We start from the raw sequence: 144,179 nt of genomic DNA on the forward strand, positions 1-144,179 counted from the left end.
ACAATAGCTGGCACGAATATCTCTCTACAGAGATGCCTGCCTTTCTCTGTAGAGGGTGATCCTCTAGCCAGTTCACAAAGACAGGAAAAATTCGAGTTTTATAGAGGCAGGAAAAACACTTTACTGATAAAAGGAGGTTGTACCAAGCTTGTTCAGATGACTGGAGTTAGTTTAGGGACGAAACATGTTTGTTCCAAAACCAACTCACTGGCTTCATTAGCCAACATTGGGAAACTGGAAGTGGTCTTTTTGGAAAAAGATGACAAATATAGGAGTTGCAGACATTTTTTCCCCTTCATAAATGTAAGATGGCTCCCTGTGAAACCTTCATTGATCCACAGCTGCATTGTCATAGCTCAAAGTACTCAGAGACTGGAAAGGCAGTGGATGTGGAGGAATGGTGCAGCACAGCATTAGCACTGAAATGGCACAAAATGAGTTCACCAAGCAGCGGTCAGGGACCTCATACAGCTGTTTCTCAGAGCTCAGCGGGCCAGCTGTGATGGAGAAAGATTAGCTCAAATGAAATGGAAGATGAAAAGTCTGGTGAAATTGCCACAAATAAGGTAAAGAGTGGTTCCTGGAGAGAGAAGCAGCTCCATCTGCAGCAGAGCTAATGAAGCTTGGGGTTTTTTTATGGATTTGAGTCTTGTGGTTGGATTCTCTGGTGTGAGTACTAATTAAAACTTTTCCTGTGGTTGGGGCAGCCATAATAGCTGTCTTCTGTGTGAATTCTCCAGTGGGTGGAGAGCATGCTGCAACCTCGTGATCAGAAAAGGTCTGACTCGATTAGACCACTAATGACATCTCTCTCTCCTGCTCAGCCACCTATTCCTACAAAACTGGATATTTAATTCCTGCTAACTTCTGTTATACTGGGTTGAAACTAGTTAAGTGATTCAGAAGTTATTGGGATGTAGATGGAAATGATGGGCAGACCTATGTGCATAGATTCCTGCATATGCACAAATGCAGTGTAATCTCACAGACCTCACTCTGCAGGGAGCATCACATGCTGCGGATGTATGTATATGGACCTATGATATTATCTCCTGGGTAACACTGGCTTGTGAGTTAAATAATAAAAGCTGAAACATGCCTTCTGCCAAGGTGATGATGTTTAATAAGATGACAGTGAGTACACAAGTGTTCTTGAAGATACATGCCTTTTGGTTTAACAAGAGTCAGTACAGGCTAGTGGGCAGATCACTCTGTGGGACAAAGGCAACGTGAAATCTAAATTTATGGGGTAATTTTGGGAGAGCAACTTCAGCTACAACTTTTCCTGTTTGTAAGAGGAAAATAGTGATTCCTTCCATCTACATTGTTATCCTCCTCATTAATTTTACATCACATTTTCATGGACTGATACCCCTTGAGCTGGGGAATGCTTACCTTTTACAATGATGATGGTGATGACTGTTGATTGTTGGGTATCCCACTTGTGTGACCAAGGAGCAGCTATTTCAAGTGACAGCACTTTCATTTTTGGGAAGCAGAAGTCACCTTCAAGAGAAAGTCCACAGCTCTAAAGTAAAGATCTGCAAAATTTGAATGAATTTTCTTGACACTCAGTTCTTCTTAGTACTGGAACAATTGGACCAATTCTCTGAGCTTCTTTCTTAACTCCTATTTTTAGTAAGCTTTAAGAGTGACAATAAAATAGGAAAGATGGTCCTATATTTGGCACTACCCTGGCTTCATTTCCTGGCTTGGTTGCAGCTTTTCTGTGTGACTTGAAATCTTATACTGTTTTTCATGCTGTAAAACTCTTCACTGTCTAACAGGGTCATTGTAAACTACTACTCTTTTCTCTTTTTAGATACAAAGGCACTAAAGCATAAAAGTCTATATACATCCATATAAACTTTAAGTTAAGATTAATACAGTTCTAGAGCTACTTAGTAACTCACAGAGATAGGATAAACAACTGAATTCAGAAAAAAGGCTAACGTTTTATAGACTACAGAAAACGATTTGCAGCATTCTTATTTTGTTCCGTAATTTTAACAAAAGCAAAAAACCTCCGAACTTTTTTTTTTTTTTTCCAAAATCTTCCCCCAGCTAGAAATTTAAACACTAAACAGAACATTTTTGTTAGGATAATTATTCCACACTTTGTCCAATGATTATATTAATTATAAAGCATTGCTCCAGAACTCCTTGGCCCAGACTTGTTGCTGTGGATTTTGATGTAATAGGACTCTCAGATTGAGACCATTTCTGTGATCCAGTCAAAATGGTGATCCCATCTGCTTGCTGTCAGAGCTGGAACATAGACTAAAACCAACTCTTCCCAGATGTCAGCAGAGAATTGCCATATATTTTTGGATCTTATTCTTGAGAAATGTTATGCCAAGAACACCCCCACCTGGTCAAGGAAAGAAATGGAGTCAGAGAAAGATTGCCACATCTGAAATATATTGCACAAAAACCCTACTATTCTGTGCTTATTTTTGGAGAACTGCTGTCTGTAAATGTCAGCATGAATGAAATTTTACAGGTCATGGAGGGAGAAAAAAGTTATAAATGACAGTTTTTAACGTTTTGGTATTGTTCATTGAAAATTTGTCACACAATCCATGTATTTCAGATTGTAGTGTAAATACTCAAGCTAGCTTGCCTGGCATCAGCGGTCAGACCTCTACAACATCAGCCTAAGCACAAACTAATTTCATTTTCTGTTACTGAAATGCATCAGTTTTCTTAAATAATAATCCCAGTGCTAGATACAGAATTCCTGTGCTTACAGGAACTATACCATATTGTACACATCTATTATTGAATTCTGTACATATGGCTGTTTATGTTGCCATTTTTTAATTCACAATGAAATCTTATTTTCCAGAATCGAACAAACCCCACAATATACATAAACTGTTTCAATCCTTATTGAAATTCCCTGCGAGTTTTTCAGTGTTACTTTGGTGATGCTTGGACTGCGGCTTGATCAGATCCCACTGGGAAGTTAAAGCCAACAGCCTGTTATAGAATTCAAAGCATTGAAAAAGTAATGGGAATGAAGCGTAAGACCAGACTTACTTACAGTCGCATGCAGGATTCATATAATCATTTTTCTATCACTCCTTTCAAAAGAACTTTGAAGTTACAGCTGGGTAAAGCAATGGTGTTTCTACCCTGTCTCCTGAGATATGAGCCCAGGCACATTCACTAAAAGAATTTTCTGAATTTTAGCACAAGGGTATTTTTTTATTTGTTTCTTTTTTTTTTTTTAGCAAGAAGATTTGTACAGTATTGAGCACTCACAAAGAGCAGACACCTACATACAGCAGTGCACAAAACACAACAGCAACACAAACATTTTTCCTGCAGTCACTCTCAACTTTCCAAGAAGAGCAGAAAAGAAAATGAAGAAGGTCTATTTTATTTACTGTAGACAATCAACTGATAATCATCCCTAATTAGGCTTCCAACAAGATGTTTGGTTCCAGTCCAGAAGTTCTTAATTAGTCTATATAGCCATCGATTTCAAGGGGAGTTTTATCTGAGTCAGGATTTTGAATGAGGTCATGAGGAGTGAGCCTTGAGGAAGCAAACGGAGCCTCACCCTTGCACAGGTGTGTGGGTGAAGTTGCAAGGAGCTTCTCCGGTCTCTGTAATCTTTTTGGTCCCCTGTAGGGAAAAGGCTGTATTTTTAGTGTGGTACTACAGGAATTTAGAAGCATCCAGACAGGGTTAAACGTGCTTCAGAAAAGGAAAAGATCCCAGTAAAAACAAGAAAAAAATGTAGGGAAAAGGAATTCACAGTGAAGTTTAGAACAGCAAAGCTTTAGAAATATGAAATGAGGGGTTGAACTTGACACTGGGTTTTTGTGGGAGGAAAAAAAAAAAAAAAAGAAGCATGTAGCAGGAGACTGGGAGGAAAATGTGAGCAGGATGTGAAGAGTAGTGCCTGTGAGGACCTGAGGCTGGATGGAGAATCAGAGGTCAAACCAGCCACCCAGGAGGAGGCTTTGGGAGGTCTCTGGCCAAACCTCCTGCTCAGGCACAAAAAAGAAACTTGTCCTGAGAACTGGTGGGTCTGTAAAAGTGCAGACAAAGAAATCAGAAAAAGGAATGACTTTACAGAGAGAATGGGGTGACATGTTGTGCTGCTGTGGGAAGATGAGGGCTGAGATGCTGTAAAAGGCACAGTCTCTTCCTGCCAAATTTAATGCCCCATGGCATGTGGGTAATTGGATTACTTAAAGTAAATAATCTCTGTAACATGAACAAAATCATATACTTTTCTCAAAAGTGATGTACTAGTTTTCTGAAAGAGCTGAAGAATTTTGGACAAAATTTTCTATGCATATGCACAGCATTCCACACAGGGCAGATGCTTGGCTTAAAAAATAACACCCCAGGAAATAAAGAAAATTCTAAACAATTGAAAATGGATTCCTGTACACAGCAATGCCTTTAACCTTAATAAGATACAAAATATGAATTGAAAGATTTAGTAGACTGTGTGCATGAAACAGTAGGTAGATGATGAAGGCCAGTAAATGTAATTGTAGCAATCAATAGGTATGTATTGGCTTTGTAATTACTTTCCTATTAAAGATAAATTAGCTAAGGTATATTTCAGCCATTTGTTGTAATTTAAAGGATTGCTGATAATTCTTATCTTATTGAAAAAAAGATTACTCCTTATTGGAAAGGCCATAAAGCAAACCTGAAAATCTTTATCCATGGAGTTTTTCTCACAGCCCATGGTGTTATCAATAAAACATCTCATGGACTGCTCACTGCTGTTGTGCAGAACTGAGGACTATGAAAAGTAGCAGGTATTGATCATTTTCTGTCCTGACACACTCTCACACATGTTTTAATGTTGGCATTGCTCTTGGATCATGTCTCGCTCCTTCAGGACATGTCAGTTCAGCACCCAGCTGACCTATCCAGCATTCCTGGCATACCTTCAGTCAAGCATCATGAGCTGATATCCATAAAAAGCCACTTTAGCTGACAGAAAGGGTACAATACCCTGGTTTTAAATGCCTACTTCTAAAAATCTGCTTCATAAAACTTATTTTTGCCTGGGCCACCGAGCTCTGTTGGTCTTTTATGCTGCAAGAAGCAGCTTGCATCTTCCCCCCCGCCACTACTAAAGAGTCTGAGGGGCGAGAAGGCAGTAGTTAAATCTCTCACAAACCAAATGTTAACTCCCACAGATTACCTGCGGGGGGAAGAGTCTGCCTTTGCACATGTCCCTCATGTATTCTGTGCATGCTACCGTTCCTCTCCTATGCGGCCCAGGCCGTTTTCTCAGGATTATGTGATTTACATTCTGCATTGGTCTATGTGGATCCATACCTCTCAGCTGGAGTGATTTTTACAGATTTACTGTACCAGCCAGAGGCCAGGGTAGGATTTGCATTTTTGTCTTACTTATATGTGATTGTCAACAGAGTCTCAAAAGCAGAACATCCCCGAGCTGCTACAGGCTTAAACTCCTGGGAAAATCACACCTGTCCAAGGTGGAAGGTCCTTCCCAAGGCATAATACCTGCCTAAGACTTTTAAAAGGAGCTAAAGAAAACTGAGGGCTCTGACACATGATCAAGTTATTGAATATTAATGAGTTACCATGCATCAGCTGAACCACAGCAGCTCACTGCACACTTAATCGTAGCCTATTGCTACTGCCAAGGATAACATAAAAGTGTTACCTTTTTCACTGAGGTCTGATGTGACTCATTTTACCTACATTTGCTACAAACTAAAAGCACCACACAGAGCCAGCAACTGCCACTCACCTGACATGTGGTAACTTGTGAAACCATGGTCACAGGAGATATAGGAAAGCAGTAGTCAGGTTCATCAGAGTTGCTCATGCCCTTCTGAAATGCCATGTCAAATGTCAGTATGGTAGAAAAAGCACTAGCAAATATCTCCTGAGTTAAAAAAGATATCCTTCAACTGTCAGAACAGCCGCAGTGATATGCTGAGCACTAGCCTTGACTTTGTCTAGGCAGTGGCTCTGTTCCTAAACTCTCCCTCCACCCTAGGAGCTTGTACTTCACTCCAGAAGAGCTTGTTTCTCACCAGAACTCCTCTGCATGGCCACCATGCTCTTGACAAGAGGATGAAGAGATTGTTTGCAGACCAGTGCAGCCCGATCTCAGTAAGATGTCTCAATCTGGTTCTCTCCTACTCAGTATGCAGCACAGCTTAGATTTTAAATAATATTTTTTTATGTTTATGCACACAAACAAGCTTCGTACATTGTTGAGGAAAGTGGCCTTTCTGGGTTTTGGAGGTGGTTTTGTTTTGTTGGGTTTTTGGGGGTTTTTTTGCTACTGCAGAAAATGGCACATGGGGTCTATCCACAAGAAATGTTTTGCTTTTAGATAATACCAGCTAGTTGGGTGCCGGGCATAAGAACACTAGTAGGCAATTTGTATTTTGGGTGATCTCAGGTGGCAGAAGCCACTGAACACTCTCAAAATGGTATTGCTAAGGAAATCAGGTAAATATGCTATGCTACAGTGATCATCGAAAGCTTATGAACACAAATGCTAGGACAGGGGAAGTTTCTACGGGCCACCAGGTGTTGCAGCGTAAGACACGCTGGATCATTGCTTTCAAGATTCCTTCCCTGAAATATACGCTTCAAGTGTGGCACTTCAATGTGACTTAGAGTTGTTTAGATTTGTTCCTGTTTTGATATTGTGCAGCTTATTTTTAATGCAATTCAGCCTCAGTATTCTAAGGGAATTAAGCATTCTTATGGGCCTGCACCCAAGAGAGATAAAATCTCATCTTGAGCTTAATTCAAGCTAGCAGCATGCAAATACAACAGTACTGTGCATGTGTCTCTGTGATGTCGGTGTACCTAGACCTCCTGTGCACTGATCCCCAAAATTTCCTTTGGTAGGGTTAGTTTGCGCTGAGATAACTCGCAGTGTAGAAATCTCTTTGCAAGTCCATTCTTCCCTACTTCCTGTAAAAACTGATTAAAAAGAAAATCATATTCCCTTATTATGTATGTATTACTAGCATTCTGTCAACCTTATTGATGGTTTCCCATTAAAATCTGAAAGTTCCAATAGATTCTAAATGGACGTTCTAAGGTGGGATTTCAAAAAGCACGTCATTAAGTGAATTTTGCACAAACCAAAGTCACTGGAAAAACTCCAGAAGGAGTAGAGTTATGGCAAAGCTAGCATATTTTGAGAACAACAACAACAAAAAATCAATCCAAAGAATCACTAACCAAGAACTCCTTTGCCATTGTTACTGCAAAATGGCTTCACTAAGTGAGACAGGACCACTCTGTTTTGACTGGTGAAGAAATAATATTGAGAGGCTAATGTCAGTGTGAAAAATACATTTGCTTGTTTTCATACCATTTAAATTCCAGTTCTGTTACCATACCATACTGATAATATGCAGCAGTAATGTCTATTGAAAACATGATTTTATTTTATTTCCAGAACTCTTAGCCCTCTGAGAGCTTTATGCCTTTCCATTCAAGACAGTTCAAGACCTTATATGGAGGCATGATTTTCTCAAATAGCCTTCACTTTTCATACAGTGTTATATCAAAGGACTTTTTGAAGCCTCACTTTCTGTCCCCTGCACATGTGCATTTCCTGGAGCCATGGATCCCAGGAGCCCAAAGGAGCCCTGCAATGGTCACACAATGGTCATGCCTGACAGGCAGTTTTGAGGACCTGTCTCTAGTGGCTGCTCCTAGGCAGGAACACTGACCGTGCCCACAACACATGGTGTCACACCCACTGCCCTTACATCTCATCATCAAGGATGTCTAGCTCCCCCGTTTTTTTTCTCTTTTGCAGTACCAGGTGTCTATACTTAGAAATTAAACCATGCCAAAGCCCATTCCTGGGACTCCTAGGTCAACCAGCATGAGCTAACCAAGTCCACAGAAGCTCTTTTAGAATCATAGAATCATAGAACAGTTTGTGTTGGAAGGGACCTTTAAAGGTCATCTAATCCAACTCTCCCTGCAATGAGCAGGGACATCTTCAACTAGATCAGGTTGCTCAGAGACCCATCCAACCTGACCTTGAATGTTTCCAGGGATGGGGCATCTACCACATCTCTGTGCAATCTGGTCCAGTGTTTTACCACCCTCATCGTAAAAAATTTCTTCCTTATATCTAGCCTGAATCTACCCTCTTTCAGTTTAAAACCATTACCCCTTGTCCTATCGCAACAGGCCCTGCTAAAAAGTTTGTCCCCATCTTTCTTATAAGCCCCCCTTAAGTACTGAAGGGCCACAATAAGTTCCCCCCAGAGCCTGCTCTTCTCCAGGGTGAACAACCCCAACTCTCTCAGCCTGTCCACATAGAAGAGGTGTTCCAACCCTCTGATCATCTTCATGGCCTTCCTCTAGACCTGCTCCAACAGGTCCATGTCCTCCTTATGTTGGGGGCCCCAGAGCTGGATGCAGGACTCCAGGTGGGGTCTCATGAGAGTGGAGTAGAGGGGCAGAATCACCTCCCTTGACCTGCTGGCCATGCTTCTTTTGATGCAGCCCAGGATATGGTTGTCTTTTTGGGCTGCGAGCACACATTGCTGGCTCATGTCCAGCTTTTCATCCACCAGTACCCCCACGCACTTCTCTGCAGGGCTGCTCTCAATCACTTCATCCCCCAGCCTGTATTGGTACTGGGGGTTGCCCTGGCCGAGGTGCAGGACCTTGCACTTGTCCTTGTTTAACCTCATGAGGTTCATGTGGGCCCACTCCTCAAGCTTGTCCAGGTCCCTCTAGATGGCATCCCGTCCCTCGGGTGTGTCAGCCATGCCACTCAGCTTGGTATCATCTGCAAACCTGCACTCGATCCCACTGTCTGTCATTGATGAAGATATTAAACAGTACTGGTCCCAGTACGGACCCCTGAGGGACACCACTTGTCACCACTGTTGGTGCTTCCAAAACAGGTTGCCTGTGTTCAAACTGCAACTGGGACAAGATGTTCCTGCAGAACTGAAGATGCCTCTGACAGACTCAGGTCTAACCAAACTTCAGTGTTCAGATACAGCTCCTGACACTTTACTAGTATATGCCTAATAGATGATTTTCAAGTTTATTATCTGCTTGACAGATAACAAAAAACTAGCACATTGGTATTTATCTGTAATGTAGCTATGGTAAATGTCTCCATCTGCAAAGAAGAGACAAGAAAAAGCCCTAAACTGGTTACCAAGACAGAGGTTAGCATTTATGCAACTACAGCTTCTCCATAACACTGAGCTTTGATTCTCCAAAGTTGAGAGATTATTTCTATTTTTTAATTAAGATTCCCAAGATAAAGTTAAAGTTGTGAAGCTTTTAGTTTTAAACATCAGGTAAGGAGGGAAATTGTATGCCCTAGGAAAAAAAGATTCTGTGAGGCAGAGTGGGGTTTTCTTATTTTAAATAAGCATGATAAAAGTGTTTAGTAAGAATTACAAATGTAAAGAGGAAAATAAGAAATGTAAAGAGGAAAATAAGAAAGGTAAAGAGGCAAACTACATGGGTCATGCAGTGAGGACATGACATTCATTTCTCATCTATGCCTGCTCAGAAAGGGACCATTTGCTGTGAGTTTAGAGACTTAAAAGTTGCCCCCTCCTAACCTTGCAGGAAGTTATGTGTAGCTTTTCACAGTCCATAATTTCAATGATCCCACAGGGGGGTGGAGGGCTGCGGGCGCATGTGAGCGAGTCCCTGGAGCCCCGTCGCTGATGGGAAAAAGATTAGCGCGGCTTGCAAAGACACGGAGCAACACGATAGGGACGATAACTCAGTGGAGCGTCTACCCCAAAATGATTTTTTTACTGAATTGCCAGCACGTTGGCCTGACGGCCCCCTGGTTCACTGGGATTAACATCAAGGCTCTGGAGCAGGAAGGCTTCCAGAGCAACCAGCGGGAGAGACAATGGACAAAGCTGGGCTCTTTCATCTCGGGGTTGCTGGAGCAGAGCCCTGACAGGTGATGGATGAGCAGAAACCAACGTGACTTCCCCATGTCCTCCCCAACACTGCGTGGTTTATGGCCCGACACACTGCACCCATTATCTCGCCCCGGGCCCCTGGCTCTCCCCGGCCCTTCGCTCCTCCGGGGCCACTGCCGTGGGGCCAGGAGGCCGGGGGGTGCCCGGCGGGGGCTGTGTGCTGAGGGGTGCTATGGAGGGGACAGACAGACAGACACCTACTGAGTGCTACAGCCTGAGCTGTGACACGGCCGAGCGGGCAGGCAGTGGGTGTATGTGTGTGGGTAGCACCGCTGCATGGGTGTTGCACCGCTGCGTGTGTACTGCAGTGCTGCTTATTGCATTGCTGTGCGTGCGTGGCATTGCTCTGTGCGTGTGACATTGCTGTCTGGGTATCACGTTGCTTCGTGTGTGTGTGTCGAGGGCACCCAAGGCTGCGGACCTTTCAGCGATCTGTGTTCTAGGGTCTTGGCTGCCATCACCCCATCACGCTTTTAGCCACCTAAGGCACTGAACGCCCTATTCGGTCCTCTATCGCTTTAGGTACTCTGTGCTTTGTGGCCATAATTGCCATCAGATGTGACCATTGCACAACTGTTAAGGAGTCAGTTTCTTTGCTATGAGGGTGGTGAGGCCCTGGAACAGGTTGCCCAGAGAAGCTGTGGATGCCCCATCCCTGGAAGTGTTCAAGGCCAGGTTGGACAGGGCTTTGAGCAACCTGGTCTAGTGGAAGGTGTCCCTGCCCATGGCAGGGGGGCTGGAATTAGATGATCTTTAAGGTCCCTTCCAACCCAAACTGTTTCATGATTCTACGATTCTATGATATATTCCTCAAGGTTCCCAGAGGGAGACATTCAGAGAGGAACAGGAGCACAAGAGGTGGATTCCTCCTGCTCCATCCTTCACTGGACAGCTGAATTCAGCCCTTCACAAGTTTCAGCCCAGGAGGATTTTAGCCTGTGCACATGGTGGTTGTTCAAAAAGGTAAAACCTATCATCTAACCTGCTTGGCAGGTCAAGACTTTTCCATCTAGTTGCTTCTATATGAGGAAACATCCATTAAGCACCTTTACAGCAGCTTGTTTAGCTCTCCAGTGATATAAGCATTTAACTTTGTGATTCAATCACTTCCCTCAGAATTGTCTAAAGTCTAAGATGCTCTAAAGTATCTAAAGTCCTCTTGGAGATGTGCTTCAAACTCATACTTACTAACTAAGAAAAAAATTAAGCTTTAAACTTCTGGTAGCACAGCAGTAGTGCCACTTTGTAAGCTAAAAAAAGATCTCTGATGAGAAAGCAGGAAATTCCCTGCAGTTTAACCTGGATTTTTTCACTCACTTTCTATTATATTTCAGATAATGAGACAAGAAGGATCATGAAGGATTAAGTACAAATATTATAGAAGAGATAATAGTGTAATTAATCAGGCTTGGGAGGGGGTAAGAACTGAATAAAGAATGAATGATCTTTAAAAATAACTGAATTTAATGGAGTGTTATATGTACAAAATTAAAAAAAATTATATCTGTTGTCATTAAGACAGGTATAGAAATATCACAGCCATGGCCTTTTTTATGCATCTGCATAAGGTGTGTGCTTTCCCTGCAAGTGCAGTTATTGAGCATAGGTAATTTTGGTTTTTTTTTTGTGTGTTTCAGGGATAAATCACAGAGAGGACTAAATGTTTTATCTTGGATGTGCGCATACAGTGGAGTCGTTGCACCTGTAGATCGTGATCCAGAGACATAAAAAGAAGTTTGAGGAAGCAAGGAGAAACCTTCCGAGTTTGCTCCTGATAGACCTTGATTGATGTGTCCAGTGTTGACTATGTTACTAGTCAACACACAAAAACTAGTACTTCAGCGAAACACAGCAAAATTGATTAATATAGAGGCCTTTGAGTCCACAGTGTTATACAGCTGACAGTTTTATAAATTCAGACTTCAGGTGAGCAATGAAGAATGCATGCCATTAAGCTGAATAATAATACTATGAGGCTGAACAAGAAAGCATTAATATAAAGGATAGCTAGATGGACTGGAAAAGCAACAAGATAGAAAGTTGACGTGAACTGCTGTGGCTTGTAAAGGTAAAAAGGTAAACCTGATTATCAGCTTTTGGATTGTTTTGCTTCTTAAGACTGGCAATTTCCTGACCTCACAAAACACACAGACCTGTTCTTACTAATTTCATGAAGCACTTCATACTGCTAATGAACAGAGTTTATTTAGATTTTGTCAGCACGTAAACAGGTCATTTAAGAAGCACTACAGTAAAGCCATTTTAGGCAGCGGTGATACTATTTTAAATTACAAAAATTTGGACTTGATACAATGTTAGAGAGACCTTCAGAAAATTCAAGCTCTGGTTGGTGTCGCATACCAAATGTTACCCTTCTCATTGAATAATCCAGCTGCAAGCCGTATGGATTTATCTAATAAACAAAACAACCCCAATTCCTTTATTTCTATAACTTGCAATAGATGACTTCAGATTGCCAGTAAGGTTTGTGCCCATTCTCAAACCATTGCTGGCGTTTCCACCGTGCTGTTAGATTAATTCAGTTGATGCAAACACTCTCGTCTGCTCAGTTTAAGGCATGAACTGGTGGTATTTATGAAAATTTTTCTGTGATACTTTGCAGAAAGTAGGAGTAGTTCTAATCTAATTAATAAATGTTTTCAACATTTTGTATTTTACTGTGATTAGCGAACAGAGATTGTTCTGAGACCCAGACAAAGTTCTCCGTTACCTTAGAGGCTCCCTCCCGCACCCCTCTTTAACTTGCTCACTTTCTGGTGCTGTGATTTCTGCATTCTTGAGACCAGCTTTAATAAGGCTGCAGGGGTGGTGGAGCACAATTGTTTGCAAGCACATATGTTTTGCTTTGAAATCACAGGTGATCTTGACATTTCTAGCAGGTGGAACTTCCACTTGTGTAAAGCTGCTGGATTCAGTCCAGAGAATTTGGCTTGGATGAGTGAATAAAACTGAACAGAAATCCGGGGAATACCTCTCCTCAACTGTGACTCAGAGAGGCACTGCTGGGCATAGCCAAAATCTTAAATTAAAATTAAAAACCTGCTTGCTTTGTCATACATGTGTTTCTGATGATTTTAATGAAACTATTCACATAGGGGAATTGTGCAACATTTATCCCATTTTCTGAGGAACACTACCATGTTACACAACATCGTGCCATTAATGTTCGGCTATCTGCACTGATAAAAGTTAGCTGTGTCACAATACTTATTTTAAATTGCCCTGATAACAGGATTCCATAAATTACAGTACCTGATCTTTCTATATACAGTCTCTGTCCATGTGTTGAAACTTTAACTCACTTAAGTTCCCTACTGTTCTTACTAACAAAAAGCATTGCTATGAGCAATTTTCTATACACATATATTAATTTTGGGTTACTGAGATTGCCTAATGAGATTATAATTCTCTGTTAAATATTTCTGACAGAGAAGATCCAGAACCAAATTTGGAAAACATCTTTATTTCATGATGAAACCAACTTCCAGCAGGTTTTGTCAGAAATATTCCCAAGAAATCCTTCACAGTTCTGCAAGAAATTATCCTGCATAATGCTAATAAAGCAAAATTAGTTCAGGTTGCTGTTGACAGCAAAAAACTTCTCACTTGTTTCATCCTATCAGAGTTCCACACCTGGAAATTATTACAAGCCACTGCTAGGAACAAGAAAATGAGCGTGGGAAAAAGCAGAGAGATAATTTTCTTTCCTCCAGTTACTCTTTGCACCTTGGGATGATCATCCTAAACTAGATCCCAGCTCACTTACATGGGTGAAATTGCCTGCAATGGAAGCACCTCTCAACACACAGGTAAAAATTCAGTTCGGTTTTCTATGAATTCTAACTTTTATGGGACTTCTGGATTATGTTTTATTATGCAACATTGGAACAGTAAGGTTTTAAAAGGGAAGATTATTTTTCTCATGTTATTTTTGAAGTAAGATGCTGGACACCAGTGTGCTTTACTAACTGATGTTTGCAGGCAGGAGTTCAGTTGTTTGGAGAGAAGGTGGGCTTTGCTAATTTTCAGTTTAGTTTTCTGGGAGGCTTTTCTTTTGCTGTTTCTTGTTTGAGATGCTGCAGCTCTGGTCAGCTTGATACAAATGTTTTCTTAAGGTGAAAAGTGATGCAAGTTACATCTTCCCATGATTGCTGGGAAATCAGGTAACATGCTGAGCCTTTTATCACCATGTCCTGCTGATTGTGGTAAACAGCACTGCAATAAAGAAGTGTATACTAAAGCTCTGACTAGCATTAAATAACAATGAATCTGGCCCTCTCCCAGTCATAATGTCTGTACTAAACAGATCTAAAGCATGAAGTCAAAAAATGTTAGCTGATCATCCTCGGGTTATGTAAAATTTGAGAAGGTGTGTGGCCCAAGAGGAATGGATCTGTAGAGCAAAAATCTTGGTGCTGAGGACTTAATGTCCCCTGTATATATAGTTTGGATGTTTTACCTAAGTCCAGATCTATTCTGGTGTTGTGGACTGAATGTTCATTAGCACCTAGAGACGTGAAGTGAACTTCTGGAGCACATCTCTCCTGGTTTAGTATCAGGTGAAAGGAGTTGCTTCATGTGCTCCAAGACAGCTCCACCACATGGGCGAGAGAGTTGCTTCAAAAACTCCATTCCCCTGATCTAAATTAAAAAATTATGGCAGACACACCCAAATATATTGCTTAATTATTACCATGGGGTCTGCTGTATATGGATGCAAACTCTGCCACGTCACTTGCCCTCATCTTAGATCCAGCCGCAGGCTATCGTGTTTGCAAAAAAAGCCACAACTGTCCTGCCCCACCACACACACGTCTCATTTGCAAGAGAAGAGGTGGTGAATGCAACTCACATTTCCTCGACTTAATCTGCAGACTGGATATTAAGGAAGTGGGAAATACATGTCTGATGACCTTAGGCTATGTCTATGCTTGAAAATAAAACATGCCAGCCAAAGATCATAGATTGGCTCACACCCATACACGTAAGCTCTCTTCCCTCCAAAACCAGGGTCTCCTCAGGTAAAAGCCTTGCTTTCTTGTAGTGAAGTTGCACATATCTCTCATCTACTTCCTTCTTTTTTTTTTGTTTACTCTAATATTTTTAATTTGAGAATTGAATAAAAAATCCCATCAGAGCCAGGTAAATCCTCTCTCTTCAAAAGAGTGGCACTATCATGCTACTACAGCTCTTTTTCACGGGAATGACAAAACTTCCTGAATTTGTTGTACACCCTGGAAAAGACTGGTAGAATAGGACACGATGATGAAATGATTTTCCTGTTCGGGAACTCGGTGTGATGTACCTATCCCTTATTTTACCATTCTTACTCTGAGGACCAGACCACAGAGCGTGCAAGCACACCTTAAGTCTGCAGCAACTAACACTTGACCTCAGAGACCAATACATCTAAAATCCTCTACGCTTTGCACAAAACTAGTACAACTGAAACCCGTCCTGCAGATTCCGTATAATTTGCAAATTGCTTTGCTTTCCTGGCACTGATGAAGATGCTGCTGGTGCCCAGGGGTCCCAGTCATCATTGTTTCTAGTGTTGGCAGTTCTGTAGGTGCTGTGGCCTCTCTATTAGGTAAAAATTGCCTTTTATCCTCAGCTCACACTGAAATCTTCCCCGTCTTCTACTATTTTTGCCTTGGTTTTAGTTTTGTAACTAAACACCAAAAATAGCAGCCCATACTTCTACACAGACAATGAAGTTAAACAGGGTTCAAGGGTAAATTGCCAGTATTTTGCCTCAGAATGCAGTGCTTGGTAAGGCCACATCCTCTACTTGGATAAATTAGAGCTGCTCATTAAATAGAGCTATTCTGATTTGTGTCAATTCAGGAGATGGTTTGACACAATGTGAAGAAAAAGTTTCTAAAAATTAGACACAGCATCCTTGAAGACTGATGAAGCAATATATTCCTCATATTTGGTACTGAGAATTTCTTGATTTAAAAATCTCTGCATCTATAAAACTCCTGTCCATGGACACTCTAAAACTGCACATCCTATGCTTGTCCATATCAGAAGCATCAATTCCAGATAGGAGTGAAGGCTTAAGAATTACCCCTTTAATCTAACATCTGGATGTTCAAGGGGAAATATTTACTTAAAATACATTCATCTAGTAGAGACCTTACAGACTACCAACTTAGCAAGAACATGGCTGTATAGACAAACCCATCTACAAAAATGGAAAAAAAATATCCAGGTTAAACCAAAATAATTCACTTAACCTCATACAGGAAAAACATATGTAGAGTCATAAGTAGTTCCTTGCCAGAAGGAACGTGTGTATCAAAAGGAGATTTGCAAAGGCCTGTCCTAATACCCACTGTTCTTCAATATATTTATAAAAGTCATGGACAATGGGCTAGATGATAATACTTTCATTACATTTGTAGCTAATACCAATGTGGGAAAGACTGAGAGTGCAACAAAAAGTCTCAGGTACAGCTTGCTACTGAAAAATGGTCCTGGTTTCCTCAGGCCACTCTTTTCCTTAGACACAGTCATTCATGTAGCGGTTGGAACTAATCTGACCAAAAACCCCCGAATTAGTTTTCACCTGCATGTTGTAAACTGCGAAGCGCCATGACACCTGGCTCAGAACAAGGAATAGGGTGGGAATGCACGAACAGAGCTGGGGGCAGGTGGGGGAGATGCCCTTTGCAGCCACAGGCATTGTAAAGGCACCCTGCAATTGCACCCTGATAATACACTGAAGGCCAGAAATAGAGTTCAAAATAACCTTGACAAATGGGGAATTCACTGAAAATAGGATTAAATAGGATAGGAGAAAAGTACTGTACTTAGATAATATAAATGGCCATTGTAGGTGGATTACAGGATTGCGGTTCCCCCTTTGAAGTTTATTTTATTTCCATGCTGACTTCTGAGTGGACCATTTTGATCCTGTGCCCTACCTATGCGAATTTTGGGTTGCCTTTCCAGTTTGGTTGTAATTAAGTATTAGGGCAAACCAGAGAGAAGGCTGTTCTACAAGTCGGTGAGCAGATACTCAACCTGCTGCCAATGCTTACTGCAGATAACATCTGTAGTAATCCTTGTGTCCTACAATTGTTTCACCTACAGCGTCCAGTTTCTGCCTTTTCAAACAAGGCAGGAGACAAAACAAACAAAAAATCTGCTCTCACAAGCGAAAATCACAACCTAAATAATATGCTTAGAAGGCTTCATGTCTCTCATGTTGTATATCCACAGTTAAACCCAACACTGAGGTCTTTCCTCAGTCTTCGAGTAGTCCTTACTCAGGTGGAAACCTTGTGGAAGGGTTCGGCTCACCAGAGATCTCAGCTGCCTTCTCTAGATATCATTCTCTCTTATATTTAGGCTTTATATTAATCTGCTTTTATAGACAGGCACCCCAAAGATATACCTGTGCCCTTCTATACTTCAACAGGCTACAAGGCCTATATAGTTTCCTATATTACCCCGTTACCTTCCCTATGAATGAATGGAGCAGTATTATGTATATCTAACATGTGAGATTTCTTCTCTTAGGCTTTTACCAGAGGGATAATAATTTCTTTTCCTAGCATTTAGATTAAAGGAAAGCCTTTTTTTTTTTTTTTTTTTTTGAAGAATTACCTTCTGATGTCATTTAAACTAATAGAATTACACTAGAATATAAACAGTAGGCAAAAGAAGAGACTTGGGCTCCTGAGCCATGTTTACATAGGCGTCTGAGTGAGGAAATCCTTTTTCTGAGCTGCACACACATCATTCTCCATGGAGCATGGTTTGTATAAAGCTGTATTGTTCTCTCTTCCAACTCATTCAGAGGGCTTTTTGTGTTTTTGCTGCCTTTTTTTCCTTCCAATCCTACACACAGCCCATTTTTCTCTTTTTGTTCTTACTGCTGCTGGGTCCTGCTTCCTTCTTTGGCCTCCTTGCAGGACGTAGCAGAGCTCAGACTCCCACCTCTCAGCACACAAACAGTATCTCTCAAACCAGCCTGCAGTCTGCAGGAACACACCATTACATCAGCCCCGGCCGGGACTGGGAGCTTCTCTAAACAGATCCTGAGACCCTCGGCTTCTGGCAGCAAAGTGAACCACGGGGTGGGGAAGTCCGCGGCTCAGCATTTAGCCTATGTCAGCAGTAACTCACGCACCCTGGTTTTACTCTACAGGCATATAAAAAAAACCCAAAGAAAACACAAAACATGTAATACTGGATCTAAGTTTGCTTCCAAAACACTGTGCTCAACAGCTTATGCTGAAAAGAGAGATGGGTCTTTTCTTCCCCAGGTAAGATCAAAGAGTGACAGAACTGAGATAAAGAATGGTTCGAAAAATTCAGCTGTTGTTTGGCACCCATGGTTATTAAATCCGTCATTATAACTATGAGATTTTCTTTTGTTCGTTTCTTACTTATTTTGATTATCTGCTGATAATAATTACATAGCAGGAATAAGAGAGCGAGAGTAACATTTTACCCATATTCAATTATGCTACACTTCAAATTTCTCAGATTATACTAATTATAATTCATGGCTTTAGCAAACCACTTTTATAGTTAAAGGGCACTCAAATAAGGAAGAAAAACAAATGTAATCTCTGACTCCAGTGTACTCATGCAAGCCCTATTAACCCACTGATTAAATGATCTAGCCTTGCATAATTATCCCTGTTACATGAACTGGTAAACAAAGGCAAAAAGGTGGCTTTCCTAGTGAGAGCCAGAGCAAGGATATCTTACCCATTAATTTCCATTGAAGCTTTAAAAATATTATTGTTAGAATGTTGGTATTTTGCCTTAATGTTCACAAACTTCAAGCAGGATAAATTCTTACATTCAAAATCAATTACGGTGTTTCAGCAGGGGATGAGAGATGACATGTAAGTCCCTCATATTTTAGACTGAATGGCAGAGTTTGTATTTCATCAGCTGGCTACAGTTTTATATAATACCACCTAATAAAATTGAACACTTTCCTTAATACAAACATATTTTGGTGTTTGTTTAAAGGAATAACTACACAAAAGGTATAATGTAATACAAAACAAATGTTTGATGAACCATTTTTTTTTCCCCATCCAACATCTGTCTTCTTGACCCACAGTTATCTGGAGTAAGATTCAAAGCGCCTACATAAAAAGGTTACATTGCTACTAATAAATTGAACAGGTCTAGTCCCTGGCCGGTGGGCTGACTGGCATGATCTGGCTACAACCATACCCTTACTCTTTCTCTGCCTCCAAAACAGCGTTGTCACAACTGAGAGAGCAAAGGTTCAAGCTGTAGGTGGGCCTTCTTGGGTACTGGGGTGTGGGGTGGGACTGAAGCATGCCAGGCACTGAGAGACTCTCGGTGCTCACACCCGTGCCCTGGCCCCATACGGTTGTACAGCTGGAGTGTCTGCATTCAAGAAAGGGCTTTCATTCACCCTGTAACAGGTTTATCTAGACCATGTTTCTTTAGCTACCTACAGGCAATCAGTGTGGGGTAACATCAAAAGCCTCATGGAGGCAAACGACTTGATACTGCTGCTCCTCCTCTGCTACTTCTTCTTCTCTATTAAGGAAACTATACTGCTTTGACATGGTCTGACATGGCCCATTATCCAACTGGGCTCTTATTTTCACAGCCCTTCCTGATTTTTAGAGGGCAGGCACTTGCCTCACCTCCCCTACAGAAGTAACCACATATAATTACAGTCTGTGCTAAGCCAGTTCATCAGGCCCAACCTACTCCAAAATATTGAATTTAGCTAAGGCTGGGGCACTGAAGCATGAACTCAATATTTAAGGATATTGCTTGCAGTGTATCTACTACTTGCTATGGGATAATGGTGAAAAAACACTAGCTGATGGACTGATCAGCAAGTAAAACTGCAAAGCTTTTCCATTACTAGGGCTGTGTTTTCTCCTATCAGTATTGTCAGTGCTATGTGCCATTGGAAACATCATTCCTTTCTTTTCTCAGTCCATTTTAATGCTTCCACATCTTTAATATTTTATGTTGAGAAAGATTCTTTCTCTAAAAATATCTCCACTAATATCAATCTAGAGTAGATTAACTTCACTAAGTCAGTGGAGCAGGACCTATAAGAGACAATTTCTGGTTTTAAGTATTCTGAAGAGCTGAATTGCTTTGCAATACCTCTTGATTTCACTGCCTAGTTCTAGAGGCTTTTTGTGGATCCTAAACATTTCCAGGTCCCCCTGTCCCTAGTTGTTTGTATTCGCCTCTCACATTCTGATTTAACTGCTTAAAGGGCAAGGAAAGTTTACTGAATGGAAAGACCTTGGAGTCTATAATATCAAACAGCGGAGTGACCTCAAAGGAAAACATATTTCATTAAAAAGAAAAAAGAGCTTCCTTGCAAATCCAGCTTGTTTTACCCACCCAGATCTGTCTTTTTGCTGCCTCTGTGGTAACACATGTTTTATATGAATCTATATTAAGATGAATTTTAACCTACAAATAACTAGATACAGCTATGCAGTAGGAGGGAATTCCTACAAGATGATGTAAAGTTTTTTAAGCAGTAAAATTAAAAATAGCACATAAAACCTGACCAGTAGATTTGGATCTGAACCAAGGCAACACATTTGGGAAACATTATCAAGTTTATCAGGGGTAACATATCACAGAAAATCTGCTTCTGTTTATATGCCATTTATTATTCATTTTTGACATTTCCCTTTTTTCTTCAACCTTTTTTACCCCTAAGCAAATATATGTTAGTCTTAACTGAAATGTGAGATAACAGACTGGCCTTTTTATTTTCTTTCCCTATAAGACAAAAGCACATCTGACTAGAAGCAAAAAAAATTCTATGAAATATAAGTACAGGAAAAAAAAGTTGCCAGAGTAGCACTGGTAATAAAGGAGAAATCTACCTCGCAATGAAAACCGAGAAAAATTAAAATGCCTAACAAGATTAAAATAAGGGCCACATTCTGTCCTTCCCTATGCTGTCTTCCATTTGCTGATGTATAAATAGCACGTTCTGCCTCATGCAACATACCATATCTGTGATACAAAGCTATTTTTCATGTCTAGGATGCCTACATTAACAGGGTTACGCCAGCAGAGATTTTTTTGCCCATGGTTTTCAGAATGTTTGCAGGTCAGAACAATTTATAGTTTCCAAGTCTAACTCAGGGAAAAATATAAACAGTGAAAGCACATTCAATCTCGGTAAATGACCCAGCCCCTCAACTTTACTCAGACAAATTCTCACTCGTATCATCACAATAAACTTTAAATGAGAAAGACCTATAACTTTACTTGCTTTTGATCTGTCTTTGAAATAAAGGTAATCATTAAAAGTCAGTTTAAACCTGAACCCAAGTCAGCCAAGATTCATGCAGTCTTTCTGCTCAACTTAAATTTGAATTCTTTTACATTCGTTGTTTGCCCTCAGCAGTTTGTAATTTTCTCCAACAGATTCAAATGCAAAATATCAACATGTCTCTGAAAGCTGTTATTGAACAGTGGTTTGTTCTGATGCTGAGATCTCCAGCTGAGGTGAATATTTATTATTCTTTGTTTGGATGAGCAAAACTCTTGGAGTGGTTTCAGGAGCAGATCTTTCCTCTGTGTGCTCTAGAATAAGCACGCCCTATCGGCAATCATATCTCATATCTCAAAGAAAGCAAAAATATTAATGGGCATAAAATGGTGGAGACATTTATTTTAAAACGCAAGCAAACCCCCAGAATATGATAATATAAATATAAATTATTTAGGTTTTATTTATTCTTCGGTTTTATTTTAGTAAATGCTGCAGATTTGAAAGTAGAGACTTTTTTGAGAATGTGATTTTATTAGTTGTTGCGTACTGCTGCTGATGCGAATGCTTTCTTTGAGTATGTATTGAATATTTCCAACTGAACAGTTATTTATGGTAATAAAAGATAACTGAAGATTCTTGTAATTACAATGTACAATGAGTTTGCAGATTCATACCCAGACATGACTAAGGAAATTTTGGGTAACACCATTACTGTGGCAGAGCATGAAACTCATGTTTTGGCAAATGTAAGGTCACATGTCTTAAAACATGGTATTTAGAGGACATTTATTCAAAGTGGATACAGATGGAAGAGCCCAGAGAGCAAGTCAAAAGCAGTTCCTAGTAACCCAGTAAGGTTGAACTGCTGAACCCTGTTGTGGAAATTAGCATCGCTGGTGATGCTGTCAGGTACTGGAGTGCTACTAGACAGAAAAGATGATTTATGAGCGCACATGAAGAAAAAGTTACAACTTGTAAGAATGAAGGTTTAGTTTGTGGGTTTTCTTTGTTTTCAGCTTGGCAATTTTAAGGCTAATGACTTGAACAGGCTTTGAATCAGATCCTCAAAGATCTGATTAATCTGATTAATCAAATGAGAATGAAACCCAAGTCATCTATTTTATATTGCTGCTTCTGTTGCCTCTCTTTTGCTGTTGCAGAAATCCCTGCACAGGATAGCAGTAGACACTGCTCAAAGCAAAAACTTTCAGATATTGGGAACACTTCGATGTGCAGTTGCCCTTCCTGAGGATCAGTGCAAGAGTTGGCATTTCATCCAAGGTAATAATCCAGGATTTCCACAGTCCACAATGGAGAGACAGAGGCATTTCTGGGGGTGATTCAGTCCACCCCCAAGTTGAAGAAAGAATAGGAGTTGAAGAAAGAATGAGAGTCCTTAGTGGTCTGTCTTTCCAGAGTCTTTGAAGAACTGCACGTAGGAGGACATAATTTGCTACCCCAGGGAAAACCCATCGGTGTTGCAAGTGGTGTCCCTTGAAATGCTAAATGAAAATTGAGGTTACAACACCTGCCACCTGTATTTTCAAGATGTCTGCGGCAGGCAGAACTCAGAAGTCTATGCTTCAAATAGCATATCCAGTCAAGATGAACAAAGCTGTGGAAGAGTTCATCTGCTTCAAATGGAGGCAAAAATATATTTTCTAATTTTGAAAAAAGATGAAAAAAAAAATGCCATTAAAAAGAAGGTGAGAGGATGTCCTTTTAGCAGCTCTGATGCCAGTACTCTGACCATGAATTATTTTCATTCTGCTTTCAAGATCCGGGAGGTAAATGACCTGTCACTGCAAAGTCTGGAACGCTGTCTTTCATTTTTATGCTTCTTGACCCATGAAGTCAATAGAAGATGTCTCAGAGAATTCTTCCAGCAGAAGTTTCTAATACAATTGTGATACAATTGAATGAACACCCCAGGAGAAATGAACTTTCCAAATGCACACAAAATCCCAGACTGACTTTCCACATGAGGCCAAAACCCTGCTATTTCATGGGCCTTTTGTTTTACTCAGAAATGGCCCCACTACTACCTGGAATGAAAATAATCTGGATTAAATTGAAGCCTGTACCTCTCAGAGGTAAAAACCACAAATGTTTGCTTGTTAGTCTTTATTTGGCTGATTTTTATTAAGTATGGCATTTCCAATTGTTCTTGGGGTTAGAGAGGACAGACTTTTTTTTTAATTTCAGAAGTATGAAAGAATTTGAGAATCTCAAACTTCCCAACATGAACAGTAATCAGTGGCTTGGGCACCTGTGTCAAACTCTACCAAAACTATTCTGTCCTTTCTCAGCTCATTTACACTGTGCCTCTTGGTTCAAACTACTTGCATACTCAGGTAATATCTGTAACAGTAAACTCCCAGCTTCTATTTAGAAAAGACATATAATAAGGAAGACTACTGATAGTTGTTTGAAAAACAATCTTGTCTCAGAAGTAATATTTTTCAACAAAATAATTTAAACTGATTTTCAGATAGCACACATATGAGTACTTTTGCTGACTTCATTTAACCTACACTGGACTGTATTATTGAAAAATCTGGCCAATTATACCATGAATGACAAAAATAAAGAAAAAGAATTGGTCTTATTTGCATATCTCAATTAAAGTAATTACAGTTGTACAGCATATAATCAGAATAGTGGGTCTCAATGTGAATGTGAAACCACTGAACAAAAGGAATCTTCATTAGCTTTTTAAGCTTCCAAATTTAATAAAGCAAATGTTACTTTGACAGGCTGTGTAAAACAAATGTGGCATTCACCCTGTAGTTTTAAAGCACAGCTGCAAAGAATTGGCTAAGTCGTCAGTGGTTACAAATAATCTTTCGTTGTATAAATATCATAGATATTATTATGAGTGTATACCTGAGTATGCGTAATCCAAAATTAATCACAAGAACAAATATGTACACTTCATCTGATACATATAACAAAAACCTCCACAAAATCTTTTAATTAGGTTGGCGAGACAGCACAACTTTTCTTTCTCCGAATTAAAAATTTTCATAGAGATGTAATACCTGGTTCAGTCTTATATTGATATATACAGTATCTCAGTAACTAGGACCATGTATACTGGTTTGGTGGAGTTCATCTAAGAATCCTAATTCAAGTCCACTGTAAGGAATTCTGTTTGGGAAGGTTTCTCTTAAAAAGTCTTTGAGTTCAGACGCTGCATGCTACTTAAGTCTGAGTTTAATAGTTAAAGTGCCTATAATTAATCACAGCCTTGTGTGCAATACAAAAAAAAAAAGAGACAACGACATGAAATGGATTTTAACTTTTTTTCCCAGCCACCCTAGACTAAATGAAACACAAAAAATCATGGAACTGCTGTATTTCACTGCCAGACATTCCTTTATTATGAGTTTATAAAGACACAAATAGGAACTGCATAGAAAATTCTAGCGGAAAAAAATTAAAATCATATAAACCCATAGCATTCAATTTAGAGATATATCTGAAATTGTCAAATAGTAATACTGTTTAAAAAACAGTATAAGATCACTTTTTTCAACAACCTTCTTAGAAACATTACCCACCTGTCTGAATTCACTGGGAAGACTCCATTTATAAGAGCAGAAGGCAGATGGAGGCTGCATACAGCTACACTAAGGTGAGCCACCTTGCATTCCCTCACATGCAGCTTTATATTACAGGATAAAGCCAAGCATCAAAGAGCAGAGGTTACAGCATGAGGTGGGCGCTCAGGCAGCCACTGGAGTGGAAACTGAGGCTCTGCATAGTGCTGTGCTGCTGCCACAGAAAGGGAGGCAAGGTTAGTAAGAGCCCTTAAGCTTCCTCCTACCATGGCATCCTAAAATCGTGTCTGTAAAGAGACAAGTTTCTTCATTTTGGGTAGAATCCTTTCCTGGTCAAAGCCCTGCAGAAGTTCCCTGTCCATCTAACATGATCTGACCTTCAGACATTGCCATGTCACACAACCCATAGGACAGGGTAATTTCTGAACCGCACAGTGACTGCATCCATGTCAAGTCTCATGCTTTGTCCTCTTTTCATTGTGGAAGATCTAAACCAGTTGAGGTCAATCATCTTCCATTGTCCTCTTCCAACTTCTTTTGTGTGTCTAGAGAAGACAGACACACTCTTCCACAATTTTCAAGGCGGTTAGAGAGTAGCTGTTTGACACATCACTAAAACCTCATCAAAAATGTCTTTAAACCCTAGGATTTCACTGAAGTGAATGCAGAATCAGAATGAGAACAATCACGAGCTGTAATAGCAATTTTGATCCAAGCCACATACAAATATTCTAACCTTTAAGTTCTGTTAGCAATTTTAAAATGTCAAGAGGTATGTCAAGTTCTTAATACCCAAGTCTACATATTTAATTGTCACAGCCCAAATATCCAAGAGAAGAGAGTTATATTAATTCCAGCTGGACCCCAAATTAATATCTGTTGAAAAATCATGACATACCTTCCTCTTAAACTAGGGATTAGCACTTGGTTTGTCTACTTTTTAACTATATACTTATTGATTTTCTAGAACACATACTGCACTGTTCATTTTAGTTTTCATTTCAAAGCAGTCAAGCACAAGAGATCTCTGCAAGATTATCATCTTACGTCATTGATCTGCACTAGCAGAAGACTCAATTTGCTCAGTAATAAGCAACTAGGTCAAAGGCCACAAGTGAGAAAAGACAAAGGGTATAATTTACACCCGTGTCAATCAGAAACAGCTCTATTTAAATCAATTGAGTTATATTTGTGTCAAATTGGTGTGAAAGAGAATTCTGCGTTTGCAGAATTTGGATTACGTGGCAGTCAGGAATTCACCTTTATTAGTATGTAGCAGGAAGCATTACAGACTACTAAGTTAAAATACTAGATCTGTTATAACAGCTTTTTAATGAAAATGGGTTTTATTCTTTTATTGGCAAATCAAATTCATGTCACTGTTTCAGCTCACTGGCTTCCATCGCATTATCTAATCTGCTTCACTGTGTGAATTCACAGATTCTGTAATTTTGAATTAGAGAATTCATCTCAGGCAAGAGAATAGTAATCTGTGTCCTACTTTTTACAGAAAAAAAACCCCAAAACCCAACACAAAACAAAACCCCACCTCTTCCAACTATTTGCAACTGTTGACAAATTGTTGCATATGCAAGATTTTATATTTCTTGACTTTTGATGTTCATAGAATCATGCACTTCTAATAGCCCTAGAACACACGCAATTTTAAAAGCATATTCCTGACTATACAGCCACAAGATGATTTAAAGGAAAGTTTTAATTTGGGAATTTTAATCTGGCTTGTTCAGGTATCTGATTGAAAGAATTGCATGGGATACAGTCCTGGAGAGAAGAGGAGCCCAGGAGAGCTGGTTTATTTTCAAGGATCACCTTCTCCAAGCTCAAGAACGGTCCTTCCTGATAAGCACGAAACCAAGCAGAGATGGCAGGAGTCCTGCATAGATGAACACAGAGCTCCTGACTAAACTCAAACATAAAGAGGCAACATGCAGGATGTGGGAGCAGGGACAAGAGGCCCAGGACGAATAGAAAGACACTGTCTGAGCATGCATGGTTGGGGTTAGGAAAGCCAAGCCATTCTGAAGTTAAATCTGGTGAAGGATGTGAAGGCTAATAAAAAGGGACTGTACAGGTATATCAGCAGCAACAGGAAAGCTATGGAAAATGTGTGCCTGCTGCTAAATGGGGTATGGGACCTGGTGACAAAGAACGCAGAAAAGGTCAAGGAACTCAGTGCCTTCTTTGCCTCTGTCTGTAATGGTAAGATTTGCCTTTCGGAATCCCAGGCCCCTGAGACCAGAGAAAGTCTGGAGCAAGGAAGACTTACTCTTGGCAGAGAAGGACCAGGTTAGGGAACATTTAAACAAACTGGACATACACAAGTCTATGGGACCTGATAGGATGCACCACAAGTGCTGAGAGCTGGCTGATGTCACTGAAGGCTTGTTTCTCTTGACTTCAGCAAGGCTTTTGAGACTGCCTCCCATAACATCCTCATAGACAAAGTGATGAAATACGGATGAGATAAACAGACAGTGAGGTATATTGAGAACTGGCTGAACTGCCAGGCTCAAAGGGGTTGTGATTAGAGGCACAAAATCCATCTAGAGGCCAGTCTAGTGGCATACCCCAGTGACTGATACTGGGACCAATAGCGTTTAACTTCTTCATTAATGACCTGGAGGGTGGGACAGAATACACCCACAGGAATTCTGCAGATGATACGAAACTGGGAGGAGCTGTTGATATACCAGATGGTTGTCCTGCCATTCAGAGGGACCCTGACAGACTGAGAATTAGACAGACAAGAATCTATACTGCTTTTGGCCAAAATCAGATGTGGCATGAAAAAGTGATGCGGTATTCCCCAGATGTGCATCCACCTAACTGGCACTGTATTTTTGTAGAAATATATTGATTCCATTAAACTTCTCAACAAGTAAATGGGGGAGGGGGAAGTGAGGTCATTTGATATGAAGAATTTATGAAATTTATGAAAACTTTGTTTAATTCAGAGCAAATGTAAGAACACAAGTCATCTTATATACTACTTATGTCTTACTTCGAGTTTAAATTTACCTGAAATACAATACAGAAAGCAACATAGAGAAGACTTCTTGCTTTGTAAACTTTAGTAGACGTGGAAAACATTAGATAATTTATCTGAGTGATGTTGTCTATCACATACCAGTAAATACAATGTTAGTAACTATCCTTTGTGACAGCCACTTAGTAGCAGCAGGAAGCTTAGAAGTCTCAAATTCTGTTTCAAACCCATTCGTTTGCAGCAGCAAATTCTAGTCTTTCAAATTCATACCACCCTAAAATAATATTTTCTTCCACTACAAAACAAGCAAATTTTTTTCTGACCCAAACTAGTCACACTCACTTATGCACATTCTGAAATGCTGTCATTATGAGGCTTAAATATTTATCATACTACAAACATGTATTCTTACATAATGATGAGCCAAAATAAGAAGGAACACTGACAAAATGGAGATCAATAACTTTGACCATTAGTCTATATAGCTCTTCTTGCTAAAGCAATTCATTTGCACTTAAGATTAAATGAATCATCCTCTGGTGACCTTATTGATTGTAAATGCAACCTGAGATGGTCACCACAGCCTAGGATGCCTAATGTGAAGATATAAAAGTCATAGAAGGGATTCATGCCCTTTACTCTGTAAAGCAGTATCAACAATTTCCGCTGGTCAAGATGACAGACAAGTGCCAAGAATCGTCAGAAAAACCCAGGAATTGTTTAAGTGACGTGAGGTTATATTGTTACAGCATGCAAATGAAGCATTTTAAATGCTTTTTAAATAAACTACAAACTGGATACATAAAGGTGAGCCTACTGTATCTCAGATCCAAAACTTTAATCCAATACTTCTCAATCTGTTTATGTTGTCTCTAAATACAGACAGTCCCAATGCTTACTGTACCAAACTCTTTATTATTTCAAATGAACTTCTGTACAAAAACATAATAGCAGGCAAAGAAATTCAGTGACTTCGGCAAACAGCACATGACAACTCGCAGAATGCTTTAAGGGTCACATTTTTATTATGCAAGTGACAAATAGCTTTCCTTTGGGCTACTTAAAGATAAGACTTCATTGTTTGACAAGTAATTGCAGGTAAAGCATGTATTAACTTCAGTTACCAAAGCTCAACAGAATGACCTTTCATCCACCTAGATTTACCTAACTGGAAGTGACTATGAACAAAGCAGGATTTCCCCTAATATACATTTGTAAATGTCCCCCCATTAAAAATGGAGTTTGTAAACAGTGGATTTACTACTGTGAAAAAGCAGTGTGATCACTGCTTCCAGAAAAAGAAAAAAACTAGCGTGATTTCCAATTCTGGTCCTGACAACATAGTGATCTGCTGCTACCACTGCAGATGTCTGACATGAATACTGGAGCTGCGGTGCTGTCCAGTATCACGACAAATTGGTGATTGGTGTTGGTGCCTATGGGTTCTGATCAGACTTGAGAAACCTCATAGTGGTCGTTCTGCTCAGAAATAAACTCTAAGGCAATTCCTGCTCCAAAGAACTCAGGATATTAATACTGTTTAAGGACTGAGTTCAACGACTGAATTTGTCACAGTGCAGCAGAGTTTCAGCAGACCAAATGCATCTTCAAAGTCTTAAGGTAATGTTTTTAGAAGTGATATGCATGAAAATTCCAGTGGCAGCACACAAACCCTGATTTACGTACACAGGAATAAGCAAATAAAAATCTGAATCTGTGCACAAGCACTGGAGTTTTCACACACACATGCAAGCAAAGTACACAAAATTGAACACGTTTTCAGAACGCGACCTCTGCAAGAATATGTACAGCAACTGCAGACCACCCAGAAGACACACTTAAGAGAGCATGAGCACTTTGCTGCTTTTGGCAAAGTATTTCTATTCCATTTACTGGAAAAATTACTAGAAAGTAAGAACAAACAACTCAGCAAGGAACTCAACTCCTTGAAGCATTAATCACATCTCAAAAACCAACGAAGAGCAGTCAGCTGATATATATTTCTGTGTTGACTCTGGATCATCTAATGAATAATACTATCAAGGAACTTGATGGAGTACCTAAGAACAACTCAGCTCTTAAAACTTATTTATATCATTCCAAGTCTGATGAGGCCAATTTGACACTAGGGAAGTTTGCTGCTACAGAAGCGTGTTCTGCTTTATACGGGTTTATATCAGTAAAAAAGTTACTTACTGGGTAGAGCTGTCTGAAAGATAGCGTTCATCATGATATATTTACACTGACAAACCCTTTCTAGTAAAGTCAAGGCATTAGTATTTTCTCTTTCCTTTCTAGATCTAATAAAATTATACAGAATTTTCAAAATCTAGCAATGGTCTTAAAACACATTTTCTGTTTATTTGTATTGAATCTGAAAAAGGATATTAATTTTCTCAATGGTTGAAAGGTACAGGTTATACTTAATACAAGAGGTAAAATGACCTCTTTGCAATACGTTTTTGGATGTCAGCCAGCACACAATCCTGAAAATTAGGTGGAACTCCACTTATTACAGGAAAGACAACGTATTTTATGAGAGTGATGAACATTCAGGTATTCTCCTATTCATACAGGTTTGATGAGATCCTAAAACTGACTGACTAAAAAACTGTGCACGTTCCTAAAATATATCCAATGAATTTTACTTTCTCTTATATTAACTTTCTCCTTCTCTAAAGTTCCTTTTCTGTGGTATCTTTGACATTTCAGTTTATTTGATTTCCATTTTGTCTTCACTACTACGTACTTCTCTGATAGAGAAGGTGTTTAAGCATTAAAATGCACAGATAAACTGTTGTAGCTGAAGTATCTAAGTAAAAAAGTATTTTAGGAGTTAAAAGATAAAGGCTAGCATAAAAACTTAGGCTGCACTATATAAAGTCAGTCAGGTTATGAACAGATTCATATATTTTAGCAATGTGAAGAAAATGGTTATGTAAATACACACAAGTATTGACATCAAACTGTATTAAATTATGTAAACATACACATCTTCTGTGATCAATACAAACATCTACTTGTCTCAGGATACTACTGCAGCATAGCTCGAATTTGTTTTGAAGTAGATTCATCATTCAGGTGTTTTGTAGTGAACCTAGAAATTACAAGTTAAAAGAATATTTTATAAAATGAACAAGGATTAGAAAAGTCTGAAAACTTCACTGCCTGTTTTTGAAATCAGTGCAGTTCAGCTACACAAAGGAGGAACTTACATGTTCCTCTAGTCACCGATCACTGGAATTTAACTGCTAATAGTCTGGTGCTCTTTATTCTCTAAATACCCCTGCAATAAATTATTCCCTGTTAATAGGTGGAGAATTGTGGATAAATCCTGGCTAAATACTGTTTTCCATCCGTCTATGACATTGTCAAAATTTTGGGTCGAAATTATCTTTTTTTTCCAGTTAAAAGCCTCAAAAGAAGTAAAAAAACATGGAAAGACAGAAGAAATAGGGTAAATACTAACAGAATTTAGGAATGTAGATTGCATTTTGGCATAATCTATAAGCCTAATTTTAAGCAGCTTTCTTAAATGTCCTATACCTTTACATCTTACAATGTACCATCACATACAGGGTTTTCTATTTTTTTTTTAATTTTGTAACCAGCAGAGTTTGTTTGGTGCTGAGTTACACTTTTAGGAATATCTTGGGTGGACTGAAGAGCTTTAATGTGTTTTTTTCCATTTAAGCCCAAACATTCTCCACAGCTTATGTTCGCAGGTAGACCAATCATCCCACAAACTCAAAACACACCTGATACCTGTAGGATTTAACTCCACACCAATTTTAATTCAAAAGACATGATAAACAAACATGGAGGTGGTTACAGCTGCAGTTCTAACTCTATCCAAACATTCAACAGCTACAGAATACAATACAGCTCTGAAAAACTTGGTACTAAGACTCCCTTCTCAGATTCAGAGAAGCGTCAGACCATTGTGTCTTGCTTCCCAAGGGAGCACCTTAAACACTTAGCTACAGGGTTGAGATTTAGATTGCTGTTTTTTGAAGTTGTATCATTTAGTAAAATTAAACAAAAAAAAGCGCCTTATTAAATCACAGGGAAAGAGAAAAGGGAAGTAAGCAAGGGTTTGAGAAACAGAAATTCTACTCTTTGCTTCTAAAATGTTCTAGTTGCTGGGGTATTTTATATAACAAATCTTAGCTTAGATATATTGTTTACCTTTGATGTATTGTTTACCTTTTAGACGGCTAAGTTTTAGGCAATACAATGAACCCTAAGTAACTCTGAAGGAGGACATTATGACTTCCAATATTTATAGTCATTGCTTATCAAAGTGAAATGGAATTGAAAGAAATTAATATTACTTAAGAAAACCCCAGCTGATGAAGACAAACCTGAAAGGACAATTTTCTTAATAAATCAAGCTTCTAAGGTGAAAGGTCTTAAATACAAAGAGACTGGGAGAAAAATAAGAGGAATTTGTTAAGGTTGAATCGAACAGTTATTCCACACGTACCTGAGAGCATTCAGAAGTCCTTCCACAGTGTCAGGTGGTTGTTCCTTTAAAACTTTTATGCATCCCTTCATCTGGGAACAGAAGCATGCCACTATTGAACAATAATATATGAATTGTACTAGCTGAAAACAAGGAAAAATTTCACCGAAGACAGGCAGGTTTTTTTTCCTACTGAGTGTTAATGCTGCTTTATATGACACAATAAAAGCATTATAACTTATTATAAATTAAGTTAAAAACCTAACTTTTGAGAAAACAACATCTGCTTTAATAAGTGTTTGTAGATAGTAAATTGATACATCACATTTTAACTTGCACATGATTTCTCCAATTCCAACTTAAAAAAATATCAAGAACAGCTGATATAAGCTAGAAAAAAGAGATTTTGGAAGAGATTTCCATCTCATCATGATTAACAACTTTCAGAAGAGATGCTTCAACTTTGACTTTTATTTTTATGCTTGCACACAAGGAAGTAATTTTCAGTATTCAGTTTTTAGTTATAAACCTAACTGGTGATAACTTATGATTTGGTTTTTAACTAGTGGTTACAAATTTAATCTGAGACAAAAAGTCCATGACGTTGATTTTAAACACCACGTTAAATAACACCTTAATGGATACTGTAAAAAACAAGCTGAAACTCTGCCCAAATTTACAAAAGGGGAAATGAAGCAGAGAAAGCAGAGGTAGAACTCATTTGATGGGCTATACAGACCCCCTATCTGGTCAACAGAGAGAAATAGGAAATTCCGCTAACCTATTCAGAATATACTTTCATATGTAGTCAATTGTGCTCTCGAAGTACCTACTTCTTCCCATTGCTATGAAGACATCTAAAAGCTATCCAGAAATTAGTCTAGATGAATTCCATCTTATTTAAAATGACAGATAAAGACATGGCAGAGTCAAGATTTGAACGTTCTAATTTTCCAAGTCACAATAAAGTGCTAAATCTATATGCCAGTATTTTCTTTGCAGCTAAAGTACAACTCTGGCTTATTCTGGAAGTGGATGATGAAATACTTAAGTGAAGTCACGGTCCATGTGTTTGCCAATAAAAATGATTCGGAAAATGTAACTCAGCCTCCTGCACAATGACCAGGCTAACAATCACTGATCACTGCTCAGTTGGCTCATTTCTACCTGAAGATAAAACTAGCTCTGCAAATAGCAGATCAGATTAAATTCTCAGGGTAGCAGCACATGTTTTGAAGTAACACAGTTACTTTTCCTGAACTAGAGAAAGTCAAGATTATATTCACATCACTCAGTACAGGTTTACATGCCCCATCAGATAAGATCAGACAAACTCAAAGGGGATAAAAATTCAAACCATTCTTTTCCATTTTTGTTAGAATCAGAATCCCCAAAACAGTTAAAAAAAGAGAAGCTGTTAGGACATTTAAGCTAGGAGCCTGTAATTAACAGCTTGAAATACAGTCTCCAGTCTTGAAAGAGTAAGGAAAGGGTAATTTGTTCCGCTGCCCCTGAAGTTCTCTTGACACCGCTCCCAAGAAGCAACTAGTTTGGAGAAAAGAATTGTTTTTCACAGTAAAATAAACTCATAATCTGAAATATTATAAGATTTTTTTCATTAGAGAAGAATCACTAAACTAAGGTGAATTAAGATTTGGGACCATGTACTCATTTTTAAAAACTGAGTCATACATCTCCTGCCTCCCATTTACATCTAGCTAACTATCTTGTAAGATTACAGGGCTTTAGGATAAACGTGAGAAACAAAATACACACACTGTGTATTTGGTCCTATCAAAATTTTATTTGTGTTGTCTCTGTAGGCAAGAGACTGAATTAGAAGTCAGGAAGTCTGCATTCAGTTCCCGGGCTCTATCTGCTGCATGACCTTCAGCAAATCAATTCACCTCTTTGTGACATATCTTTCCCTCCGTAAAACAGAGTCAAAGAGGAGATGTGGTAAAATACTGATATCTGCAGATGAAAAATGCTAACGAAGACTCACTGTCATGGAGTGCAATAATATATATATATATATATATACACGTATTCTTTTCTTTTGAAGTAGGCTCTCTTGTAAAGGGAAAGACTTAGCATCTTTCTTCGTGAATTACAGCTTATTTTTGCTGAAAAACACGGTGAATGAGATTTAGGTCTGTAAAAACACGTAGCAAAAATAAGAGCACTTTTTTGTTTGTGCTTGCAATATCTCAGATGAAAAAATAAGGTTGATTTCCCTGTGACTGGTCATGCCAAAGCTAAAACCGAAGGCTCATTATCAACATTACAGCAATAACATTTCCGTTCTGCTACTTCAGATCTCAGACAAAGCAGAGACAATGTCGAATATCTGCTTATTTACAACAGAACTACTGCCAAAGATGAGCATTTCAGCATAAATAAATTACATGATTAATAAAAAAATATGACCACAGAACTTATTCCATGGTAGGTGTAATACAAAATTATTTTAGTGTAACCATACAGTTGGCAGGAAAGCAAAGCTAACAAAGACAAATAAGTATCTCTGTCTGGAAGAAAATACAAAGAAAAAAAGACTGATCCTTATTTTAATTTCAAACAAGCTGGTATATTCACGTATGCATGTGAAGATAAAGTCTAAATTTTGCCATTCAAAAGTAATTAAAATGATTTATACAAAGTCATAAGCTTGGGCTGACAAAAAGCTGCAGACTAGTATTCTCAAGCCTACAGAGTATTAAAGAAAAGTCACTCTTACATCAATCTTTGATGTCTTTGAGAAAGCTCCCACAGGATGAACGTGATCATACAGAATAATAACTCCCACCATTACTCGCATGCAGAACATAAGGGTCTCTTCACTAGTGAATCTACTCCTGTACTCTCTGGAAAACAGAACAAAAGAAACATACAATCTTGACTTTTTACTGGACAACTTTGCAAACTAGACTATGAGTGCATTAAATCTGAACATTGTATTTTAAGGTTGAAGATGAATCTTAACCCCTTCTAACACCCCTTCACAGTTCAGATCCTCACTTCAGCAAAACGTCTATGATGGCTTCACAGAAGACACAGTTCATGAAAAATTATGGAGACTGATCATAGTTCTGTTTAATCTCAGAAACACAACATATCAGGAACTCAAAGGAAAGCTACTCTTTTTTGCTTAAATTCCTACTTTGAAACAGTTAACACTTAAGGGGGATCTAATTTCAGCAGCTAGTAAGTTTAGGGCTTCACCTAGGTGGATCATAGTCATTGATCTCTCTCTCTCTCTCTTCTAAGTCCATAGGCAACTTCAACAACCCAAGTTCACTGAGCATCTAAAATGTGGAAGCCCACTAGATAGGACTGGACTGAACTCATTCCAAAGAGTTTTTCTTTGACTTTTCAATTCCAAAATAAGAATATGGATGGCACAGTTAAGACAGCCCCTATTAGCTCTAATCCCTGAAACCATAATCAGGAAATGAAAAATGAACTACAGCGGAGAAAAACAGAAATCCTGAAAAACAAAAATTATCACAATTTTTCTAATAAGTATTATTTTGAGTAAATAATACATAGATTTGTCTACTGTCATTCATTGCTTTTCAATATAAAACTTGATTTTTTCACTTAAACATATCATTAAAAATACTAAAATCTGTATTATACTACCTCTCAGCTTGCAATAACTTCAACTTTTATTCTTCTGTTTAATTAATACAGCATCATAACATGAACAGATTTAAAGGCTACAGACATTTTGATGTGAAAATGCTTGATTATCCCCCAATTAGAATGAAATACCAGATAATCTTCTGGTAGGTGACTCACAACTTTCTGTTTCTCTACTTGTGCCAAAAAATGAGCTGACACATAAGGTTACTTTTCAATGACTACTTCTATGATGTCCCAGGATTGTGAGATGAGTCCCACCACCTACATAAACTTATCCAGAATTTTCATAAACAAACACGATAACCTCAGGAATTCTACTCTTTCCATGGCACCATGAACAAACAATTCAAAGACAGGAAGACTACCTTGACTCTATCTTGTATCTGTTTTCCACTCAAAGAGCCATCTAACCTAAAGAATACTTGACTAAACTCAGAGCTAAACAATAGTAACCCCACTGGCTACACCTATGCTAGCAGCTAAGAAAACAACTGTACAATTTCCATACAGTTGAAGTTTCCCATATCCAGAGTAAGACGGCTACATCCAAAAAAGATCTACTCAAATGATCCTCAAAATAGTCCCTATCATTTGTGAAAGTGCTACTTGGAAAAGCCAAAATCTTGCCCCCAAGTGTGCTAATAACTGAGCAGCATGGGCAGTCAAGAGGCAGTAGTTGGCCTATGGCCCTGGTTAGACAAGACAAAGACACTGAATCCTATGAGTGCGTAAGATTACACTTGTATTTAACCTTTTGTTGACATACAGGCTGACCACGTAAGCTCCCCCTAACAAAACTCAATGCTGATTCATGAAGAATATCATAAGGTGGTTAAAACAGGAGGGCAAGGCTTTCTGCTACCAGGTCATGCTCTGCATACAAATGTGACAACAACTTAAGGCAAACATACAGGAACTAATTTGGGAAAAAATGTGTTTATCCCAGGTGGCTACTTAAAATACAATACAAATTCTCTCATACAAGAAAAATAAGATTTAAGGTAAAACTTACGGTGTTTCCAACATGACTTTACATACACTAGCCATAGTACTTAGACAGTCCGTTGTGTTTTCAATTGGTAACGTTTTGTTCTAGAAGGGTTAAAAACAGCCATTGTTCAGTAAACCATCTTGTAAAATTAAAATCAAGAATTTCTGTATTAGACCTTTTCTCCCCCATTACCTACTTCTGACACAAAATGCGTAGTTGCATTACTGAGTGTTTTCAGCATTGGTGTGGCTTCTGCATAGAACAGGGACATCCTATTGGCCATTTCATTGTTTACTTCATTCTCAATGTCTAGCTGATAAAAACATGAGAAAAAATAGTCAGTAAAACTCTTGAAAATCTTGCTAGCAGCAAGAAAAAGATACAGTACATGCTCATGTCAGCAATCAGATTGTTGCATGAATAGTTCTACTCTAATCACTTCATCCGGACTGCTGATTAACTCTCAGTGGGAAGGAGAGAACGTGACAGCTAGCAAATCAAAAGAAAAAACATTACCACAAATGGTATAAATGCACACTGATAAATACCTCAGTGTGAACAACAGATCAGATTTTATTTACTTACATGCATGTTGTTTATTCTGTTGCGACTTATTGTCCGCCTATAATAACTGAAGTCATTCTGAATTGCTGGGTTTCTCATCTTAGAGGAAGACAAATAGGAAATAATGTTTCAGTTCAAAATACATAGAAAAAAAATCAGCATGTATTAAAAAGATTTTATTAACCTTAAGTTCATCAAAACGAAGAGTAAAATGTAAGATTTCTGCAAACTCTTTCGCTAGAGCTTGTTCCCGTTCCAGGTGCTGAGTCGGAGTATAAGGTGGGCACGTCAAGGACTCCAATAAGCTCTGCAGGGCTTTCTCTGAATAAAAATCAGAAGCACAAATTCTATTCAGTCCACATTATGACAAAGCTTTAAGTAAGTATCTAAATATACTTTGCTTGAAGAAACAGAAATGCTTTTTCTTACTATTCTAAAGTGAGAAACATTACTCAAAGACAACTGCCTCTTCAGGCGCTCTGCCATTTTCTCTCCATTCTGTATCACTGAGCTCTCTTCCCTTTTTATCACCCTTTATCTCGGTTCCCCATCAAAAATTCTAGAGAAAGCATTTTTCTTGCATTCAGATATTCAACTCTCTCATCTTCCTCAATTAGCCATCAGCTCAGTATAGATTATTCTGGTATCTCTGTTACTAAAAGTGTACTCTTAGGCACTGATAGCAATGTAATTCAGCTCCCGCGGCTATAATTACTAGCATAATTCAAAAAGTGAAAGACTTAGTAAGTAGGACGGGGTAGAAGAATTCCTTTGCATGGGGAGCTCTTCCACTTTATACATAAATTTTTGCACACCGGTTCTCTTCTGGAGTCCTAATTCAAGGAGTAATTACATCAATTTTTTGGGTTTGTGGGGATGACAAAGCCAGTGTATAACATGCCAAACTTTGGATTTTCACCCTGTGAGAGTTTATTGATAACCCCTCTTCCCCTGTCATCCCTGTTTTTAAAAAGTCTCAAAACATTATTGGTTTACATTCCTTTTAAAACTCCGAAGGATCCAAATTACAAAAAATAAATTGTGTTAGTACAATATCATAGAATGTTCTAAGTTGGAAGGGACCCACAAGGATCATCAAGTCCAATTCCTGTCCCTGCAGAGGACAACCCCAAAATTCACACCATATGTTTGAGGGTGTTGTCCAAGTGCTTCTTGAATATTGTCACGCTTGGCACCATGACTACCTCCCGGTGAAGCCTGTTCCAGTGCTCCACCACCCTCTGGGTGAAGAAGCTTTTCCTAATGTCCAACCTAAACCTCCCCTAGCACATCTTCCTGCCGTTCCCTCGGGTCCTATCATTGGTCACCAGGGAGAATTGATCAGCACCTGCCCCTCCTCTTTCCCTTGTGAGGAAGCTGTAGACCATGATGAGGTCTCCCCTCAGTCTTCTCTTCTCCAGGCTGAACAGACCAAGTGACTTCAGCAGCTCTTCCTATGGCTTCCCCTTCAAACCCTTCACCATCTTTGTGGCTCTCCTCTGGACCAGTGAAGTGCAGAAGAGTGGCAGGCACCAGAGAAAAACTTTATACAGTTTTATCACATTCTTTGCTTGTATTCTGTTTAGATAATGCAGATTTATTTTAAGTGAAAAACTAATAAACTATGATAATTTTGAAATTAAATGAAGATTAAAAATACGCCTCGATAAATGTAATTGCAGTTAAATGTCTGTAGATATCAAACAGAAAGAATAATAACCCTTTAAAAGTTCATGGAAGAAACTTCCCATTTCTTTATGTAAAAAGTAGCCTAATAAACAGACATACTAAAACAGGGCTCACCTAATCTGAGTGAAAACTCATAAAAGCGCTTCAGCCTTACAACCAGAGGACATACTGAATTCCATGCTTTTTCTTGCAACTGGATATCATTGGGATTTTGTATTGCCTGGAATGAAAATATTACTGTAAAGAACTGTGATCCATAAATAACAAGCAAAAGATGGTTTGGAAGTTTTCTAGTTCACTATTTTAGAAAGTATGGTAAAACATAGAACAATTATGAGAAATTACATTGCACAGGAATAGGAAACTAATGAGCCCCAAAAATACCATTTTTTTCCACCTTCCCTCTCCCGCTGTAACATAGTCATTTAAAATTATTCATTCAAATGCACCACTGACATACAGGAATATGTTTTATCACATTATTTGGGGAAAAATATGGCAGAAACACCAGGGAAAAGCTTTTGTACGATTACTGGTTATAGAAATAGTTTTGGGTTTTTTTTAAGATTCTGATGCTCTTGAAATCTTCAACATATTCAGGTTCTTAAGTAACCAACAGCTCACACTAACAGTAACTGCAAAGCTGATGCAGGGAAAGGTTTGGTCAGTTGAGCCAAATTCTAAGTTAGTACAGTTCAGAACTGTACTTCGGGACCAGTTTCATAGAATAAGATGCCTGCAAAGTAGATGTAAGGTTATAATTTACTGTGTTTTATTGTTTCACTTACACAGAAGAACAACTATTTTCAACTTTTTTTGTAGTGTATTTCTGACATCTGAGTATTATTTCTTCTATGTCCTCAACTTTGACTTCTATATATGAAATGAGGTATACGAAATGGTGTTTCTCAAAGTGAAAAAAAAATTACTAATTAGTAATAGTAAACCTAAAAGAAGTTCCAACAGCCATCATTTAATGATTTGACATTAGGGCTTTATATTCAACGTTATACCTAATCTGTAACATATTTCCTAAATACAATTGTAATGAAGATTTTCATATCATTTCATAGAGTGTGCTTGGATACAGAACAGAAGCAAGGAACACATTGAGTTTTGCTTGATTTTGCTTCCAAAGAACTGTCAGTAACAAACATACATCTCTAATTTCTTGACCAGCTCCTTTGTAAGCCTGAAGGTCTGCAAGCATACTTTCCGAGTCCTGTAAAACTGCACTGATCTGATTCCATACCTCCCTTTCTCCATCTGTGGGCTGTGCATCTAAGAAACAGAAAAGCAAAATGCACAAAGTCAAAAGGTAGCTGCAATACAAATGGCAAAATTACTCAGTTCTACTTAGCAACATTATATCCAGCTTGGCTATGTGTTACTCCATTCTTATGTGGGTTTTTTTTTTTAAATACACATTTATACTGCACTGCCATTCTGCTAACATCCAAGTTCTTGCTTTGTATAGCAAGGAAGGAAAAAACAGTACAGTTTTTGTATGCTTTGGCTCATAATGCCTCTTCTCAAAATGCAGCATTTCAAAGTGAAGCAGTATCATAAAGCAATGTTATTAGAAAACAGGATAATGTATCAGTCCTTCAGTAAAAATGTCCCTCTCATTCATGAGCTCCACAGCTCAACTACAAAGGATTGTCCACTTTTCTTGCAGCTTGGGGATAAAATCAGGTTTTTGAGTGGATGGAGCAGTGGGATATTATGCCACTTTGACTTTCCTCCAGGCTTCCTTAACCAGGGTAATTTATTTCTCCTTTTGTAAAATACAGATACAGTACTGTTAAAAATAAACATTTTTCTTATGTATGTCAGAGATCATTCCTGCTACTAGAATAAATCCAGTTCTGTCAACGATCAGTTTGTTTTCAGTGTGGGAGTGACCTGTAGACCTTTATTGTTCAGAGAAATGGCATTTGGAAGTAGATCAATTTTCCCATTCAAATCCCATCCAATGGGATTTTCACAACAGTGTGATACCAGGGAGTGATGTTATCCCTAGAACACTGACACATTAGACAAGGTAGAGATCTTCTGCCTTCTTTTGCCTTAAAACATAAAGACGACTGGCACTGACTAAAGACTGGATGACCTGTATATAGAATTGTAGTCAGTATTTGTAGAAACAATCACATTGTCCCAGAAGATTTCTACAGAGACACAATTTTTTTTTTTTTTTTCGTAAATTTGTATTAGCTTGTAAAGACAGAATTTTAATTTTTATGGGAAAAAAAATACTTTGCAGGCGAATCTTAGGACTTAAGGACTACTTGCTTGAATTAAAAGCAATGAGATACCTTCAGTTCAAAACTCACCAATTAGGAAGAGCTACTGTACACATCTCTACATTAACAGACAAGAAATATTAAAAATACTTTTTCTATTTAGTCCTCTCATTCTCCTTAAGAAATGAGACACAGTTCTCCACCCATATATCAGTACGGGATTAATTTACCCGCCCCCATTAGAAACAAATGATCCGGTTCATCTTGGAGTATGGAAAGAGCAGGCGCTCTCAAAGCCCTTCTCCATGATGTTTCAGGTTCGGATAATTTGTTAAAACGTGTCAGGTTATCTATGGACCTTGCACCAACCAGACACAAATGGCTGAGACTTATGTGTCCATAGCTCTGAAGCAATTAATACTTAAAATCTTTTCTGTATTCATATGTCACCATGAGTCCTATGAGACTGGGCACATGAAACAATACTGATTTGACTTTCCTTTTATTCTGGAAATTTTCCCTTATCTTGTTTAAAAGAGAGAATGAGTAAAAATAAGCTGGGCTTACTCAGCTGAGTTTTATATCCAAAATACTTCACATAACTAAAAAATTCCACTGTGCTCCAAAAAGTAGCACCAAAGGCAAAAACTATCCCAAACAGGAAAATCCCAGCTGGGACACGGCTGTTGAACCAACCTATTAGTCACATTACGTTTACAGTGTTACTGACTGGTTCTTTCCCCAAGCTGCAAGAAATTTCAGGTATACACCCTAAGGGGTCTGTCACCTTGTGATAAAGAAACAAAACAGTATATGCTTCTGAGTTTAACGAAGAAAGCGGTAATCTTGCTGAACAGTTATACACCATAGAACAACAGAGTAGGGGGAAGGTAGGAGTCACCTATAAATCAATATATTTTAATAGTTAAATAAAAGTAAATTAAAATAAGTTTCAGTAAATATTAAGACACAAAAGAGAATAAAGTAATTTATTAGTACATTTCATGAGTGTAAAATTTGCATGTTCAGGTCACCTGAAGCATGGGTTGGTTAATAAGGTAGTTCTATGTAACTTTTTACAATTTATTTGCTTTAAAAAATATTAGCCCCTAATAGAAATGTAAACACTATAGACTGCTCAGCACTTTGGGACTTAAAAATGGCCTTTAGTAACACCCTTTACTGTTAGTCTTTTCCAAATTTTCCCAGTTCGTCTTTTGGAAGTTGGGGGAATGTTGAATATTTGAAACCCATTGAGCTTTCTGTAGTATCCTAGCACATGGGGAAGTAGGAGTAGGAGGAAGGTAGGTGGGTGGAAGAGGGAAAGAAGGAGAAGGGAGAGGAAGAGGGCTGCAAAGGCTACAGAGCAACAGGCTTAGCTTGCGTTTGCAGAAGCGGTTTATATTTATGCTGAAAGTGTTTCGCTTAAAAATAAAGGTAGGGAGGATGATTCAGGCTTTTTTAAAAAAACATGCATCTTACTTATGAAATATGTTATGCAAACAGATGTTCTGATAAGACTATGGCCATGTTTCAGAAGAGATTTTACATGAAGATCCTGCCAAAAATGGTCAATTAAAATACCTGTAATTGATCACTTTGAAAAAGATTTCACCTTGCTGTCAACAACAATATTAATAGCAACAACAACTAAAAGGAGTACAGACTTCTTTCATGACAGATTTTGGCTTTTTAAATTGGTTTTCTATTCTAACAATACCAAAGCTTGTTTCTCTGTTCTGAGTAAAAAAAATGCCATTCCTGAATCACAGTGTGGAATCACTGCTTGGCAGTGCTCACCTCTTATCCCCGGACTGGCAGAGAACCGGCATACGCTTAAGCAATTTGAGCCCATTTATAAATAAAATCATAGCCACTGACTAATCTAGATTGAATGCAAGCTCTCTCAAGAGTAAGTTACCATAATCACCAGACTTACTGCATTTCAAGTCTGAGGTTTTAGAGTACTCATGATTAGCACTCAGAGTACATGGTCTTTAATAAGACAAAATTGGAAGCCCTTCTACCTCCCTTTGCCTGAGTGTTTCCAATGTGAACCCTAAACCTAACAAGTAAATGAATCCCCTATCAAATTATTTCAAGAGTCAAACCAGGTTTGACTCTTCCATATACAGATTCTACCAGCAAATTTTAATTTAGAAAGCAAAAATTTTAGCTCTGGAGAGAAATGCAATTCCATTGACGCCATCAGAAATAACTAGAATATGATAATTCATCCATTCCATGAGCAAATGCTCTCTTTCACCTTTATACACGCTCTATTCCATGTTTTGGATGGGGCTTCAGATTTCATAATAAAAAGGAGAAAGCTGGACCAACTACATTCCATTTGTGGCTGCATTAAATATTTCAGATGCATGGTGGGGTGGGAGGGTGGAATAATAATTTTTTTTTTCTTAGAAAAATACCTGTCGTTTGTTTCAAAAGAACCCTAACAGCACAATGTATCTACCGTATTCTTCACCAAGTGTGCCTTAGAAAAAGCATAGAAACTGCTATGTAGGTAAGACATTAGTAGTTATAGGACAAGATTAAATATAAAAAGAGTGGATATGAAGCCTTTACCAATACAAAATCAAGCACAACAATATCTCAGTAGTTAATTTTTATGAAGTATGACAATATCTCAGTAATTAATTTTAATGAAGAGATAACAAGACAATACTAAAAGAAGTGCTTCCAACCCATACACCCTTTCTGTATCTGAAATGCAGACCAAAAGCACAGAACTTTATTCCACCCTCAGTCAAACTGATGGCAAGTTAAGAGGATTCCCACTGAAGCTGGTTAGTGCCTGCATTTCATTGAATGTGGAATCATATTTGTCAAAAACACCATAATCACCTGGCCTCACCAGTCTAGCAAAATAATAGTGAGTAAAACAAGATGTTTTATAGGCTCTGCTTTCAGCTTTTCTTGTCCTGTTCACTGCTGAACGCGGCCAATAATTCCACCAGCCACTGACAGCAAGTAAGAGAGCAGTGTATGTGTGTGTGTATATATATATATATTACAGTATCTTGCTAAAGTCCTATTTCAGGTTTGTCACCATAGCAATGATTTTTCCCAATCCAATCTGGGACACAATTAGACGAAAAGCTAGTTTATGCCCTTGGAAAAGATAAAAGGCATTACAGCTACAGGTAATAAAACATTTCAGAGGGTATCAGAGCCTACTACACTCCATACATTAAAATGAATGGTATTACATAGAAACAGTACACTATCCATGATATAAGCCAAAATTCCAGTCTACACTGGATTTTTGTATTTTGTCCTTCCTAAACCAGCCAGAACTAAGTGAAGCTCCCTAAATTGTTCATACTTGCTACGGGCACAGTGCTGTGCCAGGGATATTGGTGCCAGGCTTCAGCTCCATGGCGGACGCGGAGGGGACAGCCTCTCTCCAACTGTGCCGTAGTTTCTTGCTTAGAGCACGCTCTGCAGCACAGGAGTTTAATCTCCCACAGGCTGGACACAGATTACATCTCCAGCCTTGCTGCCTGTGGAGCGAGGGTATTAATTAATATCCTATTACACAAAAAGTGGGCAGCTGCTCTGCTGCCGCCAGATATGTTCTAATAATAGACACTTTTAATCATACATGAACACTCATAACTGAAAATTTCATTAATATTTCTGGGGATGGGCGGGGGTAATCCTAGAAAATAAGTGTCCTTGATTCTTGGGGGAATGGGATTAAACTAGGATCAGGTAATGAGCCCACCAAGCTAACACTTAGGAAAAAGGGGAACCTGCTCAGGTTACGGTTAGAGTTTGGTCTTATAAAATGTATTTGTATCTGAGAAGAAGATGGGACTGAAGGTGTCACTTAAGGACATCTCCTCCCAATAATCTATAAACTTTAGTCTTTTAGATTCAAAACAAATTGTTGTTACCTCAACCTTCAAATTATTTCCAAGAATTCATGTGGAAATATTTGTTTACTTTGCCTGAAAAAGGCCCTCTATGGGCAGCAATAATTTGACAATAGATTTTCTGTAAAAAAGAGCACTCGTAAGCTGCTATGGAAAGAGCCTCAAATACCAAGAGTTCATTTACCTGTGACTAATTTAAACAAGGGGAACATCTAAAGAACAAAACAATTCTTGAACTGACAAAATCCATTTCAAGAGAATTCACCCTATGGGCTTGTAAAATCCTGAAATCCACAGACTCTAAAGATTTGCCATGCACTCACTCCTCCTAACATTATTTTTGGGTTGAGAGCTAAGAAGGAATTAAGGCCAAGTAAGTGGTATATAATCAAATCCAATATGTAGCAGTTCGAATGAGAATACCCACACCGGGATACAAGTGTGAAACAGCAATACGGTTCACTTTTCGGGAATGAAGAGATTCTTTTTCTTTATGTAAACCTTTCAGTAGACCGCAAAAAAGAGCAATTTGGCTGAATGCATATAGTTTGTATTTCACTGCAAAGAAAAGGCTTTTTGACTTGCATAGGAGAACACTATTCTTCCTAACACTCACTTAAGTTACCACAGTTCCCATTTGTCCCTGTTTGCTTTCAAGGCTGGACTGAATGGATCTTGAAATTGCTTCTCCTTGCACAGATCCAGAGTAACTGCCTAACTCTAAGATGATTACCAGAGAGCATACAGAACTGCTTTTGCTATACAACATTAACTGAAATTAATGCTGGATTGAAGCTTTTTCAAGTATGACCATGGAGTTACGAAACTTCGTTCCCAGCTTGGAATGAAGAATAATGCCAGTAAAAAGTGTCATAAGAATTGCAACTGATGATGTAGACAGCTGCAGGAAAGGGGGGGGAAGAGATGATTTTAAACAATTTTTTTTGTAGCCTAAACTTTTCTACGGAAAAATGAAAATAGCTATAAAAAAAAAAAAAAAAAACAAACAAAAAACTGGAAGGTGAAATTTTGAAACTTACTTCTTTTTCTTTCATGATTCTTTCCCATTTTCAAATATAGCACAAGGCAGAATTTGAAAAAAACCTACAACTTTGAATTAGGTGAGAAAACTTAATTTTTCTAAGTGTTCCTGTTTCTACCTGCCCATTTTTCAAGACCTCAAGAATTGCATAGAAGAGATGTATTGAAGGGACTAAGGCTATATACAAAAAAATCAGGTTGGTGAAAAATATGTAAGAGAAAAATGAACATGCAACTGATGAAAAGCGACTTGTCTATTTTAAAAACAAACAAAAATCCATAATGGAATTTTTCAAAAGCTGCAATACAAGATTGTCTTCCTCAAATTTTTCATCAAAACAGAATTCTGCCCTGGAGAACAATAATTCACAAGAAAATAAATTCATTTTTGCTGCACAGAACAACTCATCCTTAAACACATCGCCTATAAAATGTGTAGTAATTAAGGATAATAAGGGAAAACAATAAAATAAAAACCTACTATGTTGATCTTACTGTGTAGCTTCATGACTGACCTAAGATACCTAAATCTGTACAACTGCTTGCCATCCTCTCCTGCATTTCTCTTCCTATTTACGTGCCACTGCTGGGGCGATTCCAGCCACGCCATCATCCACATCACCCTGACCTGACTGGAAGAGTACTTAGTAGGTGGGGCAGAGAGCTGAGGTGGTAGTTTGGTGGGTTTTTTTTGAACAGCTAGTTCTTAGCAAGTTCCTTTTCCCACACAGCTATCATTCACAATGGGTGCAATATGAGACTATGTGGGAAAGCATCACCCATGGGATGACCGCTTTGGAGCAGCACAGATTAAATCAACTGTGAAATGAAGATAACACCTTAATGTTCTTTTCCCAGTTTCTTTATATAAACACTTGCGTTACTTTTGACCAACACCAGCCCAAAAAGCCTCTGATTTTTGAGGCATGGAGACAGATTGTATCTGTTCTACTCCTGCGTATGAGGAAAAAGGCTGTTTCTGTTTTTTTTAAGCGATATTTGTGTGGCACATGGTATGCATAGCAGGAAGAAGTATGTCATGCACCCTCCTTTCAGGTAAAATACATACCAAATGAAGAGCAGCAAAAAAAATACCAGGGCAGGAATATCCAAAAACTCTGTGAACATTTCAGAAGTAGTGCTGACAGATTTGAGATTTCAACTTACAGCTAATGAAAAAGTGCACAAAAACTAGAAAGCAATATGCTGATGCAAATAATGAAATACAGTAAACACTTCAACTCAACATACCCCTCATCCTCTGAATGGCCAACTGTAGCGACCATTTTCATCCATGAACTCGAACTGAAAACTCAGGCAGCAGTAAGTCACACGTCCAGCGAGCACACAAGCAGGCTCTTACCTATGTCCACTAAGAGTGCCCTTTTACACCGTACGATGGCTAATTTAAGGAGACCAAAGCACGCAACTACAGGCATCTTCAGTCACATCCCTTTGACACGATACAGATTTTGTGCCACAGAAACCTCCAGGACTTTATTTCACAAGTAAAACATTTTAACCTTTTGCTCAGGAGTGTCAAACTCACTGAAATTTGGAGATGATAGTTTTTTTCCTCTCTAGGTAGATGTGCCTGACTAGCACGGCCATGTGCTTGCACTAACCACTGGTCACCTCCCATGGGAGACGGTGCTTCACCCCATTCAGTTCTTGGCAATGCACTTCTGGAAAAAAAAACAACCTTCGCTGCCAAGGCAATAAAACAGATATTTTCCCCTCTCACCACCACCTCTGCTCCATCAAGGCTTCCCACTGCCAGACCACCTCTTTCCTGCCAAGTCTGCAGCCTGGGTCAGGAGTACTTTCTTACCATCCAGGACACAATGGGGCTGATTAAACCTGGAAGCTCAGAGCAGCTGAAAACCTTCATAATAGCTTGGCAAAGCTCTAGAATGCTACCAGAGCCTTCAAAAGTTTGATAGAAAAAAATTACGTGATGGTTTGGATAAAGGTTTGTTATCCCAGGTTTACAATAAAATTCTCAAATTATATAGAGAGAAGAGAAAAAGGGATACATGGCTCACAGTACCTTCTCCTAAACTCAAACTACAGCTCACAGTAGCTTCTCCTAAACCCAAACTAACCAATTAACTTTCTTCCATGATTTAAAACTGATTCTTCATAATGAGGTAAATAAGATCTAGATAAGAAGATTAAGATATGTGCAAAGTTATAGTCATACACTCTAGCTCTCATCCAAGAAAGCATGTTTGAACAATTTAATGAGATTTAAGTATGTATTTAAATGACTTGAACCAGTGCTTCAGAGCGCGTACACACATACAGTCTCAGATCATGTCAGTAACTTTTGTTCAGAAAAATAATTCAGGAATAAATGATTCAAGAAAACTATTTCAACGTGATAAAATGTGTGTCTAATCACCTGAAATTCTCTCTTAAACCATGCTTCAAAACAAAGTTATTTTAAAACACTGGCTTCTCTCAAAATTTTTGTTGTTTTTTTGTTTTTGTTTTTTGGTTTTTTTTTTTAGAGTAAAAGTATTAAGACACAAAAACATCACACGCTGTTAGCATTTTAAATAAAAAGCGTTTCACATAAGTAGTGAAGTAAGATTAAACCCATATTTAAGGATTTGATGACCAGCTTTCAAGACAATGTCTAGAAGTACATGCAGGGAAACTGTAACCAGCAAAAGTGAAATAGCTTTGAATCAGATCTAGATGTGACAAGGAAATTATAATGCGAAACACTGTTTTGCAAACTGATAACCATGCAAATAAGAGAGATGCAATCAAGCACATACACTTTGACCACTTCACTACTTTTTAGAAACTATAATAATCCCAGTTAAATCATCACTGAACCAGGCAAAAATAGTGCCACCTCCACTGTTTATATTTTTTCAGCTTTTTATTTTTATTTCCAATATATATTTCCATTCAAGGAAGCAACATAAAGAATTTTTTTTTTAACCCGATTTGTTAAAGAAGCTGAGGTTAAAGTTCATCCATACGTAAATTTAACAATGGCTCATAAATGTTTTGAAACTAATTCAAGGTAAGGTTTTACTTGCATACCTATCATTTTGCCCCCTTTTATGCTCAGAATGAATTTAAGTAATTTTGTATGGTTTTATAAATATTAAAAAGCAATATTCCACTGAAGTGTAATTTGATTTGTTTGCAAATCCCTTTTGAATTGTTTTATGACGCGTAAGCACATGCAGTTTATTAGGAAATAATAAGCAAAGAAGGCAAGCCAGGCAAGAAGCTTTGCTCACTTTCAAAGTCAAGGAAAAAATTTGGCCCCTGATCAAGCTCTGTGCAAGTGAGAACTTTTAAAAGATTTCCCATTTGGTTCCTGAAAAATAGAAAAGGAAGAGAAAAGGAGTCCTGAGTGAACAAAGTATTTTAGAGACAAGGACTTGGACAGATTGGCTGGGCTGGAAAATACACACTGCAAGCAATCAGATTTTAAAAGTTTTTCCTCAGTTTGCTGTTAAGTCAGGGAAAAGATTCTCTCATTGTCTTGTAATTGTTTGAACTTACTTTCGAAATCCAGGAAAAAATGTGGATAGTTTTCAATTTCCCTGGTAAGGACCTTAAGAAGATTACCCATCCCAGCAAACCTAGTAAATGCAACAAAATCGTAAACAGTTATATACATAAACTTAGAATACTACAACTAAGGGCTTGACACAGTCTGCATCATATATTAAACATTATGACAAGTTCTGGACCACAAGAAACATTTTGGTGGTCAATTCTGTGATATTTATGCATGGGGACATAGAGAGTAAGACCTTGGATAAATACAGAAATAATTCTATTCAACAAATTGGAATTTAAACATCAGTATAACATCACAAAGTATAGACAGATATTTATGAGTTTATTTACTTAGCAAGAGAAAAAAAACCTCAGAACTATAGCTGTATTTGTAAATCCTCTAAACTGCTGGACTCAAGATTACTGAAAAACATTCCAGAGTAAAAAACGACGTCTTAATCCTTGACTTCTTTAGCATAAATCCATGTTACTTCATGAAAATAACTCAATTTAACGAAAAAAAAAAAATCTAATTGTTTCTAGTCAGTACAGTTTTATAAAATATTACTATAAAAATCTAGCAGAAAGAAAAGTTAAAAGCTTGCTCCTTTTAACTTTTAAAAATGTATGTATGCATTTTTGAAAAAAAGAAGAGGGGAAAAAGAAAAAAAAAGAAAGGGTTCAAACTCTTATCTTTTTATCTCTTATTCCCATCTTTTATTATCTTGGAAACCTTTGCATTTTGAGGTATGAAAAAATCCCAAAAGGAAAAGTGACCAATTCTCAAAAAAGCAGGTCTCTATGGAAGACAAGAAGGAAGGAGATTTGAAGTTTTTTTTACCAGTATTGTCCTTAGGAAGATAAATTATTCTAAAACTATGTAAAAGTATAGCTTTCTTGGGCAAACTTAAACTTTTTCTCAGAAGACAGAAAAATTAAACCATGAAAAGCACATATAAGGATAAAGAGGTCTGCCTGGAGGGATGTAGAAAAATGTAATTTTAGATTTAAAACTCAGATTGAAAACTAGTTTTTGCCTCAAAGATAAATATTCTCAGTACTCTAAACCACGGCTCTTGGGGCTCACATCTGATGCTGATCTATTTTTCAGTTTAACTCTTTTCCCACTTAAGAAATCAGACCACAAAAAAATTATTCTAAGCATGTACGTGGCTGACACTCCATATGAGGAGACAAAATTTTCAATTTTTCCCCCAAGCATTACAGAAGAAAAAAGTATCATCAACCCTAATTTCTATATGCATGTAGGGAATATACTTCTATAGCAGGAAAACCTAGGAAGGTAATGTAAGGCTTGGAGATTTCAAAGCAGTCATAGTCATTCCATAAAACGATATAAATTTAATCCACAACCCGTTCAGGGCATGCAGCTTCATGTAAACCAGGTTTTTGTTAGACAAATGGCTTTGTTTTGAATTAAATACTTCTTCAAAATTTTCTCTCCAGAACAAATCCAGTGAGCAGACTGTCAAGCCCTTTACAATTAGCAACATCTTGCATATACAATATTGAAACATGAAGAAACACTCTCCATTATTCATGAAGTTACATCCATTTATATGCAGGAAAAAAAATTTACAATTTTACTTTCAGAACAAGATCTGCACTCTATGAACTGAGCCTGCCTTTCTTATTAGCCTACAAAGGGGAAAAACATGCAAACAAAGCAAAATACATTTTATACAGCATTAAATCTTGTATCTTCAATAATTCAGCATTTTCATCACACTGGTATAATACACTTTATCAGCATCATGTAAGAGGGACAAGATAATGTGCATAACTTATTTTCCTTTTCATAACCTTGAAAGAAACAATTTATATTATTATGAAATACTATCACCAGATAAATTACTGACTCAGCTTGGATTCTTCACTTTCAGCTTGTTTTAAGCCATATCTTACCTCATTGCCTTCAATCTTCAGAGAATATCCAACCATTTCTTCTACTGCCAAAGTTAGCAATGCAGCCAGAGAGGGGTTTAGTTGATATCAGGCTTCGAACAGTGAGAAAGCTGCTCCCTTTGCCAAAAACCTGAGGATATGCTCCCTCATTTGCATTGAGTAGCTTGAGTCATGTGCCCAAGCTCTGGTTTCTGATCCTTCTTACAGAAGTACAGCACATCACAGCTCTGGAGATTTCTAAGTATGAGTATTTCTCCTGAACTTTTACTGTATTTCTTAGCTTGTTTCTCATTTTATTCCCCTCTCCTTCAATCCCTGTGTAGAAACTGATTCAGCTATTTAGGTCACAAGGAGGCAACAAGAACCTTGTCACAAACTTTATAGCCATTTTCATGGTCAGTCTGCATTTTCCAATGACTTCGAAGGCACTGGTTTGACACCATCTATTTCCAATGTACCTCAACCCAAACACAGTGATATTTGCCATCAACATCTAGACAATATGGTTCAGGCAGCTGCTAAACATGCTTCACTTCTTTATGATTTGAAATAATGTCTTTACGGTTTTCTAAAAAATAAAACTGAAAGCAAGATCTAGTTCCAAGAAACTTTTACTTTAAACTATAACTCATCATTCAACACTAAGTTTTTAACTCTGTATTAAAAGGCCAACCTTCGCCTTAATGGAAGTGCTAATAAATATATTTCCTTGTCCCAGATGGAATTCTTTTTTTCTTTATAGCTTGCTGCTTCCTAGCACTTGGATCTTCCAAACTGTCTTTCCCTGGAAACTCTGATAATGTATTCCAAAACAATGACATAAACTCTGAGCAGGTCAGTATATATACTGCAGTTGCAACAGATATGCAAATAAACAGCTGATGCACAGGAGCAAATCAGAAAGGTTTAACTTAAGAGCATAAAATTCCATCCCATTAAATTGGAAAGCATTTTATTTTACTTACTGTTAAATCAGTTTAAATGTTGAAATGAGACCAAATGCATATATAAAAATAGTGCTGTTGCAGTACTAATAAATAATAGCAGGTTCTCTTGACTGTCCAAATCCCTTAAAATTTCAGCTTTTCCCAGTATGCTTTAAAAACGATGACACGTTGACATGACGATGTTCACAATTTCATGATTTCTACTCTTTTCCAAGCCATTAAAGTTTACTCTAAGCTATTACATAAGCTTATAGAAAATACTTTCTAAGCTGCTGCTGACAGTTTAAAGCTATTAGTCGATTTTTGATGTTGAACATTTAATTAGTGGCACACAGACATAAATAAACTGTAAGAACAGTAATGAACATAAAGGTACATTTAGCATTATGCATTTTATATACCATTATCCAGTTGCATATTTAGAAATGTTGAGCTTTGAACAAAATAACCCAGGCTGGTTTTCTAACACATCACTTTGTTCCTAAAATTTCATTAATTTAATTTTGACATTCTAGGGGCATTATCTACAATGCGAAAATAAATTCCTTCTCCTCCACTAAAACCATCAGTTTATTTTTGGATTGTGATAAATAAAATACTACCCCTCCAAAACAAATCAAAATGCAACCCTTCAAACCTGACATGGATTTTATATACATATATTGAAAATACACTGAAATACATATTTATTATATACTGAAATACAGTTTTGAAAATTTAGTAAATGTTTGCAAACTGCATATTGTCAACTAAACATTGCACGCCGAAACTAAATATTCTGTTATTTAACTCTTCTTTAAAATCTTTTGCTTGCACACTGTTTTAAGCAATTACATAATTTTGAAGTCTGGAATTTTGTATTATTTTTAAATGATAGCTATCGTACTATATAAATTGCTACAGAAGTACTAATTTATTTCTTCTTCCTTTACAGGACTAATTCAACCAGCACCAACTCAAAACCACTAGCATCACTGTAGCTACACTGAAGGTATAACAGACAGACAAAGCATTTAAACCTTACGTCAGTGAAAAAGGAGACATTCACCAGCTCAGCCCTTTGCTGCTCACCAGTGCTCCTTTGCCAGATACTATTTCCTAAATTTGCCTGCTTACATAAACATTGTCTAAAAGGCTTTTGTCAAAATGAGCTGGATCAGCAAATACTTCCTGCTTAAACTCATTTAGATCATCCTAACGAAGTGGGGCAGGGGGTGTCCTCATGAGCAGCTCCCTTGGGAGTTTCAGGAGAAACACAGACTCCCAAGTTCAGGAGTGGCAATGAATGATTAGGAAAGATAACTTGTAATGGCACATCTACATGGATAGAGACAGGCATCCAGTACACAGTCTGAGGGAATTGTACTGTGCTAAGCATATTAGCATCATTAAAGCAGTGGAACTGACCCTTACTGCATTAACAATTAACTGTGGTTTCAAAAAAATGCCAGCATCTGAACTCAAGATCGCTCAGACCAAATACACAATTCCAAATCATTGTCATTTTCACCTATGAAGTTTGTTGAGGTGCTTGTAAGGAAACAGCAGAAGTGCAGGATATTTTATCATACCTGACCAGTTTCACTGCCCTTCTCTGCAATCTCCCCAAGGGCTCCAAATTCCAGGGGATCACTCAACTCTAGGTACAGTGCTCCAAATGCATCCAAGTATGGTGCCAAATATAAGGAAGGAATTATGTCTTGCAGAAAACTGTGCTTTACTCATCCCTCAGATATTATTTGCATAGTTTTATTTTACCCATTGCTTTCCTTTCTGCATTTTGGCAATTCATTAGTCCCACTTCTATAGAATCATAGAACCACAGAATTGCTAAGGTCGGAAAAGACCCTTAAGATCATCGAGTCCAACCGTTAACCTATCACTGCCAAGTCCACCACTAAACCATGTCCCTAAGAACCACATCTAACCTTCTTTTAAATACCTCCAGGGATGGAGACTCAACCACTTCCCTGGGCAGCCTGTTCCAATGCCTGACTGCCCTTTCAGTGAAGAAGTTTTTCCTAATATCCAACCTAAACCTCCCCTGGCGCAGCTTGAGGCCGTTTCCTCTCGTCCTAACACTTGTTACTTGGGAGAAGAGGCCGACCCCCACCTCACTACAACCTCCTTTCAGGTAGTTGGAGAGAGCAATAAGGTCTCCCCTCAGCCTCCTCTTCTATACAGTACCTTATATTTATCCCCATCAAACTCCACAGTAGGTTTTTTTTTTTTTAATCATCGCTCCAATTTTCTTATAGTTAAGAATATTTTCATGGATATGGTAGCACCATTATCTTCAGTTGTTTTACTGATAAATGTTTAAATTTTATAAGCTGTAGTTGCATTGATGAAGAGAAGTATAACAACTGATGTTGAATAGTCTCAGTTGTGCAAACAGATATTAATTTTGAAGAGTGTATTGTTATCTTAAGAAAAAAAAATGTAAAAATAGTCATACATTTGTGTTTGAGATGCTAACTGCAAAAAACCACCAAAGATATTTCACAGTGAAATAACTACAGTATTCTCTACAAGGCAGAGATAAGGGAAGAACACACCCAAGTTCTTTTCAGAGGGCAAGCCATATTAATTTTCCAGAAAAAAATCAAATTATCCCCAATGTTGGCCTCTAAACACTGTATTTATAAGATTTTTATAAGTAACATATTCACATAACAAGATGGATCAAGAAGCAACCTACACAAACAAGGGAAGAAAAACCAGTGCCACAAATTTCTTATGCAGGTGAAGAACAAACAGATAAAAACCACCCCAACAAAACTCAAACCCAAAAAACAGATGTAAAGAAGTGAAAAGTGGAATAAGAGAAGAAAGTTGCTCAAGGTGAAAGTAATCCCAGATAAAAGAATCACTTCTGCTTTGAACAATTATTTTATTATAACTCCTAGATAAGCAACACTTCAAGCCAAGGGCTTTTGCTGTTAACGGATATGCAAATTGTAGGACACAATTAAAACCTACAAAAAAGGTGAGGCAAGTCAAAGGGAGTTAATAAATGGTTTGTAATGACAAATATATTTTTCATTAATCATAAATGTTAAAAGAGCTGGCCAACAATATTAGTACCCGTAGCCCCAAGGATTAAAGAGCTTGGCTCGTGGTTTCACTAAAATCAAAAGGTAAAAAAAAAAGGATTACCTCAGATGAACTTATAACTTACTCAAGGGGGGGGATTTTCCTATATGCCAACCCTCACACCTGAACATAATTTGAACAGAACTCCTATATATTTTCAAAGTGCATAATGTCAGAAAAGCCATCATGAAAGGATGAAAACCAGGCAACCAAAATATCTGGATTCTGATTCATAGGTCATAATAAAAAAAAAAAAAAAAAAAGCAGAATGGAAGCCAATTAAGTAATTAGAATAAAATTATATTTGAAATTAATAAAACAGTGGTGCACTTTGATCCTTCCACCTGAGTGTATAGTAACTACAGAAACCTAGTTTGAGTACGGCATCGCATGCACAGATGCTTATACACAAAACAGGGACACAATTTCGCTGTACACAATAAGCGGAGCCTCTATCAATTGACGCTATTAGGTAAGCAAAGCAGGATACTAATGTTTACCAAACTGATACACAGGAGAGAGATACCTTTAACAGAAACACAACAGGTTTGGCTAGTTTAAATGCCTCTTCCTTCAAAACAAAACCACTTCATTTTTTTCCAGGTGGATTTTGACTTAGTTCTTCCAAACTCTTGTAAGAGAAGAGCAGCCACATCATCATCTTCCTCTAAAAGTTTCCTTATCCTTGTCTTCTCACCAAAATCACAGTGAAAAAGGAAATAAACCATCTTAGAACACACTCCATTTTGGAAATCTAAGGATTTGGGCATTTGAAAAGGTATCTGGATTCAATGTTTGTGATATAATGAGTGAAAAATCTATTCTAGATCATATACATTCTTAGATACAGAATCAGAAACAGGACTCTTGGGTGAAATATCAGAAACAGAGAAAATGTTGCTGGGCCTTTCTGCCTGTTAACGACTACAAATTATTCAGCCTTCTGACTATGCCACACAGAGTATTTTGTACTATACTCATAGAAAATCCCATGCAAGTGTCTGAAAAACCAAGATGAAAACCATCATATTCTAGTTCTTTGTGCAACTATGGTAAAGACTTTCCTCAGAGTGATTTTATTTTCAAGTTATTTCTTTTGCCAGTTGATAACGCGAATAAGTCTTTGCACGTCAACTTTATTCTTTATCTATTTTACTTCTCTTTTTAATACATAAATACCAAAACAGTACATCTAATCTCAGCCAAGCCAGACATAAATCCTACAGTGACTGGATTTCTTATTGCATATTTGCTAGTGATCTGCTCTGAATGTGCCAGTATGTAAGACATAATGCATTTTGCCGGCTAAATTTGTATTTCTGGTTTGGAGAGTAATAATCTGTAAGATATAGATCTGAAGCAGTCTTTACAAGTATTCTTTTCTGGAAAAGGGGAGAGAAGTCAAACAACATCTTAAAATACTAAGCAGACAATTCTGATCAAAGAAACATATTGACATTAGTGGAACTAAGATAGCTGTGGCTGACTATATGTGTCAATAGCTCAAGATTTGAGGAATTAAAGGTGAAATGTGGATCTCTGTAGGGATTAGTTGCTATTAGTTTAAAATACTTCCATTTGTGTAATAGTGGTCTTATTTAATCTCTCATTACACAAAATAAGAAAACTTGCTGACCAATTTGCATTACGTTGCTGTTCATGGAAATAGCAAGAGTTCCACTAGGAAAAAAAATATTCAAAAAACCACTGTAAATAGACTGGAGGATAAAATATACTTTTTTTTAATTTAAATTTTCAGAAAAAGGTAAAAGAAAAACTTCCCATGTGTCTCTGGGTGAGGGTAAAGGAGGAAAGAACAGGTATCATCCTATGACAGCAATCTAAGAGACTACCTAATCCCAAGAAAGTGGTAAAGAAGGTTTTGCTGAACTATGGAGGCATCCGAGTAACAGAATTGGGCAAGAAGCTTCAGGAGTGTTAATTAACCATGTACCTGTACAAGCTCCTGGACTGATATATATTCTTTCTAGAACACAGAGGAGTTTGCCAGAAGAATGGCTATTTTGGTCTTGTTTGATACGTATGGGGAGAATTAACTGAATATAAGAATGGAAATACAAGAGAAATTAATTAAAAACAGCAGAGGTTACTAAACAAGGAGAAAACAGCAAAGTAAAGATCATGATTTCAAAAAAGCAATTTCAGTAATCTCAGATTATCTGGATGAACAGGTCTCTTGGAAAATTGATTTAAGGGATAGGGGAGTGCAGGAAACTCAACAGTTAAGAAAATACACAACAGGTTATTCCAATGGACAAAATAGAGACTTCGAAATCAATATGCCTGTATAAGCATATGGAAGAACTGAAGGAAGTAAAGAAATATATAAAGGAGGGAGCTTTGACAAATGACTGGAGATGAGAAAAAAGAAAATGCTATTCAGTACTATAAATTCAGTGGTTTAGTAGCAAAAAAGAGGATGGTATTTTTAAACTGTATCTGGTATCTGTTGTATAGATCCGGTTTTGTTCAATACTTTTAATTAGTGACAGACAGAGAAGAAGAAAAATACCCTTTTAAAATATGCACTAAGCTAGAAGGGAATTAAAATGTTCTGGAAAACAGGATCATAATTCAAAACTTTGGTAAACTGGAGATACTATCCAGAAGAAATTCAGTAAATACAAATGTAAAATACTCCACTCAAGGAAAAAAACAAATCAAGCCCACCAATGCAGATCGACTGGTAAGCAGAAAGACTGAGGAAAAAAATATTTAATCATTATACTGGACTATAAATTAAACATAAAGCAGGTTAGAAAGTTGCTGAACTCCAGAATTTTTCAAAGATTGCTCTCACAGTCAAGTTAAGGGACAATGGGACTGAACATTGAACAAGAACAGATTTTCTCCAAAACACTAGTCTAATCCGTAATTATGCAGGAGTTACAGAGAAGTACAAATTCCAGTATAACTCCTCCTTTTTTCTTAATTAGCTTTGTGTCATTTTTTAATCCCCTCTGATACTGTTTTATTAATTCCTATTCTTTCACATTAAATACTCAATTCATTAAAATGTATAGGGGCAGACTGGGTCCATGGCATTTTTCTGCAAAATAGCCTGCCTTGAAAATTGCATTTAGTTAATAGACAAGCACGTTAGCCCTCTTAATGATGTAAACATAAAGAGATTCTTAATTTTGTATGGTGCCTAATACTTTAAGGAGCACATTCCCTAGTAAATCTATTTCCAAAGAACGTGTTTTACCTACACAGAATGCCAAACAAGCTTTTGTGCCCCAATATGAGCTGCTAAAAAACATTGCAACTTTTTTTGGTATATTAACAAGTCTGCTATTTGCCTAAGATGACAAACAAGGAAGGAGTACTGTGGATGGTGCTGAATTAAAACCATCCTTTTAATTAAAAATTAGATTTCTTGCAAGTGTAAATGAAAATTAAAATAACATAGTGACCCTGACAGCCTCTGCAGTAATTAATTCAAATCACTACTGGAAGCTATTCCTAATTTAGCAACAAAATTTGCACAATAACTTTTTATTAAGACAATAAAATTGATGCACAGTAGTGACTTTATATCCTACTCCTATTTGACTATAAAATCTATTTTTAGCTAATTGACAAATTTGGATGGCGATTAATCACAAGCCCATGTATGCCACAGTTCGCTCCCTTCCCATTACAAGATGCACAAGCCAATAGAGGCCCATTATACAAAGAAAACAAGAGTATTGTTCAACCATGCGAGCAAAGTTAAACATATGCACAAAAGTGGACATTGTACAGTTGTTTTGACAACCCTACAATGCCGCTGGGTGGATTTCCTGCGAAGGAGACATGTAGAACCGGCAGAGCAGCCCGCAGACATGTGCTCGCTCAGCAGGGCCGGGGCGGAGCGGGGGCGAGCGGCCGCCGCCGCGGGGCAACCCCTGCGCGAGGCGGGGCTGCCCTCTGCTGCCCCCCGCACCGGCCCCGCACCGCATCACCCCGCCCGGCCCCGGCCATCAGAGCCAGACGTTTTGACACAAAGCAGAAAAAAAATTTATGCTCTAAATAAAAACTGGTTAACTCATCTGAAATGCTCGTTCCCTTTATGCCTAGGTAAAATGCCACGACGAGATCTAACCGTTAGCTCCTATAGGCACTGAGTCATCAGTGCTAACTTGCTTCTGCAGGAGATGCTCGCTTCAAATTGAAGTTTTGCAGGGACTACAGCTCCAGCATCAGTGGATAAGTTTCTCCTTTACCCTTACTTTTCTAACTAAAGCCAAATTAATCTAGATAATATTTTAATAACCACATTTCAGAACAGGTAACAATATTAAAGAACATTATATTGCTTTCCCTTTCCTCCCACTAAAACTCAGAATTTAGTTTAAAAGTAACTATGACTGCATCTAAAATTATGAAAACCATCATTTCTATTGGAAAACGTTAAACAGCGCGTGGGGAACCAGGCTTAGCAGAGAGTGAAGTCCCGAGGCTGGTGAGTGCCCTTAGCAGGGCATCCCAGCCCGGCAACTAACACAGGCTCCGCCAGCCCCTGGCAGCAGTCCTGTTTTCTCCATGTGAACAGAAATACCATTTTTATTTGCCCTTATTCAGGAAGTTTCAATTAGCATTATTTCTTTTGAAGTTAAGCAGCAGACTAAAAGTTGAGAGAAGAAATCTGGTTTTCCTTTTGTAGTCTCTGACTAAAACCCAGATACATGGGATGAGATACGCTAGCTGCACATCGCCAATTATCTGCAATCAAAAAATGAAGCATGGTAGATACATCCAGTATTTTCTTATTGCCTCTGTTGAATACTCCTGTTTGAAAGGCAAATCAAGCCTTTTAGAACTAACAACTATAGAAAAGACACTAGGTTTAGAGCAAAATTTAAGGTTTGTTTTTTTACATAAAAAGGATCTAAAAGCCTTGTTGGTTCCATTTTGAGTTGTAACTACCTCCCCATTCACACTTCAAGAGATGTGACAAAAATCAAACGTAAAAGAAATACAACCTCATAAAGGCATCATTCCTTACTTTCTAACAAAATGTCAAATTATAAACAACTATTTAAAAATATTTTTAGAAACAGACATGTAGCTTGTTAAAAAACTTAAATTGTGTAAAAATTACACATGCACACACAGAAACGTACATAATGTATGTACATATACACATGTACACAGAGAACTGCAAATCAGCATGTTTAGCCAAGAACTGAGAAACAGTTCATTGTTACAAGAAAAAAAAAAACAGATAAATTAAGATTAAAACTGTAACACAATAATAGAAATCAAGATTAAAATCATCAGTTTAAATTTTCTGTTTGCTGACTTGAAGCCAGGTACCCTAGGTGTCCGGAGACACAAGCAGTTGCACAACAGCACAGTGTACAGAGCGAGGGGGAGGAAAAACCCTGTGTGATTTCAGCACTAACAGGGTCTTAAAACTTGGGTTCCTCTTAGCTCATGACTTAGATGACGTGACTTCTCTGGAGGATGGGACGGGGCAGAAAAAACCTTAATTATTCCCAATTTCATGATTAACAAATGGAAGATAGAAATTTTCTGAAATGTTCTGAAAAAAGTGTTAATATTCATCGTTAATAAAACAATCTTGTAATACAGCGCTGAAACATGGCTGGAAATTTAATTATGTTTTCTTCCTTTTCTTTGAGACAATGATTATTGTAGTTGCACTTTATTCAACTGACTTACTAATAAAAACAGTGTAACTGAAAACTTCAGAAAAGCCTGAGAGATTAAGTAAAAAAATGCTCAGTGACTGAAGATTATCGGGGTTGATGGGAACTGATGGAAATTTACTTAGGGGAAAAAGAGTTCAAAGAACACAGTTTAAAGACTGAAAACGAATGGAAAGACCTAAATCAACGTATGTTTCAACAGTGCAAAAAGCCTTTTCTATAAAAAAGCCATTAAATTGCAGGGGATAGTATTCTTTTATTATAGCATAATTTTTTTTAATATTAGAAAAAATATACATATATACACAACATAAACTATATATATGCATAAATACATTGGTCTCAGACAAAACGTTTGAATTTTTAGATATTTAAGTTTTATATCAAATACACTAAGTTATTAATACTTCCATCCAAACTACTTCGCAAAGAAGAATCTTTATGAAAACAATACATTCAAGAAGTAATAATTGTAAATGACAGTGGTGGAATAGACATTTGGCATCTATCTCACCTTTCTGATATTCCAAAGCAGAATGATTTGAAGTCTATACAAGTCCAACCAAAGCAGGACCCAGCCCAGTCCTATATTCCCCTTTTATGTATGCCTTCTGCAAGGTCATCCAGGAAAATGCACTAACTACTTTCAGTCAGGTCCTCTTCAATTCAGTTCTTGAAGAATTGGCTTGTTCTAGTTCAGAGTTTGCCCAGCCACCAATCTTCCAACCTTAAGTGCTAAAACCAAGCATTGCCTCAACCACCAAAATTATCACCATACTGCCAATTACATTTCATTAAACTAAAGAACCAGTGCAAGAAGACCAAGATTGTTGTTTCATCTTTCCAATCAAATTAAATATGCAAATAGGAAGATTTTCTAGAAAAAGTTTAAAACTTTAAAAAGTTTTCCTAGAAGAAGTTTAAAACTCTGTAATAAATGATTCCTACACATTCATAGAATCATAGAATACCAGATTGGAAGGGACCTCAAGGATCATCTGGTCCAACCTTTCGTGGCAAAAGTATGTATTTTAATAAGTATTTTAAGAATTCAGTTTCGGAATTGGCTATCATAAACTTCCTAAAATGGGGCTGATAATAAAAGGTTCTTTGAAAACATGTTACGATGAGCATATTCTAGCCAGGAGGAGAACTCTGATATAAATCAAGATAGCTGTCTGCTACCTGATTGGGTTTTGAAAACAGGCTGCAGTTAAGCCTGTTATCCACTAAGTGGCATTATCAACTCAAACACCTAAATTTGACCAAAAAAAAAAAAGAAATCATAGTACAGTGCATTTTACTTCCTACAAACAAATTGATGGAAAACATTTACTTTGGATGATTCATTTTATTCAAGTTTGTCAGAAATTTAGGCATCATTCCAAATAGTCAAATGTACTAGTAAACCAGCATTACCAACTTACTTTTCACATCAAGACATTTGAAAATATTTAGCAGAATGGCCAGGTTAGGAATGAAGTTATCATGACAGACATCTTAAAAAAAGCAACCAAAGTAGCAGAGTAATATGAGCTCAAATTAGACACATAAAGGTATAATAATAAGGTATTTTAAAAGTAGCTGGGGTTTCAGAAGTGCTGTACATCAACAATTCTAGTATCTCCTGTTGTAAAGTGTGAAAGTACTAAAAGTCACACCAGATGTTTATTTTACTTTAGATAAAACAAAAAAAAAAGTAAATCTAATAGATTAGATAAACTGATGCTACGTGATGGTAGAAGGCATGTAAAAAATTACAATAATTGGGAAAGTAAGAAAAGTATTGTTTCACTAATTATTTAAGAATTAGTTTTCAAAATGTTACTTAAGGATTAATGAAAATATAGTTTTTTGATAAATGTTTACTGGAACAAAGCATTTAGGAACAGTACAAATACAAGAAAAAAGTATTAGAACAGAACTCTCATTTTAAAATAGTTCTCTCCCTTGTTTATCTCTGGTCTTTTATCACTGTCAATTTGTACATACATAAACAGCTACTGAAAATAAACAGGAAAAAATCAGTATTACTGTATACAAAAGCATAGGAAAATGAAATGAGCAACTACTTCTGTCTCTCTGCCTCTTCAAAGCATACATTTTAAGCCTGTGAAATGTCCTATATATGCACTCAAATTCTGAGCATACTTCAATGCTAGAAGGATCAAGACTTTCCTTTTTTTTTTTTTTTTTTTTAAAAGTGATTTTTTTTCCCCTCACCAGCCACAGAGGAATTGCATTAGGACATAGTCTTTTTTCCCTACATCCGCCTACAACAAACATTTGCTGCAAGTCAGCTACTCCAAAACCAAATTGTTTACAATTAACTCAAAAAGTCATTAAAAAAATTGTTTCTTTGTTCCAGTTGGAAAGAGAGACAGCCAGATGTGTGGCTTGTTGATCTTGCTCTTTTCTGACCTCTGAGTGTAGGAAGAACTGCAGCTGAGGAAGGAAGTCAGCAAGTTGTGTTAATGAAGGTGAACATGGGGGGGGGGGGGAAATTGTGCCATTTTTTTTCATGAAAAAAAAATCTCTTTGAAAGAGTTTTTTATTTAAAAAAAGATAATACAAAGCCTTACTTCTTGCTGTTGGTGAAAAATTAGAGCCTTTGTTTCAGGAGAAGTCAATAGAGTCTGTACCTTGCGCTACTTTTGAAAAATCCTACCCTTGATTTGAAGAACTTAATGAAGTTTCACTGCTGTAAATTAGCAAACACCTCATCATTAATACTTGCCAGGAAACCATCCTCCTTTGAGGATGCAAAATTCAGGAAAAGCATTTTGATTTTAGGCTCTGACTGAGTCACAGTCTACCACTACAGACCAAAATCAGGCCTAAAGCTGAATTCCAGATTGAGAGCGTGACCGCTTCTTTGGAAAACACATCTGGCCAACAATGCAAGGCAACAAACTGCAGTTATCACAGTACCTTTCTTCACACTTCTCCCTGAAACGCATTTATGCATTATATCTGAAAATACCTGGCAATGAATTAACTAGTAATCTGTTTTGAAAACTTCATTACATGGTACAGAACACGCCTGTACAAGATATTCTGTGAGCACAAAAAAGAACAATCTTTCAAAGACTGCACAGTTAATAGACATGAAACATTATCATCTTGTTTCTGAACTTTGCATTATTTTCTAAAAGATGTCTAAAATGCATTCTGAATTTCTACAGCCACACTGCTCCTCATTTTACCATGGTAGCTGAAAAGTCAAAGATACCATACCTGAGGTGACACGTAAGGACACATTTGCATGTGAAGTACAAATTCACTCCAGAGATCCCGCTTTAGATATTAATTCTGACACCTAAGCATCAATCTGGACTCCCTATGCAGTTAGTGAAGCTTCCCAAATGTACTATAGCCATCCAACTCAATTGTCTGAATTAGGTTAAACGTTTGATGTTGCTTTCCCTGAATTGCTATCTTCATCTTAACAGCTCACACTAGTTTTGGTAGAAAATAATGCCTATTTCTTGTCAACCGGTTACTATTTTAAGAATATACTTACCATCTGAAGACCTGAATAATGTCATCATAGGTCATCTTTCAACTTATGTTTACTATCATATTGTTTTAATTAAGAAACTTTCCTACGTATTTTTAGAAAATAGGGAATTGAAAATGAGAACTAGTTTACTCTCTTCCCACCCCACATTCTCCTGCACCTAAGGTCACTTAAAAACCAACATTAATAGATCACCATACACGTGCATATGTATGCACAAAACCATTTCTGCAAACAGTTATAAAAATATTTAATCTGATAAGAAAATCCAAATTCTGGAGAATTAAAACAGTATTTCATGTCATACTCTTCAAAACAGTTGTAAGGGATACTGGTGATTTAAAAAGTAGCCTAAGAATTCAGTCTTTCTCTTTGCACTAGGAAAAATGAAAAACCTTATCATGTAAGACTCTCAGCACAGCTCAAACAGCTCACAGCTATGAGCACAAAGAATTGCTTCTGCTGTGTTAGTATTTAGAAATTATTATTGGCTTGTCACTGTCATGTTAAGATTTGATTTTCAGAACCTTTTCTTTTAAAAAAAATTGTTTAGATGCTTCTGCAGTACGAATTTTTGATAGTCTTCTGAAAGAGTCAATCTTTAAGGTTATTAAAGGCATATTTAAGGGCTTCATTTTGAAAAAATAAATTTGTCTAAATATCTGTAAAAGGTCTCTAATATCAAACAGTCAGGACTTCAAAAATACAGCAGGTAAAAAAAAAAACTAAAAGATTTTCCTACCAGCTGTAGTTCCCACCAGTTTATTATTTCCTACCACTGGAATTAATAAAAACAGTGAACTACACTGTAGTAATATTAACTTTCTAAGGACTAAATTTAAAAGAATCTATAACTTAGCAAATCTCTATTTCCTCACTTCACACTCCTTGTTTCTCATAATTTCGTGTTTCTTCTGACATGTTAGAGTGTTTGTCTCCATTCCTACTATTTTTTCCTTTTCACTCTACTTGTCCTGTCTCTAAGATCTCTCTTCAGCTCATCTCAGTCTCCCCCACTAGCGTAGATAAGCCCATCCTGAGCACTCATTGTTGAGATCCTCTCAGCTCAGAAAGACCATCCTTCATTGAAAAAGTAGAATGGGCCTTAAATTTTAGCTGAAATGCCATCTTTAAAACATTTTAAAAGTATATCATATACATAATTCTTATTTTACATTCCATAAGATTGTAACCAAATAGAAGGCTGGAAGGCCTTTTAAAGGAGAAAATAAAGTGTAAAAATAAAATACACACAGCAGCTTCACTGGTTAAGTATACACTCCTTACAAGCATCACATCATTAGTTTACAAGGTAGAGAAGAATAATTTCCTACACTGCAGAAATTGTCAAAGCTATGATTATAGCCTTTAATCTTAGTAAGTCCTTCCTTCCACCCCTCACATCCACCTCCTCCCTTGGACCTGGGTATGTTCGCCCATACAGTGAAACGAAACAGGAATACTGCTGTCTTTCAACTATGCCGGTTCCACATTCGCTAGAATCCTTTGTGGCTTTAAATTAATGGATCTCTACACCTTCCAAACTCCTCTGCAGGTGGCTCTATTTCTTTTGAACAAACATCCACACAATTAGCAAACACCTTTACTTTGACAGACTGCCACCGAGATCCCTGGGTTCACTTAGGTACTGCAAACCTGCTTTGATAGAAAACCAGTCAGGCTGCTGCCATGTTGGGCTTGTTTTTATCTGTAATAAATTGAGGCTTTTGTGGTTCTTTGCCCACAGCATCACTTTTTGGATGCCCCTCATGGCAGCTAAATTAGTGACAGCATTCACTCTTACTAACATAGGGTTAGCTTAAAGAGCCCTATCCATATTTGATGGCTTCCATCTCTCTGAGAAACCACTGGATGAAAGCTACCATCTCGCATAGCCTTACTTCCCACAATAAAGTAAGATATTATTCCCTTTCAGATTTTAAGTGTTACATGCTGCAACTGCCCAGCTCAAATGTCATGTTTGCTTCATGTTTCCCAGCAGTCCAGAAAGGGCTGGCAGACAGCAGCATGTTTAGGTCAGAACCACCAGAATGGTCGTCTGCGACTTGTAGCCTCGGAGCTCCGGTGCGATGCTAACCACAACTTGGCTGCATGTGAAGTGCAATACTGAGATCTCCCTTCTGTTCCCTATAATCTATGTGGTAAACACGAGCAGCCAAATTGGCATGACCTCCAGTATTTCACTATGAGGAAGAAGGTAATCTTCAGTGACAAATGCTCTTGTAATTACATCTACAGATCAAAATCTTCTAGCTCTTCTCTATCACCCTCTGCTTCCTCCTCAGATATTGAAGTCTGCAGCTGTTCACAACCCCTTCATAGTCTTCCTCATGTATCAAACCTTTCCTTGGAGCAGAGAGAAGTGTGATGTTTAAAGCCAATACAACAATTTGTTGCTGCAAGTACTGGCACTGATTTCCTTGCGTTGACACCAGTAGTTGTTTGAGTCCACAGTGAGCTGATGCAGAGGTCTAAACAGAAAATTAATCCTCTGAGAAGTCTTTGCAGTCCCGTAGATTTTCAGCAGCAAACTCCCTAAACCAGCACATCCCAGATGAGTACAGGCATTGATGCAAGAGAAGGGGCAGACAGAACTAAACTACCACTTTGAATGGCAACAAGGTAATCAAACAACTACATACTCGATCATAAAATTAAAGCCCATACATAGATAGACCATGCAGAGTTGCTGATGTTGTTTCTCTCAAGGAATATAAAAATTTAGGACAACTGAAGTGTTGTTATTTAAAATCTCAAATAACATTGGACTCATTCAACAAAGACATAAACACTCTGTACAAAGTAAAGTTCAGCATATTGCACTCTTTAGCCTTCTCACAATTCATGTATAAAAGAAAGAGGGTACTTAACACAAACACTTGATTATGTCTTACCTAGAAATAACAGTGGTTCCAATTCACATTCAAAAATCCAAAGAGGTGATGCTAAACATTCAACGTCCGTCTGTCACGAAAAACATTCAAGATTACACTTGGGATCACTGGGCTTTTCCCTTTCGCAATTTTCAGATTAAACTTTCTAGCTTAAAAAGGAAATATACCAGACTATATCCGTGGAAAACTGAAATTATTCTTTTAAAAGTGAAATTTGGAACGTTCAAAAAACTTTTAAAGTAATACCATTCAAAAATGCTGCCAAGTTGAAATGATCAGGTACTTAAACTGATTTTTTTATCCCATATAATTCTGCAGAACAGATTCAATTTAATTTAGAATAATGAGCTGTTGCCGAGACTGGTACAGCCACAGAAAAATAATTTGCACTGGTACTGGTATTCATTATATTAAGAATTAAAAGAAACAATGATGAAATAATGAAAATGCAAACCCACTTCCAAAATATTGAGTAATTTATTATAATGGCTACATTTATTTAAAACAACATTTACATTTAAAGGGGTCTGGTTAAAGCAGTTCTAAGTTCAGAAATGAATTTTCCAATCTTTTGAAACTACTGAAATAAAGAATGTTATTTAAATGCCTAACAGTGATCATTTCATTCTGCAAGTGTTGAGGGGGAGGCTGAGAGAAAAACAAGGGGACCAGGTCCTTCATAAGGATTTTTAGGGACAGCTATTCTCAAGGTCTGGCTCTTACGTCACTATTTCAACTCTCTAAATAAAAGAACTTACAGCAACGCAAGTTTGCTCCCAGAACAAAGGTGAAGCCAACTTAAGAAAAAGAAATCTGCTATAGAAAAGCTTGGAAGTGAACTTCCGTTCCAACCATAACCTCAACAATGCTAATATAACTCCACAAACATTCTTCTTCCCAAATATTCTGGTTCACTGTCCTCACAACTACAGAAAAACAGAGGTCAAGTCATCAGGTCCATAAATCAGCCGAATTAAGTTCTGGCTTTGAAAAATGCGTGGTTGTATTTCTGCAGCTATATTTATAAAGATACGACTAAAACTTGGTTCTAATCTAACGATGGATTTTTATTCGTTTAATTTCAAAATAATAAGAGTGCTTGATCACTGCCTAAAGAGGAATCATCTTTTGAAACTCGGGGGTGGTGCAGTGCAGATTTTTTTTCTGCTAAAAATACGTTCCTTACTGCAAATTATAACAATTCATTATAAAAGCAGATTAAATTAAATCGGAATGTAATACTAATTTCTCAAGTAGAGCACCCACATAGGGAACTAATTAGGAATAGCTCCTCTGTGTAAACAAACCTTTGTACCAATTAGTAGCTGGTCAAGTCAGGGAACTCCCTTTCTCTAGGGGGGAAAAAAGTCTATTTTCAGCATTGCTTTATTTTGGTGCTGGCTGCAAATTCTCTCCAGTTCTGTAGCAAGAGAGGGTGTTTAGAACTTATATTTCAGAGAGTTTGATGGGACCCTGGTCAAGATTTGGTGGAAAAAAAAAAAAGCAGTAGAAGGCCTTAAAAAAAAAAATAAAAATCACAGAATTAGGACTTCAAAAGGGATGAGAACAAATCCTGTTCTCTGCCTAGGCCAATTCTGTCCCAAGGGTTTACACAGACCAGAACAATAACAGTGGAATGATTCAAAACAAACAGTGGAGTAAATGAAAAAAGTACATGGGAAGAAGAATTCTCAGTTGTTGTTCTATAATAAGAAAAGCAAACAAATAAAAACCTCAAGGCGAGAATATTATGCCTAGATAGCATTTTGAAAGTGCCAGTTAGATGCAACAGTAAAACTACATAACAGGATGCCATTCAAGGGAGGCTGAGTATTCATTTATCATTTATGATGTTCAAATCTGCTAGACAGCTGTTCTGTGCACGACAGAAAGTACCAGAGTTGACTCTTACCTTTTTCAAGATGATCCAGAGCCTTCCCGATAATTACATAGAGGCTGCAATCTGTGGATTTTAAAATTCGTTTAAAAGAATTGTTATTAATGAATCTGTTTTAATGACTAAGTAAAAATCAGAAAAGTTACTTAAATGCCTTCAAAACATAGTAATTTGCCCCCCCGCCCTTTTTTTTTTTTTTTTAAAGCAATGAGTGCTGCTGCAAGGTACCTTCTACTGTGCATTACACCTAGAGCAAAAGGTCAATTAATCCCATAGTAGAGCGCATCGGCATAGTGAACTACTGTTACCATGTTTAGGACCCTTCGTTAACTCCGGAGAGTGATGCAGCTTATGTGGGAAAGAAGCCGGGAAGGAGGCATCAGAGAGTGTCCAAAGCAGGAACACCTTGCGACAGGGAAAGGACTGGAAGCACCTCAGAGAACCCAGAAAACAACCATCTCCTACGGAGTGGTGATGTAGTAAGAGGCAACTTCTGACTCTCCAGCCCTACTGGGTTGCAAAAACCAGCTCTAGATACCATTGCTTTCTACAGCATTTACTGGTTGAAAATATATGAAAACATGACCCCCTCCCTCTTGACCCAAGAACAACTAAAATGACAAGTCTGAACCTCAGCACTAATTAAACGAGCATCTGTGAGAAAGTTTCAAAGGGGTATCCCACTTATTGGGCCACATTAACTCCCAAGCTACAAAGCGTTTAAGTATTTTACAAGCTTCATGTAATTAAGGTTAACTGGAAAGAGTGGTTAAGCAACAACACGGCAAGATTCATGTTAAACAGAAACCAAAGCAGATTTACTACCAGGAATGAGAGGAAGTGAACAGTGGTAGAAGAGAATGGATGAAAATGATGAGAAAGGATTACAGGTGGGAAGAAGAGACCGAAAAGAACAGAAACGGAAACAGTGCAGGTAAAGAAAGAGGACTGTGAAATGTAGATGATCAACAGAAATAAAAAGGTAGAATCCAACTTTGAAAGGGAAACACTAGTACAGACTATGCTGACATAACATCAACTGGCTCTGGAGGAATGTCACAACATGAAAAAAGACTTCAAGTCAGTTTGAAAAACAGGAGGAAAGTATTTGTTAGCTAAACACCTTAAATAAATTAATTAATCAATTAAAAATCTCATACCAAAGCAGGTACCTGCAGAACTGTAATAATATGAGCCATGATTTGATCCACTCCAGAAGGAGTTCATCAATGTGAAAAGATAAGAAGTTTTTAGTCACTGAAGCCACAGTTAACATAGTTTAATTGAATTCACGACCCATTATCATAAGAAAGAAAACAGAAGTAAACAGATCTTAGTAAGGGAAAAAAGGCACTGAATTTCCACTTCTTTCTGGAAGTACTAAACGGAAATATGACTACAAAGATCATAATCTGAGAGCGAACAACTACTACATTCCTTTCAAATGCACTGGACATATCTCACCAAATTCTACATAAGTATTTGAACAGAAATGGTTTTCAGGAAAATTAATTAATTATAGAACAAGACTCACAAGTTTAATTATGGTAAAAAAATTGCCAGAAACCTTTACACTGATTGCAAGTGGGACAGAAAAAAACCTCCAAGCTAAAACTCTATGGAATAAAAAAATAAAAGATTGCTATAAGAAATGAAATAGCATAAAAGTTGTGAAGTAGATGCAAGAACAGAACATAAAATATATTTGATAGAAACTCTAGAATTTGTATATTGCAAAACAAAACAATTGGATTGCTTTAAAAAAATGTATGTTCATCAGAGCACATAAGCCTAGTGAGGTTAATTAAAAATCTTGAGACCTAACAGACCAAAAGAAAGGTAAATGAGAATTTTCTTGAATTATATTTATAATTTCCATATTTTTACCTGAGACCAGTTTGTTCTGTTACATAACTTGGCTTATTTGGAGAAAATTAACAGTGCTGGCAGCAATAAGCTCTCACGTAACAGGTGCAAAATATACTCACAAAAAGCTTCCAGACTGTGGCTGGGAAGTAGATGATAACACAGTTACTTCGGAAGTCCAAAGGCATTTTTATAAAGAAAAACTAAATTTTGGAAACAAAAAACCAGCAACCATAAAGGAGTATCTCCTCTTCAGCTGAATCATGAAATTACTAAAACTTTGCAACTTATACAGAATAGCTATCCCAAGCACAACTTAAGCAGTAGCTAGCACTGAATTAGAATTTTAACACCACACACATTACGTTCCGGAAGTTTCCTTTCTAACCTTTTTAAAAATTTACCCCCGATATCCAAATTTCTTTCAGTCTATAGCAGAATCAAACTAAAATAATCTCAAATGGGATGTAAAAATTATGTCAGTCCAATTTGTAGAGCTAATATGACAAAGGGGTATGAAACGGGCATTAAAAAAGGACTACAAACTGATGCCAGGGAGCACTTCTTGTTCTGCAAGCAATAATTGTGTGGAACGGGCTGCAAGGCAAGTTCACTGAGGTAAGACACTTGGACTGGGAGCAATGTTGTTGAGTGGGAAGGCAAGTGCCATGGGAGAGAAAAAGAATAAACTACTCTGACTGGAAGAGCTTCAAATTTCCAGTTTTGGTCTTTAAAACAGAATATTCCTTTAAAAGTGGAGAAAAACAGTCCAATGTTGCTATCAGACTCTTCCATATGAAAGGCGGGGGGAATCAAGAGGGACAACACTTTAAAATGTTTATAAAATAACTAAATACCAAGATACTCCCTACAACACTCCGACCTAAACACAGGGTGAAGAAACATGTTTATAAGCAATCACTCTTCTCCTCAGTAGAATCTGTGAGTTGGGAAGACAGGAAAGCGATCGTTTCTTAAACACCGGCGTGATAAAACTGGAAAGAAACAAATAAGATACTCTGGAAACCTTAGCAAAATCCTTAATGCTTCTTTAAGGCAAGGATGTCAACAAGGAGGCAAACCATCACATAATTAATGCAGAAGAGAAAATTCTCTTTTACTGTTTTGGTAACTCTCAGTAAGTCAATTTATCCATAGTTAAAATGCATTTATACATTGAAATACAGAAGTCAGTTCAGTACCCTCAGCATAGCAGTCTGGGGGACCCGCTGGGAGTAAAGCTTATTATCCCCTCAGGGATTTGAGCAGTTGTAGTCCACAACCAATTTGACTTAAGGCAAAACACAGCTGCTACTTTGAAAGTTTCCTGCTGTGTAAGAAATAATTAAGGCTGTGTGATCAGTATTCAACAAAGCATAAATAGCAAAGATGCGAAAAAAATTCTACTTGCAAATAAAGAGTTAAGTGAAGTTGCATTACAGAATGGACTACATAATGTTGTAGTTCAAAGGCGAAACAGAAGATTAAATAAGATGAAGTGCGCATCAGAGGCCAGACTCTGAATCCTAACTATGCAACCACAATATTATTTCACGTTTTAGAAGACCTTTACTCAAAAAGTAGAAAGTACATGTTCCAAAATGAAGTTACAAGTCTGCATTCTGATTTAAGCTATAGAAAAAAAGGAGCCGCAGCAGCAGAACACACTTATCAATGTATGTACTGAAAAAGCACAGGCTCATTAAAGCTTTTACTACCAAGCTGGTACTATTTAAATATTATGCAGAAAGATGTGAGAGACATCGATGGTAATCCAGGTAATCCAGGGCAGTTCATCCTTAGAGCATCCTGACCCAAGTTGTGATTCTCTCCCCATGCAACCCTCAAACCACAAACTGCACCAGAATTCCCAGCCTGGGAATGGCACTTGGCCTGTCACTGTCCACATGGGGACCAGGAGCTCAGTTTCCGATCACTGGACCACTTCCAAGTGGAGGGGTGTGTGGCCAGTTCACCAGGCAGCCTACGCCACCCCAACAGCTATTCCTTATCTCCTATAGAAGAGAGGTTGTGAGACAGATAGAAGTGCTCCACAGCCTAGAGTCAACCCATAAGTTGTGTGTTGGACCAGACTCTGTTAAGTCATTAGGATACCAATAGCTTTAATACTGCTTGATAAAAAACAAAACAAAACAACAAAAAAAAAAACAACAAGAAAACAAAAAAAACCCCAAACAACCACAAAAACAACCCACGCCCTACAGTTTTTGCTAAATATAAAGTTAGACTTGCACCTCCTTGACAGGAGGCAATCAGACAATTAGAAGAGGGCTGAAACATCTGCTTGAGACAGGGATTCCCCACAGAAAACCTAAAGATCATGCCAATTTAGGTTTGCGCTAGCAGGTTGCTACTGCTCCTTTAGTTAACAGAATACAAAGCTTAGGACAAGGATAAATTTTACACTACTGCCAGGATATACATCCTCTGGTTGAGGACACTGTAGATGCCATCTGCTTACATTTCATTTATTCATTTTGATTTAAAATGCCAGGCCATAATTCTTCATGAATATGTATTTTTTTTAAAACTAATACTTTCAAAAGGGCTAATTACACCTGTGTATTCCCTGGGGCTTTTCTTATAAAAACAATATGAAAGTCAATTATTCTATGATTTTAAGTTGCTCTGGATTATTTTTCCAGCTTTCCAGACACGGCTTCTCACTTTCAGGTTTGATAGAATTTTTTCTCCTACCCTTCTAAGCACACAAAGACAACCCTGCCATTGCTTTCCCATAGAAGCTGCTGAATCCCAGCTTCCTGGAAAGCAGGATCTGTTGCCACATATATGTCAGAAAATAAAACAGACCAGGGCACATAGCCACGCTCTGGGCTTGGAACCAGAGAGCATGGTACAGCTCGTGGCAGTACAACTAAAATCCTATCCCTCCAGCACAGCCTGGCCAGATCCAAACAGCCTTTTGGAAATGGTCCACAGTCTCTCCTAACCCCAGAACTATGCTTAGGCATTATCTGGGAGAGTGTTAGTTGGCATAGGACAAAATTGTGTCACGAACAGCACTAAAAATGTAACAGTACAGTCACATGCCATATCCATTCCTTATTTAGTTCCTACTATGAATATGCATCATGATTATAGTACCCAGTTGCTTCTGGAGAACATCATTTTTAGAAGTTAATTCCATAAGTGACCAATGCATTTCAGAATTAACAGGTCACCTTTTCCAGGCATTATAGCTTCTGGCTTTAACATCTTCACCTAGGTGGTTGTTGCTTTCAAATCAGGAGAACAGAACCAAACAAACATGTAACAGTTGAGCATTTGTGTTTCTACATGTATTATATCCAGCACATGTGAAAATTTGCACTCTCTACCTCTTGGACTTTTTTAATGTGTTCAGACAGACTGAAGACGAGCATCTGACTCCTTCACTTCAGCAAGCCTGATTGCTGCCAATAGAATATTAGTCCAGACTGTCAGCTGGTATAAAGCGGGCATAGCTGTACTGACAGCATCCCAGTGCACAGCAGCTGAGACTCTGCTTCTCCAAACTTTACCCACATCAGGGTGGTGGGCAAGGAAGAAATTCAAACACTTTACAAGATCAGTTTTTCAGGAACATATTTGCTGTGTTTTTTCAATAATTCACAAACTCATCTACGTCTTCACAAATTTATTTCTTTCTTCTAAATCAGAAATCCCAACTTACTTAATAATCATTCAAATCTGAATCAAAAACATTGACCCTTAATTTTCACAAAGAGAAACACAAGCAACAAGTCTTTGTAAACACAACAGAGGCATATAAAAAATTTCCAAAGGAACACACAACTGCCCTGGTGCAAACTAGATATAACTATTATAATTAGCAAGAATTACCATGTTTAAAACTTTTGTTATGCAGTGTCACAGGGAACGAAAAATTACACTGACAGTACAAAACCACACATCCCTTTCACAACTGCCTACCTACAGATCATCTTACTACACACTTCTCCATTCCCAACTCTGCTCACCTTGAAGCAGTCTTAAAACTGCAGTGGTATTGACAAAACTGCATATTATTCTGTAAAAACTTGACCAATCATTTATAGCTGTTTGAGTACTAGCTGCCAATCTGGTCCAGTGAGTCCACCTAATAACCATCTGCTCCGACCTAATAGTCCCAGGTGATGAACTCCCATACCCCCAGTTACCTGGGAATACTTCAATCGCAGTCCCTTAAACTATAGGTACAATTTCTATCTTTCAAAAAAATGAAAAGATGACACATCTACCCCAACAGTGACATGACATCAACACTTGCCTAAAGATCGTCACTCCAATTAACTAGAAAAGTCACTATAAGATCTGCCAAGAAAAACAACCAAAACCTGCAGCACAACAAAAACCCTCCCACATAAGCAAAGTAACAAATTTATTAAATCCCAGAGATGACAACACTGCTGGCATGAGACAGACATCTGTTTCTCACAGATCTTGGCCTACATCCTATTCTGATGTGGAAGAAAAAAAAAACAGCTTGAAAGAAAAAGAAAATGTGACTTCAGTTCCAGAATTAGTATGGTCCTTTTGCTCTGTTCCCAGGATACCTATGGTGACACTAGAAAAGGATGATGCTAGGAAATGACTGCTCATTACTAAGATCTTCATTTTCTCCAACTCCCTTTGGACTCCTTGACAAAATGCTTCATTTCATAAGAAAGTAAATGTTTACATCAAAGATCTTCACTATTCACAGTTGTCAAAGAAAAAAGTCTGGTTTCCACAGGTAGATCCATTCTGCTGTGATTTCTAAAACATCTTGTGTTGGACTCAGCAAGAAGAGAGAGAGCTGATTTACATGGCCCCATGTCAAATTGTTGCACAGCATCAGTAAGTAAATGGAACATACAGGGCTGACTAAAGCCATGCTGATCAATACTATGAATTATTGACTCAGAGACAGTTTTAAATGCACATGGAGGACATCAGCAGGCAGCATGGTTGAAGCTGACAGTTCGAGACCATCCTGCACATTCCAACGCTGAATCAGGAGCCCATCAAACACGACCTAGTAACCTGTGGCAGAAGCTGGGTGGAACTTATTTAGAGCTGTTAATTGCCTTTGCTCTATGGAGAAAATGGGACCCTCATCAGTGGGAGAGCTATGCTTTTTGTCAGAATATGTGAAAGGAAGTCAGGCAACTCTTGCTTCACTGTGCACTGAAAGTCACTGTAAGACTGCAGAGCAAGTGGGCTCAAGAACTTCTCCAGTCATGGAAAGGCACCGAGATGTCCAGATTTGATTTCTGGGCAAGTCTTCAGAGAATCACCTCAATAGTCTGTTCTCTGAAAAACTGGAGATGAAACTTTTTAACAGTGCAAAATTAAGCAATAAACTTAGGCATGCCTACCTACAGTCACTGGCACAAGATGGGAGAATACCACACACAGTCATTCTTTAACCACCAGCAGGAAAGTGTCTGCAGGTTTGGACAACAGCCTAATCCCCAAGAACTGGGATTTTTATCTTCTTTCCAAACTCATTTATATCCAACTTCCCTTCAGAATCTCTTATCCATACAAAAAAACCAAAAAAAGTAGTAGTTATTAGAAGAATGAAATGTTTTACTTCAGTGTCAGTTGAAGGAAATACTACCACATACTCTGCTAGTAACATCACGTTAAACGCAGAATGTCTCGTACCGTGTACAAGACAAAACTACCTGACTAACCACCCCCCCAGTCCTCGTCTTGTGACTCTCTCTAAAGGGACTCATATGGCAGCACTCTTCTCCTTTTATGGGCAAAAAAAAGGGAGAAAGGAAGTCAGCACCCTGAGCGGGACTGCATTGCCGCATGAATCGAGCAGCTCAGAGCTGTACTACTCACTCATCCCTACCTCAGTGCATTAAGAATATGCACCCTGAGAGAGGGATACCGTGAAACAACTGCCATTTACTTAATGTGTATATAATTACATGTCACCAAGTGTTTCACGCTGAACTCGTCACTAGCGAATGTATTAAAAACTAAAGGATAGAGGGCATGCAATACATTTGCATTTGCTTATCTACCATCTCCTTTCTTTGTGTGAATGTCCTGTTGATAGCATGAGAACCTCTTCTTTGGAAAACAGCTGTAGTGATAGTATGATTCAGAGCAGCAATTAAAATTATAGTACTTTCTGCTACACGTATTTCCATACGCGTCCCACATCTCCCTGGTGCCCACCATCCACACCCCGCTCAGTCCACCTTCCTTTTGTTCAGCAGCTTTACAGGATGGAGTCAGGGAAAGTTACTAATGATCTGACTTAGCAAATTTGGCTTTTTTGAGAGAACTGCGGAAATTTCATTAGCTCAACAGTAGGGAAAGGTAAATAACATACAGAATTTCCTATGCATCAGGCAAAAAAAGGAATAAAAGCCTTGTTGTTCATTTATCAATAGAAAGAAATCATTGTTTCTGCCTCAATAACCGATATTAGAGTTCAAAGCCTAAATCATGAGGACTCCTACCCATAAATAGCTGAAGAATTGAGAAATTATAAGGAAACCCATCTCCTCTCCACGCACAGGTGATGGGACAGAGAATTTGTAAGAACTCCCATCTCCCGCCCAAGCACGGGTGACAACGGCGCATCAGCCAGACCACCACAGTGTGCACACAGCCACCCAGAGAACACCCGCACACCTCTCCTGCGGAGTCAGGGAACGTTTTTGTCAGCCTTACAGGTACCCATCGTTGATTCAGAACCACCTTGCTTTCCCTCAGTTGCTTATGTGCAATCATTCTGAGTTTTATTTGAATATTACAACTTAGTATTTGACTGCTTTGTTTAGGAGTGATCCTGAAAACAACTGAATTCAATTACATGAGGTATGCTTCCTGGGTCACAGCCCACACATCAAAGTTAAAATACAGATAAGCATTTCCAGGGTCAGAGTCTCTGTCCTTAAAACTTTTTTTTTTTTTTTTTTTTTTTTTAAGGAAGGAAACTGTCTCCCTGATTATCAGATCATTATCAGGTCAGAGCAGATGGCCAAAACATCAGAGTTCAGTAAGGAGTTTAAAATAATCCCATAATTTTTTTTGAAGTCCAACATTGGTCTTACACAGAAAATGGAACTTGTTAAATATATGTATATATCTATTTCTTATTGTTAAAGATTACCATTTGCTCCCGGAAGTTTTGAAGTGTTACCAGTGTGTATTTAATTCTCTTTTGACAAATGTTATTCCAGTATAAACATGGAATATTTCTTTAAAAAGTAGTATTTTAACCTGTAGGTGTCCCTTTGCCTTATGAATAAATTAGAAGACACTGAATAACAGCCACCGCAAAAGTACAAACACTTTATTACGATTGTGGTGACTCAGACTGCCAGGATTTGGCAGCCCACAGTGTTCCTCAGCAGCAGAACAAAAGGGGATTTTTTTTGGCGGATTTACTTTTAGTTCAGTAAAGGACAACATGATACTGTCTGTGCCATAATGAATCAAAACCTCAGTAAAACAAAGGCATAAGTAGTCAGACCCCAATCATTTTTTGTCTCACAGTATAAAAATGGACAAGCAGATTATCTATACTTCTAAGGCTTCTAATATGTGTGCTCTCTCCCTCTCTTTTGGGAAAAAAATAAAAGTAGTAAGATTATCTAGTTGCGGAAATACGCATCAGTTCTACAGGCAACATATTCCCAGAATACTTCAAGATCAGGAAATATTTTCTATTTTCCTCTTGAATACAAGAGATGTTGATACAAAATAGTAAGTGATTTTTTAACACCTTCTCTAATTGAAAACATAAACCCCGTAGACCTAAGTATCGCAATCTTAACAAAATCTCTCAAGTATTCAGAACATGAAACACATTTTGAGAGAGACTCATTTTCCAGCATCCCCATCATGATCTCATTTGGAATAGAAAACCATCCCTGCAGTAATTGGTATTACAGAGCTCCGCTGCAGCACAGCCTTGTGAGGGTGAGGAAAGTGTTCCAGTCCTACAATGTATTTATGCTTTAATAATAAAAACGTGGGAAAAACGGTTACAGAATATCAGCTCCCATTTCCTCTGCTGCCATCAATTATTAGGGAGATGATTACAGACATTTCCAGAAGCTTCCAAAGATGCCTCTATCCGTCATGAAATCTTTATCTGAAGGAGTCACCAACAGTCTACAGATGATCCTTGAAGCAAAACAGTGTGCAATCACAAAGCAATACAGCACAAGGAGTCAGACTGTGTATATGTGGCTGGGAAAAAGCCTGAGACAAAATTAGACTGTTCCTGGAAATTAAACATAAATTTAACAATCTAGTCTTCTAAACAGGTTTGAACAACTCTAAGGAATATTATTATAAAATTTTCCCCTCACCATTGCCTCCCTCCCCCAATTTCCACAGCATTAGATGAACTCCCTCCAAAAAATTAGGACCAGCAAATCATCTGTACCAGATAAATACCACTGCACATCTCTCATGGAGGCTATTTAAACACAGTTCTGAAATCAATTTACTGGAGATAGAATCATATGGATCAGTTACCAGAGAGAATTTTCCTTATTCTCCAAAACCAATTCAGCTCCGTAAGTGGCACCATCACTCAGCATTTCTGTACCAGCTAACAACAGCCAGTAATGAATTTTTGCCCCACAACTCCACGCTGCTATTAATATGCATGAGAGAAACCAGAAGATGAACTTTCTCCCTCCCTTTCCCAGAAAGCCATTAACTCAAGCTAACCTCCCAGACTTAATCTGGGGCGGTTGCAAAATGGAAATTATAACGATCGGGCTAGGTACCAAATACACTCGCAATAAAGAATATAAAACAGAAAGCAGGTTTTCTTTGAAATGTCTTTGAAAAACAAGAAAACAACCCCTTCCTCCTGCTTCTCAGTCTAACCACATTTAGCCTAGACAACAATACTCTTAGGACACTACTGGGCTCAGTTCAGTTGCAGAGGCAAACAGTACCGAGCTGTCTTAAAATATCCCACCTTCCCAGTCGGTGCTACTCCAAGCAGGACATGGGTCTTCTGGCCATCTTACATCTGCTAGCCAAGCGTAGATGCAGCTGATGTCATAAAACATCTCAGCAAGGACGAGATGCCTATGCTGGACAACTGAATCAAACCAGGCTTAAATTGTGTCCTAACTCCAAAATAAAGACTGTCTCCTGAAGGCAACCTCAGTCGCCAAATTCTGGCCTTCATCCCCCCAAAATCTACACTTTTCTTAGATTTACTAGTCCATATGAGACTAGAAGCACAAAATGGACTCACAGGAGAATTTTGAGCATGGCTACAATAAATTTGGGTATAAAATGGAAATCGGATAACTGGGAGAGTAAGCAGGAAGCCATCTAACCTAATAGGAAACAAAGTTGTCAAGGCTGTACCTTAAACCTCACCTATCCTGGAAGCTCAAGAGGTACCTATGTTATTAAACAGGGTTGTAAAACCTTCAGGCCTCCCCAGGAGCAAGATACAAAGTCATCCCTTTCACAAGCTGATGAGGAGAGGCATCATGCAATTTTGAAGTTTCGGATGGGAAGGCCGGAGCATGCCCCCAAGCACCATCGAGCAATTTAAGAGCATCAGGAAAGCAACCACAGAGGAAGCAAAAGTGGGCGGTAGGCTCTTTCCAGGCGAAGAGGCTGGTTCACAACCACATCTCTGCATGCCAGGGTAGTGCCCTAACCCACAGATTGTAGTCTGTCCTAGACTACTCCTGCTGAAGCTATGAAAGGGAAAAATATTTACTGGATGAAAGAATGAAACACCCATACAAACCAGATTTCCCTGACCTCAGCTGAATGCCTTGATCACAGGGCAGGAGTCACTCTCCCTCTGGCCTAATTAATTACTTCTTTCAAAGTAACACACTTGCAGGTGAAATGAAGGACAGCTTACGACATGCTGCTTGTTGCACTCTTCTGGGAAGAGGGAGATGTGAGCTCAAGTTACTTCAAGCTGAAAAGGGCACAGAGAATCAAGCTTCACACTTCATGAGTTAAGGGATGCAACTAATGCACCATCGAATATAAGGAGAAGAGGGAGAGATAAACATCATTGCAAATGCTTCTTCCTTGAGTTTGAGTAAATAGCTTACACGTACTTACTTCTTTGCAAAACAAGCTTTTCAAATCCTGAGGGAACATTCCCATCTCCAGCTGCCAAAGGCAGTTAGGCAGGAGAGAGATGCCACTCTCCAGAACAGTCACAGTGGTAACAGCTCTGGATGGATGTATAAATGAAGCTCTGTGCATCTGATTTTCTTCGCAGTAAAAAATACAAACAACAGTGTGCTTTCAGACATGAGTTATAAGAACATCAACCCTAGCTTTGAGGCATCTAATTGTAAAATAGGTCACTCAAATAATTTATGAATTCTGGCTGTAATACAACAGGGAGAAGAATTTCCCCACCAAAATCCCATAAATTATATATAAAAAAAGCTTCTAACAACTACTTATATTTTAAGTTAAACCTATGTGCATCAGAGAGCTATAGGAGAATACAGAATGGCTGTTATCTAAAATGTCAGTGTAAATCTACACATCCTTAAAAACACCAAACCACCGCCACAGTGTTATTAAATTGTGCAAACTCCCAATGCCCAGATATGACTCAGTCATCCAGAGCTCACCACAGACAAACAGGGGACCAAACTCAACATCCCAGTATGCTCCATGACATATTCCAGACATGACAACTCCCATGCCATATCGATTCTCTTCAACAGGTCTGAGGGACATACATTCATGAATTACATTTATTAAAACTTCAGCCAAACCAGACCAGCACTTGTTACAGGCACACATAACACCACAAGTTGCACTGCTACTGGAACCTTCAAAATGAACTTTTCACATTTTACAAACTTAACAAATTCCTTACACAGATTTACTCAAAAATAAGCCTCAGACTTATGCATAAGCTTCACCTTTGGCACCACCATTCATCCAAACCGTGATGTTAAAAGTCAACCTGTACATTGCCAATATGAACAGCCCTACACAAGTATCATCACAGACAGGAAAAAAAAGGATAAAATGCACAAAGAAGTCCCATAGAGCAGTGGTTAATGTAGTCTATTGACAAGTTCATAAATTAGACAAGAATATTTCAGCCATTAGCATGCAAAAGTAGCCATTCCTGAATTAAGGTAAGACTGATGGATATTTAACTTAATGTAAACATGAAGATACCAACCATGAGATTATTTCTGAACATTTAAAATCCACAAGAATAAATAAAAATCTTTCAAGCACCTGTGTGTCAGTGCTGCACTAGGTCATATCTGTCCTAAAAGGTATTTGTCCTATTATTTATTACTGCTATTTTCCCTGTAGAAGTAACCACTGCTACCAGTTTAAATCAAGAACTTGTATCAAGCAGTATATAAAAACACAAAATAAGACACGTTTTTCATTTTAATTGGAAGTGTGAAGTAGAATTCTGTGAAAGTAGAAGAATGGTAAATTCAGTACTTCACAAGAATTAGGACCTGTACATCTCACATCATTCACATTGCTCTCATCATCATTCACACATGAGTGCATAGCAGCTTCTATCACAATTTTAATTTAAACAATAAAATTCAAATTTATGACTGCATTTTTTGCAACTCTCAAGCTGCCCCATATATTAAATATTTTAATTCATGCCTCTCAAACTGTTTTCTCTGATTTAATGTTACTGTTTTGCATTCCCAGATAACATGAGCAGAAAGCACTGCTAAAAGAATGATTGATAATACTGAAACAGATCCAAATACATACTGAATTCAGTACGGAGGAAACACTAAGGGGTTTTCGCTCCTTCAAATCAACATATATTATTAATATGCATATCCCCCTGTCCACTGATGTTATAGGTCACATTGATATGCTCAGTTTGTCTCCAGGGTTTTAATAGGAGACCTAATGATGTCTGGATTGCATACAGGTTTTGGATATAGAATAATATTTTTCTGTTTTGCATAAAATGTGAACTGAATGATGAAGTTCATGTGCTACTACATGCATTATGCACCTAGTGCTAAAGAATGCCAGTGGGTCTACAAAACTCTTTTACAATTTCTCTAAAAACTCCAATTAAAAGAGTATTTGGAAATAGATATAAATATGACCAATTAAAGAGGTCTTACTTATTTATAGTACTTGTACACCTATAAAATATTATTTCTGTTCAAGTATGGGAATTGTTATTCATCTAAAAAACATCTAGTATTTTTGACACACATTTTAAGCTCTGATTTTGTATAACACATAACATGTGGAAATCTGCAACATACTGCACATGCAAATCCTCAATGTCTTTGTAAGACTGCTGAGGACAAGATATTTCAGCCTGACAAAACAGTGTCAAAAAATGATGTCATGAAGACAAGCTAAGCACACTAACAATGAATTATCTTCCTAGCATTGTAAAATTCACTAATAGACTCACCATTATGGCAAAATGACATCTGCTGACAGTAACTATGCAGTAGTATCCAAGATGATCACCATTTTTCCTTTCTGAATTAACCAAGTATTTTTTATTCTAATTACTAGCATACATTGTCTTTTTAATCACTTGTGGTTTGTTTATTTTCTGTTTTTAATAAAGAACAGAAGTTCACAGAAAAAAACGAAGCATCACTGCAAAAACAGCACAGGAGGGTCGTGAAAAAGTACAGAGCAGAATACAAAAAAATATTGGGCAGTCATTAAGTAACTATAAGTAACCCAGAGAGTCTCACTTATACTTGCCATAGTTCACATTTAAGTGAAACCTTAAGGACCAGATAGACTATACGACAGTGGTTCAAACTGAAGTTGAAGTTTATTCTCAGTTGCTACTTTATGCTTTTTATGAATTTAAGTCAAACCCTTCATGCTATTTCCATAATCTGTAATTTCATTCCATTAAAACGTTTTCTCAAAGTCTACCCTAGGAAAGCTAAATTCATGAGTAGTAGGGCTTTATCATTAGTTTTTAATTCGGGCCTGGTGAGGTGGGGGGGTAGGGGTATTACAGGAGAGTAGAAAGGAGAATCAAACATGAGAAATTACAAAGTTTATTCCTTAAAAAAATAAAGAAGTACATTGCTGATGTACAAGTCCTCCTTACATATTGTAAAAATATAAAAGCATAACAGAGAAAAAGGAAGTATCTTGGTTCTTCCCTGTGTAATATGAGTTGGGGTATTTTTGTAGAGCACTGCTGAGCATGTGAAATTCTTTGCCCACAAGGCAACCTCATGTCACGACAGCATTTCATTCCAGATCTCCCCACCTAAGAGTTCACAGCCAAAGTCATTTTCATTTTTTTCTGACCTTGCAGATGGTGAGTACAGCAGAAGAAAAGGAAACACATCCCTGTCCCCCTTAACTTATCCTCTCACCATATACATGCAAACTGCCTTTAGGAGCTGGCAAAAAACAGAGTGCAAAGATCGGCTGTATGGCAATCAAAGACTACCAGGAACAGGCTGGAAGCCAACCCACATCACCACCCTCGGCAAGTTATTAGCAACACCACTGAGAGCATGTGAAGTTTAGAGTCTTGCTGTGTTGCCAGCGAATTATGGAGCATTTGATTTTACACAGTGGCGCCATATATTACCGAGACCTTAGCATAACAAAAGCCAGATAAATAAAATTAAAGCTAAAAGGTCTTGAAATTAAATTAGGAAAAAATAATAATAGGAAGAATAGATGCAAGTCTGGTATCTGTTCACTGGAACACATCTCAACATGGACCGAGATTCGAACGAGATGAATGCAGCATTACAGATCGTGTTTTTCATCTCATGCCTAGGTACATCCCTCTGGAAACACCGTGTTTATAGCACCCTGCATCCAACAACCACCAGCAGCTGGAACAGAAAGTTGTCGGTATAATCAAAGTTGTGAGCTTAATCCCCTTCTCTCCCCCCGCTACAGCAGAGGCGTACTTACTCCAGTAAGGCACTACGACGTGTTGTCTGAATTAGATCCTCGGCCAGCGTTAAGAGTTAAGCCAGGCTTCCCTGGGCCCGGGTGCAGGCAGAGACAGGTCCCCGCACCGGCGCTGCCCTCCCCTGCGGCGGCTCCGGCATTCACCAAAAGCCAGAGATTTCCACCCTGCAGGGCCTGTGCCCGGGCCCAGGGTGGGGAAGCGTCTCCCCCGCCTGGGGCAAGGCCAACGGGGGAATCTCCGCGGGGGCTCGCACCACAACCGATGCCTTTCCCAAACGCAGCCGGTAGCCGAGGCGAAGCGAGCCCTCACCGCCGCGCTGCTACAGGAGCTGGCAACGGTCTGGGGCCGACGCTCTCCCAGGCAACAGTTGGCCGCGTCCCCCGGCGTCCCCCCCGCCACCGCCTGTCTCCCCCGGCCCCGCCGCCAGGCCGCCCCCGCGGCGGCGGTGCGAGGGGCAGGGGCGGCCGCGCCGCCTGCGGCCCGGGCCGGCCGGGGAGGGGTGACCCCGGACCGAGGAGCGGCCACAACGGCGGCAGCGAGGGCTCAGCGGAGACGGCGCGGGGGCGAGGGGAGCCCTGCGGGAGGAGAAGGGCTGCAAAGCCCCGTCCCCGCCCCGCCGCCGGCGAGGTTGATGCGGGGGGCGCTGAGGGAACGAGCGGCACCCGGCCGCGCCGTGCCTCCCCCCCCGCTTACCTGAGCCGCCCGTCGCCGCTCGCCGCTGCAGGGACCCGCGTCCATCCCCCGCGCCTCCCCCGCGCCTCAGAAACAGCCGGCGGCGCTGCGCTGCGCGGCCCAGCCCGCCCCGGCACAGCGCGACGCTGGCAGGCCCGCCCCGCGGTGGCTGCGTGCGGCTCCCGCCGGCGGCCGGCCCCGGGCGGGCGGGCGGGCGCGGCTCCCTCGGACCCGCCTCCCGCCGCCGCGGGCCGAGGGGGGGCCGGGCGCCCTCCGCCGCTCCCGGGGCCGGAGCGGGTGGAGGGGTCCTGGGGAGGGCGGCGGATGGGGAAGGGGGAGCGCGGCGCTGAGGGAGGGGAACGGGGGTTCCCCAGCTCCGCACAGACCGTACGCGGGGACCCTCAGGCGCCCCAGTCCGGCGGGTGGGGGGGTCTGGGGTGTCTGCTTAGAAATAAGGGCCGGCACCCGTGCCACTGTCACCCGTGCGGCACCCCGCCCGGGGACACGGGCCCTGACCCAAACCCGCCCCGTTCTGCAGGGATCCCATCCCCTCTCTTCCCAGCTGATGGGCTCTTTTTTTTTTTTTTTTTTTTTTTTTTTTTTTTTTTTTTTTTTTTTTTGGGGGGGGGGTCGGGAGTGTGTGTGTGTGTGTGTGTAAATGAGTTCAGTGGGACTGCAAATGCGGGTTTTTTTGCACTTCTGGCTTTGCAGAAGGCAGTACTTCCTCAAGACGTCAAAAACAGATCTGAGCCCATTCACAGCTCATGAAAATACTTTGTACTTCCTCTTGCTGCTTTGAGGGTTAAATAAGGTTAAAGTTGCAAGAGTGGCTGCGCGGCACTTGGTTTCCCCCTTCCCCAAAAGCCAGTCTATGAGTCATTTACAGGAAGAAAGAAAGAAAAAAGAAAAAAAAAAGTGTACAAGTAACAATATTGGAAGTACAGCATAGAAATATCTTGTTATTTGTTCATACCAGGGTTTTGCTTGCTGAACACTTTACATGTGAGAAGCCATGACGCTGACCACAAAGCCATTACAGCACTGTCCCAGCGAACCTGAGAGTTCACAGCTGTGTTCTGCCTGGGGCAGACACCTTGAAGAAACGGCCTGTGCGCACGGAGAGGTGTGATTCTCATGAATAAGGCAAGTTTTGAAGCGCTGTGAAGCCGAGAAGTTTGGTAGAGCTGCGAGCATGTAGGGTCTGCTGCTGACTTGACCCTCTGCCCTGTCACTCCCACTGAGCAAGCATCCCACAGCAGCATCACTTGCACATTTCAACTTCTTTCCTTTATCCAGGCTGTATCCAGATGTCCTTGAATTGTTCTTCGGTGGTCTGAAAATTCCAAATTTTCTAGTTAGAAAATAATTCAAGTGACATACTTAGTCTATTAAAAGGCTTGGTGTCTGTTACTGTAGCACATATTTAATATAGCTACCCTTACAGCACCCAGCTTAGTAGAACACTAAGCTGCTGGCTTGCATTTTTTTATCCACAAGTCTCAAAGTACCTTTTAAAAGAAGTAAATAGCATTGCTCCACTTTCAAGCGGGAAGAACAGTCACATGGAAAACTTGAACCAGGAGAGAGAACTAAACCTCAGATTCCCAGCCAGCAGCTTAATGTCCCCTTTTACTTATTTTTCTGAGGCATGCCTTCTGACTGCTGTATAATGGACATGTCTTTAACTGGATGCTTTTACAAAAGAAGAGGCAGCTGTCACCCATCATTTGGAAATATTCTGACTTTATTAGTGCATGTTATGTATGCTCTCAGATTGTCTGCACAGAATGCATCAGGGACTTATCCAGAAGAATATTTTTATTCTGGATATGGGTAGTATTTAGGAGTTAGAAAAGTCCAACTTTTAAATCCTGCCAAAACAAAGGGACTGTTATATATCGATTAAATGAACTGTAGAACATCTACATAGCTTTAGCATCACATACTGCCATAAGGCTGAAGTTGAACAGCCTGTAGGGGGAATGGCAGGCGAGTGATAGATTTCAGATTCTCAGCTTCGGACAACGATGTTAGAGACCAGGAAATAATTGTTTAACCGGCTACTTGCCTATTAGCCAAGCTACAGTAACTCTCTGTGCAAAACTGTTCCCCCAGTGCTGGTGTGACGCATTCAGTTTGAGGCACGTGGTGTAGGGTTCAGATTCCTCAATAGAGTAATCTCTAATCACTTGGACTCCATGAGGGATCTCACATAGCACTCAGTTTTTGCTTTGAAGAGGTGCAGGATTCCCATAAAGTTCTGTCTCATCTCTTCCAGCTCCATCCCAGTACTTCTAACACCCTAAACTTTCTCAGGTGAAAGGATGTGCTTGCATATACGCGGGTGAATTGTGCCTCTAAATTTAGGTATACAGACACCTGCATGTTCTTAGACATTAATTAGGTGTCTGATCTCCCATTACAGTCAGTAATAGGGTGCAGGTCTGGTGCTTTCATATGAGTGTCTCACACATCACAAGAAGCAGGTAGATGCCTGCAATCGTCTGGTGGGCAATGCAATGGACGACCTGCTAAGAGGCTGTGTTGTCATAGCTCAACGCTACCCAGGCTCCATTGATGCACAGGTGGGGTGAGCAGAAACATTCAGGGCTTTTTAAGATGCCCTTGGGTATCTTGCCTTGTTTTCTACTGCACTTCCAGAAGCATCAGGTCTCCTGTAGATCCCATACAGTAGCTCAGAGTGCCCATTGCTACACAAGTGAATCTGTCTTCAGTATAGTGGAAACTTATACAGCTAGCTGAAGACACCTGCATACAGACATCTAAAATTTAGGAATCTGAGTCTTGCACTGAATTCCATCCAAATTGATTTGCAATCTCCAATCTCAGGGGAATTTAACACATTTTATTTCACACTTATGACAAGGCATACACAACCAGTTGCCATGGCTCAACTGGGGCATAGCAGCCATCTCCCAAATTTTTTAGATGCTGGCCTTAACATCTGCTGTAATTTGAATGGTGACATAGAGAATTTTTTTTCGAAAGAGGAATGATTCATAAAGTCATCTACAATGTTGGCAAATATTTGAATTTTTATCTACATAGAACAGTGTTGTCTAGTCTTCTGTAGAGAGTATGGTGCCTTGCAAGTCTTGAAACTCATGGCTTCATGCAGAATTGCACTAATAATCATCTGGATGCAACCAGCAGCCTCAGAACAGATGGGAATATGAGTTTTCAGCCTTTGATGTTTAACTTGCTAAGCAGAACTAATGTATTTATCCAGCAGTTTTCTCAAGTATTACATGTAGGAGTTGATTTGTGGAATAAAAGGACATCTTTCTTAATGCTCATTTTAGCTCTGTGCAGACTGAAATGAAGAAGGTTAGTACAAAGAGCATTCTCAGAAAAGAAAGGTTTAGAGCCCAGCTCAGAGATTACCAAATTCAAAGGAAAGTGTCTTCAATTTCAGTGACTATTGAATCAGCCCCTTAATCATCTCCTCAGTCTGGAAGTACTTTATTTTTGTGTTTAACACAGAAAAAAAGGCTAATGTATTCTAGGAAGTAAATTATATGAATATTCAGTACGATCCTGTCATCACTTGCATAATTCACGGTACCACTGATATTGTTTGGAATTGTAGCTGCTCATCACTTGTGAAGACAAACCTCAGTGCTATTTTGGAATTTAGGGACATAATTTTCTTCTCAGTTATACCACTGAAAATTAGGAGTAAAGCCAGTAACTTTTGAGACATAATAAACAAAAAGAGGAGAGGAGGGAGTTAATCTATCATTTTACAACTCTGAATTGTGTCTGAAATTGTTTCCTATGAGAGAATTATGCTGCTGTGGTTTTGTCGGTATTTTTCTCTCCTCTCAGAGAAACAACCATTACTAAGGGGGCAGAGAAAACTCCTGCATCTCAATTGTTGTAGATATCTTCAAATTGAAGAGCTTTCTTTCTCAGCATACATTGAGCTTTCATTGCAGTAACTCCCCAGTTTATTTCTTGTTTCAACTGATGCATGACATTGGAAGAAGCATGGGCAGCCAGCGCTTTGCTGGCAAGGGACCAGTCATGGCAGATTAGAGCAGCTACACCACTCACCAAAAATACAGAATTCTTGACTGAATACATCTGGAAATCTGATCTATATTTATCTACCTGTTTGGAAATCAATATGTAGGAAATATAATCCCCTTTAAAATACATGTGCACACTTTGAACGGCACACAATAAAAATGTATTTATTTTATACATTAATTATCTTCATTAGGCATTCAATGCAGATTCATTTTCATTGCCAGTCTTACACAAATTAAATAACTTTACTCAGAAAAGTGATATGATTAAGCTTCTGGTATAGGCTTTTAAAGATATGAATATGCATGCATACTGCTTAAAAATAGTCGAGATTTATAAAATATATTGCTTAAAATAAAAATAATTATATTTTTGTAATTTTTTAGCAAATCAGAATAATATATATTAAATAATGGGACTTGGCTATGTAATTGTATAGGAATGTGGTTAGACCCTAGAACTTTTTTTTGGGGTACATTTCTTGGTTGTAACTACCTTATCCACATATACATGGACAAAGCATAATAATAGTTTTTCTATACACTGATAGGTGCTTGTTGGTAATGCTGTAGCACTGAAAATCATAAAAAGAATTAACAGGAAACTTACCTTTTGAATTCAAAAGTTTATCAAGAAGCAAACATGGAATATTTATTCATTCTGTATGCTGCTTCTACAATGAAACTGCAGGGTATTTTCGTGGAATTACGTTGTGCAAAAATTAGTTCAGATTTGCTTGAAATAATATTCCTATTGAAAAACAAATAGTAATAATGTCAATACCTCACTGGATATGTAATGCTTCATTTGTCACTATTAATGTTAATAGGAAAATGTCTAAGTACCAAACTATTTTAAGCTGGTCGGCACAAACCCATTTTCATTTGCATCTAGCAAGATGTATCCTGGCAACCGTATATTTTTGGACTCGTAACAATTTATTCTATTCATTTTATGCAAATGAGGTAACCAATACTGCAAGAATAATGAGAATTCAAAATGGATAACTTCCATCGTTCAGAGCTATAGATAGATGACTAGGAATCTATGTGAGTCATATATTTTTTTAAATAATCTATTAAATGTTTCCTTCAATGTATCTACCCAGCTAAAATGTTTATCTGACATGATTCACATACTTTCACTCCAAAATGGAAAGCAGTAGCAACCCAAGCTGTGTCCTGTGAAGTAATGATTATCCCACACCACGGTTCTGATTCTGCTTTGTTATTTTCTGAGTTGAAAATGCTGCGTTTTTCCCCAAACTCACACAGAACTTATGGAGGGAAGAGGAAGAGCAGAGGCTCCAAACACTGACCATGTCTATGCATGCTGACTTGATAACTTGATAAGCTAACACGGTATCTACAGCAAACACGAAGTTTAAGTGATATATAGGGAGTTTCTATCATATTGTGTGTGAATATCATTGAAAGGACATTTTTCAGAAAGCTACCTTCTGGTTTTAGTGGGTATGTGTGAATGATTTGTTTGCATTTGCTGTAGAAGAAGGTTTACAGAAACCTGTGTATTTTCATTGTATTCTATTATTAGCAAAACCTTTTTTGTTTGTTTTGAGAAGATGTAAGGAGTTCAGCTGGGACAAAGCCGTTTATAGAAACGTACTGCATATAATACCCTCATAAGTGCAGAATGTTTATAAAAATAATTAATTCCTTTTTTTTTTACTTGTGTTCTTCAAGAGCTTTCAGCCTGGATCAAAATCACTGAACCTGAATACTCTAACAGCCAGGCCTACATAGTTCCTTCTAAAGCAACAACAATAAATGAAATTTTTTGTAGCAGCATAGCTGGTAGAGTGAACCAGAACCCTACCAGCTAGTCCTCAGTGAACATGATAGCTATCGTTAAGACAATAATCTTCCTCTGTTGACCAGTAGGACTCAGTTATACCCAGAATAAATTCAAATTGGACAACTGAAATGGTCCTCAGTCACTTTTCCAGTCCTTGTATCAGAATTAAGTGTACATGTAGCAAGAGTGGTTGAACAGCTTCTGAAGCAACTCCTGAGCCACTGAAGGTTTCAGGTGGCCTAGGACCCTTTTTCAATTTACCTTTATACATGGTACTGACCAACACAATATTCACTTCATGAGATAACCAGTAGAGCTTTCCTTGAGTATAACAGGTTCCATCAAAGGAAAGGAGGACATAGCTGACGAGAATGGAAATTTCAGTCATCTAATTTTGCCCCATTACTACATGGCAGTCAGTGAACTTGAGTTTGACTGAAATCTTTTTTAGAGAGTTAAAAGGTCAGGACTCCAATTTGATGATGTATGAAGTGATGAGCGATTGTTACAGGACATTACACAATTGTGTTAAAGTAATGGTTGGTGTCCTGGTTTCAGCTGGGATAGAGTTAATTTTCTTCTTGGGAGCCGGTATGGGGCTGTGTTTTGGGTTTAGGATGAGAACAATGTCGATAACACAGTGATTCTTTGGTTCTTGCTAAGCAGTGCTAAGTAGTGCTAAGTAGTTGCTAAGTGGTGCTCACACTGGTCAAGGACTTTTCAGCTTCCCCTGCTCTGCCGGGGGCACAAGAAGCTGGGAGGGGGCACAGCCAGGACAGCTGACCCAGACTGGCCAAGGGGCTATTCCATACTACATGACGTCGTGCTCAGTATATGAGCGGGGGGGAGTTGGCCGGGGGGGGGAGGGCAACGATCGCTGCTTGGGGGACATGCTGGGCATCGGTTGGCGGGTGGTGAGCAATTGCGTACAGTGTATCACTTGCTTTGTATTACTATTGTATTATTATTATTTGTTTTTATTATTATTGTTATTATTACTATTACTACTGTTCTATTTTTATTTTACTTTAGTTATTAAACTGTTCTTATCTCAACCCAGGAGTTTTCCCCTTTTGCCCTTCCAATTCTCTCCCCCATCCCACTGGTGGGGGAGTGAGCAAGCGGCTGGGTGGTGCTTAGTTGCTGGCTGGGGTTAAACCATGACAGTTGGGTTGCTAAATTAGATTATTAGCTTTTGTAACAAGAAAAGCCAGGATTTAAATTGCCTATACAATCTCAGTGTGGATCCCAATACATATACATTATGATATTTTTGCAAACTCCATATGCATGAATGCCTGATCTTTATAAACACACATAGGCTCTGACTCAGCCAGGAAGCAGGGCAGGTGCCCAACTGGACTACATGAAAGTTATATTAAAATGTTGACTCTGATATTTCCTAATTCTTGAAATCTTAACTTTGCAACTTTAAATGCTGTATTTAATACATGTTCTATGTATGCGGCACAATTATTTAAAGAATACATCAAATAAGATCTAATACCCTGTCTTGCATGGAGTATTTGGAAAGGATTTGCAGGGTCCAGGCTCTCCTTTGTAGAAAGAAGCATTATGTTATGAATGTTATGGATGTTGTGGATGTTGCCTTCTCAGTTCCACTGTGTTGGTAAAGGACATTACCACTCCCAGCTGTTTGTCAACTTCTTGCCTGTGTTTATTGTGCCCTAAGATTTGCTGGCATGATCTGCTAATGTAGTCAAAACGAGACAGGTTAGATTAAACAGTTTAAGTAGCAGGTCTTTCCCGGGTCACCTCATTTTGACTGAACCATGTTATGATATGCTCACCCTGTCAACTCTGCAAGAAGACATGAGTAAATGTGACAACTTCCAGCACAACATGGAGAGAGACGGGCAGGTTGTTCCTGGAGCGTGTGTCTGCCTAGCGCTCAGCAGACTTAAGGAATTGAAAACCGGGTTCTCTCTTCTATAATTATTTGGCTTTTCTGATATAGCAAAAAACTTAAAGCACATGCTATAAGTTTTTTATTAAAGTCACTTGGATTTATCTGTTGTTTGCTCTGTCAAAATAAATCTCAAGGTAGATATAAATCACTAGCTGTAAATCTAATGATTTTTCCTGCAGGGTTCTTTTTTTCTCTTCACCCATATTTCACAAATTGTAGAGGACCTATCCTACATGCAAGGCAGTAGAAGACTGACTCCTCTCTGTTTTCTTTTCCATTTTTATTTAAGAACAAGGAGGATAAATAAGTTTTATTCTTCTCCCTCTCTACTCCACCCTCATGAGACCCTACCTGGAGTCCTGCATCCACCTCTGGGGTCCCCAGCATAAGAAGGACATGGATCTGTTGGAGCAAGTCCAGAGGAGGGCCATGAAGATGATCAGAGGCATGGAGCACCTCTGCTATGAGCAAAGGCTGAGAGAGTTGCGGTTGTTCAGCCTGGAGAAGAGAAGGCTCTGGAGAGACCTTATAGCAGCCTTCCAGTACCTGAAGGGGGCCTAGAAGAAAGCTGGAGAGGGACTTTTTACAAGGGCATGTAGTGATAGGACAAGGGGTAATGGCTTTAAACTGAAAGAGGGTAGATTTAGCTTAGATATAAGGAAGAAATTCTTCACTATGAAGGTGGTGAGGCACTGGCACAGATTGCCCAGAGAAGTTGTGGATGCCCCATCCCTGGAAGTGTTCAAGGCCAGGCTGGATGGGGCTTTGAGCAACCTGGTCTAGTGGAAGGTGTCCCTGCCCATGGCAAGGGGGTTGGAACTAGATGATCTTTAAGGTCCCTTCCAACCCAAACCATTCTATGATTTAAAATTGTCTTACATGTTTTAGTCATCTGACAAAAAAGCCCCACATTCCATTATTTTTTTTCACCTAAAAGCTGAAAAATCAAGAATGGTACCTCTTTAAAAAGGAGTGTTTCTCTCTTTTAGTCAAAAGTTCAAAGAAAATTTAAGTGTAACAACAGCACTGTTAAAGACTCCATTTGAGATGGTGCCAACATGGAAACATTTTAAGTCCTCTACAATCTAGGCATTCCAAGCTTAGACTATGATTTGTCTGGTTTGTAATACAAACAGCACAGCAATAGAAGTGTTAGGAACATTGAGATAATGCTTTCTTCACTTCCCAAAAAAGCGTTATTCTTTATTCCAACTGTAATAAGACAGAAAATTATAGCCCATATACCATCATCCTGCTAGATGATGTTAAAACTACTTAAAAAAAGGTAAATGTCCTTATTTTTAGTAAACTAGGTGGTCCTTTCCTGGCATCTAAACTAGGAAAGCTAAACATATTCTCCTCCGTTCTCTAAATAACCGTTACATCTCTTCTTGCAAGCATTGAGTCTATATGTAAATGAAATAAAATATTACTAATCTGAAAGATAAATACAGCAGTAATTATTAAAAGTCAACAGTCAGCAGTCAAGCAGATGTTTCTAATGAACAGTAATTAATGCCGAGTCAATTATAAGGATAAATGGAAAGTTCATTTGTATAGGTGGAAAAAGACCTGTTTTCACAATAAATTGAACAATCATAGGATCACAGGATCATAAAATAATTCATGTTGGAAGGGACTTCAGTGAGTTTCTAGTCCAACATCTTGCTCAAAGCATGGTCAGCTGTGAGATCAGACCAAGTTATTCTGGTGTTTATCCAGCTGGGTCTTGAAAGCTCCCAAGAATGGAAACTACAAAACCTCTCTGGGCAAGCTGTTCTACTGCTGACTGTCCTCGTGGTGAAAAGGCTTGTCCTTACCTCTAGTCTGAACCTCCCTTCTTTCAACTTACGTGCATTGTATCTCCTCTTCCTGCCATATATGAGTCTGAAGAGCCTGGCCCTGTCTTCTTGATGACCTTCTCATGAGCATTAGAAAGCTGCTGTTCGTTCCCCCCTAATAGCAATATACAATAGACAGTAAGTCTTTGCCTCATTTTTCCCATCAACTGTTATGAATAGGAAATAAATGTTATTCCATCTCACTTTCTTCTGTTTACCCAATAACGCCACCTATCCTAATCCCCTGTCCCCCTCCCTGTTATGTCTTTTGGGATTCATTCACCCCAAAGCCATCTCAGATCATGATGTTGCCTTGAGCTTTTATTCCAGGGAGTGGAGCTCCTCACTTACCAATAGTGACAAGAAGTTTCTAGGAGGCAGAAGGAGTGTCTCGTTGCATTGGCATGGCTTCTTGTAACAGCCCTAGTTAGACGTCCTGCAGTTCTACCTTGCACAGTTATTTCAGCTTTGTCACTGCAGTGCAAAACAAAGTATTTCTCTGACAACGTGATATGCAAACAGTCTTCTAGCTTATTAATAGGTGGCAACAGAAAGCTATTTCTCCTATGACAAAAATTATGTTCATTCAGTTGTTAGAAGGAACAACTGAGCATTGAATTGTAGAACAATTAATTTTGCATAAGACAAATGAAACTCATAAAAAGCTTCTTGTCGGCTCCTTATAGCTTTTGTAACAGCAATGAAGCATATTCTCTGCTTTAAGTCTTTCAGTGCATTTTCTACTTTTCTTTGCTTATGAGACATGGCTTACTGCTGCAGGTGTCATTTTTAAAAGGAACTGTAGCACCGAACTGAGAGCTGTATCTCAGTGCACCCTTAACAAGAAAATGTCTAACTGTGCCACAGCTTCTGTCAGGACGAAGACAGAAGAAAACCATGGATGAAAGTTGAAAAAGCGTTAAAAAATTTCCTGGATAAGACAGCTTCTATGTCTCAAAGATGGCAGGGAAGAAAACAAATAAGATACCTTTTCTTGCCATCATTACTGGATCAAATCATAATCAGATCTATCGTCATCACAGAGTTTGAAATTCAGTTAAAATCTGAAAAAAATGCGAGACTTAGGTGGATGCTGGTCTTCCTAGTACTGCATGCAGAGCAGAAAGGAGCTCTGCCTTTTGCTGAGGTTCCAGAGGAAGGAATGAATTTCCTTTCCGTGTGTTTTATTTTTGCAACCAATGATTACAGGTGATATTTTCTTTATCCTGAATGTTCAGCAGTAATAGGGAAAGCCATGCAATGAACAACACATAATGTGCCATTAGAGCTTTTCCTTCCCAACCATTAGTTTGTATCACGTTTTGTACTGAACGGTACTGACTCCTTCCCACCAAGTAAAGCACAGTATAAAGAGAAGGCTTAATGCAAAAGAGTCAATGAGGTAATTAGTGGTTTATTCAAACAAGCAGGTTCAATTCATGCAGTACCAAATAAGCATTTCCAGCTCTGCTTCCCTGACAATCTTCACTATTAATTGAGCACATCTAGCTTGCAGTTTGCTGAATAGCACAAAGATGACAACGTGGGCCATGCTGCTGCACATGGCTTGCAGTCCATTGATTACCCTACAGCAAATCAAGGAAAAAGGAAGAAGGTTAAAAGTTGTATTTTAACGTCTTAACGGCTATGATACCTACTGACTTTAGGGTTCAGGTTCAGGGTTTCAATGTCTGGCCCTCAGCAACTTTCAGATCTCTAAAGGGTTCCTCCCTCTCCGAGGGTAACTGCCATGCGAAGCTCAGCGAGAAGAAGCGTAGATATGCATATTCAGTTCTGGGTACAATAACTCCATTCTCACTGTCAGGTCAGCAGTCAAGTTCAGTGTAACTCCTCCTTCTGTTTCTGAATCAGTACTTTATGGAAATGCTGAGGATTTTTAATAAAGCAACTCTGCTGTGAAACAAATCTGTCTTTCGTGACAGCTCTTTGCTAAGCAGCACCAGTGCAGAGCTTATTAAGTCAAAATTTTAAAGTTCAAAGGCAGCATCAGGTTTCAGTCTCTCCTCATCTGTTCTTCACAGCAATATAATTTGTTACCACCCATATTTTTATTACACAAGTAATGTCTACATGCTCTTGCTGTTGTAACACTTGGTGTATTTTAGTAACTAGTGAACCATTCGCATATTTTTTTCTCAAAAGCTAAAACTTCAGACTTTTAAACTGATTTTCAGCCTTTTTGTACCTAAATTCAGTTGCACTCTGTGATTTCTAACCAGCGGCAAGCTCTTCCATAACCCTGGAAATGATCATTTTCAGTGATCCATATCACTGTGCAAAATTAAATTCATGCATCACAGAGCAGAGAAGAATATTATTCCATGACTCTCAGTTCAGTCATTCATATGAGCTGACTTATGGTCAAATTTTGCTTCACAGAATATAATTTCTCATATGGTTAAATTCCATCCTCTTAAATTTTAGTGTTATAGCCTTTGCAAAAGAACTGTTGCAGGTGATTATAATCTTGAGTGAAATCAGCATCCAAAATATTCCACTTTTAAAACAAAAATGCAAAGCACGTAATTTCTGACAACATTCAAATAAACAGTTTTTTCCCCATTATTGTTATAGTAACCCTAAAAAAAGGTAAAAAAGAAATCTTTGCACTAATTCATGGGAATTTCTCCTAGTTTTATACTAATTTCAGAGCTTTGAGTTGCAATCATGTGGAGCCCAGTTTTTAAGTGCAGAGGGCTTGTAGTAGTGTTAAGTGCGTGGAAAATGATTTCCTTTAAATGACTCGTTCTTGTGGTGCCCGCCTGTAGACAGAGTATCAGCCAGCCTTGCAGTTCTCCTGTCGTTGCAAATCCAGACACTGGCTTGAATGTGGTGTTTCTAAGTTGGTGACTGGGTCTCTGGCTTCATTTTTTGAGGATTTATGAATACAAACTTACTCCTTTCCTTCTTCATCCCACAGTAAACCTACAGGTTAGGATTAGCTGCTGAGGATCCTTGTCCAATCTCCCTGGATGTTTTTCTGCTGACTGGGAATCCTTCCTCAGCCACTGCCAGAAGAATTAAGCTTCACGCATAATGAAAATGTTTTGGAAAACAGTTTTGAAGACAGCCAGGCCTCTCAGCGAGTGGGATGCAGAGGGTAAAAAAATTAAAGTTTTTTTTCAGCAATTTTTTTTTAAACCAAATAATTCAATATCATCTTCTGGGATGACTTTCATATGTGACCAGTGGACTCGATGGAAGCTGAATGGGTGTATGAGGAAAGGATCTAACTGATATATTTTTTCCAGGGTAAACTCAGCCATTTCTTTTTTGTTATTGTTGTTTTTTTGTCAAAGTTTCCATTTTCTGTGCAGGAAGTTTTCACCGAAAGCATTTCAGTGTCTGAAATGGCATGCGGCATATCATGCGAGGTGACAGTAGAGTAAATAGGATGCGTGTTAACGAAAGTGAATTTCCTTCTACAGAGTCATTACTTTTGTCATGCTAACTTTCCATATCCTGTAAATATGAACCTCACCTCGAGCAGGAAACACATGTGCGCACATTCTTGTCATTGAAAAAAGTGATAGAAGACAAAGTTAGCTGGCACTGAACTTTTAGACTGCAATGTTTGTGAAAAGCCACAAACATACCAAGAGGAGATTTATACAGAAAACATGAAGAACGAAGTTGTAAAGTAAGAGCTGAAAATGAACAGTGATATTAGATTTTCTTAAATAAACCTGAGCATTCTGATTTCCTTTCCTTCAGGTTGAAACTTTTTCTTGTGCATATAATAGAACCTAAAAAACTTCAGTAATGAGAATTCATCTTTGAAGTCTTACAAGGTTTATAATACTGTACCTACATAGCCCTATAGCTGTCGAGGGCCAGTTTATGTTAGCATAAGCTGATATAGCTCAAACAAAATTAAAGGAACTACTCGTGAAGTACTCGCATGTGTAAAAAGTAACCTGTGTTTGTGTATATACAGAAATATTAGGACTATTTTACAGAGCAGCAAAACCCCATCACTTCACAAACAATTGCTCTCAAGGGAGACTTTCTACACCTTGCACAGAAAAACATTGCACAGATTGAGTTTTAATGAAGTTTGCGAGTGGAACTTCAGGGAGCCAAGGGAGAATCTAATGAAGAAAATCTCTGATAGCTTTAATTACAGAGAGACTACCTGCATGCAGTAAGGAAAAATGTGACTCTTCATCCCTGTTTTCTCATTCACAGCTGGACACGTTAGGACTGTGCTGCACTGTGTGCTCTTCAGTAAGGCATAATGGCTGTGGTGGCCTGGATAAGTTGCTAAGAACAGCAGTAATGGGCTGGGAATATTGATATAGCTGTAGCAATAATACGTATTATGAAGGAAAGAGAAAGAAGAAATCTTACAATGTATTTGACAAAAATGTAACATGATTATAGAAATCTACCTTTTTATAGCAGCTATCATCTCAAAACATATAGATGATGCTTGTAGTGATGAATGCAAGTTGTGGTAATTGGGGCTGAGGCTGAAATATGATGGCTTAATCTGGAAACGAGTTCTCAAAATGCCCACTTTATTTCGCAGATAACATTTCATCAGTAGTGTTTCCTACAGCTTTGATTTGAGCCTTTGCTTAAAATTGCTGCCATTTTAGAGCAAGGGCCTGTTGTGATAAGACAAGGGGTAATGGTTTTAAACTAAGAGAGGGTAGATTCAGACTAGATATAAGGAAGAAATTTTTCACAATGAGGGTGGTGAAACACTGGAACGGGTTGCCCAAAGAGGTGGTAGATGCCCCATCCTTGGAAACATTTAAGGAGAGGCTGGATGGGGCTCTGAGCAACCTGATCTGGTTGTAGATGTCCCTGCCAATTGCAGGGGGGATGGACTAGATGACCTTTAAAGGTCCCTTGCACCCCAAAGCATTCTATGATTCTATGATCTACACCCTTATTTCACAAATTAAGCCCATTCTAGGAAGCAGAAATAGTTACTCTGCTTTAGTCATGTGAGGGGCACAAACTGTCAACACATTCCTGATGCACGCTAAGAGCAAGGCACAAGAGCAGAGCTCTACCTGCCAGCCTGGCCACTCCTTGTGATCGAAGCTGCCCTTGGAGGTGCCACGCAAAGGATGTGGACTGTTGAGCTTGTCCCGTTCATTTTCTGCAGAAGACACCTTGGGAAGGACTGGGAAATTCTGTGCTTCAAATGATGCTCAGGGAGCAGCAGGAGGAGGGGCTGGACAGGGCTGTGGAGAGCCGAGGGTGCCCGCATTCCTCCAGCACAGCCCCCCAGTGCCAGAGCCTGGGGTGGGGGACCAGGGTCAGCCACGGCCCTGCAAGGGCCAGACCCCCCTACCGTGATGTTTGAATTATTTTGCAACTCTACGCCTGTAAGAAATTTTAATTTTAATAGAAACTAGTATATACTAGGCTTGAGCAAAAAGTTTTCTAAGAAAAGCAAAGCTCCTAAATTCTGTCTTCTCACTGGTTTTGTCAGAAAATAGTAATTATTTTTCTTAACAGTTATTTAAAAATCCAGGGACCCTTTTTAGTACAGGTCTGTTCCCAATCTTCATCAGAGGCTGGCATTTCTGGCAGTCCAGCAATGTCTGCTGGGACATTTCATTGCTTTTTGCCTCAGAGATCCATATATGGCACTACAGACATACAGATGTAACATGGGATCTATCACAAGTCAAATGTTTGTAGACATTTGTAAACATACAGGTCGGTTCTTGATCAAGCCTTGTATGGCTTTTCTTCTTTATAGGTATACACTTTCAGTTAGTTTTTGTTTATAAGCATGCTAAAAGAAAAGTAACAAACTGCAGGGCTGGTGTCCTAACTGCGACCAGAGAGGTCACTTGAGAGAAGGCTTAGCCATTCAAAGGAAGTGTCAAATATGGGTCTTGGCAGCTGCTATGTAACCAGTTCTAAAAAGCCCTTACAAAAGTTCTAGTGAAATAGGATCTTCTATTAAAAAAAAAAAAAAAATACTGCACATACTAAAGTGCGGATTGGAGGAAGTGACACTAGGAACATTAGATGTTTGTGTCACAGTCAATGAGTATAGCCTCAAGAGTCATTGCATGTCTTTAAAATGTTGCTACATTTTTTTTTTTTTTTTTTTTTTCTTCCTGTTGGGATGACTTGTAACAAAGTCAGACCAGTTATGGTCGCAGCCTTAGGCTGCAGGAGGTATTCATTCCAGCTGCGACAATATTTGTAAAAGAACACCCCTGGGACGTCTGCTGGCTTATTTCAAGATGATTTTTTTTAGAGAGACCATCTTTCATTTGAATACTTGTTTAGTGTTTTTTTTTTCTTTGTTCCCTTGGTTTTTCATGGAAAATCTAGTGTGCAAAATTCAAGACAGTTAAAAAATTGCCATATTAATAACTTTCCCAGAGATAGATACAATAGTTAGAGATGATACAGAATGCATGGAGGTGCAACAAAAACGCCATATTACAATAATCACTAATGTTCTTTAAAAGTAAAGCCAAAAAAAAACCTAAGCCATATAAAATCACTTTTAATAAAGTTTCACACTTCCCTGACTACTGTGAAACACAGGTTATTTTCTCTATCATCTCACTTTCTTTCCTTTCTATGAAACTTCATTTTCTGGGTCTCTTTGTTTTCAATTCACGTGAAAGAGCAAGGTGTTAAACTTTGATCCATTACTATGATGTCCGACCCTTCCAAGTTCCAGGCTTACGGGATGGGGAACAGAACCAGGTCACCCAACTGGGAGCTGCCAAAGAGACCAGTCTTCTCATTATGAAGGCATATGAGCAAATATAAACAATATTTACATAAAAGCTTATAAAACACAGTTTTAATGTAAATATAGGAACACATGTATTTGTGTAATATTAGATTCTAAAGGTTTCTCTCATCCCTCATCCGACTAACTTATAGATGCTTCACAGTCCTCTGGCTAAGGATATCTATGTACCTCCTTCAATATTAAATCTTCAGGCTGCACAAGAGCCGGTACTCATCTGAACTGGTACAGTTCTTCAGAACTGCCTTTGAAGGATATTCAGATTCAGTCCTCCATCTCTTTTCCTTCTTTACAGATTTCTTGGTCCGCAATTCCATCAGGAAGGTGTTTCAACTTTCCCGTCATTACATGGTTGTTCAGCGCCTTGCATTTTAGAAACATAATGTGCTTTTGTCATGGTCATATGCAGTTATTAGCTGCCTAGTAGTAAACGTGGCATTTTCTTGACACTGACGCCAGTTTGACAGTGAAGCCTACTCATCCTTCTCCTTCCTGCTTTCTACTCCCTCTTCTCCTCCTGTTTGCTGGACTTTCAGATTATGCCAGTTATTTTTAACTCCCATAGTTTGACTGATCTTCTTACAATCCAATTTCACAAGGAATTGGACTGGCACAACTGAAGATTTAATTAATTGGGGCAAAAACGAAGGGGATTCTTCTGTACTGAACCAAGCATTTAGTAAAATATTCATCCCAGCAAGGCTTTATTCAACTCTCAGTCTTTGTTTACAGGATATAGTAAATTTAGGTTTAGGACTCTTAGCACCAGATCAAAATATAATGAACATATGATAATAATAATTATTCTAGTATAAACTAGCTGTGTAAATTCAAGTCTCTTTTAATGAGTAATTTATGTGAGGCATGGACCTTGCAGTGGTAGGTTTTATGCATAGTAAGTCATTGTCTATCTATCTGATCCACTTTATGCTGCATCAAATGCTTGCCATTCTCCCATGTTCAGCATAAAGATGGCAGAAAGACATAAAGCCAACATAAATTTTGTGTCATATGTTCAAGACTAATTCTGTGAAAGCATGGTTGTCTGTCTGTTTTTAATCCAAACCAGTTTAAAATTCTTGGGTGATCAAAAAATGTGCAGTGAAGTATTGATAATCATATCCCTATTTTCTCAGTGTGGAACTCTTCATATGTTGAGACTTAATAAGAACATGTGAAATGACAATCATACTTTATACAAATATGTAAGTACAATTAATCTTTCTGACTTCTGACAACCCCAGCCAACGTGGTAACAAGTCATTTCAGAAGGAATGTAACTCCTCCCTCCAACTCCGTCCTTGAGGGATACCATACTATATGATTCATCTGACCTAACTTTAGATGTCTACATCTGAGCTAGCCATACTTTATAGACAATGAAGAGAAATGTGCATGTGATTCATCTGACCTATTTTAGCCACATACTTTAATTGCAGTCTAGAAATGTGTTGTAGTCTCCTTGACTACAAAATTAGTCTATGGAGACCTGATCAGATGAAGATGTCTAAAATAGGTCAGATGAATACCATTTAAACTATCTGAAAGCAGAGACCAGACTGTGTAAGACATTCCACAAAGGAAGGGGGGAAAAAAAAAAGGATTGGATCTTAAAGCTACTTAGTGCCAGGAAAAATTATAGGTGTTGGGTGCTTGCTGAGCCATTTTTGTGTTGTAAAGGGATTCATAAACACAAAATATCCTCCGTTCACTTGCTCACATATAAGCATCCACTGCTTTTTGAGATGTCTTGGGTATTTGAAAGAACTGAAGAGGTTTGCCAAATACAGCATAGGTGATCTAAGCCATTTTGGAGTGGCAGGTAGGGACAAGGTCAAACACTAAGACATATCAAACAATCCTAGATGCCAACGTGTGAGCAACCACAGCAGCTCTCTACTGTCCTTGTAAAAAGATATCTAGGGTGGGATTCAGCTCCAGAAGAAGTCACCTACATTTAGGTTTCTACCTGTACGAGTCTGTATGTGTACTCGGTGTCTAAAGATCTTGTAGTCAACAAAACCTAAAGCTTGATTTGGCCCCTGCATATAGGTGAGTAATGATGTATGAGATGCCCCAGAGCATCATATCTTGCCCCCGACAACCACTACAAAAACACAAGTCTTCCACAAGTCCTATGTCATTTCTTAAATAGCAGCAGATGGCAATTTTTGCAACGACTGAATTGAGCTGAGGATGTCCAAATTTGGATTTGAATCCCATTCCTATATTGTGCCACTCAGTAACTGTAAAGAAGAAATAATATTTTATAAAGTCTAAGCAATCATCTAAAGTAAAATTTATTTTTAGAATTATTTAACAAGACTATCCAGTTCAGAAAACACTGTCAATGAAAGAGACTTTATCAAGTGAGATAAATGCACTGAACCTTCTCCAGGTTCCTGTCCAACATAATTAGCTAACACGTTAGCTTCAAATGTTAGCAGGTCAGCATGTTAAATAGATAGAACAGAAAAACAGAATTGTTAAGGTTGAAAAAGACCCTTAAGATCATCGAGTCCAACTGTTAACCTAGCACTGCCAAGACCACCACTAAACCATGTCCCTAAGCATCACGTCTACCCATCTTTTAAATACCTCCAGGGATGGAGACTCAACCACTTCCCTGGGCAGCCTGTTCCAGTGCTTGACTACTCTTTCGGTGAAGAAGGTTTTCCTAATATCCAATCTAAACCTCCCCTGGCGCAGCTTGAGGCCGTTTCCTCTTGTCCTATCGCTTGTTACTTGGGAGAAGAGACCGACCCGCACCTCTCTACAACCTCCTTTCAGGTAGTTGTAGAGAGCGAGAAGGTCTCCCCTCAGCCTCCTTTTCTGCAGGCTAAACCACCCCAGCTCCCTCAGCCGTTCCTCATAAGACTTGTGCTCTAGACCCTTCCCCAACTTCGTTGCCCTTCTCTGGACGCGCTCCAGCACCTCAATGTCCTTCTTGGAGTGAGGGACCCAAAACTGAACACGGTATTCAAGGTGTGTCCTCACCAGTGCCGAGTCCAGGGAGACGATCACTTCCCTAGTCCTGGTGGCCATACTATTCCTGATACAAACCAGGATGCTACTGGCCTTCTTGGCCAGCTGAGTGCACTGCTGGCTCATATTCAGCTGGCTGTCAACCAACACCCCCAGGTCCTTTTCTACCAGGCAGCTCTCCAGCCACTCTTCCCCAAGCCTGTTGTTGCTATACATCTACTTTGGAATGTTTAATGAATAAATGAATCTCCCATAACGAGTATTCTTTCTTCAATAGCATCAACTTTATCATGATGGCCAAATTCACACCTTTTTAATGTGGCATTTGGCCCATTACTATCCTCTATTGTTTGTGTTATATTGTCTGTTGTTTCTGTGCCGTAAAAATTGATCACTTATAGCAGACTTATTCAGTCATTTTGAAACATTTTAGTGACCTTAAAGCAGAGTACAAAAATGCAAAAAAAGTCCATTTTCACGTCCCATAAATACAGTCTTTGTTTCTAATATCCAAAACATTAATTTCCCATTTTAAGATACCATCTCATGTTGCCTGTACATTTTATGATGAATGTCATGTATTACTAGAAAGATTTAAATCTAATTTGTGCCATGTTTTATAATACCTGGAATACAGGTAACATACTTCATGTTTGCATGTGGAAATTTAGAAGTCTGCTTCTAATGGAATGACAAAAGTTTTTTTTTTTTTTAATAGTTCAGCCCAAGTTATTTCTAGATATAGTTTATGCTCAAGAGACATGCATTTATTACTATTTTATTTATAACCTTTAATGTCATACAGAACACAAGCATTGAAAAACGTGCATATTTTACATAACAGTATAACACGAGTGAATACCCCATAATCCAGAGATTTCTACATACTGCCATCACTGACCTCTGAAAAATATCGAGAGGTGAATAGTAGAGGTGAAGACCTTGCCCACACAGTAATCTTGAGCATTAGTCAGAACTCTGAATATAAATAATTCTTAGATATTATTCTCATATGAATACTGGAAAATAATAAGCTTTATGAGGGTCTTAAATCCATGGCAATATTTATTCCCCTACTTACTGTGATAATAAAGCAATCACTAAATAAAGATTCGGATCTGGCTTAAAATTTATTCACATTTGAGGCAATTTACTGTGTTAGTGCAAGTGCATAATATAGATCGTGTTGCTTAGAGACATGACAAGACTGGACTATCTGCAAAATAGGAACTCACTACAAACACATATTTCAGGGTCCTGAGCCAATCTTCCAAACGCTATGTCTGCTTTTTCCCCCATCCTGTCTCTCCTCCCTTCCCAGCAAACACATAAAGATCTGAGCTGAGAAACCCTTTGCCAAGATTCACCTTTATTATTAATTTCCTGACTTGAATAGATTAAAATACCCCAAATCCCTCATCCTACTCCCCTTTTTTTCTGCTTTTCTCTTCCATGAAGGCTGCTAAAATAATAGCTGCAAAGTTTTTTTTCCTATAAAAAAACATTCATCCCTACTATATATAGTAGGGATGAATGGACCTTTGATCAATGGAGTCACAGTTTTTTAAGACTGACTATCCCAGTGCACTTCACCATGGTGGGTAGTGGTGTGGGTGTCGATCTCTTTTCCTAAGTAACAAGTGATAGGACGAGAGGAAATGGCCTCAAGTTGCACCAGGGGAGGTTTAGACTGGACAATAGAAAAAGTTTCTTCACCAAAAAGGTTATCAAGCACTGGAACAGGCTGCCCAGGGAAGTGGTTGAGTCCCCATCCCTGGAGATATTCAAAAGACCTGTAGATGTGGCGTTTAGGGACATGGTTTAGTGATGGACTTGGTAGTGTTAGGTTAACGGTCGGACTCGATGAACTTAAGGGTCCTTTCCAACCTAAATGATTCTATGATTCTCTTAAGAAGAGGATGGAAAATTAACAAATTAATACTTTTTTAGAAAGGCTTCTTGCAATGCTTATTAAGTTTGATGTTTCTTTGTTGAGGTAATATTGTTGTACATGCAATGTTATTTTGTATCTAAACATTTTCTTTTCTTGCATGTTCCAAGTACAGACATAGAAAAAATAATGGCAATATTTGAATAATCCAAAAAGGGATGAATTTCAGAGATTCCTTGAAATTCATCAGGGACTTTCCTATTATCTTTGGCTTTACGTAAAGACACAAATCTACTTGTGATGAGTGGCAACTCAAAACTCAGAGACAAATGTCCTGGGCCTGTCTTTCAAAGATATGCCTAAAAAATATCGTAGTTAGACATTTTCCCACAAGTAAGAAAGTTTCCCCTCACCTGTATCAATATAAAGAGAGTCTGTGTATTAATTGTGTGACATGCTCCCCAGCAGGACTTGTATGTTGAACTTAAGTCTGCCAATCAGACAGACATTTAATGGCCTACATTTTCCCACTGAAGTCAGTGGGAATGAATGCCTTTGGGAACCTGTTCCCTGAAGAATGCAGAGAAGGTGTAGGACATGCCCTCCCAGGTAAAATTGATCTTGACATTCATGCAGGAATGTTGAGAAGAAAGCTACCTGAGCTTTATGGAGCAACCCACTAATAGAAGAGCCACAACTTTTTAGGTCTGAATAAGCACCAACGGTCTTAAGGTTCAACCAGTAATACCAAACTGAGTGTATTGGGTGTGCCTGAGAAGCTCTTTTGATCCTCCTTTCTCCTAACATGAAACAAATTCCTGTTCCCCAGGATCAAAACTCGCTACTTTGTGTCATGCAGTTGTTCTGGGAAGCTTGGGTAAAATTATTTTTAGGGCTGCCAATAATGTTAATAATACACACATTCTGCACAAGTTGCCATGCTCCAGAACTCCTTTCTCTTGTAACATACCTTTTTTCTGACCATAAAAATCAACGTAGATAAATTTTATCTTTCAAAGAAAAGAAAAAAGATTGAGAAACACTGTGGGGACAGTTAAATATTATTTTCTGAACCTGAAGACTTACAATGAAAGTTTAAATTCTAGGTAATCATAGTGATGCATTCTTGCTTAATCTGAACCACACCAGCTGAATTTACTTCCAGCCCCTGTCCGCCTCCTGATAACACGGGGGCAGATGTGTCATTGCTGAATGAGTTCTACCCTATTTCTACTGAATCTACTATTTAGCTAAATTTTTATATTTGTTGTTCATTTATTACTACCGTTTTTTATAAGCCTGTATATGCATCCTGTAGTCTTTTTATAATCTCTGTTAACCTATTGTTTTAGGACACCACTTAAAATAAATCAGGTGGCATAAAACAGTGCCATCTTGTGGCACTCATCTGTTGTATAGGTATTTCCCAGTTTTTCAATTACATTACTTTAAAGTCACCATTTTCAAGAGTATTAATTTTTGTTGCGACATAATTAGCAACCCTAATTTTAAGGTCTTCAAGATTATTCTTGAAATGTTGTCCAAACAAACAATTAAACAAAATTTCCCTGCTCACCCAGGAACATTTTTGAGATCTTTTATTTCACTTTTGACAAGTTTTCCTACTCTTAAATAAAAAGACAAAACCCCTACCTCTTCTGAAAGACATTTCAGGATTTGGAAGTAAGCAAACTGTCTAATCATGCTATGAAAAATATTGTTAAAAGGGTAGTTTGACAGGTTGCCCTGATAAAAATGGGGTTCATGGAAAATATTCTTTTTGAAATGGGTGAAGAGTGTCCTGGACACTGACATACTGTGGACAAAGCACTGAACATCTGAATTACTGAAATGGTTTCAAGAATCTATCTACTGTTGCATCCATTTATCTAGCTAGCTATTTTTCACCCCCAGAACTGTGGGACTAACCATTTTTCCCCTTTTTTACTCTGTGTTGCTCCTGATGAGAAGGTTAGCACCTGGGGAGGAGGAATCTGATTCACTGTTTATGAGTATGATATGCACTCAAAATAAATTAAAGGATTAGAAGGAGGGCCTTCTCTTGACTTCTGTTCTCTGCTTGACCTTGAGTTAGAAAAGGTAGCAAGAGATTTTCAAAAGCACTTGGCCTTGACCTAGTTCTCCTCTAATTAAATCATTCCTAAAACTCCCACGCAGTAAGAGGTCATTTAGGCCATCACTGCAGACTTTAAAATTAGTTCTGTTGCTTATTTATGCTTCAGTTCCTCCCCTCTGCATAATGGATGTAATAATTACCTGCTCTGTAGGAGTTCCACAAAGCTTCATTAGTGTTGGATAAAACTAACTACAGAAGTGCAAAGTGGTGTGTGCTTCTACCGCAGTTACATTTGTTCCGCAGCTGCCCACATGATATTTTGCTGTGCAGCTCATAGGAGGGATTCTCCAGCTTATAGAATTTCATTAAGATATTACCTTAAGAATAAATAATATGGCTTACATGATAGGATTATTAATTAAATAATAACTGCAGTTAACTACAGTTTTTCTCTGGAAATTCAATTACAACCCAACACAACAACATTACAATTATATTACAGCAACAAAGTACCACTAGTGTTTGGTTTATATGCGACCGATTTTTATGTGTTGCAGTGAAGCCTAAGAATGCACTGGACTGTATTAGTAAGACCACAGCCAACAGGAAGGAGGACGTGACTACTGCTATCTATTCCGCATAGCACTTGTGAGACTGCATCTAAAGTACTAAGTCCAATTTTATGCTCCCCAGTACGACAGCGATTAATTGAAATGAGTACGGCAGAGGGCCATTAAGATGATCAGGGACTGGAGTACATGACATGAAAGTGCCTTCCTTGATTTGCTGCTTACTAACAGAGAGGGTCTCGTGGATGAAGTGGCGATTGGTGGCTGCCTTGGCCACAGCAACCACGAAGCAGTCAAGTTTAAAATCTATGCTAACAGGAGGAAAACTGCCAGCAAGACCTCAACTCTGGATATGAGGAGAGCTGACTTCAGGCTGCTCAGGGAACAACTTAGTAAGGTCCCCTGGGAAAAAGCTTTTGAAGGTGCTGGGGTCCATCAGTGCTGATCATTTTTTAAATATCACCTCCTAAGAGCACAGGAGCAGGCAATTCCAAAATGTCAGAATTCAAGCGGGTGAGGTAGAAGGCTGGCTTGGCTGAGTAGGGATCTTCTTCTAGAACTAAGGCAAAAAAAGAAAACGTATGGCCAGTGGAAGCAAGGTCAGGTGACATGGGAGGACTACAGAGATGCTGTTTGCCACTGTAGGGAGGAAATACATGCAGCCAAAGGTCAATTAGAGCTGAATCTGGCCAGTACTGTGAAGGACAATAAAAAGGGCTTTTTAGAATACGTTAATAGCAAAAGGCAGGCCAGAAATAACATTGGCCTGTTACTTGATGAGCATGGTCGCCTCACAAACAGGGACACAGACAAAGCAGAGACGTTTAATGCTTTCTTCACCTTGGTCTTCAACACCAATGATGGGCTCTGGGACCGCCAGAGCCCTGGGCTAGAGAACCATGACTGTGAGAATGACAAACTCCCAACCAACCCTGAACTTGTGAGGGGTTTGCTGCTCCAGCTGGATCCCTATAAGTCAATGGGGCCCAATGGGATTCATCCCAGGGTACTGAAAGAGCTGGCTGATGTCATAGCGAGACCTCTCTCAATGATTTTTCAATGCTCTTGGGAATCTGGAGAAGTCCCAGTTGACTGGAAGCTGACAAATATTGTCCCAATGTTCAAGAAGGGCAACAGGGATGACCCCGGTAACTACAGACCTGTCAGTCTCACCTCTGTGCCTGGCAAAATTATGGAGAAGATTATTTTGGGAGTTATTGAAAAACACCTTAAAGACAAGGCAGTCATTAGTCCTAGCCAGCATGGGTTCATGAGGGGAAAGTCCTGCTTAACAAACTTAATTTCTTTCTATGACAAGGTTACCCACCTAGTTGATCAAGGGAAGCCAGTCAATGTAATCTTTTTGGATTTCAGTAAAGCTTTCGATACTGCCTCTTACTGTACCCTCCTGGACAAAATGTCCAGCATACAGCTGGATAAACACATAATGTGATGGGTGTGCAATTGGCTGATGGGTCGGACTCAAAGGGTTATATTAAATGAGGTTACATCGGCCTGGCGACCAGTCACTAGTGGGGTTCTGCAGGGATCCATCTTGGGGCCAGTGCTCTTTAAGATCTTCATAAATTACTTGGATGCAGCGCTTGAAGGTTTGTTACCTAAGTTTGCTGATGTCACAAAATTGGGAGGAGCTGTTGACACTCTTGAGGGCAGAGAGGCCCTGCAGAGAGATTGGGACAAATTAGAGAGCTGGGCAATCACCAACCATATGAAGCTTAACAAGGGCAAGTGCCAGATTTTGCACCTGGGACATGGCAACCCTGGATGTACATACAGACTGGGGAACGAGAGGCTGGAGAGCAGCCCCGTGGAGAGGGATCTGGGGGTTCTGGTCGACGGCAAGTTGAGCATGAGCCAACAGAGTGCCCTGGCAGCCAGGAGGGCCAACGGTGTCCTGGGGTGCATCGAGCACTGTATTGCTAGTGGGTCAAGGGAGGTGATTGTCCCACTCTACTCTGCACTGGTGCGGCCTCATCTTGAGCATGGTGTGCAGTTTGGGGTGCCACAGTACAAAAAGGATACAAAGTTACTAGAGAGTGTCCAGAGGAGGGCCACAAAGATGGTGAAGGGTTCAGAGGGAAAGCTGTATAAGGAGGGGCTGAAGTCACTTGGTCTGTTCAGCCTGGAGAAGAGGAGACAGAGGGGACACCTCATCGTGGTCTACAGCTTCCTCACAAGGGGAAGAGGAGGGGCAGGCACTGATCTCTTCTCCCTGACACCCAATGATGGGACCCGAGGGAACGGCAGGAAGATATGCTAGGGGAGGTTTAGGTTGGATATTAGGAAAAGCTTCTTCCCCCAGAGGGTGGTGGAGCACTGGAACAAGCTGCCCCAGGAGGCAGTCACGGCGCCAAGCCTGACAATATTCAAGAAGCATTTGGACAACGCCCTCAGACATATGGTGTGAATTTTGGGGTTGTCCTCTGCAGGGACAGGAGTTGGACTCAATGATCCTTGTGGGTCCCTTCCAACTCAGGACATTCTATGATTCTGTGAAGACAGTTGTAGTGGGATGGGTTCATCTAGCCTGAAGAAGAGCAGGCAAAGGAGGATGCAATTGCTTTTTTTCAGCTATTTAGTAGCTGTTTATAGAGAAAATGGAGCCAGATTCCTCTTGGACATGCACAGCCTCCAATGGCAGGGGCAATGGGCACAAACAGCAGTTAAAATTCCAATTAAGTAGTAAGACAAAACCAATTGCTATAATAAGAGTGATGAAACACTGGAATGGGTTGCCCAGAGAGGCTGTGGAATTTCCATCCTTAACGAGACACAGAATTTGATGTGGCAAAACCCAGAGCAGCCTTGTGATTTCAAAGCTGGATTCAACTTTGAGATTGGCACTACTTTGAGTGGGGAGTTGGACCACATGACTTCCAAAGATCCATTTCAACCTAAATTATTCCATGACACTCTCATTCTATCTCAGTAAATGTGTTTTAATGTTAACAGAAATTACAACAACAGTCTTCTCAGGCAGTTAGAGCATTGGTTCCTTCATCTTCCCATAAACCTTAGTATTTTTGTTTCCACTTCTATTGGAGCACAGTGGCAATTGCACTGTGCCATCTGGAATACACTAATAACTCTAGTGCTGCTGATTTCATTTTTTGAATATTAATGACATAAAATAGTTTCCCACTTTTTTATTCTGTCCCCCAGCAATGTGCTGCTTTGCTTATAAACCCCTTAATATTATCATTTGGAATGCTAGAATAGTCACACTGGAACTAAGAGAAAAAAAAAAAAAAACAACCACAACAATTTTTTATTCCAGAAAGCAAAGCCTCTAAGGAAATTAAGAGGATGTTTTAGGATGAAAATATTTTGGCATTCATAATGATGGCTCTTGCTCTACCTTTTGCAGATATATACTATTATCTAGAGTCCTATGCTCTTGATATATTCACAATAAAATCCAAAGTAGAAGGAATGTATTTACTGTAAGCTTTGTAGACTGTATATTCCATTTGGTCTACATATCCCATGCCACCAAAGGAAAAGTAAAAAACCAAAATTTTCCTGAGGTGCTTTCTGTTTGACATGTGCCTTTCATGGTGTAAACAGCTTGAATTTTGGGGCACATGGATAGAACCATTCTCAAATGTGGTTCTAGACAGGCTCTATTTTGCTTTCTCCCTGTGTACAACTTAGTCTTGCCTTTGCCCTCAACAACACCTCCATGCTGCCTCAATTTACAGGGAGAAATCAGGCGTTTTTTGTCAAAAAAAAGGCATTTCTGGAAGACAGCCTTCCTCCTTCATCTTATTTCCTCTTCAAGGTATAGATCAATCAATCAAGGCTACTTTTGTGCCCAAAAACATTTGGTACAGTCCTCTTTATAACTGTGCTCAGGTCCACACGGATTATAATTGTACGTTAGTGACTCAGCACAGATAATAAAAATATTTTTTCCGCAATGATTTGCATGAAATGCCTGCCATAAAACTAATCTTTACAAAATTAATGTAAAAAAAATTAAGCAGCAGCAAATAAAGACCAGTAGTAACACTTCTTTAATGTAGCAGTTTACATGCACCTAGTTAGTAAGACATCTAAAGTAGGGGTCTTGGGAATTACAAGATGAGATGAGATTGCGTTTTCATCGTAAAAGTCTAATAGTTTCTAATGGGGAAGTATTGGAGTCAGTGAAACCAGACCTTTTGGAGAAATTCTGCTGGGATTTCCTAAAGAGCAAACATGCCAGAGTATGGCTTCTACATTACAAGGCAGGGTAATAAGCCTAAAACAAATGTGGAAGGTTAAAAACCTATTTTTACATCTGTATCTTCTAGCACTAAGTAAAGATGACGCTGATAATTAGGATTAGAGCTTGTCCTTCCCCAGGCATTTTCTGGACAGTGCTTGCCCTGTGGTAAGAGCAGATTAGTGCCTGATACACAGGCATGCAGCTGTACAACTGACCACTAATTTATTTTAGCACTTCCACCACAGTATGCAACTCTTGACATACTGAGCGTCTCTCGTGTTCAGGAATAAATGATAAAACATATGACAGTCGCCTACATTTTATGAGGATTGGGAGGATATTTATGTAAAACACATGTTGTTTCTGTATGTGGGGGCAAGACCTGCCTCACTGAGCTTGTGTGTGTGAATAACCTGTTCTTCACCCGGGGGATGGGTATTAGTGCAAGCTGGCACCATCCAGCAGATGGTGCTCAGTGCTAACAAAAAGAAATTAAAAAAAAGAAGAATCAGGGAAAGCACTTTTTTTTGTTTACATTTTCCTGTGACTAACATCTATTTTGGTGTCATTTTTTTGTGGTTTATCACCCTGCAGCTAATATTACGATGTCGTTCACAAGTGATCATAATGGGTTTTAGGTGGTGGATAGGTGAGGTGGTGTTGATTAGCTGTTGAGAGATCTTCTGCAAGCTCCTTAATGGCATCCTGTGGGTTTCAGACTGCTTTGAGATTCCTATAAACCAGACTCCATCATAATGTGAGTGGAAATGACAGTTAATTGCTGTGGAATAGCACTGGATTTTTAAAGAGAAACACTGCATATCCTTTAGAGATCTAGTCCTAGTACAGTCTATTCACTATACTACATGAAATAATATTTGGCATAAGAGCCACATCTTTTAAATGCTTGAAGTCAGTATTAACAAAAATCCTCAGAATATGCCTTGGGATATTGATTAGAAAAAAATATTAAAAATAAGTCAAATATTGTCCATATTTACAAGTGACTTGCTTTCCAGTCAAATTAAATATTATAAAGCAAAGGCAGATACATCTCAGATATTTGTTTTGTCTTTGTACAAGAAAAAAGAGCCTTGAGTTCTGTTGTCAATGGGCTCTAACTTGGAAACTGCCTAGCAGATTTTTAGGAGACTGGACCTGTCATATCTCCATGCCTAAGGGACAGTGCAAGAGCCACTGGCAGCCAGGCAGTGCTGCAGAGTCCATGTAGAGGACACAGACTGTCTTTTCATTGTCTCTAAAGACACCATGTTGGAAATCGTGTCCTTGCTGGCAAGCACAGTAAGAACTACTTGCTGTTGCCCTGGTGCAGAACTAACAGGACACTTCCTCAGGGATGGTCATTCCCTTTTTAGTGCACTGCTCTCCTCTCCCATGGAGGATCTCACTTCATGTTTCATTTTGACCTTTTAAAGACATCACTGTGTTGACATTTGCTCCTCTTTTTCTTTTCCTCCTCCATCAATGCAGAAAATAACTGTAATAATCCCAGGCCTAGGGAGAGATCAGAGGCAGATGCCTGAAGTTACTGATAATAAAACAACAGCTACTGAATCGTCTCCCTTCAGAAATCAGGTTAATCTCAGATCTCTCTACATTTAATATGTAAGAAATCTTTATTCTGGTCTGTATCCTAACTCAAAGATTGATGTGTAAATAGCAGAAACACAATAAAAAGTGTAAAATAAAAAAGTGATTTCTTTTTCTTTCTTTTGCTAAATAAAAATCTTCTGAAGCTAGAGATCTTGCTCCTCCTGCCTTATATAGGGCTAAGAGTGAGTGCAGAATCCTTGTGACAGGGCCTTGCTTTAAATAATGTTGTTAGTGCCTAGGACCTAAGCACTGGGTATAGTAGATATATTGCTGTGTTCCAAAGCAATCATACAATGTCATAAGGTAAATTAACCTGTGCAAACCCCCAAAATCTGTCTACTCTCAGCAATTACACTGGTGGCATATAAAACCTGGTAGAAAAATGTACCATCGTAAAAGCCTGTATAAAATTGTGATTTTGACAAGTTTGTCATTGACAGTATGCTTTTATTTGCTAAGCAGTAGGTTTTCTCAGTTGTAATATACATATACATACGTACTTTTCAAACAAAAAGATATATTAAGATTTTCAGGAATGACTTCAACAATTTATATAATATTGCACTGAGGTAATTTGCTGTCTCTTAAAGGCCAGTTCTAAGAAATGTTTCACTGGGACGAGTGGATAATAATAATGACTTTCTTTTTTAGGGGTGTGATGATGAAGGAGTAAGAATAAAGAGTAAATTAAACTCATTTATTTAACAAAACCCCATGGTCCTGACCTAGCTCCCTCTACAGCAAACTGCAGACGACCATATAGCATCGCAGTATGCCATGTGTCTGCTTTTGGTGGCCCTGTGGCCCAGAGACAAGGTTTTTATAGAGTTTTTCTCCTGGTTCAGAGTGCCTGCAGCATGACTGGGAACAGCAGGTATGGGGCAGCCTGCCCGCTACCCCAGCATGAGCGAGAGCAAGGGGTGCTTGTGGATGGGGAAATGGGTAGGGCAGAGGGAACCAAACTTGGGGTAAACTGCCCCCAAGATTGTCCTAGGATTTGTCTTGGAGACATGTTGTTGGAGATTTCCAGAAAAAGGCTGGGAAATGAACAGTGCTGCAGTGTGGGAAAAGGGTCCCAGTGCTCAGCGTCCCTCCCAGGACACGCCTAGTTCTGCAGTGCAGATATCTAAAGACACCGTGGAGGAGGAAGAGACAGCTGTGGATTCAATATCCGGATAATGAGGGCAATCCACCAGAGCTGAGCAGGTGTACGGATGCAGCAGCCTGCATGATAAAAAAGGGCAGAGATTGAGAGAGACAATTTCTCCTGACTCAAACCCTCCAGACTCCATCCATAGTCAATAGAATGGTGTGGACCCCTATGTTAGTGGCTCAAAGTGACCAGAGGTAGAACGAATAGATGAAACAAAATTAATTAAGTAGATCATACTAATCAAATTAATAGTGTTCACTGTAGAAGTTCCTTGGACACTTCTGTATTGAAATGTTGATTCCATCTATGCAAAAAGTAGGAAACCTATCAGATGAGCAACCTTCTGTTCCCAGGACAATTCACAACTTCTGGGAATTATATCAAATATGATTAAAGTAGAATTTAAAAAGATCGCTATGGTAGGACAATGTTAGCACTTATGTATTGTATTGCATTATATTATATTAATTATATCATATCATATCATATCATATCATATCATATCATATCATTATTCATTTAATTATAATTTCAGCATCAAGCATAGTCTCTTTTCACTAGGATGAGTCGTAATAGCAATAGACTTTATTTTAAGAGTAGAGCTAAAAAGCTACTTTGGATTAAGGCATAGAATGAATCTAACCTGTAGTAGATATTCCTGAATACTAATATGTTTCAAAATCATCATTAGAGTATTTTGTCACTTATTCAGTCCAGAAATCAAATCAACCTAAATGTGAATAAGATACATTTATTTCAAAACAGGAATATTCAGAAGGAGTTGCTGAATTAATTTCATGTGTAGACAAGCTCTCAAGAAGCCAGTAAAAAAACAAGGAGTATCACACAGTGTGCTGAAAGGAGGGGAAGAAAACATTAAATAGAAATACAAATGGAATTTGACAGGAGGTTGAGTCTGAGTATTTATAGGTGACAGGGTGTTAATGTATTATGCAAAAGGAAACACAAAGCTGGTTTCTTTTTCTAGATATTGCACAAAAAACAGTTTGGTAGAAGCATATTCTATCTACAGTGCCATGTTCCTTCTCCAGCTAAAATGGAGCAGCCTTAAGAAATGAAGTCCAGACCATCTTTATTATCCTGCATAATTCCTCAGGGTGCTGGGGGAAGGCCAGTGAGTGTAATTCCAGAGAAGATGTCTGCATCAGCATGATGATTATAATGCTTTGTGCCCTTCCAGTGCTGCCTTTTGCTGGCCTATCTTCAAAAATCAGTGAACCTTTTTATTAGCAAAGATGAGTCTTTCAGATGATGCCTGAAGGGTTAATGCTTTATGACCCATAAGTGCAGGTAGAACTTTACAGCTGCTTGGCAGTAGAAAAGCAGGATGCTAATGTCTGAAATTGTGTGGCCAGTTACTGATGGATCAATTAAACCACCCCTGTAAGCAAATCTTAGTGTCCTTGCAACATAAAACTAGGCTTTGCATGTTGTGATAAACCACTTAGAAATTAAAAGCTCCCAGTGTGAGTCTACCTGGCCTATTATGTTCTTTATGCCATATGAAACATGCTATAGTCTCACGGTCAGCTGTTGCTCTGATTCCCACAGTGGTTTTAGATGGGTTGGAGAAAGCCATCCAGTCTTTTCTTCAGTCCTTCTTCTCCCTGGTCGCAATTTATGACAACCACTAGGGTAGGTCTCAGATCTGAGTTGCTCAAGAAAGGATTGCCACAATTTTTTATGTGAATTCATAGTCCAGATAATCTGAAAACAATTTGACTCTGAACTATAGTTTGGAAAAACTACCAGAAAACTACTGCCTGCTAATACCATACAGTTATTTTTTTCAAACTGTACAATATCCTGTAGAGCTTTTTACTTTGGCTAACTTTAAGGTGATCAGCCTTTTAATGGGAAATATGGATGTCACAGCTTTTCAGCACGTTTACATCCCATATGATTAACTATGTGAAAGCATACTGTAGCATTTATAAATGACAAATTCTCATTTATCCAGAGACAGTTTATTCTTGCAGATTAGAGCTTGCAGATTAGACACTGGAGCTTGTTCTGCTTGGACTATTAATTATGAGTACAAGCATAGTAGCATGTAAATGCAGTTATATTGCTTCTCAGGCTAGCAGCATACCCACTTAGCAAAGCCCAAGACAACAGCCTGTGGGTAACAGACCTGTTATCATGGCAGTAAGTGGTGTTCCTGGAAGCTGGAGTTCTAGAGGTTACAGTGAAAAGACACATGGCTCTATTCCATGTCAACACTTATCCAGAAAGATTTATTAATTTTGCCTGAACACAAGGTTTGCAGGAGGTGTGCTAACTCCTGCAGATCCTCTTGTGGGTGTTATTTCTAGAAAAAAATATCACAGAGAATTCATGCTACAATTCTATACCACACATGGAGTTAAAAGTACAGAAGCAAAGAAACACAGTTTGTACTTTCTAGACTGAAAAAATCATGTTGCCTTAACAAGTACTTAGTGTTTAAACCAAAATCCTTTCAATGAACAAGGTTTCCTGTTTCATATATTCACCTTTTTTATGCTGTAGTCCTGTTTGGTATCATCATTCTCAGAAATACTTTATCTTCCAGAAGGGAATATTATTTGCCATCTTCTCCTCATATCTCTTATTAAATTGTATTTTTGTTAAAGCTCCAGTGTTAGCGTGTAAATAAACTGCAGTTTTCTAAAAACACCATAGCATGCCAGTTCCTTAGAATCTAACCATAACCAGTCTAACCATAGCCAAAGTATACTGACTAGTGTATATCAAATATATGTAGTTGCTTCACTCCAAACACTGCAGCTTTAAAAAATCATATGATTACAGAAAATATCCAGCTTTTATAAAAGATGTAAGCTTTGAGCTCTCTTGTTATTGGAGAAAAGGCCTAAAAATATGTGGAGATGCACCTAAAGGACACAAAAACTAGACTGTAAATAAAATGAGGGATACTCACACCTCATTTTATGAGTACTACCATCACATACAAATTCTGTCATTTTAAGCTGCTTTTTATGCTGAGGTCATTAGATTTGTACTTAAGGTTGTATGTTCGAGAACATGCTCTACACAGGTGTAGTTTCAGGGCCAAGACAGAAGGACTTAAGTCCTTGAAAAACTTATTTGTGGTAAGAAGGTTGCAGCCAGATTCACATGGCAAAGTGGGAAGCCTGGAGCTGTAGAAAGCTAACAACCTCTACACCCTTTGAGTCTTTGAGGTTTATGAGAGTGAATTTCATAGAATTAGGCCTCTAAAATTGCTGTCTCCTTTAGCTGATCTCCTTCTCCAGCTTACTCTTCTGTTCTCTTGCTTTGATAATTCTGTTCACAGAGCAGTCTCATGAAGCATGCAAGAAGCGTGCATATAATAAAGCTCTCTTGAGCAGTTGCTTGGTAACTCTATGTATTAAAATGCTTCTAATATTCAAGAGATACATGGATTATAATAATAAAAATAGAGGAATACAGCAGGGAATCACAAACAGCTGTTAGAGATTTAACACCCACATCCAGATGCTTGAAAAAAACATGTTGTACTAATAAACAATGGATTATTAGCTGTTTGAGTAATTGCTTTGGATTCAGCATAATGATTCTCTCTGATATGATGAATTTTCAAAAATATTTTGCATTTTTTTCATGAATACCCCTTATTATAAATATGTAACAACAGATTATAATATTTAAGGTAATGGATTTTAAAATTATTCTCCAATAGCAAGGTTTGAGAATCCAGATATAAGAAAGAAATAACAGATATTCCTACAGAATTCATGTCCTATTCAAGACCTATTGCTTTCTGTTTGATTTTCCATACAAAGATCATAGCAAATGTCTATGCAAAGAAGGCTAAGGGGGGAAATGTCTTGAAAAGATGCAGTACTTCTACAAGTGCATGTGCTTTTTTAAAAATGTGTTTTGTACTGAAACAAACTTTCTTTAGTAGTGTAAACCAGGGTTCGTAGGATTTAATATTCATAGACAGAATGTTCCTTCCAAAACCAGCAAAAAAGGTATTTGGGTTCCTTTTATATTACCTAAAAGATGAATTATTATAGCATTTACCTGCAATGACTGTACTGGAGCCTTGCCTTACTCTGGAGCTGCTGTGGAAGCCAGCCACAGTCTGAGATGGGGCATCAGACTGGCTCTGGAGGCTGGAGGTTAGGGCAGTCACTTGAGAAGTCCAACACCGTAACTTCTTGAAATTCCAATAACGGCCTCATCATGAAACAGGTTTCAGGACTTTGGCAATTTTATGTTGTGTTCCACAAGAAAGGAACAAATCGAAGGAGTTTAGGTGATTTCAGGAAGTGATGACAGATTTTGGTAATACTTATTTATTGGGACTTCAGTGCCACAGTCTTTCATGCAAAATAACATTTTGTATATTTTATTAACATATTTGCAAAATTATCCAATAGAGGTTTCTTCTCCAAAGTGCGTTATCTTCTGTGTTAGCATATCTGGTAATAGTAATAACAGTACAAAAAGTATTCCTGTCCTCTTTTAAAGACTATCCCACAAGTGATGAGACCTCATGGTTCCTAAATTTTTTCCAGTGGCTTTTTCCTAGTTGAAGATCCAGGTTTTACAATGGGAGGATAGCCTTAACCACTACTAACACTTTCATGGAGTGTGGGCAATGGGGAGGGTTCTGGTTTGGGTTCAGTTTTCAAGTCCATATTATGAAATATTACTGTGTCATAGTTTAACACCAGCTGGCAACTAACCACTGCACAGAAAATTAACTCTATCCCAGCTGAAACCAGGACATACTGTCTGAATGAATTTTTCCATTTTTGTCTGTTATGATGAACACATATTTAGTGGCAAGCATAGCCACAGAAGTGAACTGAATGAAGACCCAAGAATCCCTCTACTAAATGCAGAGAAAAGGTACCTCCTTTCCAGGTGTTTCATCGTTGTGAGTTATATGGCTCAAACAAATGCGGTGATTTCTATTCTGAAAATGTGTATATGTGTGGTCTTAATTCAGATGCCTAAACACAGGATGTCTAGCACCATTTGGGATGTCCTACTTTGTCCAAACATCTGCATGGGGTTGACAAATACAACAAACGACTTGGCGGAGAATTGCATCCTTCTGTAGCAGCAGCTTGAGGCTTCTCCAGGCTATCTCAAATAGACACGAATGCTTATGTTCAGACAACTGAATTAACTCTGTTGTCTCTCTGTTTTGTATAGAGAGCAAGAGATGCAAGTCAGGCAAAATAAATCCAATCAAAAGCACAAAGAATCAAGTGAAACTGATGTGATGGATGGCAACGTTGTGCAGATGTGGTAAAAGTTTTGTAACATAGACAAGAACTCTCCATTCCTTCCTGTATCCTTTTTCCAGAATTAATCATCTGATTACTTTGGAGTGATAACTTGTCCTTTATTACAAAAGAAATTGTGATAGCACTGCAACCAATGAATATTGTGAAGTATAGTATTTTGAGTTTCCTTCACAGAAATATAATGTCAGTAATATCAGAAATGTAGAATGCTTTCTAAATTTCACCTGTTCCCTTTTCTGACATTTATTAATAATCCTTCCCCTTTTCACTAATATTCTCTGTTGATAAATAGTGCAATTGCAATGTCATCAGCATTAGGCCTTCCATAATACTGAAGAGGATGTAACATAGTAGAAAACAAGAAATAGAGACCAAGATGGTGTGACTGAATGGTAAAGGAAAGAAAAGAAGACAGAAATATAAACAATACTTAACTATGACTTGTAGCCACCCTTCTAGAGGAGAGGTGCTATGCAATTACAGAATACTACAGCAAAAAGAAGTCACCTTAGCTATCTGAACTGTCATAAAGAGTAAAATTGAATTACTCAAGCAAATAAGAAAATCAAGATTTAGTGTGCATTTACAGAGGCACAAAAATCTAACTTTTTGTAATATTCTTCTGCATATTAACTGTTAAAATATTCTACTGCTCCATTTTCCTGCTTCTTGTAATGGAGTCTAATGATGTTATGCACACTAGAAGTTGTGGACCAGATGATAAGACTATGTAGAAGAAAATATAGAATTTGTTGTAACAATACTGACTTTCTATCTGGAGCTGCTAAAGCTCAAAGCACAAAGACCACAACACATGGTGAAAGTTATTTTCTTTTATAGATCAAGTGATGAGAAATGCATCCTTGCGCAACTCATTTTACAAAATTGATTGCTTAGATTACAATATATAGAATTGAATGTCACAGATATGCCTTTTATTTGCTGGGCAAAACTAGTTCCCATATTTTATACATCAGAGATATAAGATCAATCATAATACAGTAATAAAAATTAGATATGTTATACTTTTTAAATTATTAGCAAATAACAAAATTACCTTTGGTAACTTTAGCAGCCTATTAGAATCCAGGAATTCATATTACTCTAGCAATTACCATAGATGGTTCTACCATTATAAAATACTTTGAATATTTTTATAAAAGTATTTTCATTACATGATTATAGAAAATGCAAGGACTATTTATCGATCTTATGCTCAATTTTATGTAGGAATAGTTGACAAGTCAGAATTTATTCTGCTTGTGATTGTCTTTTATTGACATATTTACAAAGTGTTTAGTTGTTTGAGTCTAGTTTTTCATCAGTATGCCATGCACAGTCATCATAATAGCTATGGCTTGGCTATCTGCTACCAATGTAGATAAAGATATTTATCCTCATATATTTAATCTGACACAGAGAAGGTAGATTTAATTAACAGTTCATAAATCATATCATATTGCCCATCTGGTATAGCTATACCAGAAGGCTTTGATCTAATCTGAATTTCTACGTGCACCAAGTCTGTCTTCCTCCTTTTTCCACTAATCACCAATTGCTTTGGTACTTTGACAGATATAATAAATCATATACTCGTAGTAAAAGGCACTGAATAACTTGATTGCTGCTTGCACCTTCACAATTCGACACCTTGATTTTACTCTCAAATTGTTAACAGATTTCACGGAAAGGCTTCATTGCAAGTGGCAGTTGGATGACTCTTGTCTGCAACCCAGACTGTATATGCATCATCAACAGCAACAGGGATAACCCTTCTAGTTTGTGAAGAATATTTTAGTTGGTGCACTTTACATGGCTGTGGACAGAGAAAGAAAAAAACCCAAAACATAACCCCAAACACTGGAAAATTCAGTGTTACATTTATAGTCATGCAGGATGTTTTTTTTTACTTCTGCAGTGGAAGCCAAAGAGTTTATTTGGCACTAATTAACTAGTTCTAATCACCTTCTCTCCTTCACTATAAAGCCATGTTCATACTTTCTTCAATACTCAGCCCACCTGAGGTCTAAATAACCTTAAGAAATCTTGAACAATGCTTTAAACAGAACAGAGAATTCTGCTGCCAACTTATAGGATTAACTTTGGTCTTCTCAGTCCTGGTTACGTGCATTAATCAGAACACCATTTCTATTCTTATCAGCACTTTCTTAGAATTAGCTATGTCTGAAAGCTGTCAAAACTGTTAATAATTAAAAACAGAGATAATCATAACATTCTGAAATCTTTGAACCCCCTTATGACCCTTTGCTGAGGGAACTGCTGGGTAATATACTATAGCTCTGCAAAAAACATTTCATCTACAGAGGAAACAGAAAGCATAAATCTCTCTTCATATATGCCAAGGAAAAGAATTGCTTTTTTTTTTTTTTCTAATTTCTTCTACATGGTCTGTATATCCACGATATCTGACATTGAAGCTATAAGTCATTTATCAAAGACAGAGAGAAATTATGGGAAAATTAGGACAACGTTCTAGCTTTAGAGTGCTAATGGATTGATGCTTTCTGTAGTTTGTGTCAAATTTACTGAATAATAAGAGAAATACTGCTTCATGTTTCCTTGGTTACAACTCTCTCTTCTTAAGGCATTAGAATTTGAAAGTCAAGCACAGAGTGAAAACATACAATTTAATATAGTCTGGGCTGAGTTTCTGAATCTCCTTCTAGAGCAGGGTAAAATATATTTCTGTGTTGAATCCCAGTCAGTGACATCCTCATTCTTCACAAGTTAGGTGTCTAAGAATTTTCATTAAGATTAAGATACGAGAATATAGAAATGGAGCTGCCAGGGTTTTCTGCCTTTGTGGATATCTGTATGTTTTCAGGCGTTCTTTCCTTGAGATCTAGGAGTCACTACCATTCCCAGTGGGTCCAGCTTGTAATAGGGTTGTTCCGATGTGACCTTTAATCAACTTCTTGCTGTAGCAGAAGCAGATGAAAACATGATCAACCCTCTGTCTCAGACAAGAGGATGGTTTTGGTGTGATCAAGGAAATAGATGGCCAAGTTAGGAAAACAACTTGCAGATCATCAAGGAGTCCCACTCAAAGTGTCCAGAACAAGGAGATTGTGAGCGCCAACAATAGTGAAGCAAATCATAAACGAACAACAAATCAAAACCTAAATGATCTGATCATTAGCGAAGTGTTCTTTCACTAGCCTTACAGCTAAGGACACTGAAGAGTACTGGGACAACCAAAAGTGACTGAAATGACCCCAGGGAGGGAAGTCCCACAACCATGCACCAGGATCTGGGACCAGATCTCCATCCTCTGGGGAACCCATGGAGCAGAAAAGAGCCCAGGGAAGCCTCACGACCCTGCACCAGGATTATGCATAGCACAGCAGGAACCACTACGCTCACCACCAAGCCTCCCTGCAGGATTGCACCATCTCTCACATGGAACAAGGAGGTCGTGGAGGAGCCTCTGTTAACCCAGCTGGCTCCTCTCCCTCACTGCATCTCTACCACAGCACAGGGAAGTCATGTAATTAATAAAACTGCGTATATTAGTGATTGAAGTGCTTTAGTATGCAAATCTATTTACCCTCCACACTGTAATTTGATTTTATATATGACATATGTAGGCTGAACTTACTGGGGCAAAGGAGAGTCAGGGCTTTCATCTTGTACAACATCAGAGCTTTCATCTTATACAACAGCAACCTTGAGTAACCTAGTGAAAGGAAATGGATGGTGATGCACTACTTTGATCCTTTTTGGAGCCAAATACTATTGAACAGCACTAAAATCTGTGTGAGGAATCTGCAAGTAAAATGTGCTGATGTTGTGACTGCTGGCACTTTGAGAGGAAGGAAAGACAATTTAGAGAGATCTTTTCACTGTTGTTATTTACATTAGCATGGTCTGTTCAATACAAACTAAAAGTTTTCCACTCTTTTGCATAGAAATTATTTTAATTATTTTTTATTTGGATGCAAAAAACTTAATGAAAAAGTTTCTCAGATGATTCAGATTAAGTATGTAATTCAGCAGGGACAAAATGACAAATGAAATGGAAATTATCAGTGTGATGTAAAACAATCTGCCTTTCACTTATCTAGCTGACCCTTACATGTTGGCTGCAGAGTGCTGAGCATTATCTTTGAGCCCCCAAGTATCTTAATGGTATTTGTAGCCTTATGCAGAGAGCAGTAATTTGCAGTAAATCTCCTCACACAGGGTTATATTCAGAACGAATTCTTATCTGGATAGTGCAGTGAATACTGATGATAAAATGCCAAGCTTTCATGCTTGCCAGTAAGAGACCAACTATTGCTTAACTTCCCTCCAAAAGATAAAGGCCAAATCAACAGGTAGGAGAAAGAAAAAACACGGAATATAGCTGAAGGATTAGTACCTAGGAAGAACTAAAAGGAAAAAAAAAACCACAAGAGATAATTACTTAAAACATAACAATATCCTTTTCTTCTCTTGATTCCCATTTTTTTCTTACCAGTTTGATGTGGCAAAACAAGCCTCTAACAGCACACATACCCCTCGTACCATTCTGGTTTTTTGACTTCACGTACACCCAGAAGAATATATGTCTTCTTCTGATCCCACTAACAAGTAGCTCGAATATTCTTCAGTTCTTTCAGGCCCCAGTGAGGGAATGTGGCATGAGAATAGAAGCTGCTGTAGTGCTATTCAGTTTCATCTTATAAAAAATTAGATGGCTGTTAATGAAATACTTGTGAGTCTTGTGACAGAAGTACAATTTTTATCTAGTGAACATTATTTTTCTACAAAGACATTTCCAAGAGAAGGTCTTCCTTCTCTTCTCGTTTGCTATATCTGCGCAAATAAAATAGATCAGGCACATTCTTGGTCGTGATGCAGTCTGTGTCTTTACAACTGGTCTTCCTTATCCCCATAAAACAGAGGGTTCAAATCCCAACTTTCTGTTGCTCATGCTCCTGGCAGGTGCTAACCCTGAAGCATGCCAGGCAATGCCTGAGGGAGCATTAGTAAGCTGGAGCCAAAACCATGCCATAGACCATAGCAATTTAAGAGTATGGATGATTACATGGCAGAGCTCCGGCCCATTCCTTGTTCAGTTTACTAGCGTGAACATAGACACGGAGAAGAGTTGGGGGTGCCGGGGAACCAGATGTCACAGCATACACAGAACAGCACACTTTTTTGCAAAGACAGTTTCACATAGGTTTTGGTACTGTTGAATGACAGATCCGCAGATTTAAAGAACGTTTGTTTAAGTGGAATCCTCTTTCTGTAGCAAGCACCAGAATTTTGAAGGTTTTGCCCTTAAAGGGAAGAAAAATTTAAAGAATCTAATTTTGTTAGGACAAGAAAAATGGAAAGAAAGTGATTCACATTTATCAAACATTTCATTTGAAAGAAGTTTGAAATGTCAGAATGGAGAAGTCAAGAAGCAAGAAGGTCAAATATGTTTCATGTCAGAACAAAATTAGAATTATTTGTATTGCCTATTCTCTCTGGAAGATATAACCAAAATAGAAATGTTCATGCAAAAGCTCCCATTTTTCATTGGAAAATGTTGTGGCTAAATTTTTTTTAACCCTTTTAAGAACTCTTCATCAATATTTTCCTCCATGATTCTACTATATCTGTTACAGAGGGAAGGATGGGTCTTCCAGCAAATGGGGGTGGCATTTAAACTAGTTATTGAACACTTCTAACTGAAAGTGTCATCATTGCTTCATTTCACATTACTTTTGGTTTTGGAGGAAGGAATGCCAATTCTAGGTTATTACTGTTTATGAGTCTTTTTTTTTTTTTGGGTAGGAAATGCATCGCATTTCAAACACACTAATTCAAAACTGCTGACATCAACTCATGTAGTATGTTGGCATAATCTCAAACCCGTTTTAAAGAACAGCTTTGTTCATGGTGCACTGGAATGAGGAATAATCATGCAATGTCTTAACCTACTCTTAGATTTTGACTTTAGATGTGCCAGGAGATCTGGTATAGCCTCCAGCTGCCGCAGAAGACCATCCTGCATCTGTACACACTGACATACAAACACCCAATTGTAGTTTTTTTAACATCAAACTAAATCCTGCTCCTGACTACTAGCTGACAAATATATATCCAGTCTCTAGAAACAACATTCATTAAACATAAAACTTGAAGATATGAACAATTGAAACACTGTTAAGCACAGACCAAGTTAGTTAATGGCTAGAAAAAGAATTTAAATATGTTTAAGATGATAATGCAATAATGTTATAAGATATTTATAAAAGTAAAAATTAATACAGATATTTAAAATAATACTTTTTTTTTTTTCTTCTGGGATAATATATCACTTAATCTTACTTTTCTTTTACTTTCTTATTTGCTCTTATATTAAGGAGCCTAAATTTAATAGGTCATTTCAAGCAGGAATTCTGGTACTAATGATAACCTCAAAACCACAACTTTGCCAGTGTAAGCTGTGACTACACTTCAAGCTATGATATGCTTTTAAAGGAAATTTGGCCTAAGGGAAATCACTTCTTGCAGACCAACATTCCTGAAGTCTTTATTCTGCAAACATCTAAAACTGCAGGGTGTAATCTTGCCTTCTCTAAAAATAACAAGCATTTTACCCTTCATCTTCATAAAGCCAAAAATTCACCTGCAATTTTGTAAGTGTGAGTGAGCTGCTTGCATGTGACGAACATGTTCTGTAGTAGACAAAATTATGATTAGTCTTGATAGAATCATAGGCAAATTTAGTGGAGCTGTGTTTAGGACTCCAGAGATTATCAATTCCCCTGCACTCACGGCATGGCAAAACTAAGCTGATTTGGGTTGCAAATATCTCTGCTGAATGCAGAGATTCCCCCCTCCCTCTCCCTACTTACCTCACAAATAAAAGATTGGGTATTTTAAGACTAGCCCTACTTATTCAAGTAGAGCCAAGAAAGAGTCTTTATTTAGTGCACATCCACTATTACTTGCATCAGTAAATCATACCGTTTGTTTGGCCTGACCCCATATGTTACATATATCTGTCATTAATTACAGATATGATATTAGTGTATTCTATTGCTATCATGTAAAAATAGAATGAACTGGATTTACTAAGAAATAGAAAACAAAGAAAAGACAAGATACATGAGGGAATTTGTTTAAAATATAACTTTATATATGGCAGAGAGATACTGTATGGGCTTTGCAGGTATACTAAAATAATAAGGTAATTAACCTGTTATTTAATTTGAAATTCATGGTTGTATCCACCTACTCCTGCAGTTCTGCAATGCTACAATTATATGATTTTACAGATAATTTAAATTTCCACATTTGACTGACTGGCTTACTATTGTCTATGGACACAGAGTGACAAATGAGAGGCAGATTTATGTCATAACTGGCTTGCAAGGTGAAAAAACCCTGCCAGATGTGTCATTTGCATTCACTGCTATACTGGGAAAATGATGAAGAAAACTACATTTGGAAACTCCTTCTAATTCAAAGCACAGCTTTCTGATGCTATATGCTATAATAGCAAGTGATTTCCAGAATTATGCACTCTTGACAGGAAAATACCTTAGAGTTGCTATCTTAAAAATAAGTATGTAATAAAAGCACAAGGTAACAACTAGTGATACTGTATTGTATTTATATTATATTCAGGAAAGCTTTGCATTAAAGGTTGTATTAGAAGCTGCAGAGGGTCCTGTAAATGACTGGCTGAAATGAATTCATGAAACTCTTCATCAGGAAAGAGCCTAATTGGATTGGAAATGCTTGGGAATTTAGGTGTTAATTTTGAGGGGTTTGGTATTTATAGCTGCTACCGTTTTGAATGATAGCATCTCCTCCTCCAGATTATCACACTCGTTATGGCTGAGGTGCACTTGCAAGACAATTTAGAAATGATACGGTAGGAAAATCACCAACTCTTTCTAGGGAACGTTGCTGATGGTGAGTTGCCTCCGCTACCATCTGTGATTTCCATGATTATTTTTTATTCAAGTTGTTCAAAATTCAGACTTTGATTTTTTTTTAATCTATTCTGCTTGAAGAGATCCTTAAAAATGATATTGGACAACTATTTAATAATAATATTTTATTCATAATTAAGGGGTCCTTCAGGTTTAAAAGATCTTCAGCACCCATTCTACCCCATCACTTTTCTTTCTCCACTCCCGCAGCAAGAATATTCATGTCACCGAGATGTTGTAAGATAAATTATAGCTGAGGGATATTTAAACTGTATCTCATTTTCTTGAACATAGGAGGATAGTCAAGTTAACATCTGGCAGAAAGAATTAGTTGGAAGAATACCATATGCCTTAAACACAGACTGGGTAAGATGAAGATGATGCTGGCTGACAGTAGAGAGTGTTTTGAGGAACTTGGATAAAGGAAGATGTCCATCTCTTACGGAAGAGATGTTTTTCAACCAGAACGCCCACTGTAATTCCAGGCAAAGGAGAACAGAAGTGACTTCTCTCACCTTTTTGTTGCCAGAAGACTCTAGATATTTTTTCCCCCGCAGATGCAAGCTTCCCTGTGGTTAATTTTGCCTACGCTATTCTAAATTTTAACAACTAACAAATTGTTGCAAACTGAGTGATGAATGCTGCCATTTCATTCCACTAACTTTAGGATTCAGTTACTGTTTTCTGAGTGGGAAAACATGGTGAAACCATATTGAAAGTCATATTCTATGTCCTAAAATAGCTGCACCTTCATTTCCAGATGAAGTCCAAAGTGCAGGTTATTAAAAAAATATTGCATGACAAGTTATTATTGGGCAGAAATACAATGGCTGCTTCTCCCTTTCAGAGATGAAATATGTGTGGGTCAGAAGCAAGTCTCAGCAGTAGCCTCTGACACAGATACAACTGCAATGAGCATATTATAACTGTGTGGCAATAAACATCTAAACAATGATATTTCATTCCTTATAAGTTCCCAGGTGCTGTGCAGGGCTAGGCATGCCTGCAAATTTAACGTGTTTCTTCTTTTTATAAAAGCATTGTCCTTTATAGATATAAATAAAATGTAGTGAATACATCCCTAATTTCAGGACCACATCAACTATTTAATTGATTTCCCCATGTAAAAATAATTGCCTTTTCATAACAGCATGCTTCATGTACTTACAACACATTGCCCTTCAGAAAAAAAAAAAAAAAATCACAAAGGTTTAGAAACTAAACAACTCCAAGGTAATGTGCTGGTAAATCCCAGAATAGCAAAATATTTAGTTATTGACAGCAATTCTTGTCCTTTAAATCTCAGCATTTTAGGTTTATTCACTGTAGGAGCCAGAAGAAAATGGCAAGTAGTTATTGTTCTTTGTTCAGTTTCCATAGCAGCAATAATAATAAGTTGTTTGGAGATTTTTTTTTTTTATTTTTTCATCTTTACAAAACTCCCTTTTCCCTTCACACTACTGGAAGTTTCTGGAGATCATAATCCATCTGCCCTGAACGTACAATTGCTCTCTGCTCCTGCCTAGGAGGAGCTGTGTTACAACAAATATTGTTTGAGTATTTATAGGCATATGCTTGAGAATTTGTCATTGCATCATAATGGTCTTGTGTTGTGACATGGTGAAGTTTACTGTACAAAATAAAATTATACTACTTATGAAACTATTATGATGCAAACATACTTCTTCCAGGCACTACCTAATGTTCCAGTTTCCTTTTCTCCCTCTATTAAGGAAGAAGCATTGTTGTCTGATGTATCATGGGAAGAAGTTTAATGAGACTATACAGCTTTACAGCCATTCTCAAAATACTATCTGATAAATCTCAAATAATAGCAGCAGTGCTCTCAGTCTGACTTCTACAGAGCATGGCCAGTACTCCTCAGCATCGATCCTGTTCCATATGGAGGTCTGAGATGAGCCACATCCTACGTCCTGACTTTCATGAAAGAAAAATAAAAATCAGGAATCAAACAGCAATCGAACCTACAATTTGTTTCTTGATCTGATCCTGAGTGGGGTAGCTCTGTTTTACCCTCTCCTGGAGTTTGCACCAAAGCACCACTGAACTTTGAATATGTCCTTGTCAGAGGTGTCTTGGGCAGCAGTCAGCTCTTATTAGATATTGCAGGGGGTACATGAGAAGTTGCAAATTTGTGTATCACTCTGAAAAGTGAAGGTTCATGAACTGGGAAAGCAACAGAGCACAGCAAGTGTGGAAACCTGCCACTGCTGTGCTGAACCTGCTTCCTCCAGGGCGAGGGAGGAGAGCTGGAGAACATTTTCCCCAGAAAAGAAGAAATTCCCTTACTATGGAGAAAAGTAATGGATGTCACCTCTCCTGAGCTCTGCTCAGTGCCAGATCTGGAGGAACTGCTCTTTCTATGGATGGGCTAAACACACTGTGAACTCCCAGTGTGCTCAGGATATCCAAGAAACAGGCTGGATAGTTATCACAACTTTCTTTTTGTCTGTTTTCTCTGTCTGTCTAGATTTTGACTTAATGTCTGCACGGAGGTCAGCTGACTTTTCTTTCCCATAACTTCAGTCTCTCTACATGTTTATTTTTGTTTTATTTTGTTTTCTCTGTAAGCGTTATGAAATGAAAGTGTTTAATTTTGGTAACACAGGCACAGCCACCACACAGATTTTTAGGGAGCCAATTCATTGTCAATGAAAGACTGAGTTTGGTAATTTACAGCAAGAACTGCTGAGGCAAATAGCAAGGTCTACTTTCGTAGTACCTTTTAGCTCTAAGGCAAAGTCAGTAGCATTTTTGATAGTATAAGTACCCAAACTAAGAAAACCCATGTTAAAAAAAACACACTCTGTGACAACTTTGTCATTCATTTGCTTAATAACATGGTCCATTGTCCATGAACAACTAGTGGTGAGAGACTAATTTTGATATGTGCATACTTTTAATGATAAACGAATACGAAATATCATAACACCTTCTCACCAGGTAAGCTCTGTATGCTTTTTTTTTTCATTTCCTCAGATATTAGTCCACAGTCTGAGGAAAAGGCAGTCACAAGCTCCGCTGTGCTAGCTCATGTGCAAAAGAGCCTCACAGTGTCTTTAGCAACTTGCTGTCCAATTTTTAATGAGGAACTGAAGACTGCTTTGTCTTGCTAGAATGAAAATGTTCTTTTAAAAAATCTCTTCAATCACTGAACAATTCTAAAGTTGAACTTTGGTAAATGTGATGTGCTTTTCCTTCACTTTACTGTGAACTCAGTGAGACAATTTTGAGGGGCAAACAAATCCTTCCTGTCACCCTCTTCAGAGCAAGATTTGTAATCTCAGGAGTCAGGGTGCATTGCACATCAACCTTCATGAAGTTACCTGGGGACTAATAGTGTTAACATCAGTGCTCAGTGATGAGTAGTGTCCCTCAGGGGTCTGTATTGGGACCAGTACTGTTTAATATTAATATTAACATTCCATTATTCTAACATCTTCATCAGTGACATAGACAGTGGGATCGAGTGCACCCTCAGCAAGTTTGCAGATGACATCAAGCTGAGTGGTGTGGTTGACACACCCGAGGGACAGGATGCCATCTAGAGGGACCTGGACAAGCTTGAGAAGTGGGCCTGTGTGAGCCTTATGAGGTTCAACAAGGCCAAGTGCAAGGTCCTGCACCTGGGTCGGAGCAATCCCCGGTATCAGTACAGGCTGAGGGATGAAGGGATTGAGAGCAGCCCTGCAGGGAAGGACTTGGGGGTACTGGTACATGAAAAGCTGGACATGAGCCAGCAATGTGTGCTTGCAGCCCAGAAAGGCAACCATATCCTGGGCTGCATCCAAAGAAGCATGGCCAGCAGGTCGAGGGAGGCGATTCTGCCCCTCTACTCCACTCTCATGAGACCCCACCTGGAGTCCTGCATCCAGCTCTGGGGTCCTCAGCACAGGAGAGACATGGACCTGTTGGAGCGGGTCCAGAGGAGGGCCATGAAGATGATCAGAGGGATGGAACACCTCTCCTATGTGGAAAGAATGAGAGAGTTGGGGTTGTTCACCCTGGAGAAGAGCAGGCTCTGGGGAGACCTTATTGTGGCCCTTCAGTACTTGAAGGGGGCTTATAAGAAAGATGGGGACAGACTTTTTAGCAGGGCCTGTTGTGATAGGACAAGGGGTAATGGTTTTAAACTAAAAGAGGGTAGATTCAGACTAGATATAAGGAAGAAATTTTTTACGATGAGGGTGGTGAAACACTGGACCAGGTTGCACAGAGATGTGGTAGATGTCCCATCCTTGGAAACATTCAAGGTCAGGCTGGATGGGGCTCTGAGCAATCTGATCTAGTTGAAGATGTCCCTGCTTACTGCAGGGAGGGTTGACTAGATGACCTTTAAAGGTCCCTTCCAATCCAAGCTATTCTATGATTCTGTAAGTCTCCTCTTTGGCTAACCTTTGTTCATATTTTCCAGTTTTCATATAGAAACTTTTTTCCGTGTTTTACAGATAAGATGCAAAAACTAGGAGTTGAAATAATTTGTTTTCCAAGGTAGGAAGACAATCATAAATCTTTAAATGTTACGATCCCTTGACATAAGTTGTACTTCATACATATCCAGGTATAATTGAAGTGGAGCAGCCAGCTTCTGAGTTGATCTGTGTCAAAAATGTCTCACCCCTTTTAGTAACCCTCTATCAGTTTCAAATTTTATATGGCCAGGGAAAAAATGGTATTTGCAGCAGAACCTATACCCTTATTTCAAATTCACAAAGCATAGATATTGACTGCCATTTGAAATGCCATCAGACATGTGGGACATCCACCGTGAAATGGCTGTATGGGAGACCTGTGCACTCTACTGCTTCAGTTGACCATGTTTAACCAGCTAAAACGAGCTCCTTGTGTCATTCAGTTAAAAATGTTTTTTGTGTAAAGAGAGAATGCATACTCTAAAAGTAAAAAAGAGCTTCATCTTACATGTGTTCAAAAGCTCCATCTTATGCAGATAAGTGAATTTTCCATTCTTTCACATCTACAGATGTGAACTGTGATGGTATATCTTGAGAATAATAATGTTTTCAGCCTTGACCTATGTAGTATTTCATGAATAGACATAACACGGTCCATGGTCAGACCACAATGTCTTGTGTGGCAGTCAGCTCTGTTGGCACAGGGTAGAATGCAATAGAGGAACAAGATTTGCAATAGCTACTCAGATTACTAATAGTAATCTGAATAATTATAATAATTACTTACAATAGCTAAGTGCTGAGTCCTGCACTTGGGTCACAACAACCCCATGCAACACTACAGGCTGGGGGAGGAGTGGCTGGAGAGCTGCCTGGCGGAAAAGGACCTGGGGGTGTTGGTTGACAGCCGCCTGAACATGAGCCAGCAGTGTGCTCAGGTGGCCAAGAGGGCCAATTGCATCCTGGCTTGTATCAGGAATGGTGTGGCCAGCAGGACCAGGGAGGTGATAGTGCCCCTGTACTCAGCACTGGTGAGGCTGCACCTCGAGTACTGTGTTCAGTTTTGGGCCCCTCACTCCAAGAAGGACATCGAGGTGCTGGAGTGTGTCCAAAGAAGGGCAACAAAGCTGGTGAAGGGTCTGGAGCACAAGTCTTATGAGGAGCGACTGAGGGAACTGGGGTTGTTTAGCCTGGAGAAGAGGAGGCTGAGGGGAGACCTTATTGCTCTCTACAACTACCTGAAAGGAGGTTGTAGCGAGGTGAGGGTCGGTCTCTTCTCCCTAGTAACAAGCGATAGGACAAGAGGAAATGGCCTCAAGCTGCACCAGGGGAGGTTTAGGTTAGATATTAGGAAAAACTTCTTCACCAAAAGGGTGGTCAAGCATTGGAACAGGCTTCCCAGGGAAGTGGTTGAGTCTCCATCCCTAGAGGTATTTAAAGAACGGATAGATGTGGTGCTCGAGGACATGGTATAGATGGACTTGGCAGTGCTAGGTTAACAGTTGGACTCGATGATCTTAAGGGTCTTTTCCAACCTAAACAATTCTATGATTCTGTGATTCTATTACAAACCCGCATAGGGATCACCTGTAAGTTAATATATAAATAAGCAAACCAAAGCTAACGAACGAAATAGGATGAGCATGTGGATATAAATCCTCTTTCATTTGCAAGTAAGGCAAGTGAAGATTTTGTTCTTCTCCAAACCCATCAGATTCAAATCTGCAAACTTTTCTTAGGCTGACTAGCACTTACGTATGTTAAAGAAGTTAAAGAAATCAACTACACATGGACCAAAGGCAAGGACTGCTCTGCATAGGTGCGGGAGCACAGTCTGTAATTTTTAAAAAGATTTTGTATGATTTCATATCTGTGGTATATGTTCAAAACTTAAAACACATTAATAACTATAGCATAACTTATTGACACCCAGTATGTGCTTTTCTCAAAGTAGCCCTGAAGCTTTGAAGTACTTCAAACCACAAGTTTAATATGTGCAGCTTTGGGACTGGTGAGTATCAGGAGGGATCTTTCAGTGAAAGCCAAGCTGCTCATATCTTCCCTTTGAAAACCTCAGTGGAATCCAAAACACATCCCGCTTCAGTGAGTACTTCCTCTGAAGCTAATGGCTTTATTGACAATTGCAACTCCATTAATTCTTCTGGTTTGTTTGAAATGGCTCATATAAGCCAAATGTATTATGTACACTTAAACTGAAAATGTCCTAGTTGTATTTGTCTAATAGCTTGGGCAAATACTCGTGTACCCACGTAGCCATGGTTTAAAAGGGGAACAGGAGAAGGCATTCAGCATCACTAATTTCAAAGGATCATGCTCTGAGCAAAATCCAAGTAAGAGTTGAATGCTTGTGGAAAGAAGGAAAAGTGAAGCTCAGGTCAAATCTCAAGCACTGTTATTAAATACTGGCAATAGGTAACTCAGGATGTTTCTTGTTCATTTGGGTGGGAACTCTCACACAAATGAGAAGTCACTAATGTGAGTAAGAGTTCAACTGACTGACCTTTCTCTGTTTTCATGTCATTGTTGCAACTGTGTACTGTGGAAAATAACCAATGCTCTCCCATTATTCAGACAGTTAGACCTATGTAACACATTAACTCAGAAGTCTTCTTAACTTGCTATTATTCCTTTAGATTCATTTTTTGCTTTCTTTCTGACATCTTTTTCTGTCTGCTAAGAGTAGCTTTATTATCATGGGTCATAATGTCAATATAAAAAAAATCTGCAATTAAAAAATCCTCCTTTAACTGTCAGAGTTCAGCACACATGGAAGTAATTAAATTCAGACAATGACTGGTCAGATTTCCCCAGCTTCCTCCAGCCAGTTAGAATCATCAATCTAAAGAGCAAATCCTGGTTTAGAATCTCTGACATTCCAGCTCAGGACTGCAAATCGAGAATTCATCTCAAATCCCTGAGAGTCAAACCAGGCTCTTGCAAAGTGCTGCAGATTTGGAAGACATATGACTGTGTTGAATGCTTTTGTGAATCTCTTGCTGGGAAAAATGAGAAATGGCAAGTGCAAGCTGTTAAATGAGCAGTTCTATCTTCAAGGAAATAGGTGTGTGTAATTAAAAAATAAATACCTAGTGCCCAGTCAGCTGTTCTTAGATCAAATTCTAATCTATCAAAATAAGCAAAAAAGCAAAGACTGGCACAGAAAACAAACTTTTCAAAAATTTCCTCACCAACTGTGTTTCCTAATGTCTACAGCCTCAGTTTTTTCCCCTTTCATTAGCTGACTGGAGTATTTAATCTACATATACATCATAAATATTGAGGAAAAAATAGTGGAAGAGCAAGCAGAGTTATTTGCATGCGTAAACTGAAGATAATTTCACAAATAATAACAAATAACGCAGCTTTTCAAAATCAGAAATCACATAATCCTAAAGTAATCATATTACGTGCAGTCAATAGGAAGAGAAGTGCAAGGGAGTGTTGTGCCTTGCCTAGGATGACCCAGCAGGTAAGACCAAGCGCATGGGAAGAGAGCTCATCTCTCTGGCGACCCAGCCCGGTCTCCACTTAAACACATTTCTTGCTTTGTGCTTGTAAATATGGTTTGGGGTTTGCTACTGTGACCACTTTGGCCTCCAGCTGTGCAAAAAGGAACAGCCTCTGCTTCGTCTTCATGTGCTAAAACAGCCTTCCCAGGCTGTCCCTCAACCTCCTTGGTGGTTACTGCTCTGCTTCATTGCATATTTCATGCTCAGATGTGGACAGAGTCACAGAAACAGGGTAATTTTCTTGTTGTCACAGGGCTCTAATCCTATTCATATTTGCCGGCAATTCCAGTGGTAAAGATAAGATTAAATTTTCCCATTTCTTTCAGCACTTTCCTCACAAATGAAAATCTTTCTACTGCTGCAAAACAAAGCAATAAAACCCCAAACCCTTCACACGACAGGAGCTCTGGAGGTCAGACATCTGGCTCACATATTTCTGTGCCCTCCGTTATAATCTTTGGCAATGAATTTCACCATTGACCATTACAAAGACGTTGCCCTTACACAAATCAACAAGAAATAGGAGGAATATCCAAAGGGCTGGAGAATTGTTTTAGAGAAGGAAGTGCTGGGGGGGAGACAGCACTAACAGAAGTTGAGAAACAGAGAATGAAAAAGAAAGGAGAGAGAAGGGGGGGGGGGGGAGAAACCAACACATCCCAAAGCAAAAGATAATATTCCTTACCATGAATCTGAATGGAGGTATATGTTCCCTCTGCCTAGTAACACTCCTGATGAGAAATGTACAGACATTTAATAATGCTAATCACAATACAAAGAAGCAAGCCACCAAACAGCAACCTAGGGCTAGGACTCTGTCCATCACAATCTTTCATTAACATCATGTTGGCATCCTCTGACTTTTAGGACAATTCTAACTGTACATTTATTCTCCCCATTCCATAGGCCACCATGATTTACCCCACATTTCTGGATGTATTTCCTATCCATTCACAGTCACCCAAAGTAAGTAAGCATGCAAAATTTAGTGCCAGATCCTGGATCTGCAGTCCAGTTTGGCAATTCTTACCCAAATAGGCACATTGAAAGCAGCAACTGTGCCACTCACATAAACAAAGGTTACATACAATTGCAAGACATGCAGCCAGAAATGCTCTAAGAGGCTTTAGGTGTGTCACTTTTTCTTCTACTTTTCAAAAAAAGAACATAATGGTAAAGCCAAGTGAGCAAATTAAGGCATTAGAAATGCCTTGAGAAAGTCAAAGAAATCAAGAATCTTGCCTTATAGAGTGAATATCTGTAAATTAAGTGCTGCTTTCACTTCTGATCACATCCTGGGTTCTTTTTCAACCGTACTGGAAATCATCCAGACTATATGTTACCTTGGGCAAATCTTCTCATTGCTCTTCCTCTATTTTTCACTTGTTTTTTTACCTAAATACATAGCTGAGACTACTAATGTTTAGAATTTTTTTTTTCAGAGATGGAAGATTTACATTAGAGAAAACAAAAAAAAATCCAGCAACTACTAAGCCATCACTAAGCTACTGAGCTACACTACTATCTAATATGCAGCTCTTGAATAAATGTGAGGTTTATTTTGAAAAAAAAAAAAAATAAAACCTGAAGTTTCTTTTAAAATTTATGGTTTGTATCATCTATTCCAAATCTTATGCAGCACAATACTCAAAGCTTGAAGTGTTTATGTAGCTTTGCTAGGAAGACAAATCAGGTAAGTTTATATAGCTTTTTATTATTTAAAACATCATCAACCTCAAAATATTTGGCAAGCTTTCACCAAAAATCAATAAAAGGCTTACAAGTTTCTCACCATTGTTACAGGTGGAGAGAAAGAAATATTTTGTGACAGATTAAGCCACACTCAGTGTGAATTAGAGCTAGGATCAAAACTCAGAAAACTTGACTCCATTTCCCCATTTTTTCCATTTCTCTACCAAATGTTTCCCACAGGACTTCATAATATTTGCAGGTAGGTTTTGGCTAAACATTAAATGAGTTCTTGGGTGATGACACCTGTACTCAAGAAGAACCTTTGCTTTAACTAGATCACAAAGAAGAGGGACTGTTTCAAATAACTACATAATGTTCTATCGGAATCACTTTTTCTTTAAGCAAAATTACTTTTTGGTATATTGAATGGGTGAAATGAAATGTCAAGCTCATCTAGTCTTCAATATGTAGCCTTGTGCTACAGCAATGTGAGGGAAAAGCTGAAGGCTTAGTGACAGTGGTATAATCTCCCTAATACTGAGATTGATCTAGTCTGCAGAGAAAGGGATGGCTGTGGTGCATACAAATGAAGAAGCAGTGCATTTGGAAAGATTGCAGCGAGTCTGATCTGTCTGTCAGCAAAAGAGTGAGGTTGTTCAATAAATATCACAGCTTTCAGCTTAAGAAACCATGTACAGGAGGCAAAAAGAAGATAACATGAAGGGTGAGTGAAGAGAAGAAGCAACTATGCATGCTCTGATTAAAACACAATAGGGGAAACCATTCAAAGTTCAATTGATTGATAGACAAGAGAGTCAAGACTGATAGACAAGGGCACAGACAAAAAATGTTTGTCCTTCATCCTGATGCTGCCAGGACTATGACAAGAAGAATGAAACCATAAAATGTTAAACTATTTAAAATATGATTCTTTTTCCTATTCTTGATGGGAATCATCATGAAATGCTTCTTGAAGGTATTACAAAGCCTATCCATCTGTCTGTATGTTTGGCCAAGTGGTTGTAGTCAACAACTGGCAGCAGATTCTGAGGAATTTCTTAGCATATTTAGAAACTGTTAAAAGCCTAATTGTTTCCAACCTGTATACAAAATATACTCAGCGGGAAGCATACATCCTGTCTTACTCTTTTTTCAATTACTTCATCACATCTTTAATGCGTTAATGTTTTAAAAAAAATCTTTTTCTTTCCCCATATAAAAAAAACGGAGGAAAAAATGTTCAAGTGTCTGTAATGACTGCAAAATCATCTGGTCATATCTTTATCCTTTAGCACCCACCAGGCCAGCGCTGAAAAAATGAATTTGGTCCCTTATGTAAGTCACACAGCTGAATATTTGCATGGCTTGGAAAACTTACATGTATAATAGACTAGTGCTACAACGTGGTGACCACACTGCAGCAGGAAAGCTGTAACTCAGAGGATGATACTGTGGGATTCCTCCATTGCTCTTGTTATGCCCTGGCATGTGTCTGATGCCAAATTAAAAATGGAATGACTGATGTCACTGAGTAAAAAAGTGTTTTTTTCCCCCAAACACCTCTTTAGGGTGTTACTCCTTGTCCATACACAGGGACATGAAGGAAAACAGAAAACAAACAATTAACGCAAAACTGTAACATATTCACTGGTTAATTTGGGTACTGATTCAGGCTCCCAGGCATAAAGCATAGATTCACAGGCACCTAAAATGAGACTTGAGTACCATTTCAGAGTTATCCAGATTCTTATCAGAGACAATTAACTGTGCCAGGAACCAGCCTTGAGGAAGATGTCGAACAGGCAGTTACAGTTGATCAGACAACTGGGGTAGCTCCCTGCTACGTGGAGCAGCAGTTCCCAACTTCCTAGCATGCTCTTCTTACAGTACCTAATGCAGCAATCCATCCACCTCTGAGATCCGCATTTTCTCAGGATAAGAGAGCACAGCTAAGGCAGAGTATAGTAGGCAGCATGAGACTGGTGTTATATGATAAACTTAAATATGCATGATAGACTTAAATATGCATTATAGAGGGCGAGGAAAAGAAAGCTGAAGCAGGCTTTTCCTTGAGCATGTAAACCTGCAAATACAGTGGTGCTGCTCACAGACAACCGCTGTTGCCAGAGAAAACTACACTTGGGATCCATTTTCCTTGTAATAAAAATGCATTCTTTACTCGTGAGATTTTTCCTTGTTACTAGACAGAGGTGGGCTGTACTAGGTATAGAGTTGCAAGCTCTCAAGAGGTCTCCAATGAGAATGAAAAATCCCTGTCAACCAGTACACACAGGATACTCTCTCCTAAGAGCTGCATATGCTAAGTATAGTTTTCAGTTCTCAAACAGTTAAGAGCAAACGTTTTTAACAGGCATGTATGCAGTGCCCTGCCTATAACTGTCTTTCAGCTTATTGATCATGACGCAGAACACATTGATGCAAACCGTGATGTAAATCCAGCAGTAAAAGTATGGGTGAGTCCTGCAGTTCCCTGTGGATGGCATCCTTTTCCCACAGTGATTTCCTATTTGTTACACAAAGGAATTTATGACTTTAGACAGGAAGGGTTTGGGGAATGACAGGTGGAATCCCAGTAAACATGAACAGCAGAAATCAGACTGGAAATTTTTCTGCTTTTTCCTGGCTCCATCCCCCTTGTCTTTCCCCACCCACACAAGTCTTGCATGTGTGTTTTTAGCATGCTCATACTTTCTGGGCAGGGAGTGACATGCAGCGCAATTTACATTTGTCATCCCCTTTCCAGGTCTGGTCTCATCGTCTTTCATGTACAATCTGGCCCTCACTACCTCTAGAGAACTGTTTATGAGAGATTGTGGCTTCTGACAGTGCTTTCACTTAAATTCCATTTTTTTGCTGATTTTCTTTGTTATTCAAAGTCTTGTATGATAAGCTAATCAAGAAGAAACAGAAACAGTGAAACTACAGAGGGACTGATTGCTATTTGGAAGTCTATTCTTTTCAGCAGGCTTTCCATGTATTGTCTTCATTATACTTGTTGAATCACTTCTTTTTTGTTATATCTTTTTTCTTGTCTCTATACAAACAATAAATTTCTCTGAGTTTGTATTGACACAAACTAATAAAGAAGTGCACATTGCTGACTTTAAATTATTGAAATTGTCTTGTTCAACCTTGCTTTGTGTGTTTTGTGAGGTTTAAAAGTCAAAGCAAGTTTTAAACTGTATTACGTTCACATTAGTATAAAGTAGTCTTCACAAAAAATTGTGAAAGCTGCTTGTTCCTGCCTGCTATCACCAACGGCCAACACAGAGTTCCTGCATATATATATCTATACTGTGCTGTCATACCAGCACAGTATAGTTTATAGCTTTATAGATTTTGGATTGATTATTAATCCGCCAGCAATAAAGTTCAATATATTTTCAAACCTTTAAAGCTACATACGCCTTACAATATACCAATATATATTCAGTCATTTCACACCCATCAGTTTCAAATGGCTTCACAAATGAGTACAACCAAGTATGAGTGCCAGCAGCCATAGGTCAAAACTGTGAGAGGAACTGGGTGAAAATTAAGCAATATGGACAATCGTATGTTACTGCTTGGGCCTGTGCCCTTGCTTCATTTAGTGTAGATCTAGACTGGAATCCAATCTAGTGCAATGCAATTAAACATTATAGGAGCTTCTTCATGACGTTCCTTCTGAAATGTTTCCATCTCCTCCAGAAAGAGAACTGGGCAGATAGCTTCCTTAGTTTCCCAACCATTTTAGGTACACAAGTTCACAGGGTTGTGATTCTCAGAAATACTGTTGTGTCGACCATTTTTATCAGCTCATTCCATGTGCTTCAATGCAGCTGTACTTTAAAGTGTCTAATTCTCCCCAGACCGTGTTCAGGGAATGCAGGTATGGAATCACCAAACTTTGGTTTACACTCCGTGGGGATGCTGGCAGTGAATGGAAGGATATCCAATCCAAGTTTTTTACTTTATCTGGACCTAACGACTCTACAAAATCTCACACAAGA

General features: G+C 38.7%; 1 protein-coding gene across 1 annotated transcript; it reads right to left on the bottom strand.

Annotated features, from left to right (window-relative positions):
• Positions 1 to 28,808: 28,808 nt before the first annotated feature.
• CYRIA (CYFIP related Rac1 interactor A) lies at positions 28,809 to 86,460 on the bottom strand. Its single transcript, XM_082306313.1, has 13 exons — positions 86,377 to 86,460; positions 69,906 to 69,956; positions 67,994 to 68,063; positions 49,912 to 49,991; positions 40,354 to 40,475; positions 39,309 to 39,414; positions 37,690 to 37,826; positions 37,527 to 37,604; positions 37,138 to 37,254; positions 36,963 to 37,042; positions 35,043 to 35,169; positions 32,324 to 32,394; positions 28,809 to 30,934 (listed from the first exon to the last, which is right to left on the bottom strand). Exons 4-13 carry the CDS (start codon positions 49,979 to 49,981, stop codon positions 30,871 to 30,873), a joined length of 972 nt encoding a protein of 323 aa, XP_082162439.1. The 5' UTR covers positions 49,982 to 49,991; positions 67,994 to 68,063; positions 69,906 to 69,956; positions 86,377 to 86,460; the 3' UTR covers positions 28,809 to 30,870.
• Positions 86,461 to 144,179: the final 57,719 nt, after the last annotated feature.

This window comes from Platalea leucorodia (assembly GCF_965183815.1).
Source record: "Platalea leucorodia genome assembly, chromosome: 3".
NCBI classification, from domain to species: domain Eukaryota; kingdom Metazoa; phylum Chordata; class Aves; order Pelecaniformes; family Threskiornithidae; genus Platalea; species Platalea leucorodia.

Bases quoted from the DNA above. Each gene is read 5' to 3' on its own strand.
- CYRIA (XM_082306313.1), bottom strand. From the start codon at position 49,981: ATGGGTAATCTTCTTAAGGTCCTTACCAGGGAAATTGAAAACTATCCA. The intron at 37,043-37,137 runs GTAGGTAATGGG...TAACCCTTCTAG, and splicing joins CTACGCATTTTGTGTCAGAA to AACAAAACGTTACCAATTGA. The intron at 35,170-36,962 runs GTAAGTTTTACC...TCTGTTTTCCAG, and splicing joins AAAGTCATGTTGGAAACACC to AGAGTACAGGAGTAGATTCA.